This window comes from Nicotiana tabacum, chromosome 13 (genome assembly GCF_000715075.1).
Source record: "Nicotiana tabacum cultivar K326 chromosome 13, ASM71507v2, whole genome shotgun sequence".
NCBI classification, from domain to species: Eukaryota; Viridiplantae; Streptophyta; class Magnoliopsida; order Solanales; family Solanaceae; genus Nicotiana; species Nicotiana tabacum.
Genome location: NC_134092.1, coordinates 135,229,509 through 135,373,687, shown reverse-complemented (window position 1 = coordinate 135,373,687; position 144,179 = coordinate 135,229,509). Strand labels below are relative to the sequence as shown.

The following is a 144,179-nucleotide window of genomic DNA, read 5'->3' as shown; positions in this document are numbered from 1 at the left end:
CAACTGCACGGACAATTCACGTGCCAAATATCCTCATTATTTACTCACGGCACCTCGTGCCCACATTTCATTTTATAATCCTCCTGACAATAGCCACATGCTCTCAACATAAATCAGATTGTTATCAATTTACCAACAACAAGACAAATTGCACAAGGTATAAAAATAAACACAAGAAAATCACAACGTCATATGAAAATCATCAACACCACAACCCCAAATCATCACATATCGTCACTCACAATAGCCACCCTTATCGCTCCTATTTCCACCATTATCACTCCTATAGCTACCCTTATGTGCGGTCTGCACCTCTCCTTCGCCTCAACACCTTAAAATATGTGGTCCGGACCCCCAAAAGTGCCAGAACAATATTAGAGTGCCGAAATGCCCGAACTCGCTCAAAACTCACCCCGAAACTCATTCGGAACCTCCCGGACACAAACCATATATGAATTTCAATCATAAAACATGCTACGTGCATGCTCGCGCACTTAACACACTGAAAAGAGGTCGTCTGGCCCCGATATTGATCATGGCCAAACTCCCAAATTTCTTAACTTTACTAATCTCTCAACCAATGATCCAAGAATACACCCAAGCCCCTCGGGACCTCAACCAAATATACCAACACGTCCCAAAATTCAATAAGAACTTAGTGGAGGCTTCAAATCTCGTCAAACAATGTCAAAATTATGAATCGCACCTCGAATCGAATTATAAGTTTTCGAATCTCCCACCTTATATGTTTTGCGCCGAAACATATCAAATCAATCCGGAATGACTTCAAATTTTGCACACAAGTCATAAATGACATAGTGTAGGTATTCAAATTTTCAGAATCGGATTCCGGCCACAATATCAAAAAGTCAACTCCCCGGTCAACCGTTTTCTTTTAAGCTTCTTAAATAAGAATTGTTCTTTTAAGTAAATTCCGAATCCTTCGAAAATCAACCTCGACCACACCCGCAGGTCATAATACTTATCACGAAGTTTCTCGAGACCTTAAGTCAATGAACGGGGTATTAATTCTTAAAACGACAAGTCGGCTCATTACACACGTCCTCCGAGGGCTTTTTTTGAGTGTGGTGACATTCGTCATATCATGAAGGATTTCCCCAGACTTAGGAGGGGTGCACCTGCATAGATTTGTTAGGCCCCACCTATTCCACAGTGCCCTCAGGCTTCTCATGCCATGATTAGTGCACTAGTTCCCACCCCACTTGCACAACCAGCTAGAAGTGGAGGACGGACGGGTAGAGGCCGCCCTAGAGTGGGAGGCTAGGCCAGATATTATGCCCTTCCTGCTAGGACAGAGGCCATTGCATCCGATTCTGTTATCACAGGTATTATTCTGATCTATCATAGAGATGCATTAGTCTTATTTGATCCAGGCTCCACTTATTCTTATGTGTCATCTTATTTTGCCCCATATTTGGGCGTATCCTGTGATTCTTTGAGTTCTTCTGTTTATGTATCTATACCCGTGTGTGAATCTATTATTGTGGACCGTGTGTATTGGTCGTGTTTAATTATTATCAGTGGTTTTATGAGTAGAATTGATTTATTATTGCCCAGTGTGGTGGATTTTGATATTTATTTTGGGCATGGACTGGTTGTCGCCCTATCACACTATCCTTGATTGTTATGCCAAGACGGTGACATTGGCCATGTCAGGTCTACCGCGGCTAGAGTGGAGAGGTACCTTGGATCATGTTCCTAGTAGAGTTATTTCATTTCTTAAAGCTCAATGAATTGTTGAGAAGGGGTGTGATGCGTATCTGTCCTATGTGAGAGATATTAGTGTTGATACTCCTACCGTGGAGTCAGTTCCTATAGTAAGGGATTTTCTTGATGTATTTCCAGCCAATCTTCCGGGTATGCCACCCGACAGTGATATTGACTTTGGCATTGATTTGTTACCGGGCAATCAACCCATTTCTATTCCACCATATCGTTGGCCCCAACAGAGTTGAAAGAATTAAAAGAACAGTTACAAGAGCTGCTTGATAAGGGTTTTATTCGGCCCAATGTATCTTCTTGGGGTGCTCCTGTCTTATTTGTGAAGAAGAAGGATGGTTCTATTCGGATGTGTATTAATTATCGTTAGCTGAACAAGGTTACAGTGAAGAACATGTATCCATTGCCACGTATTGATGACCTATTTGATCAGCTTCAGGGTGCCTGTGTATTCTCTAAAATTGACTTGAGTTTAGGCTATCATCAGTTGAAGATTCAGGAGTCAGATATCCTGAAGATTGCTTTTAGGACTCGGTATGGTCATTATGAGTTTCTTGTAATGTCATTTGGGCTGACAAACGCCCTAGCATCATTTATGCATTTGATGAACAATGTATTTCAACCCTATCTTGACTCCTTCATCATTGTATTTATTGACGACATTCTGGTGTATTTCCGGAGTCAGGTTGATCATGAGCAGCACTTGAGAAATGTGCTTCAGACTTTGAGAGAAAAGAAGTTATATGCAAAATTTTCAAAGTGTGAATTCTGGCTTGATTCAGTGGGACTTTTGGGTTATATAGTTTCGTGTAAAGGGATCAAGGTAGATCCGAAGAAAATTGAAGCAGTGCATAGTTGGTCCAAACCGTCCTCAGCTACGGATAACGAGTTTCCTTGGTTTAACAAGGTATTATCGCCGATTTGTAGAGGGTTTCTCTTTTATTGCTGCACCTATGACTAAATTGACCCAGAAGGGTGCTCCGTTCAGGTGGACCGAGAAATGTGAGGAGAGCTTCCAAAATCTCAATACAACTTTGACTACATCCCCAAATTGGTGTTGCCTACAAGTTTAGGGTCTTATATTGTGTATTGTGATGCATCGCGTATTGGTCTCGGCGCAGTATTGATACAAGACGGTAGGGTGATTGCCTATGCGTCCAGACAATTAAAGGTACATGAGAAGAATTATCATGTCCACGACCTTGAGTTAACAGCTATTGTTCATGCCTTGAAGATTTGGAGGCATTATTTGTATGGTGTCCATTGTGAGGTCTACGCCGATCACCGGAGTCTACAACATCTATTTAAATAGAAGGATATTAATTTGCGCCATCGGAGGTGGTTGGGGTTGCTTAAGGATTATGATATCACCATTCTCAACCATTAAGGATTATGGTTGGGAAGGCCAATGTAGTGGACGAGGCCTTGAGTTGTAAGGCGGAGAGTTTGGGCAGCTTAGCATATTTACCGGTACCAGAAAGGCTTTTAGCCTTGGATGTTCAGACCTTGGCCAATAAGTTTGTTAGATTGGATGTTTTCGAGCCGAGCTGAGTTTTAGCTTGTGTGGTTTCTCAGTCTTATCTTTATGATCGTATCAGGGAGCGTCAGAATGATGACCCCATCTGCTTGTCCTTAAGGATACAGTTCAGCATGGTGATGCCAAGGAAGTCACTATTGGAGATGACGATGTATTACGGATGCAGGGCAGGCTATGTGTACCCAATGTAGATGGCTTGTGTGAGTTGATTCTACAGGAGGCTCACAGTTCGTGGTACTCCATTCATCGGGGTGCCACAAAGATGTATCAGGACTTGAGGAAACATTACTGGTGGAGGAGGATGCAGAAGGACATAGTGGAATATGTAGCTCGGTGTCTAAATTGCCAGCAGGTGAAGTATTGTCACGACCCAAAATTCCCACCACATGCGTCGTGATGGCACCTAGTCTCTAAGACTAGGTAAGCCGATTTCAATTACATTTTGAAGCCATTTTGTTTTAAAATAAGTAATCAAAACTAACAGCGGAACAAATATGAATATACAACCTCCCAAGACTGGTAGTACCGAGTCATGAACTCTAACTGAATACGTGGGATGATCACGAGAACCGAATATACAATGAAATGAAAAGACTCCAAGGGACTGCGACGACCAAGCAACTCTACCTTGAATCCTTACGATCCCGCTTAAACTCTGCCCAAGTACGATATCTCCAATACATGGCTCTGCACAAAAATGTGCATAAGTGTAGTATGAGTACACCACGATCGGTACCCAGTAAGTATCAAGACTAACCTTAGTAGAGTAGAGACGAGGTACAGTCAAGACACTCACTAGTCTAATAACCTGTGCAATATAATTTACAAAATAATAGGAACCAAATAACAATAAGGGCAACATAAAACAGCCAGTGATATGCACAGTAAGACAATAAAATCACCATTAATATCGCTCAACAATTGATAAATACAATTACACCAGTTAAATCAAGTTCTTCAATTAAATATCTTTCAAATATAATTCTTATGAATAAAACTCTTTTTCAAATATAATTTCCTCAAATAAATATCTTTCAAATACAATTCTTTCATATAATTCTTTTTGAATAAATATCTTTCAATTAAAAAGTCACCATGTGACACCTCATTTTATAATCATAAAAATACGGGTCTCAGTCCATTTGTATATTTTTCGTAATCACGGGTCTCAGCCTATTTTCATATTTTCAGGACACTTCGTGCCCATAATTAAATTATCATATTTCCCCGGCACCTCGTGCCCACTTTTCATATCATACCTGCACGGACAATTCACGTGCCAATATCTTCATTATTTACTCACGGCACCTCGTGCCCACATTTCATTTTATAATCCGCCTAGCAATAGCCACATGCTCTCAATTTCAACATAAATTAGATTGTTATCAATTTACCAACAACAAGACAAATTGCACAAGGTATAAAATAAACACAAGAAAATCACAATATCACATGAAAATCACCAACACCACAACTCCACAACATCACATATCGTCCCTGATAATAGCCACCTTTATCGCTCATATAGCCACCCTTATCGCTCATATAGCCACCCTTATCGCTCCGCCCATACAATATCAATAGCCACCCTTATCGCTCCTCACAGACAATATTCCAACAAACACAACAACACTGAAATGCCACCTTTATACCCACATAATATCAACAGTGAAATGCCACCCTTATCTCCCCAAAATAATAACTCACACAACACAACAATTTACACGTGAAATTATCACGGCAACATAAGAAAATCAATTCATATCACAATTTGCCCAATGGCCACAACTAAATTCCAAAGATATAACAAAGTCAATTAATTTCACAACAAATAGCCCAAGGCTCCACACAATGTATATATAAAACCTGAAAAAACAATCAACAAAGATAGAAAAATAATCAACATAAGGAACACCTTCATTAATCCAAATTTAGATAATTATATTAACACCTCTTCTTAAGTTCATTTAATTAATTATTTGCAGAGGGAAAATCCATAATGAAATTAAATCCCACGAATATCAAACTCATGGAATTCACATAAATATACAGGTAACATGAACATCAAATTGTCATATAAAAGCAAATTCAATAAATGCGAATTGAAGCATGGCAAACAAATGACTAATTAAATGCCAACAATTATCCAATTTACTACACGATATGCCCAAGACTTTAACTCAATAAAATTTGCACATATAAGCCGAGTACGTACTCGTCACCTCGCGTACACAGCTTTTCACATTTCACCAATGGCACATAAGACTCGATGCCTAAGGAGTAATTCCCCCACTCGAAGTTAAGCAAGACACTTACCTTTATGAAGTTATGCCGATATTCTAAAATCGCCTTCTTGCTTGAATTGACCTCCAGACCGCTCAAATCTATCCAAATTAATTGTATAGCTTCACTAAAATTCATCGGAAACAATTCCGACCAATAATACGTCGACTTAAAAATTTATTCCAAAAGGTCAATAAAAGTCAACGGGGGAGCCTGCCCCTTGGAACCAAACATAATTTTCATGAAATCCGAACACCCATTCTGATACGAGTTCAACCATACCAATTTTATCTAATTCCAATAACAACTCGACCTCCAAATCTTAATTTTTTTGGAAGATTTTACAAAAATCTTGATTTTTCTCAATTTAAATATGAATTAAATGATGGATTCAAAGGAATAATCATGGAAATTAATCAAAGCTGGATAAGAATCACTTAACCCAAACACCCACGCAAGAATCTCTCCAAAAATCGCCTTCTACCGAGCTCCCAATTTGATTTTTGTGTTATGAACTCAAACCCCGTTTTTGGGACTTGTAATTCTGCTCAGATGGGTCTTCTTCACATTCGCGACCTCTATTTCGTGTCCGCAAAGGCAAAAACCCAGCTGCCGCAAATGCTTCTTTGCGTTCGCGTGAGCAGTGTCGCGTTTACGAAGGCCAACTGTTCCTGCTCCCACATTTCTTGTTCACGCTCGCGACCTCCTCGTCGCGTTCGCGATGACCATTGACCCGCTCCTTCGCTTTCGCGTTCCATGCTTCGCATTCGCGAAGACCAAATGACCTCAGTCCCAACTCCTCCATTTCCTTCTACGTGTTCACGACTGGCCCCTCACATTTGCGTAGACTCCTCATGCATCTCTCTGCATTCACGAGTCCTCCTTCGCGTTCGCGAAGGCCAAATCCAGCACCCCAAAATTTCTTCTTCGCGTTCGCGAAGATGGAAATCAGATACCAGATACAACAGTTCTAAAACAACCCGAAATGATCCGATAAACCAGGCCCATGCGTGGGTTATGGCACACGAAAATATATGAATTAGGCTGAATTCTAGTTGTATGACCGTAAAATGCTAAAACACGAGGAACAGTCATGGTGGGGTGGTGTACGAGGTTCATTAGGTCGTTTCTGATGGTTCGTAAATGTTTTGGGCGGTTAGGTTTTGGCGAACCGGGACCATGCGAAAGGCATCGGCTATAGCATAAAATACGAGAATCGGCCGAATTCTAGTTTTATGGGAGTAAAATGCCAAACAATAAGGAACGATTATGGAATAGTGGTGAATGATTTTCCATAGGTCATTTATGATGGTCCGTAAAATATTTGGGCGTTCTGGGTCTAGTGCACCGGGCCCACGCGGAAGGCATAGGCTATAGCATACAAAAATATGGAAATATGGTTGAATTCCAAGTTTATGGCCATAAAATGCCAAAAATGAGGAATGATCATGGTGGGTCGGTGAGAGATGTTCCTTAGTTTGTTTTTGATGGTTCGTAAAATTTTGGGATGTCTAGGTCTAGTGGAACGGGCCCACGCAGAAGGTGTGGTCTATACCACAAAAAAATATGGGGTTCTGGCCGAATTCCAATTTTATGGCCGTAAAACGCCAAAACATGAGGAACAGTCATGGCGGGGAAGTGACCGATGTTCCTTAGGTCATTTTTGATGGTCCGTAAAAATTTTGGGCATTTTGGATCGAACAACCCGGGCCCACGCAGAAGGCATGGGCTATAGCACACGAAAATATGGGAATAGAGTCGAATTCCAGTTTTATTACCGTAAAACGCCAAACACTGAGGACCAGTCAAGGCGGGGTGGTGATCAATGTTCCTTAGGTCATTTGTGATGGTCCGTAAAAAGTTTGGGCAATCCAGGTCTTATGGTCTGGACCCATGCGGAAGGCGTAGGCTATACAAAAATTAGGGAATCAGGTCGAATTCCATTTCTATGGCCGTAAAATGCAATAATGCAAGGAACGGTCATGGCGGGATGGTGACCGATATTCCTTAGGTCATTTTTGATGGTCCGAAAGAATTTTGGGCATTTTGGATCGGGTAACCCGGGCCCACGTGGAAGGCAACACACAAAAATATGGAAATGGCCGAATTCTAGTTTTATCGCCATAAAATGCCAAAAAACAAGGAACGGACATGGCATCATCGTGAGAGATATTCCTTAGGTCCATAAAACATTTGCGCTGTCCGGGTCTTGTGGACCGAGCCCACGTGGAAAAGGTGTGGGCTATAGAACACGAAAATATGGGAATGAGGCTAAATTCTAGTATTATGGCCATAAAGCACCAAACAACGAGAAACGGTTATGGCAGGACAGTGAATGATATTCCTTGGGTGTTTTATATGGTCCATAAAAATTTTGGGTGGTCAGGATTGGGGGGCCTGGGCCCACGCGGAAGGCGTGGGCTATAGCACACGAAAATATGGGAATCGGGTCGAATTCCAATTTTATGGCCGTAAAATGCCAAAACAACGAGGAATGGTCATGGAGGGACGGTGATCACCGTCGATATTACTTAGGTCATTTTGATGGTTAGTAAAAATTTTGGGCATTCTGGATCGGGCAGCCCGGGGCTACACGAAAGGCGTGGGCATAACACATGAAAATATAGGTACCGGTCCGAATTCCTATTTTATGGTCGTAAAACTCCAAAACACAAGGAACGGTCATGGCGGGGCAGTGACCGATGTTACTTAGGTCGTTTGTTATGGTTCATAAAAATTTTGGGTGGTCCGGGACTGGTGTCATGGGCCCACGCGGAAGGCGTGGGCTATAACACACGAAAATATGGGATTAGGCTGAATTCCAGTTTTATGCTCGTAAAATGCCAAGAAACAAGGAACGGTCATGGCGGGGTGGTGACCGACGTTCCTTAGGTCATTTGTGATGGTCCGTAATAATTTTGGGCGGTCCGGGTCGAGTTGCCCGATCCCATGCAGAATGCGTGGACTATAAATATGGAAAATATGGGTATGAGGTCGAATTCAAGTTTTATGGACGTAAAATGCCAAAACACGAGGAACGGTCATGGCGGAGCTGTGATCGACATTCCTTAGGTCCATTTTGATGGTCCGTAATAATTTAGGGTGGTCCGGATCGTGCGTCTTGGCCCCATGCAGAAAGCATTGGCTAAAGCACACGAAAATATAGGAATCAGGCTAAATTATAGTTTTATGGCCGTAAAATGCCAAAAAATGAAGAACGGTCATGGTAGGGCAGTGACCGATATTACTTAAGTAATTTTTGATGGTCTATAATAATTTTTGGCGGTCCTTGTCGGGTGTCCCGAGCCCATGCAAAAGGGGTGGGTATAGTACATAAAAATATTGTAATCAAACCATATTCCAGTTTTATGGCCGTAAGACTCCAAAAAACGAGGAAAGGTCATGGTGGGGCAGTGACTCGATGTCCCTTAGGTCATTTTTGATGGTCCGTAAATATTTTGGACAGTCCGGGTCGGGTAGCCCGGGCCTATGCGGAAGGCATATGGTATAGCACACGAAGATATGAGAATCGGGTCCAATTCCTATTTTATGGTCGTAAAACGTTAAAAAATGAGGAACAGTCATGGCGGGCAGAGAACGATGTTCCTTATGTCATTTTTTATGGTCAATAAATATTTTGGATGATCCAGATCGAGTAGCTCGGGCACACGCGGATGGCGTGGGTTGTAGCACAAGAAAATATGGGAATCAGATCGAATTCTAGTTGTATGGCCATAAAATGCCAAAACATGAGGAACGGTCATGGCAGGGCGGTGGACGATGTTGCTTAGGTCGTTTTTGTTGGTATGTACTAATTTTGGGCGGTCTGGGTCGGGTGTCCAGGGCCCACGCAAAAGGCGTATGCTATAACACATGAATATATGGGAATCCGACTATATTCCAGTTTTATTGTCGTAAAACGCCAAAAAATGAGGAACGGTCGTAGAGGAGCAAATACTGATGTTCCTTAGGCGTGGCCTATAGCACACGGAAATATAGGAATCGGGACGAATTCCAAGTTTTATGGTCGTAAAACGCTAAAAATTGGAACAGTAATGGTGGGGCAGTGACCGATGTTACTTAAGTTAATTTTGATGGTCTATAATAATTTTGGGCAGTCCGGGTCAGGTGTCCCGAGCCCATGCGAAAGGCGTGGGCATATCACATGAAAATATGGCAACCATACCGTATTCCAGTTTTATGGACATAAAACTCCAAAAAAACAGGAAGATCATGGCGGGACAGTGACCCGATGTACCTTAGGTCATTGTTATGGTCCATAAATATTTTGGACAGTACGGATCGGGTAGCCCGGGCCTATGCGGAAGGCGTAGGGTATAACACACGAAGATATGGGAATCGGGCCCAATTCCTATTTTATGGCCGTAGAATGCTAAATCAAGAGGAACAGCCATGGAGGGGTGGTGACCAATATTCCTTAGGTCGTTTTAGAAGGTCTAGATCGGCGGCGTGGGCCATATACACGAAAATATGGGAATCAGGCCGTAAAATGCCAAAACATGAGAAACAGTCATGGAGGGGCAGTGAGAGATGTCCCTTAAGTCATTTTCGATGGTCCGTAAAAATGTTGGGCGGTACGGGTCGGGTGTCCCGGGTCCACGCGGATGGCTGAAATCCAGTTTTATGCCCGTAAAATGCCAAAATATTTGAAACAGTGATGGTGGGACGACGACAACGGTTTCAGGTCATTTTTTATGGCCCGGAAAAATTTAAAGACATCCGGGTCCGGGGGCCGGGGAATATGCTGAAGGCATGGGCTATAGCATACGAAAATTTGAGAATCGGGCCGAATTCTAGTTTTATGGACGTTAAACCATAAAACACTTCGAACGGTCATGGCGGGGTGGTGACTATGGTTTTTTTAGATCAATTTTCAAGGCTAGAATAAATTTATGACGATCCGAGTCCATAGGGCCCGGGCCCATGCATAAGGCGTGGGCCATAGCGCATAAAAATCAAGGAATCGAGCAGAATTTTGGTTTGTTTGGCCATAAAACACAAAACAACTAGGAACATTCATGGCGCGGTGATGACAATGGTTTCAGGTCATTTTTTATGGCTCAGAAACATTTAAGGAGATCCGGTTTCGGGGCCCAGGCCCATGCGAAAGGCGTGAGCGATAGCATACGAAAATTAGAGAATCAGGCGGAATTCTAGTTTTATGGCCGTAAAATGACAAAAAACTTGGAACGGTCATGGCAGGGCGGAGACTATGGTTCCTTAGTTCATTTGTTATTGGCTAAACGTTTTTAAGGAGATCTGGGTCCAGGGGGCTGGGCCCATGCGGAAGGTGTGGGCTATAGCACACAAAAATTAAGGAATCAGGTGGAATTTTGATTTAATGGCCGTAAAACGCCAAAAAACTTGGAACGATCATGGCACGGCGGAGACTATGGTTCCTTAGGTCATCTTTGATGGCCCCAAAAAATTTAAGTCGATCATGCTTCAGGGGCCCGGGCCCATGAGGAAGGCGTGGGCAATAGCACACGAAAATAAAGGAATCAGGCAAAATTTCAGTTTTATGTCCGTAAAATGCCAAAAAACTTAAAACTATCATGGCCGGGCAATGACTATAGTTCCTTAGATCATTTTTATGGCACAAAAATTTTAAGGTGATCTGGGTTAAGAGACTTTGGCCCATGCGGAAGGCGTGGGCCATAGCACACAAAAATCATGGAATTGAACGGAATTCCAGTTGGATGGTCGTAAAACGCCAACAAACTTGAAACGGTCTTGGCGGGGCTGCGACTATGCTTTCTTAGGTAGTGTTTGATAGCTCAAAAAAGTTTAAGGCAATCCAGGTCCAGGGGCTCGGGCCCATACAGAAGGCGTGGGCTATAAGCATACGAAAATATGTGTATCGGGGGAATTCCAGTTTTATAGCCGTAAAACATCAAAAGATTTTGGAACTATCATAGCCGGACAACTACTATTGTTCCTTAATTGGTTTTTGATGGCATGGAAAAAATTAATGCGATCCGGATCCATTGGCCCGGACCTGCAAAATTATAGTTTTATTGCTTAAAATGCTAAAAATTTAAAACTGTCATGGCGGGGCGGCGACTATGGTTCCTTAGGTTATTTTTGATGGCCTAAACAAATTTGAGGCAATCCAGGTCTGGAGACTTAGGCCCATGCAAAAGGCGTGGGCAATAGCACATGAATTTTAGGGAATCGGGCGAAATACAAGTTTTATGGCCGTACAATGCCAAAACGTTTGAACGACCATGGAGGGGTAGCGACTATGGTTCCTTAGGTCATTTTTGATGGCCCGAAAAACCTTAAGGCGATCAGGGTCCAGGGGGCTCGGGCTCATACAGAAGGTGTGGTTTATAGCGCATGAAAATCAAGGAATCTGGCAGAATTTCAATTTTATGGCCGTAAAATGCCAAAAAACATGGAACGGTCATGGCTGGGAGGCGACAATGATTTCAGGACATTTTTTATGGCTCGAAAAAATTTAAAGCGATCCAGGTCTGAAGGCCCGGGACGAAGCAGGGTGGTGACTATCATTCCTTAGGTCGTTTTGATGGCCCAAAAAAATATAAGGCGATCAGGGTCTCGGGGGCCCGGGCCCATGCGGAAGACGTGAGCTATAGCAGACAATAATCAGGGAAACAGGCAGAATTCCATTTTTATGGCTATAAAATGCCAAAAGACTAACAGTCATGGAGGGGCGGCGACTATGGTTCCTTAGGTCATTTTTGATGGCCAGGAAAACTTTAAGGCAATCCGGGAGCCTGGGCCCATGCGGAAGGCATGGTCTATAGAACACGAAAATTAGGGAATCAGGCGGAATTCAAGTTTTGTGGCCGTATAATGCCAAAAAACATGGAACGGTCATCGCGGGGCGGCAATTATGTTTCCTTGGGTCGTATTGGATGGCCCAAAAAAATTTAAGGCGATCCGGGTCCGGGGCCCATGCGAAAGGCGTGGGCTATAGTACACGCAAATCAGAAAATCGGGCGGAATTCCAGTTTTTTGGCCGTAAAACATAAAAAAACTTGGAACGGTCATTTTTGATGGCCCGGAAAACTTTAAGGCTATCTGGGTCCGGGGGCCTTGGCCCATGTAGAAGGCGTGGGAGATTCGGGCGGAATTCCAGTTTTATGGACGTAAAATGGCAAAACATTTAGAATGGTCATGGAGGGGCGTAGATTATAGTTCCTTAGGTCATTTTTTATGGCACAAAAAAATTTAAGGCGATATGGGTCCGGTGTCTGGGCCCATGCGGAAGGTGTGGACATCACACGAAAATCAAGGAATCGGTCAGAATTTTGATTTAATGGCCGTAAAACGCCAAAAAATATGGAACAGTCATGGTGGGGAGGCGACTATGGTTCCTTATGTCATCTTTGATGGCCCGAAAAAATTTAAGTAGAACCAGGTTCAGGGCCCGGGCCCATGAGGAAGGCATGGGCTATATAGCACACGAAAATGAGGGAATCAGGCGGAATTTCAGTTTTAAGAATGTAAAACCCCAAAAATCATGAAACGGCCATAATGGGATAGTGACTATGGTTCTTTAGGTCCTTTTTATAGCACTTAAAATTTTAAGGCAATCTAGGTCCCGAGGCTCGGGCCCATGCGTAATGTGTTGGCTATAGCATAGAAAAATTAGGGAATCGGGCGAAATTTCAATTTTATGGCCGTAAAATTGCAAAATATTAGAACGGTCATGGCGGGGCTGCGACTATGGTTCCTTAGGTCATTGTTTATGGCCCAAAAGTATTTAAGGTGATCCAGGTCCAAAGGGCCAAGGCCCATGCGGAAAGCGTGGTATATAGCACATGAACATTGGGGTATCAGGCAAAATTTCAGTTATATGGTAGTTAAACGGCAAACAAACTTTGAACGGTTGTGGCAGGGCGGCGACTATAGTTCCTTAGGTGTTTTTGATGGCTCAAAAAAATTTTAAGGCGATCAGGGTCCAGGAGGCTCGGGTCCATGAGGAAGGCATAGGCTATAGCGCACAAATATCAAGGAATTTGGCAGAACTTCGATTTTATAGTCGTAAAATGCCAAATAACTTGGAATGGTCATGGCTGGGCGGTGACAATGGTTTCAGGATATTTTTTATGACTCTGAAAAATATAAGGCGAAACAGGTTCGGTGGCCCGGTTCCATTCACAAGGTGTGGACTATAAGCACACGAAAATTAGGGAATCTGGGGGGATTCTAGTTTTATGGCCGTAAAATGTCAAAACAATTTGGAATGGTCATGGCGGGGCGGAGACTATTGTTCCTTATGTTGTTTTTTATGGATCGAAAAAATTTAAGGTGATTTGGGTCCGGAGGCCTGGGACCATGCGAAAGGCATAGGCTATAGCACACGAAAATGAAGGAATCGCGCATAATTTTAGTTTTATGGTCATAAAATGCCAAACAACTTGGAACAGTCATGGTGGGGCGGCGACTATGGTTCCTTAGGTCATTTTTGATAGACTTGAAACATTTCAGGCGATTTGGGTCTGATTGCCTAGGCCCATGCGGAAGGCGTGGGCTATAGCACACAAAAATGAGGGAATCGGGCGGAATTTTAGAAGGTCGGGCCCGTGCGGAAGGCGTGGGTCTTAGCACACGAAAATAAATGAATCAGGCTGAATATCAGTTTTATGGCTAAAAAATGCCAAAAACATGGATTGGTCATGGCGGGGCGGCAATTAAGGTTCCTTAGGTAATTTTGGATAGTCTATAAAAATTTAAGGTGAACCGGGTCCGGGAGCGTGGGCCCATGCGGAAGGCGTGGGCTACATCACACGATATTTCGGAAATCAGGCGGAATTCGAATTTTATAGCCGTAAATTGCCAAAAAAATATGGAACTGTCATGGCGGGGCAGCGACTATGGTTCCTTAGGTCATTTTTGATGGCTCTGAAAAATTTAAGGCGATCCAGGTCTGGGGGCCCGCTCCCATGCGGAAGGCGTGGGCTATTGCACCCGAAAATCAAGGAAACGTGTAGAATTCAAATTTTAACGCTGTAAAACGTCAAACAAATTTGGAATGTTCATGGCAGGGCGGTGACTATGGTACCTTAGGTCATTTTTGATGTCCCGGAAAAAATTAAGGCGATCCAGGTCCCGAGGCCCGGGCCCATGCGGAAGGCGTGGGCTATAGCACACAAATATTAGAGAATCGCCCCAATTCCGAGCTCCAAATCGCCCAAAACTGAAAATGGGAAACTCACTGCCCAGACTTTTCCTCTTCGCGAATGCGGTCAGTACCTCGCGTTCGCGAAGCACAAAATAACTCCCTTCCAAATTCCTCATTCGCGGAGGTGACATCACCCTCACGTTCACGAAGCACAAAACGCCTCTGCCTCAATGCCTTCTACGCGAACGCGATGCTTTGTTTCCCCCTCACTACGCGAACACGAACGCGTAGACCAATTGCCTAGGGTTCTTCGACAGCTTCCTCTCTTCTTCGCGAACGCGTAACACCTCTCGCGTTCGCGATGCACACCCAGTCCAACCTTCACGAACGCGTAGAGAAAATATTGCCAGCCTCCCAGTTCCTCTTGGCGAACGCGAGGCTCCACTTGCGAGCACGATGAAGGAAACCAGATGGTGCATAAGAAAAATTCCAGCAGAGTTCCGAGTCCAAAATCCAACCCGTTAACTATCCGAAACTCACCCGAGCCCCTCGGGACCTCAACCAAATATACCAACAAGTCCTAAAACATCATACGGACTTAGTCGAACCCTCAAATCACCTCAAACAACTCTAAAACCATGAATTACACCCCAATTCAAGCCTAATGAACTTTGAAATTTCTAATTTCTACAAATGACTCCGAAACCTATCAAATCACGTCTGATTGACCTCAAATTTTGCACACAAGTCATAAATGACATCACCGAGGTATTTCAATTTTCAGAATCAGATTCCGACCCCGATATCAAAAAGTCAACCCCCCCGATCAAACTTCTCAAAAATTAAACTTTCGGCATTTAGAGCCTAATTCCTCTGCGGACTTCCAAATAATATTCCGGACACGCTCCCAAATCCAAAATCACCATACAGAGCTATTGGAATCATAAAATTTCAAATCAGAGGTAGTTTACACATAGGTCCATATCCGGTCCACTTTTCTAACTTAAAATTTTCAATTATGAGACTAAGTGTCTCATTTCACTCCGAGTTCCTTTCGGACCCGAACCAACTAACCCGATATAACATAATATAGCTGAATAACACAAAAAGAAGTAGAAATGGGGAAACCGGGGCTATAACTCTCGAAATGACCTGCCGGGTTGTTACATCCTCCCCCTCTTAAACATTCGTTCGTCCTCGAACGGGTCTAGAAATATACCTGGAGTCTCGAATAGGCATGGATATCTGCTCCGCATCTCCCGCTCGGTCTCCCAGGTGGCGTCCTCCACAGGCTAACCTCTCCATTGCACCTTCACAGAAGCTATATCCTTTGACCTCAAACTTCGAACCTGCCGATCCATAATAACCACCGGCTCCACATCATAAGTCATATCACCCTCCAACTGAATTGTGCTGAGATCCAAAACATTTGACGGATCTCCAATATACTTCCAGAGTATGGAAACATGAAACACTGGATGCGCACTCGACAAGCTGGGTGGAAAGGCAAGCTTATAAGCTACCTCCCCTATTCTTAGAAGCACCGCAAAAGGCCCAATGAACCGGGGGCTCAACTTGCCCCTCTTCCCAAACCTTATAACACCCTTCATGGTTGATATCTTCAGCAAAACCTTCTCCCCAACCATAAAAGACACATCACGGACCTTCCTATCCGCGTAGCTCTTCTGCCTAGACTGCGCCGTGCGAAGCCTTAGAAGCTGTAGCATCTACCCACTCCAAAGCCTCAACACCTACATGTCCATTCCCCTCATCATACAAAATAATAGCTTTGTAACCTGCAGCATTATCAAATTGTTCACTTGTAGTAGTAATAGGTCGATCACCTCCTGCTAATGTCACTATATCACTTCCATTCCCTCGATCTTTCAACACCCTTTTTCCCGATTCTATAGCCATAGCTTGAGACATCCTAGCTAAGGTACGATCGACAGGAACAATAGCAACATTCTTTGAGATCCCAGAATTGTTGAGAATATGCTTCTGCCCAATGTTTCGCCCGTGCAGCGCCTGCAGTTCCCATCGCTGCAGGCCAACCTATATCCTTTGCCAGGTTTTCAAGCACGATCCTGTGCCTGTTAGTGGAACTCGCCTATAGGGCTCGCCACAACTTGTGCTTCCTGTAAGATGTCTAGGCACTTGGCCCTAGACATGTCGTGGGGCTTTATCTTAGGATCATAATCCATGCGCGCCCTAGGGGATTGTCTTAGGACATGTCTTGTCCCTCGCCCAAGACTGAGCATTGCTCTCGTGTGCAGAGCCCAATCCTCAAGCTTGTCACTCGCCTAGTGCATCCGCAACTAGCTCGTGCCTCGCCCGAATAAGGCAACCTTTAGTCCTTGTCTATTGACATGCACGTCTTTCGGGCCATGCCCATACATAGCCCTCGCGACACGGTTCCATTCCGAATAGTGTAGTGTGGCCCCACACCTGCATGTTTAGGAAAACGGACCCTTACTTGCATGGTTGAACCCAAGCCATGTACACAAGTCGACACATGATGCCCCTAAGATATGTATGTCAAGTATCCAATCGGTACAGAGGTCTCCTTCTAACATTCGGTAGCCCGCGGGGCTGGCCATCCCACACATCGAGCCTCCAACGCCACTTTGGTGCCCAACGCTAGCTCGAAGGCATTGCTCCATCCATAGAGTTCCCAAACTCGTATGGATACCTAGGACACTCCTTTGAGTCATCCAGGCAGGCCCTTGAGGTCGCCCCCAAGGTAGCGCGTTCAATACGGCTTGGTGGAAGTACATATGGGGGAGGCAGGTCGGAGCTTTCATCACCTATACCCCCCTTATATATGCTTAAAATTAAAAAGCCTAAGTTTTCTGAGTAGACAGATCTACGTGAAACAATTAGAAAAGCCTTTTCTCACCAGTTCTTTGCCGAAGTCAAAACCCCAAAGTGCGGGTTGTGACATCCTCCCACACTCATAATGTCATCGTCCTCGATGACACATCATGGCCTAAGACATCCCGAAGTCTGCCAGCCATGTCGGCCAGGGATATTTCCATACTCCTAACATAGTCCATACCACCAAATAAGCATAAGGAAGAAGAAGAACGGAAAACACGTAGAATATTTTCTCACATCTTTCACACGATAAAGCTCGCTCATGTACGTATACAACTACACAAATATCAACAACAAGAATGCCCCCAGGCCATAAATCATCACAAATCAATCCTTGATACAGCCCACCTTGTCTCGCCACGTGTGCAATAGTAATATAAATACCTGCCTTGTCTCGCCACACATGCATAATAATATTCTCAACTTGTCTCGCCACATGCGCAACCCACACACATATATATCCTACCTTGTCACGCCGCATGTGCAAATATCAATAGTAATAATAGCACGGCAAAAACCTCGTGCAACCCCATAACAACAACCGTACGGCAGAAACCTCGTGCATCCCAATAATAACAACCGCACGGTAGAAACTTCGTGCATCACTACAACAAATACAACAACAACAATGGCAATAATACAAAGTACGACAAGTAAATCAACTCAAGAACTTTTAAATCACAGGAAAATGTGGGACCAAATCACAAGGAATAACCACAGTAAAGAATGCTAGGCGTAAAGAGAACAACTCAACAAAGGAAAACTAATGTGTATCAACGATCCCACAATATACATTTCAACAATAGGGAAACTAACACGAGTCAAAATATTCCAAATAAAACAAGTCGACTAAGATATAGGATATATAAAACTTCTTTTAAGGTTGAGAAATTACTAAGGATTTTCAACAATTTAATTAACGATAAGCAGCGGAAAGATAATCATAACCTCAATTAAGACTGAACAAATTATAGAATGAAATAATATAAATTCCAAATAAAGATAAGCAGTTATGAAAAGATAGCGTGGCTATAAAAGAGATAACAGTTTCAATTAAGGCACATATGAATCAAGTAACGATAATAGTGGATCATGAAGCAATTTATTCTAATTAAGCAGGTAGATGTGAATCTAGTAATTAAGATATATAATCATAACAAGAACAACTGCATATTCAATGAATACAAGGACCTAAGAACCCTAAAAGGCCAACTTTCCACAAATAAGTCCGTGCACGCACTCGTCACCTCGTGCACACAGGCTACAATCAACATAGAAGACTCAAATCCTAAGGGGCAAATCCCCCACACAAGGTTAGGCAAGATACTTACCTCGAACCAAGCTCAAACAGTCCGTAAGGATGCCTTTTCTTCAATTATCCGACTCCAAGCTTTCACCCGTTAAGCATCCGAAACACACCCGAGGCCCCCGGGACCTCAACCAAACATACCAACCAATCCTAAAATACCATGCGAACTTAGTCGATCTCTCAAATCCCATCAAACAACGCTAAAATCACGAATCACCCTCCAATTCAAACTTAAAGAACTTGAAACTTCAAAAGTCTACAACCGATGTCGAAACCTATCAAATCACGTCCGATTGACCTCAAATTTTGTGCACAAGTCAACATTACGGACCTACTCCAAATTCAGGAATCGAAAAACGACCCCGATATCAAAAATTCCACTACCGCCCCAAAACTCCAAAAATTTGACTTTCGCCATTTCAAGCCTAAATGAGCTACGAACCTCCAAAACACAATCCAGACATGCTCCTAAACCCAAAATCAAATAAAATGGAGCTAACGGAACCGACGGAATTCCATTTCGGAGTCGTCTTCACACATTTCCGACTACGGTCCAAATCCTAAGTCTTAAGCTCTCATTTAGGGACTAAGTATCCCAAAACACTCCGAAACTCAAAACCAATCATCCCGGCAAGTGAAAATAGCAGAAAAAGATTTGGGGAAAGCAGTTAATAGGGGATCGGGGCTATTACTCTCAAAATGACCGGCCGGGTCGTTACATCCTCCTCCTCTTAAAGCAATCGTTTGTCCTCGAACGAGTATAAGGACATACCTAAAACTATGAAAAGATGAGGGTACTGGCTGCTCATATCCTGCTCGGTCTCCCAAGTCGCCTCCTCGACCGACTGACCCCTCCACTGGACCTTTACAGAAGCAATATTATTTGACCTGAGCTTTCTGACCTGCCTATCCAAAATGGCTACTGGCTCCTCAACATAAGATAGATCTTTGTCCAACTGGACTGAGCTGAATTCCAATACATGAGTCAGATTACCGTGATACTTCCGGAGCATGGACACGTGGAATACCGGGTGAACTCCTGCTAGGCTGGGAGGCAAGGCAAGCTCATAAGAAACCTCCCCAACTCGCCGCAATATATCAAAAGGACCAATGAACCTCGGGCTTAGCTTGCCCTTCTTCCCGAACCTCATGACACCCTTAATAGGCGATACCCGAAGCAAGACCCGCTCACCAACCATAAATGCCAAATCACGAACCTTACGGTCTGTACAACTCTTCTTCTTGGACTGGGTTGTGCAAAGTCTCTCCTGAATCACCTTCAGCTTATCCAGGGCATCCTGGACCAAATCTGTACCCAACAATCGGGCCTCGCCCAGCTCAAACCATCCCACAGGGGACCGGCACCGCCTACCATACAAAGCCTCATACGGTGTCATCTGAATGTTGGACTGATAACTATTGTTGTAAGCGAACTCTGGAAGTGGCAAGTATTGGTCTCATGACCCTCCGAACCCCATCATACAGGCATGGAGCATATCCTCAAGAATCTGAATCGTGCGCTAGGACTGTCCATCCGTCTGAGGGTGAAAGGTTGTGCTCAGCTCTACCCTAGTACCCAACTCCTGTTGTACGACTCTCTAAAACTGGGATGTGAACTGTGTACCTCTGTCTGAAATAATGGATACTAGAATACCATGAAGGCGGACAATCTCTCTGATATAAATCTTAGCCAATCTCTCTGAAGAGTATGTAGTCAACACTGGAATGAAATGGGCTGACTTGGTCAGCCGATCCACGATCACCCAAATAGCATCGAACTTCCTCAAAGTCCGTGGAAGTCTAACTACAAAGTACATGGTGATTCGCTCCCACTTCCACTCTGGGATCTCTAACCTCTGAAGTAATCCACCCGGCCTCTGGTGCTCATATTTGACTTGCTGACAGTTGAGACACTTGGCCACAAACCTAACTATATCCTTCTTCATCCTCCCCCACCAGTAGTGCTGTCTCAAATCCTGGTACATCTTTGCGGCACCGGGATGAATGGAGTACCGCGAGCTGTGAGCCTCCTCGAGAATCAACTCCCGAAGCCCATCTACATTAGGCACACAGATCCGGCCCTGCATTATCATCACACCTTCATCACCAATAGTCACATCTCTAGCATCACCTCGCCGAACCCTGTCCTGAAGAACTAGAAGATGATGATCATCATACTGGCGCTCCCTGATATGGTCATAAAGAGAAGACCGAGCAACCACACAAGCTAATACCCGGCTAGGCTCTGAAATATCCAATCTCACGAACTAGTTGGCTAAGGCCTGAACATCCAAGGCTAAGGGCCTCTCAGTTGCCGGAAGATATGCCAAACTCCCCAAACTCTCTGCCCGGCGACTCAAGGCGTCGGCCACTACATTGGCCTTCCCCGGGTGGTATAATATAGTGATATCATAGTCTTTAAGTATCTCCAACCACCTCCGCTGACGCAAATTAAGGTCCTTCTACCTGGAAAAGTACTGCAAACTCCGGTGATCAGTGTAAATATCACAGGGAACACCGTACAAATAATGACGCCATATCATCAGGGCGTGAACAATAGCTGCTAACTCGAGGTCATGAACTGGATAATTCTTCTCATGCACCTTCAACTGTCTAGACGCATAGGCAATCACCCTACCGTTCTGCATTAATACCCCTCCAAGGCCAATCCTCGAGGCATCACAATAGACAGTGTAGGACCCCGAACCTGTAGGTAATACTAATACTGGGGCTGTAGTCAAAGCTATCTTGAGCTTCTGAAAGCTCTCCCTACACTCCTCGGTCCACCTGAATGGAGCACCCTTCTGGGTCAGCCTGGTCATAGGTACTGCAATGGATGAAAATCCTCCCACAAAGCGACGGTAATACCCTGCCAAACCGAGGAAACCGCGGATCTCCGTAGCTGATGACGGTCAAGGACAACTCTGCACTGCATCCACCTTCTTCGGATCTACCTTGATCCCATCACAAGACACTATGTGGCCCAAGAATGCCACCAAATCAAGCCAGAATTCACACTTAGAAAAGTTTGCATACAATTTCTTCTCCTTCAAAGTCTGAAGCACAGTCCTCGGGTGCTGCTCATGATCTTCTCGAGATCGCGAATATACCAGGATGTCGTCAATAAACACGATGAAGAAAGAATCAATATAAGGCCAGAACACACTATGCATCAAATGCATAAAGGCTGCTGGGGCATTGGTTAGCCCAAATGACATGACAAGAAACTCATAGTGACCATATCTGGTCCTGAAAGCAGTCTTCGGGATATCCGGCTCCCGAATCTTCAATTGATGATAGTTAGAATGCAAGTCAATCTTGGAAAATGCCCTGGCACCCTGTAACTGATCTAATAAATTATTAATGCGAGGCAAAGGATACATGTTCTTCACTGCAACTTTGTTCAACTGCCGATAATCAATACACATACGCATAAAACCATCCTTCTTCTTTACAAATAAGACCGGAGTACCCCAAGGTGACACACTAGGCCGAATGAAGCCCTTATCAAGCAACTCCTACAACTGCTCCTTCAACTCCTTTAATTTAGGAGGAGCCATACGATATGGAGGAATAGAGATGGGTTGAGTGCCCGGCAACAAATCAATGCCAAAATCAATATCTTTGTCGGGCGGCATGCCCGGAAGATCAGCTGGAAACACATCTGGGAAGTCCCTCACTACTGGAACTAACTCAACTGTAGGGGTATCAATACTGACATCTCTCACATAGGCCAAATACGCATCATACCCCTTCTCAACCATTCGCTGAGCTTTAAGAAATGAAATGACCCTGCGGGGAGTATACTCTTAAGGTACCTCTCCACTCTAATCTCAGCAAACCTGGCATAGCCAGCGTCACGGTCTTAGCGTGACAATCAAGAATAGCATAATGGGGCGACAACCAGTCCATGCCCAAGATAACATCAAAATCTACCATACTGAGAAATAACAAATCGACTCTAGTCTCAAAACCACTAAGAGCAACCAAACACGACTGATATACGCGGTCCACAACAAGAGAATCTCCCACAGAAGTAGATACATAAATAGGGGGACTCAATGAATCCCGAGATATCCCCAAATATGGGGCAAAATAAGAAGACACATATGAATACATAGAGCCTGGGTCAAATAATACTAATGCATCCCTATGATAGACGGGGACGATACCTGTGATAACTGAATCTGAAGCAACGGCCTCTAAACGGGCTGGAAGGGCATAGTACCTGGCCTGGCCTCCCCCTCTAGGGCGACCTCGACCTCCCCGACCTCCACCTCGAGCTGGTTGAGGAGGTGGGGTAGTAGCTGGTGCTGGAAGAATGGCAGGAGGACCCGGTGGAGCGCATAGAGGCTAATAAGTCTGTGGAGGTGCACCCCTCCTGGCTCTGGGGAAATCTCTAACCAGGTGACAAGTGTCACCACACTCAAAACAACCTCTCGGAGGACGCGGCGACTGAGACTGACTCGGACCTGGCCTGCTAGACTGGCCGGTAATAGCACCTCGAGTAGGAGGGATACTGGATACTGGCGGTGCATAATAGAGCTCCTGAGGTCTAGGAGGAGCTAGGACACCGCTGGCTACTGGAAGTGCTGAATGAACAGGGCGACTCACAAAACCCCTACCATAGCGTGCTGCTGGTGCACGAGTTCCTAAATAATGACCAGTCTCTCGAGACCTCTTATCCTTTCTCTCCTCTCTGTCCCGGGCGAACATGCCCTCCGCTCTCCTGGCAATGCTCACTGCCTGCTGATAATTGATGTCCATCTCCAACTCCCTGGCCATACTGGTCCGAATACTGGGGTGGAGTCCCTCAATGAAGCAACGAACCCTATCTCTGACTGTAGCAACTAGAGCCGGTGCATGGCGAGCTAACCCACTAAAACGGACTGCATACTCCGACACAGTCATAGAATCCTGACGCAACTGCTCGAATTTTGCGCGCCAAGCATCCCTGAGGCTCTGAGGGACATACTCACGCAAGAACATCTCTAAAAACTGAGTCCAAGTGAGTGAGGTTGCCTTGTCCAGACTACTCAGCTCATAGGCACGCCACCACTGATATGTTGCTCCCCTCAGCTGGAAAGCGGTGAAAGAAACCCCACTCGTCTCCACAATGCCCATAGTGCGTAGAATACGATGAAACTCCTCAAGAAAACCCAGAGCATCATCTGAAGCTAGTCCGCTAAAAGTAGGTGGGTGGTACTTCTTGTACCTCTCAAGTTTGAGCTGCTCTGCCTCAGAAGCAGCTACCCTGATCTCATGTTGAACCAGAGCCACTGGGGGCATAGGAATATTCTCTGGGGCCTGATCAACCTGGACCCTCTGCTCAGGGGTGCGGGCTGCGGGAGTCTGTGCCCCTTCCCCGGCCTGAGATGTAGTGGGAGCTATCAGAAATATTCCAGCCTGAGCCAGAGTGCTGAACATGCTCAAGAACTGAGCTAAAGTCTCCTGGAGGGCTGGAGTAGCAATAGGGATCTCCGGCGCTGGCCCTCCAGCTGGAGCTGCTGGGGGCTTCTCTGACGCAGCTCTCACAGGTGCTCGGGCTATACCGCGTGGTCGTCCTCTACCCCGACCCCTGCCTCTGGTGGCTTTGGCAAGGGGCTCGGGTGCCTGATCGTCGGTCCTCCCATTGCGGGTCCTCACCGTCTGTGAGAAAGAATAGAATAAAATCTTAGAAGTTTTTTGGTGTCAATAACTCTCACGACAAGGAAATCAAAGGAAAATGATTGTTCTTAACAGTTACATAGCCTCCCGAAGATAAGTACGGACGTCTCCGCACTGATCCGCGAGACTCTAATAAACCGGCTTGTGACTCGCGACTCCTACGAACCTAGTGCTTTGATACCAACTTGTCATGACCCCAAATTATCCCTCTGTAAGGTGTCGTGATGTCACCTAGTCCTTACGACTAGGTAAGCCTAATATTGCGAAAAATACAAAGAAACACAACATCTTAAAGATAAACAATATATTATAAATAGCCAAGAGTAGTACCACTTGGCATATATAAAATAATTTCCCAAAACCCGGAATATCACTAAGTCACAAGCTGCTATAATCTATGTAGCTCTATACAAAAGTCTGAAGATAATAAGGAAAGTCTCTAGACGAGGGAGTAGAAGGGGACTCCGAAGATCTGCAGACGCAAACAGAAATACCTTGAAGTCTCCTAGAATCAGCAACACACACTAACCCCAAGGCTGATAGCTCGTACCTGGATCTGCACAAGAAAAACATGTGCAGGAAAGGGCATGAGTACACCACAATAGTACCCAGTAAGTGTCAAGCCTAACCTCGGTCGAGTAGTGACGAGGTCAGGTCAAGGCCCTACCGAAGTAAATATAATAAATTAAACAGTAAAAGATATAAGTAGAATTTACGGTAACACAGTTAAAGAAATTCTCGAAAATTTAACAATTAAGGGAGCCCTCGGCTCAAAACAAGGTAAACACAATGGGAAATCTCTCGGGATACCATCCCGTAGTTTTAAATGAATATGCAGTACAGGGGGGAATCTCCCGGAATACGTCCGTAGTCCCAAAGTAAATATGCAGTGCTGGGGGATCTCCCAGAATACGTCCGTAGTCCGAAAGTAAATATGCAGTACATGGGGATCTCCCGGAATACGTCCGTAGTCCGAAAGTAAATATGCAGTACAGGGGGGTTTTCCGGAATACGTCCGTTGTCCCAATTTAAATATGCAACGCAAGATGAAATGACAGGTATGGCATCGAGTTATACAGTTTATACTGGACACAGATAAGGCAAATAAGGACTTAACTAAACATTACGCACAGAATGTCAATTAAGCAGTTAAAACACGTAAGCATGATTTTCTAGTCTAAACTACACAATTAAACATATTAGTACAATTAATAAGAGAAGCAATTTATGTTTTAAAAAGGTTAAACATGATTTTTGCAATAATAGCCCGTGTACGTACTCGTCACCTCATGTACACGGTGCCCACACACCAAATAATATCAAGATATCCTAAGGGGGAAGTCCCCAACACCAGGTTAGGCAAGCCACTTACCTCGAACCGCCCAAATTAACTTGATATCACGTTCTTGCCACGAGTATCCGACTCTAAATGGCCCGAATCTATTCAAAACAGTAGAATACCATCAATACGCGCTAATGGAATGAATCCCACAAGAAAAACTACAAAATTAGGCCAAAACCCGAAATTGGCTCAAACTCGGCCCCCAGGCCCATGTCCCGAAACCCGACAAAATTCATGAAACTAGAAAGCTCATTCACTCACGAGTCTGACCATATCAAATTTACTAAAATCCGACACCAAATGGTCCTCCAATCCACAATTCAAACTCCCAAATCCCTAGTCTCCAACTTCCAATTTCCACCTTAAATACACATTAACTACGTGGGAAAATACATGGCAAAGCAATATTATTGACCAAAAATAAGCACAAGGAACTTACCTCAAGAAATGCCTCGAAAATGCTTTCAAATATCGCCGCAACCCGAGTTTGCAAAGAAAAAAATAATAAAAATCGTGAAGCCCTTCGGTTTTAATCACTGCCCAGGTATTTCCGCACCTGTGCAACCTGGGCTCGCATCTGCGCAACTCACTTACCCCCCTCTGCCTTCACACCTGCGACGAAAGGGCCGCACCTATGCGCGCGCGCCTGCGGACATCACTTCCGCTTCTGCGCATCTTGCACATTTGCGAACAGCCTTGCGCATTTGTGGGCATTGCAGATGCGGAACTTCCTCGCACCTGCGACCCCAGGGCAACTCTCGACTTTCTTGCATCTGCGCCTGCAAGTCTCGCTTCTGCGAGGCCGCACCTGCGGACTCCCCACCGCAGGTGCGAAAATACCAGAACCAGCAAAATCAGAAATTCCTTTACCAACCAATCCGAAAACACCATGCGAACTTAGTCGAGCTCTCAAATCCCATCAAACAATGCTAAAATCACGAATCACCCTCCAATTTAAACTTAAAGAACTTGAAACTTCAAAATTCTACAACTGATGTCGAAACCTATCAAATCACATCCGATTGACCTCAAATTTTGCGCACAAGTCATAATCAACATTACGGACCTACTCCAACTTCCGGAATCGGAAAACGACCCTGATATCAAAAATTCCACTACCGGCCCAAAACTCCAAAAATTCGACTTTCGTCATTTCAAGCCTAAATGAGCTACGAACCTCCAAAACACAATCCGGACATGCTCCTAAACCCAAAATCACCTAACGGAGCTAACAGAACCGACAGAATTCCATTCCGGAGTCATCTTTACATAGTTCCGACTACAGTCCAAATCCTAAGGCTTAAGCTCTCATTTAGGGACTAAGTGTCCCAAAACACTTTGAAACTCAAAACCAATCATCACGGCAAGTCACAATAGCAGAAAAAGATTTGGGGAAAGCAGTTAATAGGGGATCGGGGCTATTACTCTCAAAACGACCGCCCGGGTCGTTACAATTTTCCTCGCACCTGCGACCCCTAGCACTCCCCCACTTTTTCGCTTTTGCGCTTGCCTCTCCGCACGTGCGCTCTCGCACCTGCGGTCTCTTCGCCGCAGGTGCAAAAATACCAGAAGCCTGAAGACTTAGCAGTAACACAAATCAAACTTTTAATCTATTAAGCACCCGAAACTCACCCGAGGCCCCCGGGACCTCAATCGGACATATCAACCAATCCTAAAACACCATACGAACTTAGTCGAGCCCTCAAATCACATCAACTAACGTTGAAACTAGGCATCGCACCATGAATCAAACTTATAAATTTCATATCTTTCAACTTCTAAAACCCATGCCGAAACCTATCAAATCAACTCGGAATGACGTCAAATTTTGTAGGCAAGTCCCAAATAGCATAACGGAGCTGTTCCAACTCTCAAAATCGCATTCCGACCCCGATATCAAAAAGTCCTCTTCCAGTCCAAATCTCCAAAAAATTGACTTTCGCCATTTCAAGCCTAAATAAGCTACAAACCTCGGATTTACAGTCCGGACACGCTTCTGAGTCCAAAATCACCCAACGGAGCTAATGGAACCAACGAAACTCCATTCCGGAGTCGTCTTCACATAGTTTCGACTACGGTCAAAATCCTAAGACTTAAACTTCCGTTTTAGGGACTAAGTATCCCAAATCACTCAGAAACAACTGGTAACCGAATTCAACCACGCATGCAAGTCAATACACATAATATGAAGGTGCTCAGGGCCTTATGCCGCCGAACGAGACTTAAATTCTCAAAATGATCGGCCGGGTCGTTTCACTACTGTTGCATTCGCAGGCTTCGGAGTCACCTTCAAGTTTTCATTTTGCACTGTTTATTCTTATTTCTGGATAGTTGTATTTAGAAGCTTTCTAGCAAACACTATGTAGAGCTTATGACTTGTACTGCCGGGTTTTGAGAATTGTTAATCTTTAAGAGATTTCTATTTCAAATTGTTAGATGTTGTTTAAATAATGTTGTTGCTTCAATTAATGTTAGGCTTACCTAGTCCTTAAGACTAGGTTCCATCACGATACCCAAACGGAGGGGATTTTGGGTCGTGACAATTAGCCAATATAGAAAGCCCTTGATGTTATTCTTCCTTTAACTAGGCAATTGGGAAACCATCTCAAGAGTCATCATCTCGAATATGATTTAACAACAATTGATGCCAGTTCTACATCATAATGTATTACCATTCCTGAGAAGCCTCAACCTCTTGTCGAAATACCCGAGTTGGAGCTTGATAATTTCAATTTGTTGTTCGTCAATTGGCTCATTCAAGTATCCCTTCCTCCTACTAGTTTGGATGAGCATTGCCTACGGGATTCATTTAAAATGCTCGGCCCAAGAGTAAAACTATGGCCTGCGGCCAAGTTTCAAGCAGTACTTGGTGAAGTTTTAAAAAGCATGCGGGAAGAAGTAAAGGTGTTAGTGGACCAAGTTTCTTCCAAAGTGTGTATAACTCTTGATTTCTGGGAATCTTATGAGCGACTCCATTATATGAACATGGATTGATGAAAACTGGTCTTTTCAGAGAGTGGTCTTGATATATGTCAGATATCTTCTTGTTGTTGGGCAGAAATTTCCCTTACTCTGTTTAAGGTCTTCAGGTTTTATTACATTGACGATAACAAAGTCATTTGTTGCACAAATGCATGCAATAAACTCAAAGAAGATAGGAAATCCAGATAGCCAGACCCTTTTACTTTCTTCCATGTGCTGCTCACACTTTGAATTCTATAACAAATGATAGACTGAGATACTCGGAGTCAATAATCTCCAAAACAAGGGAGTTTGTCCTAAAGATGAACACATCATTGGAGTCAGGATTTTCTCCAGTGTTGCAGTGCTTATCAAGAAGGATTTTGGAAGTTCCCTATTGATGCCAAGGGCGGCTCAATAAAATTAATGGCCTAAAGCCAAATTTTATTAAAAGGCCTTATACTTTTTTATGCTAGAATTCATATACGTATGCACACATACATATGCAAAATAAAAACAATTATTACCATTTTTTCGTGCTTGTTGTTATAATATAATATTCTTGAATGATATCAAAAATTTAATTTTACATAGTAATAATTTTATTTATATTAGTCAATGATAATTTGAATAAATAAAATATTAGGCATGTATTTACAATATAATTCCTTTGATATTGTTGTAAAAAATTATATTTACCAATATGAAAATATAAGTAGTTTAATTCAAGGTTCTAAAGTATTTAACTATTAAAGAATAGACAATCTATTTTTCTTTCTCTTTTACAAAATTTTTATTCTTTTTATTTTCTGCAAACTGTAATATTGTCTAAGCTAAAATAAAATCATAAAATTCACTATAAAAATTTTTTTGAGCCTCAAAATCTCGAGGGCCTAAATGAAGGTTTTATTAGGCTCCCTCTTGAGCGACCATCCATTCTTGACATTCTTAATTAAACTTTATAGAGTTCCAATTAATATAAGACAACAATGACAAGAACACTAAAGACAGTGAATGTGCCATTCAGTTAACAAATGCGAATGAAGTTGATTGAAAAACATGTTTATGTGACAATGGTCTCAATGAAATTGGTGGCTAAAATTAAAATATATCAAAAGACCCTTGAACTTTTTCATAAAATTCATAGAAAAATAAGGCTCTAAAAAGGCCTAATGTGAGAGCGCAATGCATATGCATGATATGTCGGATAGGCGCACGTCATGATATTAAATTCTTCTCTATACAAAAATATGGTATTAAGTGAAAATAAAAAACGAGTGAGCGCATTACTCATCGAGATTTTTTTTAATATGGCAACACTTGCCTCAAAAAGTTTTTAGTTAAAAAAAGAGACACAAAAGAACTTGCTTTTTAACATATGGATGTGCCAAAAGGAATAACTAATTTAGAGAATCTGAGTTAAATTAGAAAGTAAAATCGTAAGAAACATGAAAACAAAAAGTATACATAGAAGAAAAGTAAAATTGATAAAAAGGTAAATATATTATTTAATTTAATGAGATAAAAGATTTATCATATTACTCCCTTCGTCCACTTTATCTAATTTTTTGGCCTTTTTTTGTAGTCCAAAATATTTGATTTTTTTTTTCAGATTTCAAGAGTGAATTAATTATTTATTTATTTAGAAATTACTTTTGGAGTAAATAATATTGGAGTATGTGTTACATTTATTTTCCAATGCACTTGGATTCATCCATCTCAGATTGGCATTTTACTTGTCTAGTAGTCTACGTACTACTTATTATAAAATCTGATGATCATTTCATCTCCTACAATTCATGTTAATTATTTTTGTAAAATAAAACTAGAGAGGAAATGTTGAAATTTCTTTGCTCCATTTTATGGTTCGTTGACGTTTTTAAATTGAAATTACATGACAATTTGAGATTTCTTGTTGAAAATTTGAAATAGTCTTTGATGCTCACAAAGTTTTCAATGAGTTATGTCGGTTGCTTCGAGTTCTGGGAGTTGCTAATCATCACATCACAAATCCCAAATCCCAAAATGGCATTATGTCAAATATAAAATAAAATGTGAAGAGGTAGTAAAGGTCAATATAGTCAATTTTATTGCTAATTAATGTTAAAAGATGAATTTCTTAATATGTGTGAAAACAATCAAAAATAAATAAATAAAGTGGACCTGAGGGAGTAACTCATTCAAACTTATCTCTACCAAATTAAAAAAGGAGATTTCTTTCCTTCCTATACAATATTTGAAACTTATTTAATAAATTTGTCCAAGTTTTGTATATTACTCGCCCTAAACAAATTTTTCTTACAATTTATATACAATTCATTATTAGTGCCTTAAATTAGGGGATTCTTGTCTTGAAAGATAGCGTAACTGAAGGGAACGAAGTTCAAATTGTCTTTCCATCTAAATAAGACTCCTTCCAGTTGTGTGTTACCTATTTTAAGCCATAATTAGCGTAACTCTTCTCTCTTTGCCATAATTGCATATTTTAAAAAAAGAATAATGTATGGTACAACAACATACAAAATAAAAATAAATTTTATATAAATTTAATATAAAATTTGATATATCTACAACTACATACATACTAAAAATAAATTCCAAACAACTAATTATACAGTATACAACTTATTTACAACTTTCATACATCATTATTACCCAATTAAATACAACTACAACATCATACAACTTAAATACAAATTTTATACGATATGTCTTTTGTATGTATTTTGTATATATTTTGTATGTGGTGTGTTCTTCTGCTTTTTCTTCGAATTTCAATCTGAAAATCCAGCCAAATCAAATCCAATCTTCACCAAATACCCTCAAAATCGAGATATAAACTCTATAGAATATTCCCAGTCATTTGCAATAACACCCAATCCAAACAAATAATATTTTTTGAAAATCCGAATTCAAATTCAAAGTTTCGAAACTTTTTAATGGTTGTGAATGGTGGAGAGTCAAACACCTTCAAAATTTATTGATTGACATTTTTAATTCGAACACTACAACCAAATAATTAATATACATCTACTGCTAGCCCGCCATCGGAACACCAACTAGAAAAGGGGAAGTCCGAAAAAGCTCCAAACTCCAGCCATGGCAAAATTCAAATCGATAAAAAATTAATCCCTTTCTTCGCCAATATTGTTAGAGAAAATTATGAGTTTTAAAAGAAAAAACTTTGTAGAAATCGGTGTAGAAAGAGAGTTGTTTCAAAGAGAGAGAAGAAAATTCTTTAGAAAGATTAGGGTTTGTCTTGGTAATTAAGGAATTGTGAGAATTTTTAGGGATTTACTAAATTAAAAGGCTACGGGATACTCATTTAAAACTAATTTGTATATAATTGATAAATTATATATGACCATGTAATTAAGTTAAAACTTTATTGTGGAGGGTAATTAAGTTCCATATGTAGTGTAGGGAGGTAAAAATCTCTTTGAATAAAAATATTAAAATTTAAAATTTTTTATTAACTAATGTATAATTATAAATTATATATATTTTTGGGGACTTAAATATTTGGGGTCCTAAGGCAAGGGTTTCGCCTGCCTTACCCTATAGCCGCCCTTGAATGATGCTTCAGCTCGTTGGAGTGGCCAACACAATTTGCTTGAAATTTCAAGGAAAATGATACCATATTGGAGATGTTAGAACTTCTACATGTATAGATGAGTGTCACGATCCAAAATCCCACCACAGGCGTCGTGATGGCACCTAATTTTTAAGACTAGGTAAGCCGATTTAGATTACCTTTTGAAGCCATTTATTTTTTATTTTTATAAAAACTAACAGCGAAAATAATTATAATATACAACCTCCCAAGACTGGTAGTATTGAGTCACAAACTCTAACTGAATACATGGAATGATCACGAGAACCGAATATAGAGTACTGTTTGATTACAAATTAACAGTACAATGAAATGAAAAGACTCCAAGGGAATGCAACGGCCAAGCAACTCTATCTTGAATCCTTACGATTGCGCTTTCACTTTGCTCAAGTCCGATATCTTCAATACCTGGCTCTGCAAAAAAATGTGCAGAAGTGTAGTATGAGTATACCACGGTCGGTACCCAGTAAGTATCAAGACTAACCTCAATGGAGTAGAGACGAGGTACAGTCAAGACACTTACTAGTCTAATAACCTGTGCAATATAACATACAAAATAATAGGAAATAAATAATAATAAGGGCAGGATAAAACAACCAGTGATATGCACAACAGACAACAAGAATACCATTAATATCACTCAATAATTAATAAACACAATTACACCTAATTAAATCAAGTCCTTCAAATAAATGTCTTTCACATATAATTCTTCCAGATAACTCTCTTTCAAATATAATTTTCTCAAATAATTATTTTTCAAATATAATTCTTTCAATAAATCTTTTCAAATATAATTTCCTTAAATAAATATCTTTCAAATACAATTCTTTCATATAATACTTTCTAAGTAAAAATTCTTCCAAATAAATATTTTGAATATAATTCTTTCAATTAAAAAGTCACCATGTGACACCTCATTTTATAATCATAAAAATACGGGTCTCAGCCCATTTTCATATTTTCATGGCACATCGTGCCCATAATTAAATCATCATATTTCCCCGGTACCTCGTACCCTCATTTCATATCACAACTGCACGGACAATTCACGTGCCAATTATCATTTCATCACAACACCTCGTGCCCACATTTCATATCACAACTGGACGGACAATTCACGTGCCAAATATCCTCATTATTTACTCACGACGCCTCGTGCCCACATTTCATTTTATAATCCGCCTAGCAATAGCCACATGCTCTCAATTTCAACATAAATCAGATTGTTATACCAACAACAAGATAAATTGCACAAGGTATAAAAATAAATACAATAAAATCACAACATCACATGAAAATTATCAATACCACAACCCCACATCATCACATATCTTCCCTGACAATAGCCACCCTTATCACTCCTATTGTCACCCTTATCACTCTTATAGCCACCCTTATCGCTCCGCCAAGAGAATATCAATAGCCACCCTTATCGTTTCGCCCAGACAATATTCCAACAAATACAACAATAGTAAAATGTAACCCTTATACCCACATAATATCAATGGTGAAATGCCACCCTTATCTCCCCAAAATAATAACTCACACATCACAATAATTTACACAAGAATTTAACACGACAACATAATAAAATCAATTCATATCACAATTTGCCCAATGGCCACAACCAAATTTCAAAAATATAACAAAATCAATTAATTTCACAATATATAGCCCAAGGCTCCGCACAATGTATATAACACACAAAAACAATCAATAGAGATAGAAATTACTCAACATAAAGCAAAATCTTCATTAATGCAAAAATCTAGATAATTATATTAACACTTATTCTTAAGCTCGCTTAAATTAATTATTTGCATAAGAAAATTCATATTGGAATTAATTTTCAAGAAATATTAAACCAACAATAATCACGAAATTTCATAAATATTTCAAGTAACAATCACATCAAATTATCATATAAAAACAAATTCAACAATAAGGATTTAGGCATGCATGGCAACCAGATGATTTAATAATTTTTCATAATTTCCCAATTTACTACATAGTAATGCCTAAGACTTTAATTCAATGAATTATCCACGTATAAGCCCGAGTATGTACTCGTCACCTCGCGTACACGGCTTTTTACATTTCACAAATGGCACATAAGACTCAATGTCTAAGGGGGTAATTTCCCCACTCGAGGTTAAGCAAGACACTTACCTTTTTGAAGTTAGGCCAATATTCCAAAATAGCCTTCTTACTTGAATTGACCTCCGGACAACTCAAATCTATCCAAATTAATTGTATAACTTTATTAAAATTCATCGAAAATAATTTCGGATAATAATATGTCGACTTAAAAATTTATTCCAAAAAAGTCAACAAAAGTCAACGCGGGACCCTCCTCTCGGAACCCGACATAATTTTCATGAAATCCGAATACCCATTCCGATACGAGTTCAACCATACCAATTTTATCGAATTCCAATAACAAATCGACCTCCAAATCTTAAATTTAAAGCAAGAGGATTTTTCTAAATGTTTCAATCCAATTCACTAATTTAGTGATAAAAATAATAATATATTCATGTAATTTAACCAAAATCAAGTTAGGAATTCTTACCCCAATGTTTTCCTTAAAAAACTCTCGAATAATCGCTTCACCCGAGCTTCCTTGGTTCAAAAATGGAAGAATGACGTGAATTTGGACTTTATTCTGCTGCCCAGGGGTTTGTTTTTCGCGTTCGCGATGAACAAATTCTTCAAAAGTCATTTTCAAACTCTTCTCAGACAGCCTCTAGTATAATGGTCATACCTTTTTATACAAAACTCCAAATGATGAATGGTTTGACTTTCTGAAAACTAGACTCCAAGGGCTATAACTTACATTTGTTGCTCATCTCTCAGTTCCTTATATATTACGAGATATAAGTTTCCAAAGCTAGCCATGTGCAACAGAGATTTCCAAACTCTTCCCGTACAGCCTATAGTCTATCTACCATAACTTTTTGTTCACAAAACCAAATGACAAATGGTTTAACTTTCCGAAATTTAGACACAAAGGGCTACAACTTTCATTTTTAGATTATTTTCAAATTCCTTATTGATTACGAGATATGAGCCTCTAAAGTTAGACGACGAACAATAAAACTTCCTTCTTCGTGAATGCGAAGAATAAAGTCCCAACAACAAAATACTTCTTCGCTCCTTCTTCGCGAACGCGAAGAACAGCACCAGAACCAGCAACCAGCAACAACAAAACACCCAAACTTGGTCCGGAACCACCCCGAATCAAACCCGAGGCCCCCGGTGTTATACCCTATATTTTCGTACGTAAAAATGCGTCGTAAGCAAACTAATGTAGGACCAAAAATGAGATAATATTTAAAAGTATATAAAGTAAGTTAATCATGTTACCTCTGAGGTTACAAATATTGAAGATCATGAACAACAAGTACAAAGAGGGTTGGACAGTTCAGAAGCTAAAGTAATTGAAGAAAATAATGTTTCGTCGAAAGTCGACAAGTTGGGAATGTTATACCATATACCTTTGGGGTGAGACTAGGGTGCTTAACATGATAAGGAGATTATGTTATGATTTATATTAGTCGTATGACATCCGTGTGTTATGTTTTGAAGTCAAGAGAGTTGTGGAACAAAAGTCGATGAAAGTCATCACAAGTTACATTCATAAGTTTTACTGAAACTTTGGGTCAAATGTAACTGCGATTTTCTCCCAATATACTTAGATTTATGGGGTGTTCCACCCATAAAATTAAATATCTATGAGTCTATTTTTCAATGCATTAAACCGTTTGTCAATATGACATCGGAGTAATTAGATATGGGCATTTTTATGATACTGCGCAAGCTGCTAGGTGACAAGTAGGGGTGTCACCTACTTGCTTAAATGAAAGCCCAAAAATGGGCCATTTCGGGTCGTCCAAAGAGGCCTTTTAAGGGCCTATTTTCTTCATATATTAGACTTAAAATAGAGCATAATAACCAGACATAAGCTCTGCAAAGAATCCTCCCAAAAATTTCCCACAAACCCTAATTGATTTTCTCTCCCTTTCAAGTTCTAATTGGAGGTAAAACCTAGAGTTTGAAGAACCAAGATAGGAGCTGAGTTATCCAACAAATAAGGTGAGTATACTTCTCTCTTTCATCCAGTTTTTCTTCTGTAAATTCATGGTAAGTCGTTCTATACTTGTAAGAACTCACGGGACGGTGATCGGAAGCCGTGAGTTCGAGGTATTCACTTGTAGCGGACTGTTTTGTGGACTGTTTTGTGTTGCTGTTGGGCTGCGTGTTTTACTACTATTTTGTGGAGTTTTAGACTAGGAAGGGGGTTTATAAACACCATATAAATTTAGGGTGGTTGGCTGGTCGTTCGTCATAATATTTTCGGGTCGTTTGACACTACTACGGTGGTCGTTTTGTGTACGAAGAGATTGGGGTGTGTTGGGCTGTTTTGTAGTATTTGATGGTGTATATAGGGCTGGAAAATGATGTATATATGTTGTTATTATTCTGTTCTTGTATTGTTGGTGTTATCTTGAATTTGGAGGAAGTAAGGATTATAGGGGAGATGCTGCCCGTTTTAATACAAAATAAGTTTGTCGTTCGTTGTGTGATAGTTGTACCTTTCGTAACTTAACGATAGTATTATTATCATTCTTGTAGATTAAGGTGCGAAGAGGTGAGTTCAACTTGGTTATTACAAAGATTGTGATAAGGTATGTTAAGGCTAAGCCTTCCTTCATTTTGGCATGATCTCGTAGCTACATGTGTTAGTAATGAGACAAAAGAGAAGTTCATATTCATGAATTTATTCACACTATTCTAGTCTCATAAGTTACAATATTATTCCTTATCGAGACTCTATATTCAATTTTAGTATTGTCTTCTTCCAGTCAAGAGAGCAGCAAGCCTATATATACAGTATTACAGTATTTTCATTACCATCGAGCTATAATCGATGGGCAGGCCCCTATTGGGCAACCTCTGATCAGATGAAAAGTTATATACCGAGCCTACTGTGGCCGAGCGCCTATGAGCGAGCCCAGCTTGGCCGAGATACATAGCCTAGTATGGCCGAGCGCCTATGAGCGAGCCTACTATGGCAGAGCAGTTATATATATACCGAGCCTTATAAGGCCGTACAATTATTTTACTTATTATATTGAAGGAGTTGAGTCAGTATCAGCAGGTAAGTATATCTCCAGATCATCTTTGACTCCCAGTTACTTCCAGTTATTATATTATCAGTTCAGTTTCGATTTTCAGTTATGTTATTGCCTTACATACTCGGTACATTATTTCGTACTGACGTCCCTTTTCCGGGGACGCTGCATTTCATGCATGCAGGTTCAGATAGACGGACGAGTAGATCTCCTCAGTAGGTGTTTCCCGAGTTCAGCCTGATCGGCAAGCTCCATATCTTTCGGAGTTACCAGGTCTAGAGTGTTGTGTACATCTTATGTATATCTGTATATTTGTTATGGGCAGGTCGGGGCCCTGTTCCTATCATAGTACATCTATCAGTAGAGGCTTGTAGACATATCCTGTTGGTTAGTGCAGTATGTTGGGTTTGTAGGCCTGGTATGTATAATTTGGTGGTTTGTCAGCTATAGTAGCTATGACGGCCTTTTCAGCCTAGCTTTATATTGATGTTTAGTTAGCGCTAGTTTCCATTCAATTTTATATTTTGCTTCGCAAATTGTCTTGCAAGGTGGCCCCAGGGCCAAAGTATGACATTATGTGTTCAGAGTCCCTTAGTCTCAATTTGGTACACTAGGTTAGTTGAGGCACCGGGTGCCAGTCTCGCTTCCAGGTCGGGGCGTGACAAACTTGGTATCAGAGCAGGTCTGTCCTAGGGAGTCTACAAGCCGTGTCTAGTAGGGTCTTGTTTATAGATGTGTTGTGCACCACATTATATAAGCAGGGCACTACAGGGCATTTAGGAGTTGGTCACCCTTCTTTGAAATCTAAATCGTGCTACAGAACTGAGTTATTGGAAATTTGAATTAAACTTATGTGTTGGTGTTTGCATGCACAGATGACGGTGACTAGGAAGACTACGGCTAGCCAGAGGAGAGATACAGCAGTAGGTGAGGGGACCAGCAGGGTACCCCCAGTAGATGGGGCCCAGTCTGAGGCTCAATATGAGACCCCTACTCAGCCATTACCGGCTCCTCCACCAACTACGGATATTCCTAGGGAAACCGCACATCCAGTTCCCCCTCCACTTCCATCAGATCAGGACTTAAGGAGTACGGTCAACAAATAGCTACCCAGCAACAGGCTAGGGCATCAGCTAGTGCAGGAACTTCTGAGGGGTCTGGGAGTTCAAGGGTCCGAGTGTTTATTGCTTTGAGTCCCCCAGAGTTCACGGGGACAGATCAGAGGGAGGACCCGCAGGATTTCATAGATCAGCTTCACAGGATCTTTCGTGTTATGCATGCCACGGAGAAAGAGGCAGTTGAGCTAGCAGCTTTTCGACTCCGAGATATAGCCATCCTTTGGTATGAGGGATGGGAGAGGTCCAGGGGACATGATGCACCTCCAGCTATTTGGGAGAATTTTTCAGATACCTTCCTTGACCAGTACTTACCACGGGAGATCCGACAGGCTCGAGTCAATCAGTTTCTAGCCCTTAAGCAGGGTAATATGAGTGTTCGAGAGTATAGTCTCTGTTTTGACTCATTGGCCAGATATGCACCATCCATAGTTGCTACTATGCGGGACAGGATTCACAGGTTTATAGCAGGGTTAGCCCCAGAGTTAACCGAGGCATGTGCCACCGCTGCATTGCAGGATAGTATGGATATCTCCCGGATTCAGGCATTCGCCCAGAATATAGAAAGGGGTAGGCGTCGGTAGCAGGGTACAGAGAGGGCTGAGCAAGGGCAACGTAAGGGGATGAGATTTCCCAGGTCTCAGGAGCAATATCAGGGTAGTTATAGGACCCAGTACTTCGGACGGCCACCTAGGCCTCCGCTACCTTAGTTACAGGGTTACAGGTATGACCGTTATGCTAAGTTAAGACCAGGTGAGAGCTCACGGGCGTCGGGTTTGCAGCGACAGCGAGGATCTGCGCAGACATGGTCATTTCCTCCACGGTGTGACATCTGTGGTAGAGGACACTTGGGCCAATGCCGAGCAAGTTCTGATGATTGTTATACATGTGGGCGTCTAGGGCATATGATGCGAGATTGCCCAAATAGATATTCGGGGGGAATGGCACAACCAGCGAGTTCAGCAACAGGATCATCTATGTCAGTGCATCCTTCAGGGCGCGAGTCTCAGTCTTCGGCTGGTAGAGGTCGGGGCAGAGGTAGAGGTTCCAGTTCAAATGGTAATCAGAACCGTATCTATGCTTTAGCGGGTCGACAGGACCAGGAGTCTTCACCAGACGTTGTGACAGGTATATTAACCATTTGCTCTCACGATGCTTATGCTTTGATCGACCCAGGATCTACTTTATCATATATTACCCCATTTGTCGCAAGGAATTTTGGTATAGTGCCTGAAATACTAAGTGATCCTTTTGCGGTATCTATACCGGTCGGAGAATCGATTATTGCTAGACGGGTTTACCGAGGTTGTACGGTGACAATTTGTAGTCGTCAGACCTCAGCTGACCTAGTTGAGCTAGAGATGATGGATTTTGATGCTATCATGGGCATGGACTGGTTGGCAGCTTGCTATGCCACACTTGATTGCCGAGCAAAGGCAGCTAGATTTTATTTTCCGGGTGAGCCAGTCCTTGAATGGGTAGGTAATACACCAACGCCCAGAGGTAGGTTTATTTCCTATCTGAAGGCAAGGAAAATGATTGCAAAAGGGTGCATTTATCATATTGTGCGAGTTAGAGATGCAGATGCTGAGATACCTACACTTCAGTCTATTCCCGTAGTCAAAGAGTATGCAGATGTGTTTCCAGATGAGCTTTCAGGTATTCCTCCAGAGCGAGAGATTGATTTTAGCATCGATTTGCTTCCAGAAACTCAACCAATATCCGTCCCTCCGTATAGAATGGCACCTGGCGAATTGAAGGAGTTGAAGGAGCAGTTAAAAGATTTGCTGGAGAAAGGTTACATCAGGCCCAGTATCTCACCTTGGGGTGCACCAGTACTATTTGTGCGGAAGAAAGACGGCTCGCTGAGGATGTGTATCGATTATAGGCAGCTGAACAAGGTAACTATTAAGAATAAGTATCCACTTCCAAGGATCGATGACTTGTTTGATCAGTTGCAGGGGGCTAGATGCTTTTCAAAGATAGATTTGAGGTCGGGGTACCACCAGGTCAGAGTTCGGGAAAAAGATATTCCGAAGACAGCCTTTAGGACCCGATATGGTCACTTCGAGTTCCTTGTCATGTCCTTCGGGTTGACTAATGCACCCGCTGTATTTATGGACTTGATGAATAGCCTATTCCGGCCATTTTTAGATCTGTTCGTGATAGTATTTATTGATGATATTCTGGTTTATTCCCGTTCAGAGGATGAGCATGCGGACCACCTACGAGCGGTACTCCAAACCCTCCGTGATCGTAAGTTGTATGCTAAGTTTTCTAAATGTGAGTTCTGGTTGAATTCTGTAGCATTCTTAGGGCATATTGTATCAGATGAAGGGATAAAGGTGGACACTCAGAAGATTGAGGCCGTGAAATCTTGGCCTAGACCTACCACTCCGACAGAGGTTCTAGCTTTCTAGGCTTAGCAGGATACTATCGGAGGTTCGTAAAGGGTTTTTCTTCCCTTTCGGCACCATTGACGAAGTTGACACAGAAAGAAACTAAGTTTCAATGGACAGAGGCTTGCGAGCGGAGTTTCCAAGAGCTTAAGAACAGGTGGACCTCAGCTCCAGTTCTAACACTTCCAGAGGGTCTAGAGGGTTATGCCGTGTATTGTGATGCATCAGGTGTCGGGTTAGGATGTGTCCTGATGCAACATGGGAAGGTAATTGCGTATGCTTCAAGGTAGTTGAGGAAGCACGAGAGGAATTATCCGACCCACGACCTCGAGTTAGCTGCGGTTGTCCATACACTTAAGATATGGCGGCATTATTTATATGGTGTTCATGTTGATGTATTTACTGATCATGAAAGCCTACAATATATCTTCAAGCAGAAAGAGTTGAATTTGCGACAGAGGCGATGGCTTGAGTTATTGAAAGATTACGATGTTAACATTCTCTACCATCTAGGGAAAGCTAATGTTTTAGCAGATGCATTAAGTCGTCGATCTATGGGTAGCTTAGCACATGTAGATCCCGAGAAAAGACAATTAGCTAGAGAGATTCATCAATTGTCTTCGTTGGGGGTTCGGTTAGTAGATTCTGAGGATGGTGGAGTTGTACTCCAAAACACTACAAAATCATCCCTCATAGCGGAAGTCAAGGAAAGGCAGTACGAGGACCCAGAGTTGGTCGAGCTGAGAGAGCGAGTTCCGCAGCAGAAGAAACCACTGTTAGAGCTAAAGGGATATGGGGTTCTCAGATATAGGGGTCGTTTGTGTGTTCCAGATGTAGCAGGGCTACGAGACAGGATTATGTCAGAGGCACATTATTCATGGTATTCCATCCATCCTGGGTCGACGAAGATGTATCATGACATTAAGGATGTGTACTGGTGGAATGATATGAAGAAGAACATTGCTGAGTTTGTCGCCCAATATACTAGTTGCCAGCAAGTGAAGATAGAGCACCAGAAGCCTGGAGGGCTAATGCAGACTATAGAGATCCCGACATGGAAATGGGAGGCGATAAACATGGACTTTATCACGGGTTTACCTCGTTCTAATTGTAAGTTCGATTCCATATGGGTGATAGTTGATAGGCTCACGAAATCAGCTCACTTCCTACCGGTCAGATCTACACATACAGCAGAAGATTATGCCAAGTTATATATTAAGGAGATAGTGCGGCTACACAGAGTACCAGTTTCTATTATATCTGACCGTGGGGCTCAGTTTACAGCACATTTTTGGAGGTCATTTCAGAGAGGTCTAGGGACTCAAGTGAACCTCAGCACAACTTTTCATCCACAGACTGATGGACAAGCCGAGCGCACAATTCAGACGCTCGAGGATATGTTACGAGTATGTGTGTTGGATTTTAAAAGAAGTTGGGATGAACATCTACCTCTTTTCGAGTTTGCATATAATAACAGTTACCACTCCAGTATTCAGATGGATCCGTACGAGGCTTTGTATGGGCGTAAGTGTAGATCTCCTATAGGGTGGTTTGATGTTGGGGAATCTGGGTTATATGGGCCAGACCTGGTTCAAGAGGCCATAGAGAAAGTAAAGCTTATCCGGGAGCGACTGTTGACAGCTCAGAGTCGTCAGAAGTCATATTCTGACGTGCGGCGACGAGACTTAGAGTTCAGTATTAATGACTGGGTATTCTTAAAGGTATCACCTATGAAGGGCGTGATGAGGTTTGGCAAGAAAGGCAAGCTTAGCCCACGGTATATTGGGCCTTATAGGATCATTCGGAGAGTGGGCCAAGTAGCTTATGAGTTAGAGTTGCCCTCAGAATTGGAGTCTGTCCATCCGGTTTTTCACGTATCTATGCTACGAAAGTGCATTGGCGATCCTACCCGAGTGGTGCCCACGGATGATGTACAGATTACAGAGGACTTGTCATACGAGGAAATTCCAGTTGCCATCCTAGACCGACAAATCCGCAATCTACGAAATAAGGAGGTAGCTTCCGTAAAGGTTTTATGGAGGAGCAAGAATGTAGAAGAGATGACGTGGGAATCGGAGGAAGAAATGAAGTCTAAATACCCCCACCTATTTCAAACTGAAGATATGGCTCGAGATGGGATGCTACAACACAGCTCTATTCAGGCTAGCAGGTCAGCAGGTAAGCTTTTATTTTTCACTTTTAGTATTTATGATTTACGGTTGGTGAGGCAAAGTGTTGCTATTTATAAACATTGGCCATGTGGCATGCATAGTATGTTTCTGGCTACGTGCAAGTTGGTTTTAACCTAGTGTACGAAGGATACTTTGGCAAAATTTTCCAAAGTCTCTAAGAGTAAACATTCGAGGACGAATGTTCCCAAGGGGGGAGTGATGTTACACCCTATATTTTCGTACGTAAAAATACGTCGTAAGCAAACTAATGTAGGACCAAAAATGAGATAATATTTAAAAGTATATAAAGTAAGTTAATCATGTTACCTCTGAGGTTACAAATATTGAAGATCATGAACAACAAGTACAAAGAGGGTTGGACAGTTCAGAAGCTAAAGTAATTGAAGAAAATAATGTTTCGTCGAAAGTCGACAAGTTGGGAATGTTATACCATATACCTTTGGGGTGAGACTAGGGTGCTTAACATGATAAGGAGATTATGTTATGATTTATATTAGTCGTATGACATCCGTGTGTTATGTTTTGAAGTCAAGAGAGTTGTGGAACAAAAGTCGATGAAAGTCATCACAAGTTACATTCATAAGTTTTACTGAAACTTTGGGTCAAATGTAACTGCGATTTTCTCCCAATATACTTAGAGTTATGGGGTGTTCCACCCATAAAATTAAAGATCTATGAGTCTATTTTCCAATGCATTAAACCGTTTGTCAATATGACATCGGAGTAATTAGATATGGGCATTTTTACGATACTGCGCAAGCTGCTAGGTGACAAGTAGGTGTGTCACCTACTTGCTTAAATGAAAGCCCAAAAATGGGCCATTTCGGGTCATCCAAAGAGGCCTTTTAAGGGCCTATTTTCTTCATATATTAGACTTAAAATAGAGCATAATAACCAGACATAAGCTCTGCAAAGAATCCTCCCAAAAATTTCCCACAAACCCTAATTGATTTTCTCTCCCTTTCAAGTTCTAATTGGAGGTAAAACCTAGAGTTTGAAGAACCAAGATAGGAGCTGAGTTATCCAACAAATAAGGTGAGTATACTGCTCTCTTTCATCCAGTTTTTCTTCTGTAAATTCATGGTAAGTCGTTCTATACTTGTAAGAACTCACGGGACGGTGATCGGAAGCCGTGAGTTCGAGTTATTCACTTGTAGCGGACTATTTTGTGGACTGTTTTATGTTGCTGTTGAGCTGCGTGTTTTACTACTATTTTGTGGAGTTTTAGACGAGGAAGGGGGTTTATAAACACCATATAAATTTAGGGTGGTTGGCTGGTCGTTCGTCATAATATTTTCGGGTCGTTTGACACTACTACGGTGGTCGTTTTGTGTACGAAGAGATTGGGGTGTGTTGGGCTGTTTTGTAGTATTTGATGGTGTATATAGGGCTGGAAAATGATGTATATATGTTGTTATTATTCTATTCTTGTATTGTTGGTGTTATCTTGAATTTGGAGGAAGTAAGGATTATAGGGGAGATGCTGCCCGTTTTAATACAAAATAAGTTTGTCGTTCGTTGTGTGATAGTTGTACCTTTCGTAACTTAACGATAGTATTATTATCATTCTTGTAGATTAAGGTGCGAAGAGGTGAGTTCAACTTGGTTATTACAAAGATTATGATAAGGTATATTAAGGCTAAGCCTTCCTTCATTTTGGCATGATCTCGTAGCTACATGTGTTAGTAATGAGACAAAAGAGAAGTTCATATTCATGAATTTATTCACACTATTCTAGTCTCATAAGTTACAATATTATTCCTTATCGAGACTCTATATTCAATTTTAGTATTGTCTTCTTCCAGTCAAGAGAGCAGCAAGCCTATATATACAGTATTACAGTATTTTCATTACCATCGAGCTATAATCGATGGGCAGGCCCCTATTGGGCAACCTCTGATCAGATGGAAAGTTATATACCGAGCCTACTGTGGCCGAGCGCCTATGAGCGAGCCCAGCATGGCCGAGATACATAGCCTAGTATGGCCGAGCGCCTATGAGCGAGCCTACTATGGCAGAGCAGTTATATATATACCGAGCCTTATAAGGCCGTACAATTATTTTACTTACTATATTGAAGGAGTTGAGTCAGTATCAGCAGGTAAGTATATCTCCAGATCATCTTTGACTCCCAGTTACTTCCAGTTATTATATTATCAGTTCAGTTTCGATTTTCAGTTATGTTATTGCCTTACATACTCGGTACATTATTTCGTACTGACGTCCCTTTTCCGGGGACGCTGCATTTCATGCATGCAGTTTCAGATAGACGGACGAGTAGATCTCCTCAGTAGGTGTTTCCCGAGTTCAGCCTGATCGGCAAGCTCCATATCTTTCGGAGTTACCAAGTCTAGAGTGTTGTGTACATCTTATGTATATCTATATATATGTTATGGGCAGGTCGGGGCCCTGTTCCTATCATAGTACATCTATCAGTAGAGGCTTGTAGACATATCCTGTTGGTTAGTGCAGTATGTTGGGTTTGTAGGCCTGGTATGTATAATTTGGTGGTTTGTCAGCTATAGTAGCTATGACGGCCTTTTCAGCCTAGCTTTATATTGATGTTTAGTTAGCGCTAGTTTCCATTCAATTTTATATTTTGCTTCGCAAATTGTCTTGCAAGGTGGCCCCAGGGCCAAAGTATGACATTATGTGTTCAGAGTCCCTTAGTCTCAATTTGGTACACTAGGTTAGTTGAGGCACCGGGTGCCAGTCTCGCTTCCAGGTCGGGGCGTGACACCCGGAACCTTAACCAAATACACCAACAAGTCCTAAAACATCATACGAACTTAGTCGAATTCTCAAATCACCTCAAACAACATCAAAATGACGAATTACACTCCAAATCAAAATCTATGAACTTTGAACTTTCAAATTCTATAACTTGTGCCGAAACACATCAAATCAATCCGGAATGACTTTAAATTTTGTACACAAGTCATAATTGACATTATAGACCTACTCCAATTTCTGAAATCAGATTCCGACCCCGATATCAAAAAGTCCACTTCCATTACAATTCTCCAAAAATTCGACTTTCGTCATTTCAAGCCTAAATTGGCTATAGACCTCAGATTCACACTCCGGACACGCTCCTAAGTCCAAAATCACCCAACGGAGCTAACGGAACTAACAGAACTCCATTCCGGAGTCGTCTTCACACAGTTCCGACTACGGTCAAAATCTTAAGACTTAAGTTTCCGCCTTAGGGACTAAGTGTCCCAAATCACTCCGAATCGTCCGTAAATCAAATTCGACTACATACATGGGTCATAATACATATTGCGAGACTGCTCGAGACCTTAAGTCACTGAATGAGGCGTAAATTCTTAAAACGACAAGTCTGTTCGTTACAATGAGGCTCTAATAGTCAGCCAAATCTACTTTTCCTTCTAGTTTTTGCTCGCTGATTTCCTTTCTTTTAACATTCTCTATTGTTGATGTTGTAAATATCCTAGCACTAAGTGTTGTTTTCGCATCAATGAAATGCGATTTTCTCTTTCAAGAAAAACTTTGTTGTTTTTCAGGACTATCTTAAGGGGGAAAGACACGAAATGGGATTTGAAAAATATGTTTCTACTTTTACATTTAATCTACAGATCAGTTATGACTTTAATTATATTTTGCCATGCAGGAAGGTAAATCAATGGAAACGATTGTTCAGAAGTATGATGAACTACTAGGCAGTAGGGTGCTCCTGAACACGGTGGAGAAGTATGATGTGAGATCATGCATGCATATTTAGAACCCTTCTATAAAACCATCAATGATATATGCACAACCGTGATTGTTGCGATGATACTAATATTGTCCCTTTTGCTTTGTATCCTTCTTCTGAATTTCATGATGTTCTTATTTTTCCTATGATTGCTGTGATGATACTAATATTGTCTCATTTTTGTCCTTTTGGCTTTTTTGTTTTCTTGAGCCGAGGGTCTTTCGGAAATAATATCTCTACTCCTTCGGGGTAGGGGTAAGGTCTGCGTACACACTACCCTCCTCATACCCCATTAGTGAGATTTTACTGGGTTATTGTTGTTGTTGTTGATATATGCACAACCAAAGTGCTAACATTTGGTTTGGTTCTTTTGTTCATGGATCACTTGTTATCTAAGGTGATTGCACTCTGTAAAGTCTCTCAAGACAGCCCTGGCTGGGTCAAGAGTGTTGCTGGGGATATGGCCAGGGCCGGCTTTTGGGTAAAGCCACGGAAGCCCAAGCTTTAGGCCCCAATTTTAGGGAGCCCCACTTTTTACCCTATAATATTTTTTAAAATTAAGTATTTTTACTCTTATTATATGTATCTTGGAAAAAACTGAAAAGGAAAAATATCTATGTTCCTTAAAAGTGGACCCCTAACATGTAAATGTAAAATTTATGAAAGGAATCAAGTGATTATGTCTTTTCCTCCTTAAATATTATGTAAATCTTTCTACTTTCTTTCTTGGTTTCCACCATATTCAATATTTTTTTAATGTTTCTCGGTTCTCACCAAATGTTACTACTATTATATTTTTCCTTTTGTGCCTCCAAAAAATCTTATTGTTCTGTATTTTTCGTCTATCGAGCTAAAACTTACGAGAAGTATATTGTGAAAGCAATAAATATTTATTTTCACGTCAAGTTAATGAATCAGATTCTTCTATTCCAACTTTTTAGTATTAGTTTTCATCTAACATTTCTTTTGCTTGATATTTCAATACACATGCATATATTATCCTTTTAGTATTTATCAAAATTTAAATATGTCAAATAGAAAGTATGAATCCGGTTATTCAAAACTTAAGGGGAAAAAAAAGTTGAATCATTGATACAATCCCAAAAAAGAAGAGATGATAGTACTCTAGTCGATATACTCAATTAGATAAAATGACTTGATTCTTTTTCAAATAGTTATATTGCTTATAGAATAATGATATCAGTTCCTGTAACAATTATCTCTAGCCGCCCTCGACCACAAACTAGAAACTTGGAAGAAGTTTTTTAAAATTAAAATTGATAAAATCTTACTTAAAATCAACCATGGCGCAAAAAAAGTTGAATGGATTAGCTATATTACCGATTGAAAAAAAAATATTAGAAAAAATTTATAATAAAATATTTATTAATAATTTTGCATCTCAAAAAGTTAGAAAATAGATTTTAAATAAATTATAGTATATAAGATATTTTTTTTTTTTTTTTTGGAAAAAGGGTTAAAGGCCTCTTGTGCTAGTTTGGCTTCAGGCCTCCAATAGTGTTCGAGCCGCCCCTGGATATGGCTACAAAAGCCGAAAGCTATAATGGCCAGGTCTTCAATGTCCTCACATATATGGCTGCTATTCTTGATCCAAGAATAAATGATAAGCTCATTCCTAAAAGTCTCAAGTCCAAAAAGTACTTGAAGGAATCCAAAAACTATTTCATTAAAAACTATTCCACCAGCCATCTTCCTTTTTCTTACGTTGCACAAGAGCTAGGAGATGAAGGGGGGGTTTCCTTTGCAGAGGAAATTGCTCTTAAGATACGCGAAACAATGCAGTGTGGGACATGGTCCTCTACCACAGATAAGCTGACCCAATATTTCAAAGAGCTTCCTGCTGATATGAAAACTGATGTCTTGGAATGGTGGAAGGTGAAGAGCTCAAGCTACCCACGGTTATAGGTGATGGCTCGAGGCTTTTTGGCTCTACAGGCAACTGCTTTGGCGCCTGAAGACCTTTTCTGCAGCAAGCTTTGCATTGTGTAAAGTCATGAATGCAAAGTGGATTTAAGTTGAAGTATAAATCATTTGAAATTGAGAATTTAATGATAAATCACTTGAAGTGAGAATTTAATGAAGCTACCAATTCTGCAGCAGCTGAAAATTATATGACAGGTGGGATTCCAGCACCTAGTCGGTTCAGTTGATGCTAATTGTTCCGAAGCTCTTTTTTTGTTCATGTTTTGTTCTGAAGTTCTTTTTTTTGTTCTGAAGTTCATTTCCTATACAATGCTAACAGTAAAGCAAGGATTCCAGGACCTAGTTGCTGATAAAGTTTTTGTTCTGAAGATCAGGCATATTGAGGATCGAGGTCTGTTTCTTGTTATGTGTTGTGTCTTCTCACTCGACCACTTGCTATATTATTGCATGTTTGTTTATGCGAAGAATATTTAGCAGGAACACTTGCCATGTTTCTATTATATGGAAAAACCATGATGGACGACCAAGGGAAAAGTGGTAATTCTTTTAGCTGATTTTTTATTCTTTCTTATTTAAAAGTATTTTCATGTTTTCTTCCGCGTGACTCGAACCGAAGAGCTGTGGCTACGGGATGTTTTTACCACTAGCTGATTTTATTAGTTCTGCCCTATCTAATCATTGTTCACTCCACGTGTCACACAGAAAAATCTTGAAATACCTATCACGTCATCTCTTTCAGTTTTCTGAATACTTACAAGGATTGCTATTTAGTTCTTCATCTTCTTAGTTGCCCAAACAATTTCAGATCTGGTCCTCTTTTAATTTTTGCCCAGATCTTCTTTGAGTTCTCTTCGGACTTGCCAGTATCATGGCTAAAGTCGTTATTTTTCTATTTATGGAGGGAACAAATATTGAAACTTTGATATAAAAAATACAGAGAAGAAACAAAAGGAGAAGGATCCTGATGCTCCACTTTCTATCTGCTGCATGAAGTGAAGTTTTGCTGCTTTACTTCTTTAATTGGCCTTTTTGCTAAATATATATAGTTTCAGATGACACTGTAACTTTAGGGGAAAAGAATGCTTTTAATATATATTGGCGCTCCTGCTTTTATTATCTAGGATGAAATTTGGCACTTATTCTATGATTATATACCTGCAAGATTTGAAGGTGTGTACGGTCAGAACTGATTCTCAGTCATAAAGACCGGTCGAGACAATAACGTTTCAATCGAAGGGTATCCGCATGGTGAGCTCGGACGAATTCCGAAGTAGAGACGTCGAGCTTCGAGCCATAAGACCAATCAACCGCAAAACTCGATATCATTATCGAACCCGCGTTCGGATCGGACTATGGGGTAACGACGACCGACACAAGTCCCGAATATCGATGCTCCAAGGCAAAACGGAGCTCGAACTAAGACTGGGGATTCGATCTAGCACCAAGCTCGAGTCAGTGCCAAGCTCGCAAGACAAGAGCCGTTATAACCGCACCAAGGGAGAGAATTTTGGCGAGAATCAAGGGAGAGACAAACCATCATGGGTTCTCCACTATATGTATTATTTTATGTTGTTACAAATAAAGTAGTGACCATCTACTATAAAAGGGGAGATAGACTGTAATAGGGAGGGCAGATCAAGATTTCATTGTGCTTGTTCTTCTAATATTTTTCAGTCTTCCCTTCCATCATTTTCAATTTTCACAGCAAAAATACCTGTATTGTCATTTTATATCAAAGAAATTTGCATACCCTTAGAACTATATCTAAATTTAATGTTATTCGATTTTTCGGGTAAACAGTTTGGCGCCCACCGTGGGGCTAAGGGTAACGGTGATTGTCTGATATAAATCTACAGTACACTCCAGCTTACAACTTCGAATCAGCCATGGCTCTACCTATCGACCTCGAAGCCGGCCTTCAAGATGAAACCAACAACTTGGTGTCCGGGGCCGGAAGGCTACCTAACAACGGTAACGAGGCTCGAATCGAAGAACCTAAAATTCGAGCCGAAGTACCACTGGATATCAATTCGCAAATAGCTCTAGAAGCGAATCAACGTTCTGAACCAGAGAGGAGCGTTCAGGGTGGTGCTCGATCTATAGCCTGAGACACCTACAGCACGGGGGAAATCGGGGTCAGCTTGCGTATGATTTTCGAAATGTTGCAAGCCCAACATGCACCAATAGCTCAGTTGCAGAGCCGAACCCATACACAAAGCGGGCCGAACTCCAATCCACTTCTTCGAGAAGTCTCACCTAGAACGGAACCCGCCATAGTGAAATCAAACGAGCGGGAATCGGGGATTGCTCCTGAAATTGCTAAATTGCTCGAGGAACTCACGAAGCGAGTCGAAGCCAATGACAAAAAAGTGGAAACGTATAATGCTAGGGTCGATCAAATTCCGGGGCTCCGCCAATGATAAAAGTGCTCGATTCGAAAAAATTCATACAAAAGCCTTTTCCCTCGAGCGCGGCCCCAAAACCAATCCCCAAATAATTCCGTATGCTCGAAATTCCCAAATATAACGGTACGACCGATCCTAACGAACATGTCACCTCCTACACGTGCGCCATCAAAGGCAACGATTTGGAGGATGATGAAATCGAATCCGTGTTGTTGAAAAAGTTTGGAGAAACCCTCGCAAAAGGAGTGATGATCTGGTATCACAACTTACCGCCGAATTCCATTGATTCTTTCGCCATGTTAGTGGACTCGTTCGTAAAAGCACATGATGGTGCCATAAAGGTTGCAACAAGAAAATCGGACCTCTTCAAAGTAAAGCAAAGGGGTAACGAGATGCTGAGGGAATTCGTATCCCGATTTCAAATAGAGCGTATGGACTTGCCACCGGTCACAGACGATTGGGCCGTACAAGCTTTCACCCAAGGACTGAACGGGCTAAGCTCGACAGCATCACGTCGGCTGAAACAAAATTTGATCGAGTACCCTGCAATAACTTGGGCAGATGTACACAACCGGTACCAATAAAAAATCAGGGTCGAAGATGATCAATTAGGAGTTCCGTATGGGCCCGTACGACAGAACCACACAACCACTAAAAATCAAAGGGAAGCCAACAGAGAGCAAAGGTCGAACAGAGATCGATACCAACCGTATGACACAGATCGGATGAACAACAGTTCAGCACGTGACACAGTTCGGAACAACCGAAGGATTGATCGGGGGGCAAAATTCTCGGGACTTATGAGTAAGAGCGGCTTTGATAAATATACGGATCCTATAGAAATCCCTCGACTATCGGAGTATAATTTCAACATTGGTACATCCGCCATCGTATCGGCCATCGGACGTATCAAAGACACCAGATGACCTCGACCCATGCAAACCGATCTTGCCCAAAGGAATCCCAATCAAATGTGCGAATATCATGGCACCCATGGTCACAAAACGGAAGATTGCAGGCGACTAAGAGAGGAAGTGGCCCGCTTATTTAATAAAGGGCACCTTCGGGAATTTCTGAGCGATAGGGCGAAGAACCATTTTAGAGACAAGGAATTCGGTAAGTAAAACGAGCCAGAAGAACCGCAACACGTCATTCACATGATTGTCGGCGGCGTCAATGCCCCCAGGGACCGATGCTTAAACACGCTAAAACGTCAATTGTGAAGCGATCTCGAACCCAAGATCATGCACCCGCAGGGACTTTATCCTTCAGTGATGAAGATACCGAGGGAATCATCCAACCCCATAACGACGCGCTGGTAATATCCGTACTCATGAATAAAACTAAGATTAAGCGTGTGTTAATTGATCCAGGTAGCTCGGCCAATATCATCAGATCAAGGGTCATAGAACAGCTCGGCCTGCAGGATCAGGTCGTACCCGCAACTCTGGTTCTAAACGGATTTAATATGGCATGTGAAACCACTAAAGGCGAGATCACCCTACCGATAAACGTAGCCGGAACCATCCAGCAAACAAAGTTTCATGTAATCGAAGATGATATGAGATATAACGCCCTCTTCGAAAGGCCGTGGATCCACAGCATGAGAGCCGTACCCTCGACCCTACACCAGGTCCTCAAATTCCCAACATCGGAAGGTATCAAAATAGTGTACGGGGAATAACCGGCCGCAAAGGAAATGTTCTCCATCGAAGAAGCAAAATCAATATCCTCACCTTCACCAATGAAAGGATCAGGGTCAAAGCTGAGTGCCAAATAGCAATCACAGACATCAGCTTCGACCCGACCAGGTAAGCAAAACGTTGAAGAGGACGATGATGATCGATGGATCCCTCGATCCTTCGTAACCCCCGATGATTTCGATGCCACCAAATCAATAATTGAGGAACTGGAGCAAATCGTACTGATCGAACACTGGCCCGAACAAAAGGTATACCTGGGAACGGGTTTGAGCCCCGAACTCAAGAAGAAATTCATTCAATTTCTTATCAATAACATCGATTGTTTTGCCTGGTCTTATCTAGATATAACAGGTATCCCACCGGACATAACGGCGCACCAGCTAAGCTTGAACCCTATGTTTAGACCGGTGAAGCAAAAAAGAAGGCCCAGTCCGAGGAAAAGCACGCATTCATAAAGGACGAGGTAACCAAATTTCTCAAGATAGGGTCCATTCGGGAAGTAAAATACCCCGAATGGTTAGCCAATGTGGTTGTTGTACCTAAAAAAGAAAACAAACTTAGAATGTGGGATTTGAACAAAGCATGCCCCAAAGATTCCTTCCCACTACCCAACATCGATCGTATGATCGATGCCACGGCCGGCCACGAGATTCTCACCTTTATCGACGCCTATTCCGGGTATAATCAAATTCAAATAAATCCGGACGATTGGGAAAAGACTTCATTTGCGACCTGATATGGAACATATTGTTATAACATAATGCCCTTCGGGCGAAAAAATGCAGGAGCTACTTATCAACGCCTAGTAAACAGAATGTTCGAAGAACAAATAGGTAAAACGATGGAAGTTTATATTAATGACATGCTAGTTAAGTCCCTGCGCGCAGAGGACCATTTGGCCCATTTGCAGGAAACGTTCAAGATTCTGAGGAAATTCAACATGAAGCTCAACCCCGAAAAATGTGATTTCGGGGTCGGTTCGGGCAAGTTCCTCGGCTTCATGGTCTCAAATCGGGGAATTGAAATCAACCCCGACAAAATCAAGGCCATCGAAGACATCACCATCGTGGACAGCGTGAAAGCTGTACAAAGGTTAACGGGAAGAATTGCAGCCTTAGGCCGGTTCATTTCAAGATCATCGGATCGAAGTCACAATTTTTTCTCCCTACTCAAAAAGAAGAACTACTTCGCCTGGATGCCGGAATGCCAACAAGCGTTATAGGAATTGAAACGATACCTCTCGAGTCCGCCACTGCTTCATACTCCGAAAGCAGACGAGCAGCTCTACCTGTACTTGGCGGTATCAGAAATCGTCGTAAGCAGCGTCCTAGGTCGAGAAGAGCAAGGTACGCAATTTTCCGTTTATTACATGAGTCAGACCTTAGGAGAAACAGAAACTAGGTATCCGCACTTAGAAAAATTGGCACTTGCCCTGGTAAGCGCATCTAGAAAGTTAAGGCCATATTTCCAATGTCACCCCATAAGCGTATTAACCACCTACCCACTCCGAAATATCTTACATAGGCCCGAACTATCAGGCCGATTGGCCAAATGGGCCATCGAACTCAGTGGATACGATATCGAATATCAATCCCACACGACCATCAAGTCTCAAATTTTGGCAGACTTCGTGGCCGACTTCATGCCAACCCTCATACCCGAAGTCGAAAGGGAACTCCTTTTGAAATCAGATATATCGTCCGGGGTATGGATCCTTTTTATGGAAGGTGCTTCGAATATAAAGGGGTCCGGGTTAGGCATAGTTTTAAAACCCCCCACGGGTAACATTATTAGGCAAGCTATTAAAACTATCAGGTTAACTAACAACGAGGCAGAGTATGAAGCCATGATTACAGGTCTCGAACTAGCTAGAAACTTGGGAGCAGAAATCATTGAGGCGCACTGTGACTCTTTGCTGGTAGTGAGTCAAGTAAACAAAACCTTCGAAGTCAGAGAAGGTAGGATGCAAAGGTATCTGGACAAACTGCTTATCACCTTACACCATTTCAAACAATGGACCCTACAGCATGTCCCCCGAGAACGGAATAATGAGGCCGATGCTCTAGCAAATTTGGGATCGTCGGTCGAGGTAGGTGATTTGAGCTCGGGGACTGTCGTCTAACTTTCAAGATCGGTAATCGAAGAAGGGCCCGCCGAAATAAATTCTACTAGCTTAACCTGGGATTGGAGAAACAAGTATATTGAGTACTTAAAAAAAGGAAAGCTCCCTTCAGACCCTAACGATTCCAGGGCCCTACGGACTAAAGCTGCTCGATTTACGTTGGCTGCAGACGGAACACTATATCGAAGAACATTCGATGGACCGATGGCGGTGTGTGTGGGTCCGGGAGATACCAATTATATCCTCCGGGAAGTACATGAGGGCACTGTAACAATCACTCCGGCGCCGACATATTAGTCCGAAAAGTGATCAGAGCAGGGTATTATTGGATCGATATGGGAAAAGATGCGAAAGAATTTGTTCGTAAATGTGATAAATGTAAGAGGTTTGCGCCAATGATCCATCAAGCCGGGGAGAAACTTCACTCGGTCCTATCCCTGTGGCCATTCATGAAATGGGGGATGGACATCGTCGGCCCTCTGCCGTCAACCCCATGTAAAGCCAAATTTATTTTATTTATGACTGACTATTTTTCTAAGTGGGTTGAAGCACAGGCACTCGAGAAAATAAGAGAGAAAGAAGTCATAGACTTTATTTTGGATCATATCATATGCCGATTCGGGATACCCGCCGAAATAGTATGCGACAATGGGAAGCAATTCGTTGGCAGCAAAATCACAAAATTCCTCGAAGATCACAAAATAAGAAGGATATTATCAACACCATACCACCCCAGTGGGAAAGATCAAGCCGAATCAACGAACAAGACTATTCTTCAAAACCTGAAGAAGAGATTGAATGTCGCGAAAGGAAAATGGAGAGAAATCCTGCCCGAAGTCCTTTGGGCATACCGAACAACGTCAAAATCCAGTACGGGGGCGACCCCGTTCTCCTTAGTATATGGTTCCGAAGCATTGATACCAGTCGAAGTCGGTGAACCTAGTCCAAGATTTTGATTCATGACAGAAGAATCAAATAACGAGGCCATGAACACCAGCCTTGAACTATCGGACAAAGGACGAGAATCTGCCCTCATCCGACTGGCCGCCCAAAAGCAACGAATCGAAAGGTACTATAATCGAAGAACTAAACTCCGCCATTTCAAGCCCGGGGACTTAGTGTTAAGAAAGGTCACCATCAATACTCGGAATCCAAACGAAGGAAAATTGGGACCAAATTAGGAAGGACCATACCAGGTGCTCGAGAACATTGGAAAAGGATCATACAGACTCGGCATCATAAACGACAAACAGCTATCAAGCAGTTGGAATGTATCACATCTAAATCGGTACTACTGCTAAGGCACGGCCTTTCCATATTCATCTAACTAGCCCATGCAGAAGTCCGAACGAGAGATAAAGAAGATATTCCAATCAAGAGCACGCGTTGCACTCTTTTTCCCTTAGACCGGTTTTCTCCCAAATGGGTTTTTCGGCAAGGTTTTTAATGAGGCAACCATCGATCGTGCTGCACTTTCAACAATATCCGAGGCCTCTTTCCGACAGACCTCGAATACCGGGGGGGCATCAGGGCCCTCAAATACATTGAGTTCAGATACAAGAAAGTCATCTCACAACAATAGGGTTCCAACAGGAAAAATTATAAGAGCCAAATGGTCAAAATGAACCATGCTCGTATAGATTGGCCCGAACATGAACACATGTGCAATGACTTGAGATTTATTGTTCAACCAGAATTAAGATTCACTCGATTATTATGCCTATGGGCTACTGTTATTCCGAGTTCGAGCAAGCACTCACTCGACCATTAAGCCTACGGGCTGCTGTTATTCCAAGTTCGAGCAAGCGCTCACTCGACAATTAAGCCTACGGGCCATATTATCTCGAGTTTGAAACACTCACTCGAATATTAAGCCTACGGGCTACTGTTATTCCGAGTTCGAGCAAGCTCTCACTCGACCATTAAGCCTATGGGCTACTTTCATTCCAAGTTCAAAATAATCACTCGAATATTAAGCCTACAGGCCACATGATCTCAAGTTTGAAACATTCACTCGACGGCTAATAAGCTACTTTCACTCTGATTTTACATTAACTCAACCATTACATTACACCTACGGATTATGTTCCCTCAAAGTTTGAATCATCGACTCAACAAGCAAACCCAGGGGCTACAAATCTGATCGATCAGAGAAACTACAAGGTCAACATTCGATTAAAAGTCTTCACAAAACAAAAACAAGTCAACCTGATTACACATGTATATACAAAATTTGCCTACAAGATTAATGTACAAACATCAAGAATTAGAAACTAAGCTTCCTGGTCGAGCTCTTCCCTGTCCTCGGATCCGATTTTTCTACCATCATCATCATCGTCATCAGAAGCCAAGGCTTCAGCTTCCGCTTCGAGCTCTTTTGCCTTTTTTACCTCTTCGGCAAGGTCGAAACCTCGAGCGTGTATCTCCTCGAGGGTCTCCCTCCGAGACCTACACTTAGCAAGTTTGGCAACCCAATGAGCTCGAGTATCAGCGGTCTTCGCCGCTTTCCGGGCCTCCATCTGAGCAGCCTCAGCATCAGCCCGATATACAGCAATGGACTTATCCACCAAGACTTTCGACGACTCAACCTCTGCCTTAGCCTCAGCAAGTCGTGTTTCAAGCTCCTCGATCTTCTTAGCTTGAACCGACCCCTTTTGCTTGACACTTCGAAGTTGAACGTCGGCCGATAATAATTTTGGTAAGATGGTTTCTTTTTCCGCTGCCAGGCGGTCGAGGGTCTCCTTCCACCGATTGCATTCAGCTCGGATTTGATCGACTTCTTCTCGAAGTAACCCGATCTTTTTGATCTTTTGCTGTAACTGAGACAACGAAGGGTTAACTTCCACGGTTGAGTCAAACCCATACTTTAACAGAACGAGGCTCACCTACTTATCAAGCTCGACCCCTTCTTCACGAACCTTAGCCAAATCCGCTTGGAGGTTCTTTATAGCCTCGTCCTTTTGGCTGTAAAGATGCCGCAGGGCATCTCTCTCACCTGAGACCTTCCGAAGCTTGGCCTCACACTGGCTAAAATCGACTCAAAACCTACCAATGGCCTGCACAGTAAGAAACACGAAGTCAAGTATGGAAAAGAACAAATAAACGAAGTATGGAAGAATCATTACCCAAGTAATGAAACGCTGAGCCTCCTCCAATAAAAGATAAGCGTCACTGATATCGGAACCGTCGTCGACTCTAGTAAAACAATCCCCGAAAGGATCCCCTGCACCAGAGCCTGCACCGATATCAGGAGTCTTCAATTCTCGAGCTTCCTTCAGAGCCTCCTCAGAAAAAGATGGAAGAGAAGGCGAATCACCCATTGTCATAGCCCCAAGCAAATCGCTCGGAGTACTCCAGTCGAGATTTTGGTCTTCGGGAACAACCCCGACAGGTACAGCCGCCATCGGCTCGGGAGCTCTGGCAACCTCGATGGCCTCCGTAGACCGAACTACCAAAGCCGATGAGCTATTTTCTTCTTCTCCTTCTCTCATTCATTGGACCGAGTCAATCGAAAGGGCAATTGTTTTTCTCTTTACCCTGCGAGTTTTGGGCTTGGGGTCCTCTGACCGAGAGGAAGCTTTTCGCTTCTTATCTTTCCCCTGTTTAGGGACCAGGGATTTGTTTCTTTCCTCGCCGTTCGAAGGCCTCAAAATGGCATCCCTGGTTACACCTGCACAAGAGGAAATCGGTAACGAATAGAACACAAAGAATACTTCGAAGGAAACAAGAAGCAAACCTCACCATTGTTCTTGGCCTCCCATCCGCCTTTTGCCAAATCACGCCAAGCGCGCTCGGTGTAAGAGGAGGTCGAGGCCAACTTCCGAACCCAGTCCTCGAGGTCGAGCACCGCTTGTGGCATCCAAGGGGCAGCTGAACATCAGGGAAGGACATCAGAAAAAATCGAAAAAGCATCTGAAAACTGAACAAAAATCACTTACGGTCAAAATTCCGTTGCTTAGGGAACGACATCTTCTCCTCCGGAATGATATCACGGGTCCTCACTCGGATATAACGACCCATCCAACCTCGATCCTTGTCTTCATCGATGCTCGACATCAATGTCTTCGATGCCCGAAGATGAAGTCTGATTAGTCCTCGAAAGATCTGAGGCCGATACATTCGGATGAGGTGGTTCAGAGAAAAATCCAACCCTCCGGCTTTGGTAGAGAAGAAGCGCAGTAAGATCACTATATGCCATAAAGAGGGATGGATTTGGCCAAAGGGTGACTTGATACCTTTTACAGAAATCAATAATCACCGGGTCAACGGGTCCCAGTATGAAGAGATAAGTGTAAACACTTAAAAAATCCTCCTCGTAAGTGGTAACATCCTCGTCGGAAGACGAAATTTGCAGCACGACCTCGGAACCCCAGTTGCAGTCTTTTCGAACGGCCTCGAGGTGATCCTCCGTTATAGAGCATGTATACATCGATACGTGTTCACATCGACCCGGAATAGAAGAAGGGTTCTCCACCTTAAAATCGGTTTTCAAAATGCACGGGCCAGGAACATAGTCATGAACTGACGGCTCCACCGGCGCCTTATCATCAGACAGCCGTGAGGAAGAGGCTTTTTCCTTCCGAGGTACAGTTTTGGAAGTTTTCGCTATTAATTTAAAAGGAAAGAGTGCAAGGGAAGAAATAGACAGCACCAAAATTCTGGTATGAACGGCCCCGTAGCAGCAAAGTAGAGAGGATAAATAGGAAAGTCTGGAGGAAGAGAAGGCGCAAAAATGGTAAAAGTTGTGTGGAAAGATTATTTATAGACTAAGGCCTAACGGTTCGGTATCAGCGGTGGCCGACCACCGTCTGACACACATTAAATGCCTCAGTAAAACCGAGCTGATGGGACAGCCATCACATACATCGAGATCAGGTTTGATAGAAATGTCGGCATAAATTTGATCGAGCCGCAGGGAAATCATATCGTTCCTCGCCACATCCTTTCTGAGAAACGAGGGGACTATCTGTGTACGGTCAAAACCGATTCTCAATCATAAAGACCGGTCGAGACAATAATGTTTCAATCGAAGGGTATCCGCATGGCGAGCTCGGACGAATTTCGAAGTAGAGACATCGAGCTTCGAGCCATAAGACCAATCAACCGCAAAACTCGATATCATTATCGAACCCGCGTTCGGACCGGACTACGGGGTAACGACGACCGACACAGGCCCCGAATATCGATGTTCCAAGGCAGAACCGAGCTCGAACTAAGACTGGGGATTCAATCTAGCACCAAGCTCGCAAGACAAGAGCCGTTACAACCGCACCAAGGGAGAGAATCTTGGCGAGAATCAAGGGAAAGACAAACCATCATGGGTTCTCCACTATATGTATTATTTTATGTTGTTACAAATAAAGTAGTGTCCCTCTACTATAAAAGGGGAGATAGACTGCAATAGGGAGGGCAGATCAAGATTTCATTGTGCTTGTTCTTCTAATATTTTTCAGTCTTCCCTTCCATCATTTTCCATTTTCACATCAAAAATACCTATATTGTCATTTTATATCAAAAAAATTTGCATACCCTTAGAACCATATCTAAATTTAACGTTATCCGATTTTTCGAGTAAATAGCAGGCTTTCATTCTTCAGGGAGCATTTAATCTCAACTGCCATGAACTTAAAGCTGATAACAAGCAGATTTTTACCTGTTGAGGTTTTCTTTGCTTATCCTACTTTGACTTCAATTTTCTGATATGGATATTTATTTAGATATTCCGTTACTCTTTTACATGTGCAAAATAGTATTTAACATGATATATATAATCATGTAATTTGACACTAGCTACTTTTTATCTTCAAGGACAAAGTTGTCCTCTTAGTTATTTGATAAAATGCTACCTCATCGAAATTTGATATAAACTTTTTATCTTCTAGTTGATGGGTCATTTTATTGTCATAAATGAGCATGTGTTTATAGCATTTAATTATGTGAAATCTTGTGTTACACCTTTTGATACCTTTGTTTAGTGTTCGTGGGACATAGGTGTCTGTTGTTTTCTGTTGTTCCCAGAAACCAAAACTCACACCTTCTTTATTGGGTTATTATGAGTTGTCCTGTATTAGTTTTTTCAATCGGCATGAGAGGTAAGACTCAGGCCTTGAATCTTGGGCAATTCTCTGTTGCTTCACTGTTGATGTGCGAATTTTTTTTGAGAACATTCTTTTGTTTTTCCAAATATAAATAGTTTATACTTCTCATAGATCATATTTGTGTTGCTGAAATTGCAATATACATCTAGGGGAAGTGACTACACCACATCAAATTAAACATGTTGTGTGGACTCTTGATAATGCTCTTCATGCATGGTATGTTGCACAGACAGTTCTATGGAATTAGCTCTTACCACATGGCTATCGAATCGTTGCTTGTTTTGTCGATGGTCTTGACTTTATACCCTATTTGAGACCCATCATAGAAGAACAACATTAGTTAAAAACATCTTACATAATTCATGAAATTAGGCTTCACACATCCATTGTACTTTCTGTATCTTATTAGGAGATTTTTTGAATTAAAGAAATAGAAATGAATCACCTGCTTTCTTTTCTGGAGCTAACTAGATTTAAAAGTGGTTAACCGTATTGCTTCTATGAGTGTAATAGTGTAGACAAATTTTCTATGCATGCGAGGTTGCTTTAAAAAACTGTACCTTATGTTAGTGGTCTGGATCAAGCTCTAGCTTAACGATTCATTAGGATATCCTCTAATTTATGTTTGACTTCATGGTGCTGTTAGCCCAGATACATCTTAGGCCCAGTTGACACAGATCCAATCGGTTAAAGGAAAGCAGAAGACCCACTTATACACACTTAACCACATATGTTGTATTTTAGCAATGTAAATATTTTACAATTATTTTTCTTATTTTACACTTGTAAATATAAATAGTCTCTACACAATAATAAAATCAGTTTTTGGTCAATTACATTTTGACCGACTCACTCGTCTCTCTCTTCTTCTCGCAACTCTTCTAGGGTTTTCTTCTTTCAATTTCGCCATAGCTAACAAGCTTCTAACTTAACATGGTATCAGAGCAGGAATATAGATTCCTCTCGTCGCAAGCTTCCTTCCGATGGTAACCTTGATTGAAATCGTCAGAGATTGATTCTGTCGTCGACGTTCAGAGTACGTTCGTGAAATTTGGGCCTTCTTTCAATCTCTGCGTTTAATCGACTTTTCGTGCTTGGATCTTCACTAATCTTCAAGTTTCTCGAGAGTTTCTACTGAATTTCTCTACCTAAGGTTTATGGCTAAACAAGACCTTACTTCTTCGGGTTTTCAGAAGAAGGCCAGTATAGAAGAGGATAATCAGGGCCCGGGCCCCTAGACCTGGATTGACTTAAATATTTTTAGGCCATCTAAGACGACCTAAGGAACTATAGGTGGTATTCAGTTTTATGACCGTAAAACGGGAAACCACTTGGAACGGTCATGGTGGGGCAAAAATTATGGTTCCTTTGGACGTTTTTGATGGCCCAAAAAACTTTAAGGTGGTTTGGGTTCGGTGGCCTGGGACGATGCGGAAGGCGTGGGCTATAGGACACGAAAATCAAGAAATCGGTTGTAGTTTCGATTGAATGGCCATAAAATGCCAAAAACATGGAACAGTCACGGTAGGACGACGACTATGGTTCCTTAGGTCATCTTTGATGCTCGGAAAAATTTTAGTTGATCCAGATCCAGGGACCCGGGTCCATGAGGAAGGTGTGGGCTATAGCACATGAAAATCAAGGAATCGAGCAGAATTTTAGTTTTATGAACGTAACACGCCAAAAATCTTGAAACCATCATGGCGTAGAAGTGACTATGGTTCTTTAGGTTATTTTTATAACACAGAAAATTTTAAGGCAATCTGGGTCCGGAGGCTCGTGTCCATGCGTAAGGCGTGGGCTATAGCACATGAAGTAAGGCAATCGGGCGAAATTCCAGTTTTATTTCCGTAAAATACTAAAAAACATGGAACGGACATGGCGGGGTGGTCACTATGGTTTTTTAGGTATTTCGATGTACAGGAAACATTTAAGACGATCCAGGTCCGGGGGGCCCGGGCCCCATGCGGAAGGCGTGGGCTATAGCACACAAAAATCAGGGAATCGGGCGAAATTCCAGTTTTATGGCCGTAAAACGCCAAAGAATATGGAACGGACATGGTAGGACGGAGACTATGATTCCTTAGGTCGTTTTTGATGGCCCGAAAAAATTTAAAGCGATACAGGTCCGGTGGCCCGGGTCCATGTAGAAGGCGTGGACTATAAGCACACGAAAATCAGAGAATCATGGGGAATTCTAGTTTTATGGCCGTAAAATATCAAAAATATTTTGAATGGTCATGGAGGGGCGGTGATTATGGTTCCTTAGGTCATTTTTGATGGCCTGAAAAAGTGAAAGCGCTCCGAGTCTGGGGACACAAGCCTATGCGAAAGGCGTGGATAATAACACATGAAATTTAGGGAATCAAGCGGAATTCCGATTTTATGGCCGTAAAACACCAAAAAACTTTGAATGGTCATGGTGGGGTGGCGTCTACGGTTCCTTAGGTCATTATTTATGTCCCGAAAAAATTCAAGGCAATCCGGGTCCGGAGGCGCTTGACCAAGCTGAAGGCGTAGGCTATAGCACACGAAAATCAAGGAATCGCGTAGAATTTCAGTTTTATGGCCGTAAAATGCCAAAACACTTGGAATGGTTATGGCGGGGTGGTGACTATGATTTCTTAGATCATTTTAGATAGCCCAAAAATATTTCAGGCAATCCGAGTCTGGTTGCACGGGCCCATGCGGAAGGCGTGGACTATATCGCATAAAGATCATGGAATCATGTGGAATTTTAGGTTTATGGTCATAAAATACCAAAACACATTGATTGGTCATGGCAGGGCAGCGACTAAGATTCCTTAGGTCATTTTTGATAGCCCGAAAAAATTTAATGTGATCCGAGTCTAGGGGCCCGGGACCATACGGAAGGCGTGGGCAGTAGCACACGAAAATCAGGAAATTGGGCGGAATTCCAGTCTTATGGCCGTAAACGCCAAAAATCTTAGAACGGTCATGGCGGGGTAGCGACTATGATTACTTGAGATGTTTTTGATGGTCCAGAAAATTTAAGGCGATCCGGGTCCGGGGGCCTAGACCCATGCGGAAGGCATGGGTTACAACACATGATAATCAGGGAAACGGGCGGAATTCCAGTTCTATGGCCGTAAAATGCCAAAAAACAAATGCTCCTGGCAGGGCGGTGACAATGGTTCTTTGGGTCATTTTTGATTGCCCGGTAAAATTTAAGGCGATCCAGGTCTGGGGGTCTGGGCCCATGCGGAAGGCATGATCTATTACACATGAAAATCAGGGAATCTGTTAGAATTCTAGTTTTATGGCCATAAAACAACAAAACAATTTGGAATGGTCATGGCGGGGTGGTGACTATGGTTCCTTAGGTTGTTTTTGATCGCCCGAAAATAATTAAGGCGATCCGGGTCCATGGACCCAGATCGCGGAATTATAGTGTTATTGCAGTAAAATGCCAAAATGGTCATGGCGAGGCGGTGACTATGGTTTCATAGGTCATTTTTTATGGCCAGAAAAAAATTGAGTGGATCCGTTTCCCGAGGTCCAGGCCCATACAGAAAGCATGGGCTATTACAAAAAATAGGGAATCAGACGAAATTCCAGCTTTATGGCTGTAAAATGGAAAACAATTGGTACGGTCATGGCGGGGGCGGTAATTGTGGATCCTTAGGTCATTTTGGCTGCCCCGAAAAAGTTTAAGGCGATCTGAGTCCGGGGGCTCGGGCCCATACGGATGGCGTGAGCTATAACACTCGAAAGTTAGGGAATCATGCGGAATTTCAGTTTTATGACCGTAAAATGCCAAAAAACATGTAACAGTCATGGCGGGGCGACAACTATGATTCCGTATGTTTAGTTTTGATGGCCCGAAAAAATGTAAGGTGATTCGGGTCCGGGGGCTCGGGCCCATGTGGAAGGCGTGGGCTATAGCACACAAAAATCAAGGCACTTGCCGACGTCCTTACGCTCGCCAGCGGCACCGATTTACCCGTGTGGCACCTACAGTTCCCCTCGCTGCAGGCCAGCCTTCATCCTTTCCCAGGTTTTCAAGCACAATCCTGTGCCTGTTGGTGGAACTCTCCCATAGGGCTCGCCCCAACTTGTGCCACCAGTAAGATGTCTAGGCACTTGTCCCTAGACATGTCGTGGCTCTTCATCTTAGGATCATAATCCATGAGCGCCCTAGGGGATTGGCTTAGGACATGTCTTGTCCCTCGCCTAAGACTGAGCATCGCTCTCGCATGCACAGCCCAATCCTCAGGCTTGACACTCGCCTAGTGAACCCATAACTAGCTCGTGCCTCGGCCGAGTAAGGCAACCTTTAGTCCTTGGCCATTGTCATGCACGTATTTCGTGCCATGCCCATACATAGCCCTCGCGACACGCTTCCATCTTGAATAGTTCAGTGTCGCCCCACAACTGCAGGTTTTGGCCAACGGATCCTTGCTTGCATGGTTGAACCCAAGCCATGATCACAAGTCGACACATGATTCCCCTAAGATAGGTGCGTCAAGTATCCAATCGGCACGGAGGTCGCCTTCCAACATTCGGTAGCCCGCGGGGCTGGCCGTCCCACACATCGTGCCTCCAGCACCACTTTGGTGCCCAACGCTATACCGAAGGCGTCGCGCTATCCATAAAGTTTTCTAACTCGTATGGATACCTAGGATACTCCTTTGAGTCATCCAGGTAGGCCCTTGAGATCGCCCCCAAGGTAGCTCGTTCGATACGGCTTGGTGGAAGCACGTATGGGGGAGGAAGGTCGGAGCTTTCATCACCTATACCCCCCCTTATATATTCTTAAAATTAAAAAGCCCAAGTTGCCCGAGTAGACAGACCTACGTCAGACAATCAGAAGAGCTTTTTCTCACCAGTTCTTTGCCGAAGTCACAACCCCGATGTGCGGGTTGTGACATCCTCCCATACTCATAATGTCATCGTCACCGATGATACATCATGGACTAAGACATCCCAGAGTCTGCCCCCTCAGGTATGTTCACTTCGGCTCCCTTTGTCCTGTGGGTTGGACTTCCTTGAAGTCCAGTCTCAAAAGGAGTCGTGCCCCATACACTTCTCCCCTAAGTATCTTCCAAGAGTGCCTATGCACTTTACCTCATTTTGGTGTTCACTTAGAAAGTGCCTCCGCACTTGCACCCTCTGGTGTCTAACTTTGTGATCGACCCACACTAGTCAATCACACCATGACCCTCACGGCCTTCATGTCCGTCTGAAGCTTTCCTTTCACAGGTAAGCACATCAACGTGCTCTTTGGCGTGTCTTTTGCAGCTCCGTCGCTAACTTAGCCTTCAAACGCCCTCTGGCATAGCTCCCGTAGCCTTTCGCTCCCGTAGCTTTTCCTTGCCCTCAGTACCTTGAAGATATGTTGGCTTCCGGACTCACAACTTTGCTCCATATTCCTCTTGCATAGGCGGGATCCTCCCATACTCAATGTGGAAGATACTTCTTAGTGCTATCATCCCACTCAGAATTCGGCCAGCACTTGGCACGACTCTTGGTGAGTACTAAATTCTCAAAGTCATAGCATCGCCGCATTCCCGAATAAAGCTCTTCTTTGTTTTCCAACTGTCACTTCCTCATCGCCGCATTCCGGAAAAAAGCTCTTTGTTTTTATGGCCGTTAAACTCCAAAAAACTTGGAACGGTCATGGATGAACGACAACTATGTATCCTTAGGTCATATTTGATGGCCCACAAAAATTTACGGCGATCCGGTCTGGGTGCCCGGGCACATGCGTAAGGCGTGGTCTATAAAACACGAAAATTAGGGAATCGGGCGGAATTCCAGATTTATGGCTGTAAATAATCAAGAAAATTTAGAACGGTTATAGTGGGGCGGCAACTATGGTTACTTAGGTCATTTTTGATGGCCCGGAAAAAATTAAGGCAATCTTGGTCCAGGGGGGCCGGGCCCGCGAAATTCCAGTTTTATGGCAGTAAATGCCAAAAAACTTGGAACAGTCATGGCGAGGCAGTGAATATGGTTTCTTAGGTCATTTTCTATGGCCCGAAAACTTTTGAGTCAATACGGGTACTAAGGCACGTGCCTATGCGGAAGGCATGGGTTGTAACACACGAAAATCAAGAAATCGGGTGTAATTTCTAGTTTTATCACCATAAAACAACAAAAAACTTGGAACGGTCATGAAGGGGCATCGACTATGGTTCCTTAAGTCGTTTTTGATTTCCCAGAAAACTTTAAGGCGATCTAGGTCCAGGGGGGCCGGGCTCGCGGAATTCTAGTTTTATGGCAGTAAAACTCCAAAAAACATGTAACGGTCATGGCGGGGCGGCGACTATGGTTCCTTAGGTCATTTTTTATGGCATGAAAAAATTTAAGGCGATCTGGGTCGGGGGAACGGGCCCATGCGAATGGCGTGTGCTATCACATACGATAATCAAGGAATCAGGCAAAATTCCAGTTTTACGGTCGTAAAACGCCAAACAACTAACAACCATGGCGGGGTGGAGACTATGGTTCCGTACGTCATTTTTGATGGCCCAGAAAAATTTAAGGAGATCTGGGTCTGGAGGCCCGGGACCATGCAGAAGGCGTGGGCTATAGCATACGAAAATCAGGGAATCAGGCAAAATTTTAGTTGTATTGCCGTAAAATGCCAAAACACTTGTAACGGGCATGGTTGGACGACGATTATGTATCCTTAGGTTATTTTTGATGGCCCAAAAAAATTTAAGGCGATCTAGATCTGGAGGCCTAGTCGTATGCAGAAGGCGTGGACTATAACACACGAAAATCAGAAAATCAGGCGAAATTCCAATTTTATGGCTGTAAAACATCAAACAAATTTGGAACGTTCATGCAGGGGCGGTGACTATGGTTCCTTAGGTCTTTTTTGATGTCCCGAAAAATTTAAGGCGATCTTGGTCCAGGGGGTCCGAGCCCGCGGGATTTTAGTTTTATGGCAGTAAAATGCCAAAAACATATAACGGTCATGGCGGGGCGGCAACTTTGATTTTGTAGGTCATTTTTGATTGCCCAGAAAAATTTAAGGTGATCCGGGTCTTGGGGCCAGGGACCATGCAGAAGGCGTGGGCTATAGCACACGAAAATCAGGGAATATGGTGGAATTCTAGTTTTATTGCCGTAAAATGCCAAAAAGCTTGTAACGGTCATGGCTGGACGACGACTATGTTTTCTTAGGTCATTCTTGACAGCTCGAAAAACTTTAAGGCGATCTAGGTCTGGGGGCCCGGGCCCGTGTGGAAGGCGTGGGCTATAGAACACGAAAATCAGGGAATCAGGCGGGATTCTAGTTTTATGGCCGTAAAACATCAAACAAATTTGGAACGGTCATGGTGGGGCGGTAACTATGGTTCCTTAGGTCATTTTTGATGGCCTAGAAAACATTAAGGCAATCTGGGTCCATGGGCTCGGGCCCGCATAATTCTAGTTTGATGGTAGTAAAATGCCAAAATACTTGGAACGGTCATGGCGAGGCAGTGAATATGGTTTATTAAGTCATTTTTGATTGCCCGAAATATTTTAGGCGATTCGTGTCCCGAGACCCGTGATCATGCGGAAGGAGTGGACTATAGCACACAAAACTTAGGGAATCGGGAAAAATTCCAGTTTTATAGCCGTAAAATGCCATTAAAAAGTTGGAATGATCATCGCAGGGCGGCGACTATGGAGCCTTAGGTCGTTTTAGATGTCCCTAAATAATTTAAGGCGATCCGGGTTCAGGGGCCTGGTTCTATGCGGAAGGTGTGGGCTATAGCAAGCAGAAATCAGGGAATCAGGCGGAATTATAGTTTTATGGCTATAAAATGCCAAAAAACTTGGAATGGTCATGGTGGGGCAGCGACTATGGTTCCTTAGGTTATTTTTTATGGCCCGAAAAAAAATAAGGCGATATGGGCCGGGGAAGGCGTGGGCTATAGCACACGATAAGTAGGGAATCGGGCGAAATTCCAGTTTTATGGTTGTAAAATGTCAAAACACTAACGGTTATGGCAAAGTGGCGACTATGGTTCCGTAGGACATTTTTGATGGCCCAAACTTACGGAACTAGTGGGCTATAACATACGGAAATCAGGGAATCGGGCAAAATTCAAGTTTTATGGACGTAAAATACCAAAAATCATGGAACGATCATGGAGGGGCAGTGACTATGGTTCCTTAGGTCATCTTTTATGGCACAAAATATTTTTAGGTGATCTGGGTCCGGTTGCCCGGGCCCATGCGGAAGGCTTGGGCTATAGCACACGAAAAAGAAGGAATCAGACAAAAATTCCAGTTCTATGGTTGTAAAACGCCAAAAGACTTGGAACAGTCATGGCGAGGCGGAGACTATGGTTCCTTAGGTCATTTTTGATAGCCTAGAAAAATTTAAGGCGATTCGGGTCTGTGGTTCCGGGTCCACGTGAAAGGTTTGGGCTATAGCAGACGAAAATCAGAAAATCCGGCGGAATTCTAGTTTTATGGAAGTAAAACACCAAAAAACTTGAAAAGGTCATGGCAGGGCGGTGACTATCTTTTCTTAGGTTGTTTTGGATGGCCCAAAAAAATTTCAGGCGATCCAGGTCCGAGGGCCTAGACCCATGCGAAAGGCGCGGGTTATTGCACACGAAAATTAGGGAATAAGAAAAATTAAAATTTTATGGCCGTAAAATGACAGAAAACTTGGAATGGTCATGGTGGGAGGAAGACAATGGTTCCTTAGGTCAATTTTTATGGAGCGGAAAAATTTAGTGCAATTTGTGTCCGGAGGCCCGGGCCCATGCGAAAGGCATAGGCATACGAAAATCAGGAAATTGGGCAAACTTCCAGTCTTATGACCGTAAAATGCCAAAATACTTGGAACGGTCATGGAGGGGAAGCGACTATGGTTCCTTAAGTCATTTTTGTTGGCCTGGAAAATTTATGGCGATCCAGGTTCGGGGGCCCGGGCCCATGCGAAAGACGTGGGCTATAGCACACGAACATAAGGCAATCGGGCAGAATGCAAGTTTTATGGCCGTAAATGCCAAATAACTTGGAACAGTTATGGAGGGGAGAATATTATGGTTCCTTAGGTCGTTTGTTATGGCCCAAAATATTTAAGGCGATCTGGGTTCAGTGGCATGGCCCCATGCGGAAGGCATGGGCTATAGCACATGAAAATCAAGGAATCGATCGGAATTTTGATTTAATGACCGTAAAATGCCAAAAAACTTGGAACAGTCATGGCGGGGCAATGACTATGGTTCCTTAGGTCATCTTTGATTGCCCGGAAAAATTTAAGTCGATCCAAGTCGACGGGCCCGGGCCCATGAGGAAGGCGTGGGCTATAGCATACAAAAATCTGGGAATCAGGCAGAATTCCAGTTTTATGGCCGTAATATGCCAAATGGGGTGTGTAAGGTTGGTGAAAGGTTACAAATTAGTGGAGGAAAATTATGGTGTGATCAAGTTGAAGAGGATTCAGAGGAAGGGGAATTGCCTAATGGTGCCATTGGTGAAGAGGATTCAACTGATGAAGAGAATGATCAAGAGAAAAAAAGTGTTAATGCTAAGTACAAAAATCAAGAGAGAATGGGAGAGAGAAGCATCAGTGAAGAGGAAAATGCTCAAAAGGAAAAGAATCTAACAATCTCAGAAAGTGGTGGAGTCGAGAAAATTTTTAAGTCCCAATCCTAGTTAGGTCTTACCTCCAGCTAAGCCTAATATAGCTGTTGTAAAACCTATTGGTGGCACTGATAATGTTATAGAAACTTTTGGATCTCAAGCAGATAAGGTCAGTAAAGAAGATGGGATTGGGGGTCATCATACTAACGCTCCCTGATACGGTCATAAAGAGAAGATCTGGAGACCACACAAGCCAATACCCGACTAGGCTCCGAAATATCCAATCTGACAAGCTGGCCTGCTAAGGCCTGAACATCCAATGCCAAAGGTCTCTCTACTGCTTGAAGATATGCTAAACTCCCCAAACTCTCTGCCCGGCGACTCAATGCATCGGCCACCACATTGGCCTTCCTCGGATTGTACAGAATAGTAATATCATAGTCCTTAAGAAGCTCCTACCATCTCTGCTGATACAAATTAAGATCCTTCTGCTTTAACAGATACTGCAGACTCTGGTGATCAGTATAGATCTCATAATGAACCCCATAACACTGCTTTAAAGATGCTGTGGTAACACTGGATGTTCAAAGAAATTTGAAATACTATTCTCAAAAGAAGCTTATATCTTTGGCTAATATTTTAATTGATGCTTATCATAGTCTCATTAATGATAACAATGCGCTAACCACGGAAGTAGGAGAAATAGAAAACGAGAGAGATGAACTAGTGGTGGTTGTGATTGATCTTAGAGAGACCATTGAGATTTTAAAAAGGGAAAAAGATACTTTGACTGAGAGAATTACAAACATAGAGCATGAGAGAGATGACCTATTAGTAGTAGTCGTGGAACTAAAGGAAACAATTGAGGAACTAAAAATGGAAGGTAGGTATGAATTCACCCAAAAGGGAAAAGAAGTTGCAAGTGAGGCACACCTTAGGCTTGAAGATGAGCTAAAATCAGTGAAATCTAGTATGTGTGCCGAAATGGAGAGAAACAGACAACTTCAGGATGATCTAGGCAGAGTTAAGAATGATCTAGAAAAATCACTCAAGTGGACCTGGTCCTGTGATACTATCACTACCTTGTATAAAAACAATGGGGGAAACATGCAAGTGATAGGGTTTCAAAGGGAAAAGACTCCTTACAATCCTTATAGCAAGTGTGTTAATGTACCTAATAACTAGCTTTGCACTTAATGTGGTAACACTGGCACTTTAAGGAAACCTGTAAGGCCAAGTTTCAGTCTCAACAGAAAAACAAAGTTTTTGCTAAATAGGTAACTACTATTAGAGAACCTTATCCCTCATATAAAATATGCATGATGCCTGCTTGGAAAAAAAAGGTCTTGATTCATCCCTTTCCTCATTACAAGGGACTCAAACTTGTTTGGGTTCCTAAGTCTAACCCTTGATTTTCTTGTGCAGGGAGGAGTGAAAGGGAGCATCCAACAATGGTACATAGATAGTGGTTGCTTGAAGCACATGACTGGAAGCACAAATAATTTTCTTTCACTCAAAGCCCTGCAAGGAGGGAGTGTATCCTTTGGAAACGGCAAAAAGGGATACATTCTGGGAATTGGATGAATTGGGAAGTCTCTTTCTCACTCAATTGAAAATGTGTACTACGTAAATAGGTTAAAGTACAGCCTATTAAGTGTCTCCCAAATCTGTGACAAGGGAAACTAGAGTGGTGAACTCAACTGTCTAAGTGTTGTTGATGATGATGCTGAACTATGGCACAGAAGGCTGGGCCATGCAAGTTTCATGTTGCTGAACAAGTTGGTCAAGAAGGACCTGGTTCGTGGCCTGCCCAACTCAAGCTTCAAGGATCACAAGGTGTGCGATACAATGTGTTAAGGAAAGTATACATGTGATGTTTGATGAATCTCACCACTCATGTGGGAAGGATTCACATGATAAGATTGATCAAGAGGAAGAACAGTCAATTGTCCCTGCTTATGTCATTGACAATGGCACAGCTGAATCTCCAGTTAACATAGAGGAACCTGATTCCTCAATCACAACAACTGAAGTTGAAAACAGAGTTGCTGATGCAGATCAAGGGACCACACATGCAGATAGAGAATCACATTCAGAAATACCTAGACCATCCCACAACAAGGTTCAGGTGTCTAACTAGAAAAACAAAAGTTCACATCCTCTGGAAAATGTGATCACTCCTCTTGATTTAGGAATTCAAACTAGACCAAAGGCAAGAAATGTGCTTGCCTTCTCATCTTTTCTCTCTCAAATTGAGCCCAAGAATATCAAAGAAGCATTAAAGATGCTGATGGGATTACAACCATGCAAGAAGAACTCCATCAATTTGAGAGGAACAGTGTATGGAACCTGGTTCCATGACTTACTGACAGAACTGTTATAGGAACCAGGTGGGTATTCAAAAACAAACTTGATGGAAATACAACTAGAAATAAGGCAAGGCTGGTAGTTCAAGGGTACAATCAGGAATAAGGGATTCACTATGATGGAACATTTGCTCCAGTTTCTCGAATGGAGTCAATCGGAATCCTCATTGCCTCTACGTCTCATATGGAGTTCAAATTGTTCCAAATGGATGTTAAAAGTGCATTTCTGAATAGCTTTCTTAAAGAAGAAGTCTTAGCAACCTCCTGGATTTGAGAATCATGAACATCGTGAGCATGTTTTCAATCTTTACAGGGCACTATATGGGCTAAAGCATGCTCCTTGTGCTTGGTATGAAAGGTTGTCTAAATTTCTTCTAGAAAATGACTTTACAAGAGGAAAAATTGACAACACCTTATTTATGAAGAAACAAGGGTGAAACCTGCTCATTGTGCAAGTCTATGTTGATGACATCATCTTCGGAGCATCAAACGATTCATTGTGTGAGGAATTTGCAAAACTCATGGTGGAAGTGAGTTTGAGATGAGAATGATGGGGAAATTGAATTTTTTCTTGGGTCTACAAGTCAGACAAACTCCTTGGGGCACAATGATAAATCAGCAAAAGTACATCAAAGAGCTTCTGAAGAGATTTGAGATGGAAAGTTCAAAGATCATTAATACACCTATTTCCACTGCCACTCACCTGGATATGGATGAAACTGGTTCTCTACTATCCCTCAAGAGATAACTTTGACTTGATAGGGTATGCTGATACTGACTATGCTAGTTATCTGATGGATAGGAAAAGTACTTCTGGTATGGCACATTTTTTGGGTTCGTGTCTAATCTCACGAGGCACAAGAAAACAAAACTCAGTGGCCTTTTCAACTACAGAAGCTGAGTATGTTGCAGCATAAGAGACAACACTTACTATGTGACAACACTAGTCCTCTCAACATGGCAAAAAATTCAGTTCAATATAAGAGAACAAAGCATATTGATGTGCGACATCACTTCCTCAGAGACAATGTTGAGAAAGGGATCATCTACATGAAGTTTTGTAGCACAAAAGATCAAATTACAGATATCCTCACCAAAGCACGGAGTAGATAGCACTTTGATAAGAATCGCATGGCACTAGGATTGATAAAATCAAGTTGAGGACCTGGTCCCTCGATGATTGGCTATGAAATAAATGTACAGGTAAAATAGCTAAAATGTGCTTTCTGGAGCAGTCTAAATCACCTCTATACCGTTACAGGTAGACACGCATGACGATTATGGAGCAGACAAGTAGCTAATGCATTGCACATTGGTCAAAGTATGAGGTTTACATTTGCACAATCTGTTAGGGAACCTGGCTCTCCCGACACAGGTTAGTAGTTTATCTGTACTCTCATGCACAATTTTTTAAACAGTTGAAACGGTGCCATGTCATCACACTGTCAATTTCTTTGTTTTTCCCAATTTGTGAACCCAAACGTCTCGCTCGTTATGCAGCAACCCGACTACCCAAATTGCCATCCATTCCTAACCGGTCCCTCACCCCTTTTAAATACATCCATTCACAAATAGGGCATTGGATCCCAACTTTTGATATGTGTCCAAGTGTAGATACCATGAGGACAATAGAAAGCAATCCAACCTATATTTTTACCTTCTTGAATAACTTTTGGATAATCCAGAAATAACATGAAGTGCACTATCCTAAACTTGCTTATGATAGAACCTTTATACAATAGAAAAGCACTTCGAGAATGAGCATGTAAACATGCTAATACCACTGGAAAGTACCCTAATAGCATACAGAAGTTGATCAAGAAAAAGAAATAAGTAGGCAGGTGCAGGATCAAACCTTTTGATGTCATTAATCTAGAGCTCTTCTCTTAGCTATCCTAATCCTAAGATTAATGAAACTCAGATGTACCTACAAAGGAAAAAATAATGTTAGCTATAAAATCTTCCACTAAGTTGCCTTCTCTGAACACATGTTGAAATATCACATTGAAGTTGTCCCTCATTTCCTGACCTGAAGTGCTGTGATATATTGTTTTGGAGCATCAAAATTTCTTCTTGTGAATCATACTTTGAGGAATACCTGTATATAGTATTGAAACATTGGGGTGTTTTGCAATACTTGGAACTCATCTCCCTGTTTGCCAAAGGAACTGCCTTGGGCACATCTGATATGGCTATTAAATGACATAGATGTCATGCCTTGACTTTTTGGGCTCATTACACAATCCGTAAAGCAGTCCCCCTTGTAATTATCTCACAGCACATTCTTGCTGCTGAAATCAATATACTACCTTTAACAATAATATTACTAATAATAATAATAATAAATAAATAAATAATTACTCTGCTGATATGTGCATGACTTTGTAAGAATATATAGTGATAATTGGTACGATACTAAAGGACACTGGCTGGTTGGGAAAACACAAAATTCTCGCCTTTGACGCTAAACAACTCAATTTTTCAAACATTTTGAAATATGAGTGTACTTTGAGTGTTTGTCATAGTATGTGGACATATTAATTTTCTTATTTGAGCTACGTGAATATGATTTGGCAGTTGTCACTATTTAGTGTTTCAGATGTGGCATGGACAATTGATTGGTTTTCCTAGGAAATAAGACTTCTCCAATTTGTTTGAGGCGTTTGAATTTATGTAGCTTGCTTTAGAATTTTGCAATTTTTTTATCTCGACGTTTGAGACTTTTGAATTGACATGCCATATAAAGAAAAGGAATGTTTGAAGCATGTCCAAGGTCTAAAGGCTCATGCTTAGTCAGTTAGTTGTTACCTCAGAATTATGTTTCACCTGTTTTCCATGTAACAGAAGTATGTCGATATGACCAATCATATCTAAATATGCATCAATAAAATCCTCGACGTATTGAACAACATGCATCTTGTCTTGACTTAAACCAATTCTAAGGCTTGAAAAGAAAGATCCTGCTGCGGAATGATTTGTTATATCTTCATTTTTTCATTCTGCTTTTTTTTTTTTAATTTCTATCTTGATTTGTCATAGGTTTATTTTGGTCCCAATGTTTACTGTTCTAAACTAGAATAAAGTAATAATACGAGGACCAAATGTACTTTTTCCCCAAATGAAATTTTGACAATTAATGAGCCGATAGTATAGGCTTTATTTTTTAAGTATAAAAATGAACTTCTTTATTTTTGGAAAATTTTAAACAGTTCTAGAGATAAAGCATCTTAATTTTGGTTTGAGCCGGAAGGAGAAAGGTTTATACATCTCTCCTTATAAAACTTGCCCCATGAATCCAATGGTAAGACGGTTCTCTCGTCAAAAAAATGCAGATTTTCAATACTTTTCTCCTTTACCAAAGTTGTAAAGAGATCCGACTCTCCTGTTACCTTCCTCTAGCCATGGTCACTGTGTACGGTCAAAATCGATTGAGTCAGTCGTACGGATTGGTCGAGACGATAATGTTTCGATCAAAGGGTATCTGCATGACAAGCTCGGTCGAGGTCCGAAGTAAGGGCGTCGAGCTTCGAGCTCTAAGACCGATCAATGACAAGCTCGGTATCATTATCGAGCTCATATCCAAATCGAACTACGAGGCAAAGCGGAGATTATCGAAGATGCATAGACCGACCAGCACTCACCCCGAATATCGAGACCCCAAGTCAGAATCGAGCTCGAACCAGGGCCGAGGGCTCGATCCAATACCGAGCTCGAGCCAGTATCAAGCTCGCAGATAAGAGCCATTGCAACCGCACTATGGGAGAGAATCTTGACGGAAATCGAGAAAAAGATAATTCATCGTGGGTCCTCCACTATATATTTTTATTATTATAGATAAAGTAGGATCTCACTAATATAAGAGGGGGATGTTAACACATTGAAGGGGCATTGCGTTGCCTTGTTCATCAACATTTCTCTGCCTTATATTTCATTCCATTTGCCAAATATAGAGATTTTTACATTTCACTCTACAATTTGTATCAAGTTATATCACGTGTCCTTAAAACCATACACAAATTTAACTTTATCCGATTTTTCGGGTAAACAGTTTGGCGCCCACCGTGGGGCTAAGGATAACAGTGGTTATTTAATACGAATCTGAAGAAACACACTGTTGTGTTTTACGCTCGGTTCCGAAAATATCGTGGATTTCGGATTAGCAACGACTAACTACCAATCAAATGGCTTCACCAATCGACAACTGAGCCGGTCTTCAAGATGAGAACAATAACTTGACATCCAGTACCGAAAGGCCACTTGTAAATGTCGTTGGAGCACGAATCGGAGCGCCAATAGATATCAATTCGCATGTAGCCATTGAGGCAGACCTCCATGCTGAACCCGAGAATGACATCCATGGTGGCACTCGGTCTGCAGCTCGAGATACCCATAACGTCGAGGAAAACGGCGCTAGCTTGCGTATGATTTTTAAAATGTTGCAAGCCCAATAGGCAACAATAGCTCAGTTGCAGAGCCAAACCCAGCTACAAAGCAGGCCGGAGCCCAGTCCACCTCGAGAAATCACCCACAGAACGGAGCCAGCCATAGTGAAGTCAAATGAGCAAGAATTGGGGACTACTCCCGAAATTGCTAAATTGATCGAGGAACTCACAAAGCGAGTCGAAGCCAATGATAAAAAAAGTAGAAACTTATAACTCTAGGGTCGATCAGATCCCGGGAGCTCCACCAATGATAAAAGGGTTGGATTCCAAACAATCCATGCAAAAACCTTTTCCCTCGAGCGCGGCCCCAAAACCAATCCCTAAAAAATTCCGTATGTCCGAAATACCCAAATATAACGGAACGACCGAACCCAACGAGCACGACACTTCTTACACGTGTGCCATCAAGGGAAATGATTTGGAAGATGATGAGATCGAATTTGTATTATTGAAAATATTCGGTGAAACCATGTCAAATGGGGCAATGGTATGGTATCATAATTAACCATCTAACTCTATTGATTCTTTTGCTATGCTTGCAGATTGCTTCGTAAAAGCACATGCCGGAGCCATAAAGTTTGAAACCAGAATGTAGGACCTGTTCAAGGTAATACAAAAGGATAACGAGATGCTAAGGGAGTTCGTATCTCGTTTTCAAATGGAACGAATGGATCTGCCACCAGTCACAGACGATTGGGCTGTTCAAGCTTTCACTCAAGGTCTAAACGAGCGGAGCTTGATGGCTTCACGGTGGCTGAAGCAAAATCTGATCGAGTACCAAGCTATTACTTAGACCGACGTGCACAATCGATATCAATCCAAAATAAGAGTCGAAGATGACCAGTTGATTTCTAGGTCCGTTACTAAAAGAACTACCAAGAAAAGGTCGACCAGGGATCGATACCGGCCATATAGCAAAAATCCTCCAAACCCGGTCTGATAAAATGGCAATCAACTACCAAGCAATTAGAACGTGTAACGCCTAAAACGATACCATTGCTGAGTATCCGAGGCCTCTTTAAAATCAACCTCGTATACTGGGGGACTTTATCATTGAACGTATCTGTGATAATTATCAAGTTCGGTGTAAAGGAAGTTACTTTGTTATTTCATGACAAACAGTGTCTCGACAGGAAACGTTGTAAGATAAAAATAGTCAAAACGAACCATGTTTGTTGTTGGCCCGAGCCCTGATGCAAAACATGAAAACATGTATAATGACTTGCAAAGAAAGCCCTCTTCTTTACCGATATCCTATGTTCAAGATTTATTATGCAAACAGGATCGAGTTCGAGCAAGCACTCACTCGATCACTAAGCCTACGGGCTACTTTTATTTCGAGTTCGAGCAAGCACTCACTCGACCATTATGCCTACGGGCTACATTAAATCGAGTTCGAATCATTCACTCGACTACTAAGCCTACGAGCTACTTTTATTTCGAGTTCGAGCAAGTACTCACTCGACCATTACGCCTACGGGCTACATTACATCGAGTTCGAATCATTCACTCGACTACTAATCCTATGGGCTACTTTTATTTCGAGTTCGAGTAAGTACTCACTCGACCATTATGCCTACGGGGTACATTACATCGAGTTCGAATCATTCACTAGACTACTAAGCCTGCAGGCTACTTTTATTTCGAGCTCGAGCAAGCACTCACTCGACCATTACGCCTACGGGCTACATTACATCGAGTTCGAATCATTCACTCGACTACTAATCCTACGGGCTATTTTTAGTCGAATTAGAGCAAGCACTCACTCGACCATTATGCCTACGGGCTACATTACATCGATTTCGAATCATTCACTCGACTACTAAGCCTACGGGCTACTTTTATTTCGAGTTCGAGCAAGCACTCACTCGACCATTACGCCTACGGGCTACATTGCATCGAGTTCGAATCATTCACTAAGCCTATGTGCTACTTTTATTTCTAATTCAAGCAAGCACTCACTCGACCATTACTCCTACGGGCTACATTACTTCAAGTAAAATTACTCATTTCTTCGAATTCAAACGAACACTTGACTACTTAAGGCTGAAGGATGTTCGAGCCCGATAAAGCAAAGGGGACTATCCACAAGGCCCAAAGGCAACCGAGATTAAAATTCAATCTATCTATTTACCTTGAAAGGCTATTTTGCTTCAAAAGGAAGAAAGATTTATATTTACAAATTTTTTGTACAGTGGCGGCTACTCTGCCAAAAAGAATTTCTACATACAAAAACTGAAAGCGGTATCAAAAGAATGCAGCAAACGACCTAAGGCCCTAAATGACTCAATCTTCATCAGAGGTCGTATTCTCGGCATCGTCCTCATCTTCAAACTCCCCCGAGTCATCGGAGTCCTCCTCAGGAAAGGCCAACCTTAGAGCTTTGTTCTCCTCCGCCCTGGCGACTTCAATCTCGTCCCCAATATCGAAGCCCTAAGCTCTGACCTCCTCGAGAGCTTCTCTCCGAGCTTTCCATTTTTCATGTTCGACCATGCTCTCAGCTTTGGCTTGGTTAACCTCAACATCGATCCTGAACAGAGCCACTTTGGCATCAGCTCTTTTATTGACCTCGATCACCTCAGACTTTCAACCCATTGTTTAAGATCTGGGATCGGTTCCGGCATTCGATCTACGACTGTGATAAAAAAAGAAAAATGGATCAACAAAATAAAAGGCAATCACAAAATCAAAACGGGCAAAAGAGAAACGTTAACTCACGGCTCATATTCCATTTCTCGGGAAATGGAAAGTCATCGACAGGGATCAGGTCAGAGGTTTTGATTCAAACAAAACGGCCTATCCAACCCCGATTCCGAGTCTTGTCTATGCTCGAGAATGGCACTTTGGTTGCTCGGCGAGAAAGCTTGATCAACCCTCCTCGATAAAGTCGGGGACTGTAAAGGCGCATAAGATGATCGAGGGTGAAGATACGCCCCTCGACCTTTCTCGAGAAAAATCGAAGAAGAATCACTATCCTCCAAAAGGAAGGGTGGATTTGGCTGAGGGTCACATCGTACCTCTTACAAAAGGCAACGATGACTGGGTCTAGAGGTCCCAACGTGAAAGGATAAGTGTAAACACTTAAAAACTCTTCGACGTGGGCAGTAATTGATTCATCAGGCGATGGGATTACTATGAGTTTATTATCCCAGTTGCATTCTTGTATGACTTTATCGAGAACTTTTTCGGTAATTGAACATTAGTACCTCGACATCGGCTCACACCGACCTGATATCGGAGAAGGCTTTTCAATTTTAAAATCACCTACAGTCAAACACCCTACCGGGATGAATTCCTCAGGGCGGGGCTCTTCCACATCCTTGCCACCAGCGGGTTGAGATGAAGAAGCGGTCTTTTTTTGCGGAATAGTTTTAGACGTTTTTGCCATTTAAAATTTCGTGAACAAAGAACGAGAGTATTTGGTGTCTTAATAAAGAGTTTGCAGTAAAACTCACAGATTTGCAGGAAGAAAACTCAGAAAAGACGAAAAGAAACTTAGAAAATTTGGAAGATTGAAGACGTAAAAGTGATGAATGGTGGAAGGAAAGGCTATATAGATTGAATCAATGATGGTTCAATATCAGCGGTGGCCGACCACCATCTGACACACATTAAATGCCTTGGTAAAACCGAACCGATGGGACAACTCTCACATACATCATGGTCGGGATCGATGTAAATGTCAGCATATATCTGATCGATCTGTTGGGAAGTCATATCGTTTCTCGCCACATCCTTTTCTGAGAAACGAGGGGACTATCTGTGTACAGTCAAAACCTATTGAGTCAGTCGTACGGACTGGTCGAGATGATAATGTTTCGATCAAAGGGTATCTGCATGACAAGCTTGGTCGAGGTCCAAAGTAAGGGCGTCGAGCTTCGAGCTCTAAGACCGATCAATGACAAGCTCGGTATCATTATCGAGCTCATATCCAAATCGAACTACGAGGCAAAGCGGAGATTATCGAAGATGCATAGACTGACCAGCACTCACCCCGAATATCGAGACCTCAAGTAAGAATCGAGCTCTTACCAAGGCTGAGGGCTCGATCCAATACCAAGCACGAGCCAGTATTGAGCTCGCAGACAAGAGTCGTTGTAACCGCACTATGGGAGAGAATCTTGGCGGAAATCGAGGAAAAGATAATTCATCGTAGGTCCTCCACTATATATTTTTATTATTATAGATAAAGTAGGATCTCACTAATATAAGAGGGGGATGTTAACACATTGAAGGGGCATTGCGTTGCCTTGTTCATCAATATTTCCTTTTTCTCTGCCTTATATTTCATTCGATTTGCCAAATATAGAGATTTTTACATTTCACTCTACAATTTGTATCAAGTTATATCATGTGTCCTTAAAACCATGCACAAATTTAACTCTATCCGATTTTTCGGGTAAACGGTCACCAAAAACAAGATTCAAAAATTATGACTAGAAAGTGTATAACTTTTCCTAATTAGCTAGCCATTTTCTCTTGAATTGCGAATGGCACTGATCCAACCCATAAATTTCCATTTATTTCACACTTCACTGACAAAGTTTCATACATGGCCATCTTCACTAAGTAGGCGTTTGGACATAAGAATTGTAAAATTCTAAAATAGGGGGAAATTTTTTTAAAAATAAAAATGGTATTGAAATTTAAAGTTGTGTTTGGACATGAATATAATTTTGGGTTGTTTTTGAAGTTTTGTGAGTGAAAATTCTGAAAACTGCTTTTTGAAGTTTTTCAAATTTTCGAAAATTTTTAAAATTTATCTTCAAGTGAAAATTAGAAATTTTATGAACAAATACTGATTCCGAAAAAAGTGAATTTGTTTTGAAAAAAAGGAAAAATTTTCTTATGTCCAAACGGGCTCTAAGTCTAACTGATAAACAACCCCTACAAAGACCAAGACCTGCCAAGTAAGAATGGGATTTAGTAATATCAAAGATTTTAGCTAAACTATTTCTAATCCAAGTTTGGGAGAGGACCCCTGTCACGTCTCAAACTACCCCTAAACGTGACTGGTACCTATCTAACACTACCCGCTAGGTAAACTAGCTCTTGTACTCTTAACCTTTTATATAAGCATTGAGAGAAATATGCCCTAGCCCAAATCAAACACATTAAATATTACTAAATACAAAACAATTATCCACTAAAATCATAATTTATTATTTATAAATTCTAATGAGCACTCAAATAATAAATCTCTAGCCCAAATTTCATACTAAGACCATGGAGCATCTAACAGAGTAATAGAAGTTTGACTGACGGGCATGCAGACCCGAAAGAAATAATAGACATAAGATAGATGGAGCTGAAACAGCAGCCTCCACGAATAATGCGGCGGCTTACCTCAGGAATAGTATCCACTCAACGAACTTGTTAGCCACTGGCCTCATCCTCGACAACAATATCTACATGGACATACAGGTAAGGAGTGAGTTATACGTAAATATAACCCAGTAAGATCCTCGACCCGCCACTTTGAATACCTCTGGAACAAGTGTTAGAAAATACAAACACACCATAATAAGAAAAATATACTAAACGCAATAATTATAATATCAGTAGAGTTAAAATACAATTAACCAACAAGAACACATATCTCAACCCACTACATACTAAGGACTTGTCATAACTACATCGAAACAAATTAACCAACACCTCTATAAGTCCACAACTGCACCATAATGCCTCAAATATGTAATAGAGCATACACAATGCTCACTGAAGTATACACAATGCTCCAAATATATATATCAAGAAGCATACACAATGCTCAGGTGATGTACAAAGGCATACACAATGCCCCAACATCATGGATCACAATCGTACCAAACTATCAAACTCAACAAGGTAAGGGTAAGGTCTGCGTACACACTACCTTCTCCAGACCCCACACTGTGGGATAATACTGGGTATGTTGTTATTGTTGTTGTTGTTGTTGTTGTTGTTGTTTTATTTCTGAGATGGTTGGTGTCCTTATGAGAGTATTGGCTTGGTAATCTGTTAGTCTATTGAGGACACCACAATTAAGGTCTTTTTGATATCCCACTCGGTATCTGATATCTGTATTGGGGCCAGGGACGAATCTACTAAGGAGGGATGGGGTGGCACGCCACCCGCACACCTCGGTCAGGAGACACTACATATATACGTATATGTGTATGAAAAATATTATAAATATATATATGGTGGCACCGACATTAACAAATGACCATTTGGTCCTTATCATACTGCATGACTTCTAGTAATTCCCCCTACTAGCCACACACATCAAGTCACCCTTATCTCACCACATGCGTTTCAACACTCAGACCTTATACAACCGCATGTGTATCAATATCATAATATATCACAATTTGCATCTCATGTGCCCAAATATTTCAACTTGCCAAAATAAATCAACAACAATATTTTTTCATAACAAAGAGCTCACGGCTCCATCACAATGAGTACAAACAAATCTCACAAAATATTCGGGAATAAATAACTCAGCAAAAATAATATTTTAAAATTTTTAACACATTGCCTCCGTACCAAATTTAAAATATCAAATACTTTACATTAATAATATTTAAATTAAAGAAATTCAACCTTCAAATAATGCACAGAATAAAAGAAACCAAGTTTCAACTAAACAGGTAAAACAATTAGCAGAAAAAGGTCAAGCAAATTTAAAGTATAAAAATCAGATCAATGATGAAGAATATAACAAAATAAAATAATTTAATTAATATGCACAGTGATCTACACAATTAAAAAACATAATCTTCCACAGTTAGCCTGTGTACTCACACGTCACCTCGTGTACACGATTTTCAACACATTACAATTTTCACATCAATACCAATCCTAGGAAAAATTTCCCCCACACAAGGTTAGACAAGTCACTTACCTCGACTTGCTCCAATTTAATCCACTAGTAGGCCTTTTCCTCAATTATCCAACTATGAATGGCTCGACTCTAGCCAAAATAATTCGATACAGTCAACAAAAACTATAGGAATCAATTTCAGAAGAAAATACTATATTTTTCAATAAAATCCGAAATTAACTCAAACTTTGTCTGTGGGGCCCACGTCTAACTACGAGTCTAACCATACCAAAATTGCTAAATTTAGATAACAATTTCGCCCTCAAATCCTCAAATTTATCTAAGAGGGTTTTCAAACTTTTTCAACTTAATTCACCAATTAAATGATAAAAACAGTGATGGATTCGGGTAATCTAACCAAATTTGAGTTAAGAACACTTACCCCGATGTTTTCTCTGAAGATCTCCCGAAAATCGCCTCTCCCCAAGCTCCAATACATCAAAAATGGAAAATGGGACAAACTTAAACTCTCTGCTCATACATTTCTTCTTCACGAACGCGGTCAGTGCCTCGCGTTCGTGAAGCACAAAAATGTGCTGCCCAACTTTCCTCTTCACGAACGTGAGGGCTCACTCGCGAACGCGATGCCTTACCAAACCTGGCCTTCACGAACGCGATCCCTCCTTCGCAAACGCGAAGCTTTAATACCCAATAACCCAGCTTGGACTCGCCCTTCTACGCGAACGCGAACACTTTCGCGCGTTCGCGATGAACACTTCCATCACCCTTCATGAATGCGGTCCCTTCTTTGCGAATGTGGGGAGAAATTTCTCGCGTGCCCCAGTTCCCCTTCGCGAACGGGAAACCTCTCTCGCGAACACGAAAAAGGAAACCAGAGCTGGACACCAGAAATCCTTCAGTTGTTCCCAAGTCCGAAAATGACCCGTTAACCTTCCGAAACTCACCCAAGGCCTTCGGGACCTCAACCAAATACACCAACCAGTCCTAAAATATCATACATACTTAGTAGAAGCCTCAAATCACATCAACTAATGCTAAAATCACAAATCACACCCCAAATTCAAGGTTAATGAAACTTAAAAATTTCCAACTTCTACATTCGATGCCGAAACCTATCAAATCAAGTCCGATTGACCTCAAATTTTACACACAAGTCATAAATGAAATAACAAAGTTATGAAAATTTTCGGAACTAGATTCCGACCCCGATATCAAAAAGTCAACTCCCCGGTCAAACTTCCAAACTTAAATTCTTATTTTAGCTATTTCAAGCCTAATTTAAATACGGACTTCCACATAAAATTTCGATCACGCTCCTAAGTCCAAAATAACCATACGGAGCTGTTGGAATCATCAAAATTCTATTCTGGGGTCGTTTACACATAGGTTGACATCCAGTCAACCTTTTCAACTTACGGTTTTGACTTTGGAACTCAGTATTCCAATTCATTCTAAAAACCTCATCGGACCCGAACTAATTACCCCAGCAAGTCATATAACAGTTATAAAGTATAGAATGAGCAATAAATAGGGAAATGAGGCTACAACTTTTAAAATGACTAGCCGGGTCGTTACATCCTCCCCCTCTTAAACAAACGTTAGTCCTTGAACGGGTTTAGAATTTTACCTGGAGTGGTGAAAAGATGAGGATAACAGTTGCACATATCATGGTCGGTCTCCCAAGTCGCCTCCTCGTCCAGATGACCCCTCCACTGTACTTTTACTGAGGCGATTCTCTTTGATCTCAACTTTCTAACATGTCTGTCCAGAATAGCCACTGGTTTCTTAACGTAAGATATATCCTTGTCCAACTGGACTGAGCTGAAGTCTAACACATGAGATGGATTGCCGTGATACTTACGGAGCATCGAAACATGGAACACTGGATGAACTGCAGTGAGATTAGGTGGTAGTGCAAGTCTATAAGCCACCTCTCCAACTCTCTCAAGAATCTCAAAATGTCTGATATACCTCGGGCTCAACTTGCCCTTCTTTCCGAACCTCATAACACCCTTCATGGTCGAAACTCAGAGCAATACCCGCTCACCAACCATGAATGCAACATCATGAACCTTCCGATCTGCATAACTATTTTGTCTAGATTGGGCTGTACAAAGTCGATCCTGAATCAATTTAACCTTTTTCAGAGCATCTTGAACCAAGTCCGTACCCAATAGTATAGCTTCGCCCGGCTCAAACCACCCCACTGGAGACCGGCATTGCCTACCATATAAGGCCTCATATCGCGCCATCTGAATGCTCGACTGATAACTGTTGTTGTAAGAAAACTCCGCAAGTTGCAAGAACTAATCCCAAGAACCCCCAAAATCTATCACACCAGCACGGAGCATATCCTCCAGTATCTGAATAGTGCGGTCGGACTGTCCGTCCGTCTGAGGGTGAAATATTGTTCTCAACTCAACCCGAGTACCTAACTCCTGCTCTACAGCCCTCCATAACCATGATGTAAATTGTGTACCCGGTCATAGGTGATGGATACCGGTACGCCATGAAGCTTGGCGATCTCACGGATATAAATTCGAGCCAATTGCTCGGAAGAATAGGTAGTCATCACAGGAATGAAATGAGTTGACTTGGTCAGCCTATCCACAATCACCCATACTGCATCAAACATCCGCTGAGTCCATGGGAGTCCAACAACGAAATCCATAGTGATCCGTTCCCATTTCCACTCCGGAATCTCTAACTTCTGAAGCAACCCACCTGGCCGCTGGTGCTCATACTTGTCATGAACCAAAATTCCCACCACAGGCGTCTTGATGGCACCTAGTCTATAAGACTAGGTAAGCCGTCACGATGCCTATGGTGGGAATTTTGGGTCGTGACAATTGGTATCAGAGCTCTAGGTTCATAGGTTCTATGAGTCACGAATGAGTCTAGTTTAATCTTGTGGATCGGTACGGAGATGTTTGTACTTATCTTCGAGAGGCTACAGAACTGTTAGTAAATTTCCACATCTTTCATTCATGTCATGCGGAATTTGTTGAATTTGAAATTTGAGCCTTTGTATCTCTATTCTCTTACAGATGGTGAGGATACATGCAACCAGGTTATTTGAGCAGGCATCCGCACATACTGTTAGGGATGCAAGACGCCAGGCCCGAGGTAGAGGTAGAGGAAGGGCACGTGCCGCGACAAGAGCACCTGTCAGAACAACAGTGGAGAAGCCATTAGTAGCTTCAGTTGGGGGACAAGTACCAGAAGCACTTGTTGTTACCCCCGGAAATCAAGAGATGTTGGCATAATTTCTGAGTATGTTCGGTACATTAACCCATGCGATATTGATCTCTGTTGCACCAAATATTCCGCAGATTAGGGGAGTAGCTCCGACTCCTACCATAACTCCAGAGTGGCAGGTTCACGTTGGTCAGGTTTTGGGTGTAGTACCGGTACAACCCGTTATTCCAGTTCGGCCTGAGGTCAGGACAGAGGCATCAGAAGAAGAACAAAAGAGACTTGAAAGGTTTAAGAGGTATAGTCCACCTACTTTCAGTGGCACAGCTACAGAGGATACCCAAGGATTTCTAGAAAATTGTCACCATATTCTTCGCCCCATGAGTGTTGTCGAAGTGAGCGGAGTTTCCTTTAATACATTTCAACCACCACCGGTTATCCCAGATCAGGACCAAGTTCCAGTTGTTGATGCACCAGCTCAGGCACCACCTGTGCCTATTATGATTCCAGGACTTCAAGAGGCCCTAGCTTAGATTCTAACAACGTGTACTGGCCTTGATCAGGTTGTCTCTATTTCGACGGCCGCAACCACTTCTTAGGCCAGGGGAGGCACTCAGACTCCCATCGCTCGAACACCCGAGCAGGTTATTCAGGGACTTTAGACACTAGAGACACTGCTAGCCCAGCCGGTTACTGTTGCTCATGATTATGTGGTTCCTGCTATGCCTGAGGATGATCAGCGTAGGTTGGAGAGGTTTGGGAGACTTCAGCCACCACCTTTCAGTGGCACAGAGAGAGAGGATGCTCAAGACTTTTTGGACAGGTGTCAGAGGATACTCCGTACTACTGGTATTTTGGAGACTTGTGGGGTCTCATTCACTACCTTTCAGTTTTATGGGGCTCCACTCAAATGGTGGGAGACTTACGAGAGATGTAGGCCTATTAGCGCAGTACCCCTTACTTGGCAGCAGTTCTCCATGGTCTTTTTGGAGAAGTTCGTGCCTCGATCCCACAGAGAGGAGCTGCGCAAACAGTTTGAGCGGCTTCGCTAGGATGATATGTCTGTGACACAGTATGAGATGCGGTTCTATGAGTTGGCCTGTCATGCTATCTGGTTGGTTTCCACAGACATAGAGAGGATCATGAGGTTTATTGATGGCCTAACTTATCAGCTACAGTTGCTCATGACCAGGGAGCGGGTTTCGGGTGCTACCTTTGATGAGGTTGTCGACATTGATTGGCAGATTGAGATGGTTCGCGGTTAGGAAAGGGTTGAGCGGGAGGCCAAGAGGCCTCGTGGTCAGGGTGGATTCAGCGGTGCTCTTTTTGGGGGTCAGTTCCAGCACGGTAGAGGTCGTCATTTCAGACAGGCTCAGTCAGCTCGGCCATGGTTCTCACAGTTCTCATCAGGGAACCTCATCACTTAGTGCCCTTCCAGTTCAGAGTTCGTCCCGTGCTTCACCTGTTCAGGGCTCTTCCATGCCAGGTTCTTCTACCAGACATCCCGGTGCTAGGGGTTCCCTTCAGTTTCTGCCGCCAGCACCAGAGAGTTGTTTTGAGTGTAGGGAGCTTGGGCATATGTGGAGGCAGTGTCCTTTTCGTCATGGAGGTGTATCTCAGTAGAGGAGTCAGCCTCCGACTACAGCATCAGTTACCTCACCACCCGCCCAGTCAGCTCTGGGTGGAGGTTAGTCAGATAGGGGTTGCCCTAGAGGGGGAGACAGATCACGGGGTGGTCAGGCCCATGGGACCCTGATCGCCTTAAATTCTTTCGGTCATGAAAAACAACATAAGGAACTATAGTCATCGCCCTACATCTGCCCGGGCCCCCAGACCCAGATCACCTTAAATTTTTTCGGGTCATATAAAATGTCCTGAAACCATTGTCACCGCCCAACCATGACCGTTCCAAGTTTTTTGGCATTTTACGGCTATAAAATCGAAATTCTGCGAGATTTCTTGATTTTCGTGTGCTATAACCCATGCCTTCCGCATGGACCCGAGCCCCCTGGACCCTAATCTCCTTCAATTTTTTCGGGCCATCAAAAATGACCTAAGGAACTTTAGTCACCGCCTTGCCACGACCATTCAAAGTTTGTTTGCCATTTAACTGCTATATAACTGGAATTCCACTCGATACCCTGATTTTCATGTGTTATAGCTCACACTTTTTGCATTGTCCCTGCCCCCTAGACTGGGATCGCCTTAAATATTTTTGGGCCATAATAAATGACCTAAGGAACCATAGTCACCACCCCTCCATGACCGTTCCAAGTGTTTTGCTATTTTACGTCCATAAAATTGGAATTTCGCACGATTCCTTAATTTTTGTATGCTATATCCAACGCCTTCCGCATGGGCCCTGGCCTCGGGGCCCTGATCGTCTCAATGGTTTTTTAAACAATCAAAAATGACCTAAGATACCATAGTCACTGCCTCTCTATGACCGTTCTATGTTTTCTGGCGGTTTACTGCCATAAAACTAGAATTTTTCGAGCCCGAGCCCATCGACCCGGAATGCCATAATTTTTTCCGGGCTGTCAAAAATGATCTAAGTAACCATAGTCACCATCCCACCATAACCGTTCCAAATCTTTTGACGTTTTACGGCCATAAAACTGGAATTCCACCTGATTCCCTGATTTTCGTGTGCTATAGCCCACTCCTTCCGCATGGGCCCTGGCCCACAGACGTGGATCACCTTAAATTTTTTCAGGCCATCACAAACGACCTAAGGAAATATAGTCACCATCCAGCCATGACCGTTCCATCTTATTTGGCATTTTACGGCCATAAAACTGGAATTACGCCCGATTGCTTACTTTTCATATGCTATAGCCCACGCCTTCTGCATGTGCCAGGTCCTCCGGACCCGGATCGCCTTAAATTTTTTCGGGACATCAAAAATGACCTACGGAACCATAATCGCCGCCCTGCCATGACCGTTAGGTTTTTTGTGCTTTACGTCCATAAAATTGGAATTCCGCCTGAATTTTTGTTATCGTGTGCTATAGCACACGCCTTCAGCATGGGCTTGTGTCCCCCGACCCAGATAACCTTAAATATTTTTGGGTCATGATAAATGACCTAAGGAACCATAGTTGCTTCCTCGCCATGACCGTTCCAAATTTTTGGCGTTTTACGGCCATAAAATTGGAATTCAGTCTTATTTCCTAACTTTCGTATGCTATAGCTCATGCCTTTCGCATGTTTTTTGGTGTTTTATGATCATAAAAATGGAATTCAACCCATTTACCTAATATTTGTGTGCTATAGCCAACGCCTTCCACTTGGGCGTGGGCCTCGGGACCCTGATCGCCTCAAATATTTTCGAGCAATCAAAAACGACCTAAGAAACCATAGTCACCGCCCCGCCATAACCATTCCAAATTATTTTGACATTTTACGGCCATAAAATTAGAATCCCCCCAGATTCCCTAATTTTCATGTGCTTATAGTCCACACCTTGTGAATGGACCTGGGCCACCGGACCTGTTCCGCCTTATATTTTTCAGGGTCATAAAGAATATCCTGAAACCATTGTCACTGCCCAACCATGACCGTTCCAAGTTTTTTGGAATTTTACGACTATAAAATCAAAATTCTGCTAGATTCCTTGAGATTTGTGCGCTATACCCCATGCCTTCCTCATGGACCCGAGCCTCCTGAACCCTGATCGCCTTAAATGTTTTTCAAGCCATCAAAAATGACCTAAGGAACTATAGCCGCCGCCCTGCCACAACCGTTCAAAGTTTGTTTGCCATTTAGCTACCATATAACTAGAATTTTGCCTGATACCCTGATGTTCATGTGCTATATACCACGCTTTCCGCATAGGCCTGGGCCCTTTGGACCTGGATCGCCTTAAATATTTCTGGGCCATCAAAAATGACCTAAGGAACCATAGTCGCCGCTCTACCATGACAGTTCCAAGTAATTTGCCATTTTACAACCATAAAATTGGAACTTCGCCCGATTCCCTAATTTTTCTATGCTATAGCCAACGCCTTACGCATGGGACGGGGCCTCGGGACCCTAATCACCTCAAAGTTTTTGAGCTTTCAAAAACTACCTAAGATACCATAGTTACTGTCTCGCCATGGGCGGTTTACTACCATAAAACTAGAATTTTGCGGGCCCGAGCCCATGGACCCGGAATGCCTTAATTTTTTTCGGGCCAACGAAAATGAACTAAGGAACCATAGTCACCTCCCCTCCATGAGCATTCCAAATCTTTTGACGTTTTACGGCCATAAAACTGGAATTCCGCCTGATTCCCTAATTTTCGTGTGCTATAGCCCACTCCTTCTGCATGGGCCCTGGCGCCCATACCTGGATCGCCTTAAATTTTTCTAGGCCATCAAAAATGACCTAAGAAAACATAGTCACCGTCCATACAAGACCGTTCTATATTCTTTGGTATTTTACGGCCATAAAACAGGAATTACACTCGATTCCTTAATTTTCGTGTCCTATAGCCCACGACTTCCGCATGGGCTAAGTCCTCCAGACCCGAATCGCCTTAAAATTTTCTGGGCCATCAAAAATTACCTACTAAACCATAGTCGATGCCTCGCCATGACCGTTAGTTTTTTTGTGTTTTACGTCCATAAAATTAGAATTCCGCCCGATTCCTTAATTATCGTGTGCTATATCCTACGCCTTCCGCATGGGCCCTTGTCCCCCGACTTGGATCGTCTTAAATATTTCTGGGCCATCATAAATGACCTAAGGAACCATACTCATCACCCCGCCATGACCGTTCCAAGGTTTTTGGCATTTTACGACCATAGAACTAGAATTTAACCAGATTCTCTGACTTTCGTATGATATAGCCCATGCCTTTAGCATGGGCCCAAGCCCCCGGACCCAGATTGCCTTAAAATTTATCATGCTGTATAAATGACCTAAAGAACCATAGCCACTACCATGCCATGTGCATTTCAAGATTTCTGGCATTTTTCATTCATAAAACTGAAATTTCTCCCGATTCTCTGATTTTCGTGTGCTATAGCCCATGCCTTCCTCATGGGTCCGGGCTAGTGGACCTGGATCTACTTAAATTTTTTTGGGCTATAAAAAATGACCTGAGAAAACATAGTCTCCGTCCATCCAAGACTGTTTTATATTTTACGGCGTTTTACGGCCATAAAACTAAAATTACGCCTGATTCCTTAATTTTCGTGTCCTATAGCCCACGACTTCCGCATGGGCCAGGTCTTCCGGACTCGGATCGCCTTAAAATTGTCTGGGCCATCAAAAGTGACCTACTGAACCATAGTCAATGCCTCGCCATGACCGTTAATTGTTTTTTTGTTTTACGTCCATAAAATTAGAGTTCTGCCCGATTCTATAATTATCTTTGTGCTATAGCCCACGCCTTCTGCATGGGCCCGTGTCCCCCTACTCAGATCGCCTTAAATTTTTTTGGGCCATCATAAATGACCTAAGGAACCATACTCATCACCCCGCCATGACCGTTCCAAGGTTTTTGGCATTTTACGGCCATAAAATTGGAATTTCGCCCGATTCCCTAATATTTTATGATATAGCCAACGCTTCCCGCATGGGCCCGGGCCTCGGGACCCTGATCGCCTGAAATATTTTTGAGAAATCAAAAACTACCTAAGATACCATAGTCACTGCCTTGCCATGGGCGGTTTACTGCCATAAAACTAGAATTTTGCGTGCCCGAGCCCATGGACCTGTAATGCCTTAAATTTTTTCGGGCCATAGAAAATGAACTAAGGAACCATAGTCACCTCCCATCCATGAACTATCCAAATGTTTTGACTTTTTACCTGCCATAAACCTGGATTTCCGCATGATTCCCAGATTTTCGTGTGCTATAGCCCACTCCTTTCGCATGGGCCCTGGCGCCTGGACCCGGATGTCTTTAAATTTTTCCGGGCCATAAAAAATTACCTGAAACCATTGTCGCCGTCCCACCATCACTGTTTCAAATATTTTGGCATTTTACGACCATAAAACTAGATTTTCGCCTGATTCCCTAGTTTTTGTGTGCTATAGCCCATGTCATCCGCGTGGACCCGGGCCACCCGACCTGGGCTACCCAACATTTTTACGGACCATCGAAAATGACTTAAGGAACATCTCCCCTTTCCCGCCATGACCGTTCCTCATGTTTTGGCAGTTTACGACCATCAAACTGGAATCCGGCCTCATTCGCAGATTTTCGTATCTATGGCCCTCGCCTTCCGCCTGGGCCCAGGCCGCCGATCTAGACCTTCAAAAATGAACTAAGGAACATCGGTCACCGCCCCTCCATGGTTGTTCCTCTTATTTTAGCATTTTACGGCCATAAAATAGGAATTTGGCCCGATTCCCATATCTTCGTGTGCTATACCCTACGCCTTCCGCATAAGCCCGGGCTACCCGGCCCGTACTGTCCAAAATATTTATGGACCATCAAAAACGACCTAAGGGACATCGGTTAGCTGTCCCGCCATGATCTTTCCTCTTTGTTTGGAGTTTTACGGCCATAAAATCGGAATAAGGTCTAATTACCATATTTTCATGTGATATGACCACGCCTTTCGCATGGGCTCGGGACACCCGACCCGGACCGCCCAAAATTATTATAGACCATCAAAAGTGATTTAAGTAACATCGGTCACTGCCCCACCATTATTGTTCCTCGTGTTTAGCATTTTACGACCATAAAACTTGGAACTCGGCCCGATTCCTATATTTTCGTATGCTATAACCCACGACTTTTGTATGGGCCCAGCCTACCCGACCTGGATCGTCCAAAATTTTTACGGACTATCAAAAATGACCTACGGAACATCGGTCTTTGCTCCTCCATGACTGTTCCTCATTTTTTGGCGTTTTACGACAATAAAACTGGAATATAGTCGGATTCCCATATATTCGTGTGTTATAGCCCACGCCTTTCGCGTGCACCCTATACACCCGACCCAGACCGCCCAAAATTAGTACAGACCATCAAAAACGACCTAAGAAACATCTTCCACCGCCCCTCCCTGACCGTTCCTCATGTTTTGCCGTTTTATGGCGATACAACTAGAATTCGGTCTGATTCCCATATTTTCTTGTGCTACAGCCCATCGTCTAAAATATTTACTGACCATTAGAAATGACTTAAGGAACATCGGTCTCTGCCCTCCATGACCGTTCCTCATTTTTTAGCGTTTCACGACCATAAAATAGGAATTGGGCCCGATTCTCAAATCTTCGTGTGCTATACCCTACGCCTTTCGCATAGGCCCGGGCTACCTGACCTGGACTGTCCAAAATATTTACGGACCATCACAAATGACCTAAGGGACATCGGGTCACTGCCCTTCCATGACCTTTCCTCATTTTTTGGAGTTTTACGGCCATAAAATCGGAATACGGTCTGATTACAATATTTTCATATGCTATGCCCACCCCTTTCGCATGGGCTCGGGACACCCGACCCAGACCGCCCAAAATTAGTATAGACCATCAAAAATTACTTAAGTAACATCGGTCACCGCTCCTCCATGACCGTTTTTCATTTTTTGGCGTTATACGGCCATAAAACTATAATTCATCCTGATTCCCATATTTTCATGTGCTATAGCCAATGCTTTCTGCGTGGGGCCGAGACGCATGATCTGGACCGCCCTAAATTATTACGGACCATCAAAATGGACCTAAGGAATGTCGGTCACAGCTCCGCCATGACCGTTCCTCGTGTTTTGGCATTTTACGTCCATAAAACTTGAATTCGACCTCATACCCATATTTTCCCATATTTATAGCACACGCATTCTGCATGGGCCCGGGCAACTCGACCCGGACCGCCCAAAATTACTACGGACCATCACAAAATGACCTAAGGAACGTCGGTCACTGCCCCGCCATGACCGTTCTTCGTTTTACGAGCATAAAACTGGAATTCATCCTAATCCCAAATTTTCGTGTGCCATAGCCCACGCCTTCCGCGTGGGCCCATGCCACCAGTCCCGGACCCCCAAAATTTTTTACGAACCATAACAAACGAACTAAGGAACATTGTTCACCACCATGCCATGATAGTTCCTCGTGTTTTGGAGTTTTACGACCATAAAACAGGAATTTGGACCGGTACCAATATTTTCGTGTGTTATGCCCACGCCTTCCGTATAGCCCCGGGCTGCCCGATCCGGAATGCCCAAAGTTTTTACGAACCATCAAAACGACCTAAGTAACATCGATCACCATCCCTCCATGACCGTTCCTCGTTGTTTTGGCATTTTACGTCCATAAAATTGGAATTCGACCCGATTCCCATATTTTTGTGTGCTATAGCCCACGCTTTCCGCGTGGGCCCAGGCCCCCCCAATCCTGACCACCCAAAATTTTTACGGACCATCTAAAACACCCCAAGGAATATCATTCACTGTCTTGCCATAACCGTTTCTCGTTGTTTGGTGCTTTATGGCAATAATACTGGAATTCGGCCTCATTCCCATATTTTCATGTTCTATAGCCCACGCCTTTTCCACGTGGGCTCGGTTCACAAGACCTGGACAGCGTAAATGTTTTACGGACCTAAGGAACATCTCTTACCGTGATGCCATGTCCGTTCCTTGTTTTTTGGCATTTTATGGCCATAAAACTAGAATTCGGCCCATTTCCATATTTTTGTGTGTTGCCTTCCACGTGTGCCCGGGTTACCCGATCCAAAATGCCCAAAATTCTTTCGGACCATCAAAAATGACCTAAGGAATATCGGTCACCATCCCGCCATGACCGTTCCTTGCATTATTGCGTTTTACGGCCATAGAAATAGAATTCGACCTGATTCCCTAATTTTCTTATAGCCTACGCCTTCCGCATGGGTCCGGACCACAAGACCCGGACTACCCAAACTTTTTACGGACCATCACAAATGACCTAAGGAACATCGATCACCACCCTACCTTGACTGGTCCTCAGTGTTTGGCATTTTACGGCGATAAAACTGGAATTCGACCCAATTCTCATATTTTTGTGTGCTATATATAGCCCATGCTTTCTGCGTGGGCCCGGGCTGTCCGATCCAAAATGCCCAAAATTTTTACGGACCATCAAAAATGACATAAGGAACATCGGTCACTTCCCCTCCATGACTGTTCCTCATGTTTTGGCGTTTTACGGCCATAAAACTGGAATTCGGCCAGATCCCCATATTTTTGTGTGGTATAGCCCACACCTTCTGCGTGGGCCCAAAGCACTAGACCTAGACATCCCAAAATTTTATGAACCATAAAAAATGACCTAAGGAACATCTCTCACCGACCCACCATGATCATTCCTCATTTTTGGCATTTTATGGCCATAAACTTGGAATTCGGCCTTATTCCCATATTTTTATATGCTATAGCTCACGCCTTCCACGTGGGCCCGGTCCACTAGACCCGGAACGCTCAAATATTTTACGGACCATCATAAATGATCTATGGAACATCATTCACCACTATGACATAATCCTTCCTTATTGTTTGGCATTTTACGGCCAAAAAACTAGAATTCGGCTGATTTTCGTATTTTGTATGCTATAGCCGATGCCTTTTGTGTGGGCCCAGTCCACCCAAACCTGACCGCCCAAAACATTTACGGACCATTAGAAATGACCTAATGAACCTCGGACACCGCCCCACCATGACCATTCCTCGTGTTTTAGTATTTTTACGGCCATAAAACTAGAATTCAGCCTGATTCATATATTTTCGTGTGCCATAACCCACGCATGGGCCTGGTTTCCCCGACTCGGACCATCCAAAATTTTTACGGACTATCCAAAATGACCTAAGGAACATCGGTCACTACCTCTCCATGACCGTTCTTCATTGTTTGGCGTTTCACGGCCATAAAACTAGAATACTGTATGATTCCCATATTTTCGTGTGCTATAGCCCACGCCTTTTTCGTGGGCCCGGGGCACCCGACCCGGACCGCCCAAAATTATTACATACCATCAAAATGACCTAAGGAATATAGGGCAACACCCTGAAATTAACGTTCCTCGTGTTTTGGCATTTTACGGCCATAAAATAGGAATTCGGCCCGATTCCCATATTTTCAAGTGCTATAGACTATGCCTTCCGCGTGGGATCGGGCCACCTCATCTGGAATGCCCAAATTTTTTATGCACCATAACAAATGACGTAAGGAGCATCGGTCACCATCCCGCCATAATCGTTCCTCATGTTTTGGCGTTTTACGGCCTTAAAACTAAAATTCGGCCTGATTCCGCGTGGGGCCAGGCCACTAGACCTAGACTACCCAAAATTTTTACGGACCATAAAAAATGATCTAAGGAACATCTCTCACTGCCCCACCATGACCGTTCCTTGTTTGTTTTCGTTTTATGTTCATTAAACTAGAATTCGGCCTAATGCCCATGTTTTTGTGTGATATAGCCTACGCCTTCCACGTGGGCCACTAGACACGGAACGCCAAATATTTTTACGGACCATGAAAAATGACCTATGGAACATTGTTCACAGCCCCACAATGATTGTTCCTTATTTTCTGGCATTTCGACGGCCATAAAACTAGAATTCGACCAGATTCCCTATTTTTGTATGTTATAGCCCACGCCTTCCGTGTGGACCAGGGCCGCCCATCCTAAACCACCAAAAAAATTTACGGACCATCAAAAATGACCTAAGGAACATTTTTCACCTCCCCACTATGACCGTTCCTCATGTTTTAGCATTTTACGGCCATAAAACTGGAATTCGGGCCCGATTCCTATATTTGCGTGTGACATAGCCCATGCCTTCTCCATGGGCCCTGGCTACCCGATCCGGACCGTCAAAATTTTTATGGACCATCAAAAACGACCTAAAGAACATCGGTCACTGCCCCGCCATGACAATTCCTCATTTTTTGGCGTTGCATGGCCATAAAACTGGAATACGGTCTGATTCCCATATTTTCGTGTGCTATAACCCACGCCTTCCGCGTGGGATCGGGTTGCCTGATTCGGAACGTCCAAAATGTTTACGGACCATCCAAAAAGACCTAAGGAACATCGATCATCTCCGCGCCATGACATTTCCTCATTTTTTGGAGTTTTACGGCTGTAAAACTGGAATTCGGCTCGATTCCCATATTTTCGTGCCCACACCTTCCGCATGGGCCCAAGCCACCCAAACCGTACCGCCCAAAATTATTACAAACCATAAAAAACGACCTAAGTAACATCGGTCACCTCCCCACCATGACCGTTCCTCGTGGTTTGGCATTTTACGGCTATAAAACTAGAAGTCGACCAAATTCCCATATTTTCGCATGTTATAGCCTACGCATTCCGCATCGGACCGTGCTGCCCAACCCGGACCGCCCAAAATGTTTACGGACCATAAAAAATGACTTAAGGAGCATCGGTCACTGCCCTCCATGGTTGTTCCTCATATTTTTGCATTTTACGGCCATAAAACAGGAATTCGGCCCGATTCCCATATTTTCTTGTGCAATAGATCATGCCTTCCGCGTGGGCCCAGTCAGCCGGACCTAGACCGTCTAGAATAATTATGGACTATCAAAAACCACCAAAGGAACATCGGTCACCGCCACACCATGAACGTTCCTTATTTTATTGGAGTTTTACTACCATTAAACTGGAATTCGGCCCGATTCCCATATTTTCATGTGCTATATCCCACGCTTTCCGCGTGGGCCCGGTTCGCACGATCCGTAATGCCCAAAAATTTTACCGACCTTCAAAAACGACCAAAGGAACATCGTTCACCGTCTCGCTATCACTGTTCCTCGTGTTTTGGCATTTTATGGCCATAAAACTGGAATTCGGCCTGATTGCCATATTTGCGTGTGTTATAGCCAAAATATTCCGCGTGGGCCAGAATCGCCTAATCCAGACCGCCCAAAATTTTTACGGACCATCAAAAATGACCTAGGGAACATCGGTCATTGCCCCTCCATGACCGTTCCTCATATTTTGGCATTTTACAGCCATATAATTGGAATTCAGCCCGATTCCCATAATCAATGAGCTATAGTACACACTTTCCGCATGGGCTCGCGCCACCTGATACGGAACGCCCAAAATTTTTACGGACCATCCAAAATGCCCTAAGGAACATCGTTCCCCATCCCTCCATGACCATTCCTCATTTATTGGCATTTCACGGCTATAAAACTGGAATTCGGCCAGATTCCCATATTTTCTTGTGCTATAGCCCACGCCTTCCGTGTGGGCCCAGACCACTAGACCTAGACCGCCCAAAATTTTTACAGACCATAGCAAATGACCTAACGAACATCTCTCACCGCCCCACCATGACTGTTCCTTGTTTTAAGCATTTTATGGTCATAAAACTGGAATTCGGCCTAATGCCCATGTTTTTGTGTGCTATAGTCCACGCCTTCCACGTAGGTCCGGACCAGTAGACACGAACCACCCAAAAATTTTACGGACCATCAAAAACGACCTAAGGAAATCAGTCACCATCCTACCATGACCGTTTCTCATATTTTGGCATTTTACGGCCATAAAACTAGAATTCAGCCCGATTCTCAAACTTTTGTGTGCTATAGCCCACGCCTTCCGCGTGGCCCCGGGCCGCCCGATCCGGAACGCTCAAAATTTTTACGGACCATCAAAAATGACCTAAGGAACATCGGTCACCGTTCCACCATGACCGTTCCTCATTGTTTTGCATTTTATGGCCATAAAACTGGAACTCGACCAGATTCCCATATTGTCGTGTGCTATGTCCCACGCCTTCCGCGTGGTCCCGGGACACTAGACCTAGACCGCCCAAAAATTTTACTGACCATATAAAACGACCTAGGGAACATTTTTCACCGCCCCACCATGACCGTTCCTTGTTTTTTGGCGTCTTATGGTCATAAAACTTGAATTCGACCTAATGCCCATGTTTTTGTGTGCTATAGCCCACTCCTTCCACATGGGCCTGGGACACAAGACACAGAACGCCCAACCCAGAACGCCCAAAATATTTACGGACCATCAGAAATGACCTAATGAACTTCGGACACCACCCCATCATGACCGTTCCTTGGTGTTTTAGCGTTTTACATCCATACAACTGAAATTTGGCCTGATTCCTATATTTTTGTGTGCCATAGCCCACGCCTTCCGCAAGGGCCAGATGTACCCGACCTGGACAGTCCAAAATTTGTACCGAACATCAAAAATGACCTAAGGAACATTGGTCACTACCGCGCCATGACCATTCCTCATTGTTTGGTGTTTCAAGGCAAGAAAACTGGAATACGGTCTAATTCCCATATGTTCGTGTGCTATACCCACGCCTTTCGCGTGGGCCAAAGACACCCGACCCGGACCGCCCAAAATTATTACTGACCGTCAAAAACGACCTAAGGAATATAGGTCACCACCCCGCCATGAACGTTCCTCATGTTTTGGCATTTTACGACCATAAAACAAGAATTCGGCGTGATTCCCATATTTTCAAGTGCTATAGCCTATGCCTTCCGTGTGGCATCAGGCCACCTAATCCGGAATGCCAAAAATTGTTACGGACCATCATAAATGACCTAAGGAACATCGATCACCATCCCGCCATGACCGTTATTCATGCTTTGGCATTTTCTGTCCATAAAACTGGAATCCAGCCAGATTCCCATATTGTCGTGTGTTATAGCCCACGCCTTCCGCGTGGGCCTGGGCCACTAGACCTAGACCGCCCAAAATTTTTACGGACCACATTAAATGACCTAAGGAACATCTCTCACGGCCCCACCTTGATCGTTCCTTGTTGTTTGGCGTTTTATGGTCATAAAACTGGAATTCAGCCTAATGCCTATGTTTTTATTGCTATAACCCACGCCTTCCACGTGGCCCGGGCCACTAGACACAGAACGCCCAACCTAGACCGCCCAAACCATTTACGAACCATCAGAAACGACCTAATGAACCTTGGACACCACCCCACTATGACCGTTCCTCCTTTTTTAGCATTTTACGGCCATACAATTGGAATTCAGCCTGATTCCTATATTTTTGTTTGCCATAGCCCACGCCTTCGCATGGGCCCGGTCTACCCTACCCGGACCATCCAAAATTTTTACAGACCATCAAAAATGACCAAAGGAACATCGGTCACTGCCCCTCCATGACCGTTCCTCTTTTTTTGGTGTTTCACGGCCATAAAATTGGAATACGTCTGATTTCTATATTTTTGTATGTTATAGCCCACGCCTTTCGCGTGGGCCCGTGACACCGACCCGGATCGCCTAAAATTATTACAGACCATCAAAAATGACCTAAGGAATATAGGTCACCACCCCGCCATGACCGTTCCTCGTGTTTTGGCATTTTATGGCCATAAAATAGGAATTCGGCTCGATTCCGATATTTTCAAGTGCTATATCCTATGCCTTCCGCGTGAGATCAGGCCGCCTGATCCGGAACGCCAAAGGTTTTTATGCACCATCAAAACTGACCTAAGGAACATCGATCACCGTCTCACAATGATCGTTCTTCATGTTTTGGCATTGTACGGCCTTAAAATTAGAATTCGACCCGATTCCCATATTTTCATGTGTTCTAACCAAAGCCTTCCGCATGGGATCAGATCGCCTGATCCGAACCACCCAAAATTTTTACGGACCATCAAAAATGACCTAAGGAACATCGATCACCATCCCTCCATGACCATTCCTCGATTTTGGATGTTTTAAAGCCATAAAACTGGAATTCGGCCCGATTCCCATATTTTCGTGTGCTATAGCTCACGCCGTCCGCGTGGGGCCGGGCCACTAGACCTAGACTGCTCAAAAATTTTACGGACCATAAAGAATGATCTAAGGAGCATCTCTCACCGCCCCACCATGACCGTTCCTTGTTGTTTTTCGTTTTATGCTCATAAAACTAGAATTCGGCCTAGTGCCCATGTTGTTGTGTGCTATAGCCCATGCCTTCCACGTGGGCCACTAGACACGGAACGCCCAAAATTTTACGGACCATCCAAAATGACCTATGGAACGTTATTCACTGCCCCACCATGACCGTTCCTTATTTTTTGGCATTTCAACGGCAATAAAACTGGAAGTCGGCCAGATTTCCGTATTTTTGTATGCTATATCCCACGTCTTCCACGTGGGCCAGGGCCGCCCGTCCTAAACCACCAAAATATTTTATGGACCATCAAAAATGACCTAAGGAACATCGGTCACATCCCTACTATGACCGTTCCTCATTTGTTTAGCGTTTTACGGCCTTAAAACTGAAATTCGGGCCCGATTCCCATATTTTCATGTGCCATAGCCAACGCCTTCTCCATAGGCCCGGGCTACCCGATATGGGCCATCAAAAATTTTTACGGACCATCAAAAATGACCTAAAGAACATCAATCACTTCCCCGCCATGACAGTTCCTCATTTTTTGGCGTTTCACGGCCATAAAACTGGAATACGGTCTGATTCCCATATTTTCGTGTGCTATAGTCCATGCCTTTCGCGTTGACCCATGACACCCCACCCGGACTGCCCAAAATTATTACGGACCATAAACAATGACCTAAGGAATAGCGGTCACAACCCCGCCATGAACGTTCCTCGTTATTTTGTGTTTTACGCCCATGAAACAGGAATTTGGCCTGATTCCCATATTTTCAGGTGCTATAACCCACGCCTTCCGCGTGGGATCGGGCCGCCTGATCTGGAATGCCCAAAATGTTTACGGACCATCACAAATGACCTAAGGAACATCGATCATCGCCCCGCCATGAAATTTCCTCATTTTTTGGCATTTTACGGCTGTAAAACTGGAATTCGGCCCGTTTCCTATATTTTCGTGCCCGCACCTTCCGCATGGGCCCAGGCCACCCAAACAGTACCACCCAAAATTATTACGGACCACAAAAAATGACCTAAGGAACATTGATTACCACCCCGCCATGATCGTTCCTCGTGTTTTGGCGTTTTACGGCTAAAAACTAGAAGTCGGCGAGATTCTCATATTTTTGCATGTTATAGCCCATGCATTCCGCATTGGACCATGCCACCCAACCCGGACCGCCCAAGAAACATTGGTCATGACCGTTCCTCGTTTTATTAGCGTTTTACGACCATAAAACTAGAATTCTGCCTGATTCCCAAATTTTCATGTGCTATATCCCACACCTTCCGTGTGGGCCCGGTCTGCCCGATCCGTAATGCCCAAAATTTTTACAGAGCCTCAAAAATGACTTAAGGAACATCGGTTACCACCCGCCATGACTGTTCCCCATTTTTTTGTATTTTACGGCCATACAACTAGAATTTGGCCCGATTGCCATATTTTCGTGTGATATAGGCAAAGCCTTCTGCGTGGGCCCAGATCGCTAGATTCGGACATCCCAAAATTTTTACGGACCATCCAAAATGACCTAGGGAACATCGGTTACCGCCCCACCATGACCGTTCCTCATTGTTAGGTGTTGTACGGCTATAAAACTGGAATTCGACCCGATTCCCATAATTTTGTGTGCATAGTACACGCATTCCGCGTGGGCCCAAACCGCCGTATCCGGAACGCCCAAAATTTTATCCCACCATCAAAAATGATATATGGGACATCGGTCACCGTCCCTCCATGACCTTTCCTCATTATTTAGCGTTTTACGGCCATAAAACTAGAATTCGGCTAGGTTCCCATATTTTAGTATGTTATAGCCCACACCTTCCGCGTGGGCCTAGGCCACTAGACCCAGAACGCCCAAACTTTTTACGGACCACCAAAAATGACATATGTAACATCTTTCACCACCCCTCCACAACCATTCCTTGTTTATTGTATAAAATTGGAATTCGACATGATTCCCGTATTATTGTATGCTATTAACCATGCCTTCCGCGTGGGCCCATGCCGCCCGACCCTAACCACCCAAAACTTTTACGGACCATCGAAAATGACCTAAGGAAGATCGGTCACCACCCCACCATGTCCGTTCCGCATTGTTTAGCGTTTTACGGCCATAAAACTAGAATTTGTCCCAATTCTTATATTTTCGTGTGCCATAGCCCACGCCTTCCGCATGGGTCCGGTCTACCCGACCCAGACCGTCCAAAAATTTTACAAACCATCAAAAATGACCTAAGGAACATCGGTCATTTCCCCACCATAATCATTCCTCATTGTTTGGTGTTTCACGGCCATAAATATGGAATACGGTCTGATTCCCATATTTTCGTGTGCTATAGTCCATGCCTTTCGCGTGGGCCCGAGATACCCGACCCGTGCTGCCCAAAATTATTACGGACAATCAAAACCGATATAAGGAATATAGGTCACTGCCCCTCCATGACCGTTCCTCATTTTATGGCATTTTACTGCCATAAAACATGAATTCGGCCTGATTCCCGTATTTTCAAGTGCTATAGCCCATGCCTTCCGCATGGGATCGGTCTGCCTGATCTGGAAAGCCAAATATTTTTACGGACCGTCAATGAAGATCTAAGGAACATCGATCACCTTCCCACCATGATCGTTCATCATGTTTTGGCATTTTACGGCCTTAAAACTAGAATTCGGCCTGATTACCATATTTTCGTGTACTATAGCCCACGCCTTCCGCGTGGGCCTAGGCAGCACGATCCTGACCTCCCAAAATTTATACGGACCATCAAAAATGACCTAAGAAACATCGGTCATCATCTCACCATGACCGTTCCTTGTTGTTTTGGCGTTTTACGGCCATAAAACATGAATTCAGCCCACGCCTTCCGCGTGAGCCCGTTCCACTAGAATCGAAACGGCCAAAATATTTACGGACCATCAAAAATGACCTACAGAACATCGTTCACCACCCCTCCATGACCGTTCCTCATTTGTTAAGCATTTTACGATCATCAAACTGGAATTCGGTCTGATTCCCATATTTTTGTATGTTATAGCCCACGCCTTCCGCGTGGGCCCGGACCGCCCAAAGGTTTTACGTACCATAAAACAATGACCTAAGGAATATCGTTCACCGCCCCACCATGACCGTTTCTTGTTTTTTAGGATTTTACGGCCATAAAACTAGAATTCGGCCCGATTCCTATATTTTCATGTGCCATAGCCCACGTCTTCCGTATGGGCCCGCGCTACCCGACTCGGACCATCCAAAAGTTTTACGGACCATTAAAAATTAGTTAAGGAACATCGGTCACTGCCCCGCCATGACCATTCCTCATTTTATTGCGTTTGATGGTCATAAAACTGGAATACGGTCTGATATCCACTTTCATGTGCTATAGCCCACACCATTCGCGAGGGCCTGGGAGACCTGACCCGAACCACCCAAAATTATTACGGACAATAATAAAACGACCTAAGGAACATCGGTCACTGCCCCACAATGACAGTTCCTCGTGTTTTGGCATTTTATGGCCATAAAACTGGAATTAGGCCCGATTCCTAAATTTTTGTGTGCTATCGCCCACGCCTTCCGCGAGGGCCCGGATCGCCCGATGCGGAACGTCCAAAATTTTTACGGACCATTAAAAATGACCTAAGGAACACCGGTCACCATCTCGCCATGACCACTCTTTATTATTTGGCGTTTCACGGCAATAAAATTGGAATTCGGCCTGGTTCCCATATTTGCGTGTGCATGCGCAAATATGGTAGTCCACGCCTTGCGCATGCACCCGGGCCGCCTGATCCGGATAGCCCAAAATTTTTACGAACCATCAAAAAACACCTAAGTAACAACGACCACCGTACCACCATAACCTTTCCTTGTTTGTTGGTGTTTTATGGCCATAAAACTGGAATTCAACCTAATTGTCATATTTTCGTGTGCTATAGCCCACACCTTCCGCGTGGGCTCGGGCCACTGGATCCAGGCCACCCAAAATTTTATGGACCATCAAATACGACCTTAGGAACATCTCTCATCGCCCCGCTATGACCGTTCCTCGTGTTTTGGCATTTTCTGGTCATAAAACTTAAATTCGACCAAATTTCCTTTTTTTGTGTGATATAACCCACGCCTTCCGTATGAGCACGGACCGCCCAAAAGTTGTACGAACCATAAAAATTGACCTAAGGAACATCGATCACCACCCTACTTTCACCGTTCCACATATTTTAGTGTTTTACGGTCATAAAACTGGAATTCGGCCCGATTCCTGTATTTTTGTGTGCCATAGCCCACACCTTTCGCATGGGCCCGGGCTACCTACCCGGACCGTCCAAATATTTTAAAGAAGATCAAAAGCGACCTAAGGAACATCGGTCACTGCCCCGCCATGATCGTTCTTCATTTTTCGGTATTTTACGGTCATAAAACTGCAATACGATCTGATTTCCATATTTGCGTGTGCTATAGCCCACACTGTTCGCATGGGCCTGGGACACCCGATTCGGACCACCCAAACTTTTTACGGACCATCAAAAACAACCTTAGGAACATCGTTCACTGTCCCAACATAACCCAAAAATTTTATGGACCATTAAAAATGACCCAAGGAATATCGGTCACCGCCCGTCCATGATCTTTCCTCATTTTTTGGCGTATTACGGCAAGAAAACTAAAATTCGGCCCGATTCCCATATTTTCATGTGCTATGGCCTACGCCTTCCGCGTGGGCCTGAGCCATCCGACTCGGACCTTCAAAATTTTTATGGACCATCAAAAATGATTTAAAGAACATCGGTCACCGCTCCGCCATGATCGTTCCTCGTTGTTTGGCATTTATGGCCATAAAACAGGAATTCGGCTTGATTCCCATATTTTCGTGTGTTATAGCATACAATGTCCGCGTGGGCCAGGGACACCAGACCCGTACCGCCCAATGTTTTTACAGACCATAAAAAATGACCTAAGGAACATCGGTCACCGCCCCTCCATGACCGTTCCTCATGTTTTGGCGTTTTATGGCCATAATACAGGAATTCTTCCCCGATTCCCATAGTTTTGTGTGCTATAGCCCATGTCTTCCTCGTGGGTGCGAGCCACCTGACGCGGACTGCCTAAATTTTGATGAATCATAAACAATGACCTAAGAAATGTTTGTCACCGCCCCGCCATGACCGTGCCTCATGTTTTGGTGTTTTAAGGCCATAAAACTGGAATTCAGCCCGATTCCTATATTTTCGCGTGCTATAGCCCACGCCTTCTGCATGAGCCCATGCTACCCGACCTAGATCGTCCAAAATATTTACGGAAAATCAAAAAACGACCTGAGGAACATCAGTCACCACCCCGCTATGATCGTTCCTCATTTTTTGGCGTTTTACAGCCATAAAGCTGGAATTCGGCCCAATTCCTATATTTTCGTGTGCTATAGCCCACGCCTTCCGTGTGGGCCTGGGCCACCCGACCCGGACCACCAAAATTTTTACGGACCATCATAAACGACTTAAGAAACATCGGTCATCGCCCCGCCATGACCGTTCCTCATTCTTTGGTCTTTTACGACCATAATACAGGAATTCGGCTACAATTCCCATATGTTTTTGTGCTATAGCCTACGCCTTCCTCGTGGGGGCGATCCACCTGACCCGGACCACCCAAATTTTGACGGATCATCAAAAATGACCTAAGAAATATTTGTCACCGCCCCCCATGACCGTTCCTCATTATTTGGCATTTTGCGGCCATAAAACATGAATTTAGCCTCATTCCCATATATTTGTGTGTTATAGCCCACGCCTTCTACGTGAGCCCATGCTACCCAACCCATATAGTACAAAATATTTACGGACCATCCAAATGACCTAAGGAACATCGGTCACTACCCCGCCATGACCGTTCCTCGGTTTTTGGCATTTTATGAGCGTAAAACTAGAATTCGGCCAGATTCCCATATTTTCGTGTGCATAGCCCATGCCTTCTGCGTGGGCCCGGCAAACCCAACCCGGACCGCCCAAAATCTTTACGGACCATAAAAAATGCCCTAAGGAAAATCGGTCATTGCCCCTTCATGATTGTTTCTCGTGTTTTGGCGTTTTACGGCCATAAAACTGAAATTTGGCCCGATTCCCATATTTTCGTGTGCTATGGCAGACGCCTTCTGCATGGGCCCAGGCCGCTCGACCCGCACCACCCAAAATATTTACGAACTATCCAAAACAACCTAAGGAACATCAGTCACCGCCCTTCCATTATCGATCCTCATTTTGTGGCGTTTTACAACCATAAAATAGGGATTCGACCCGATTCCCATATTTTTGTGTGCTATATCCCACGTCTTCCTCGTCGGCGTGGGCCACCAGACTCGGACCGCCCAAATTTTGACGGACCATCAAAAATGACCTAGGAAACGTCGGCCACTACCCCGCCATGACCGTTCCTCATTTCTTAGCATTTTACGGCCAGAAAATTAAAATTCGCTTCAATCCCATATTTTCATGTGTGGGCCTTGGCCACCCAACCCGAACCAACCAAAACTTTTACCGACCATACAAAATGACCTAGGGAATATTGGTCAATGCCTCTCCATGAACGTTCCTCGTTTTTAGCGTTTAACGGCCATAAACCTGGTATATGGTCCGATTCCGATATTTTCAAATGCTATAGCCCACGCCAACCGCGTGAGATCGAGCTGCCTGATCCGGCACTCCCAAAATGTTTTACAGACAATCAAAAACAACCTAATGAACATTGGTCACCGTCCCACCATGACCGTTCCTCCTATTTTGGCGATTTACGGTAATAACACAGGAATTCGGCAAGATTCCCATATTTGTGTGTGCTATAACCCACACCTTACTCGTGGGCGCAGGACACCAGATCTGGACTGCCTAAATTTTGACGGACCATCCAAAATGACCTAAGAAACGTTGGTCACCACCCCGCTATGACCGCTCCTCATTATTTGGCATTTCACAACTATAAAACTGGAATTCGGCCCGATTCTCATATTTTCATGTGCTATAGTTCAAGCCTTTCGTGTGCGCTCGGGCCGCCCGATCCGGACAGCCCAACATTTTTACAAACCATCAAAAACAACCTAAGGAACATCAGTCACCGTCTCGCTATGACCGTTCCTCAGTTTTTGGTGTTTCATGGCCGTAAACCTGGAATTCGGCGTGATTCCCATATTTTCATATGTTATAACCCACGCCTTCCGCGTGGGCTCGGGCCACTAGACCAACACCACCCAAAAATTTTACGAACCCTCAAATACAACCTAAGGAACATCTCTCACCGAACCACCAAAACCGTTCCTCATTTTTTGGCGTTTTATGGTAAAACAAACTAGAATTCGGCAGCACACGCCTTTCGCGTGGGCCCGGACGACCCAAAAGTTGTCCAGACCATCAATAATGACCTAAGGAACATCGGTCACCGACCCACCATGACCGTTCCTCATTTTCTTATCATTTTACGGCCAAAAAACTAGAATTCATCCCGATTCCCATATTTTAGGACCGTCCAAACGTTTTGCAGAAAATCAAAAAACGACCTAGGGAACATGACTGTTCCTTATTTTTTGGCGTTTTACGGTTATAAAACTGGAATACGGTTTGATTTCCTTATTTTTGTGTGCTATAGCCCACGCTTTTCGCATGGGCCTGGGACACCCAATCCGGACCGCCCAAAATTTTTACGGACCATCAAAAACAACCTAAGGAACATCGGTCACTGTCCCACCATAACCCAAATTTTTACGGACCATCAAAATCGACCTACAGAACATCTCTCACTGCACCGCCATGACTGTTCCTCGTTTTTTGATGTTTTATGGCCATAAACTGGAATTCGGCCTAATTCCCATATTTTCATTTCTATAGCCCACATCTTCCGTGTGGGCCCGGGCCACTCAACCTGGAATGCCCAAAATGTATACATTCTATCAAAAATGACCAACAGAACATCGTTCACCTCCCTTACATGACCGTTCCTCATTTTTTGGCATTTTACGACCATAAAACTGAAATTCGGCATGATACCTAGACTTTTGTATGCTATAGCCCACGCCTTCTGCGTGTGCCTGGGCCACCCGACTCAGATCGCAAAAATATTTTACAGACCATAAAAATCACCTAAGGAACATCGGTCACCACCCCATCATGATTGTTGCTCGTTTTTAGCATTTTATGGCCATAAAACTGAATTCGGTCTGATTCCCAATTTTTTGTGTTCCATAGCCCACGTCTTCCGCATGGGCGCGGGATACTCGATTCAGACGGTCCAAAATTTTTACAGACCATTAAAAACGAGCTAAGGAATATCAGTCACTTCCCACCATGACCGTTCCTCATTTTTTGGCATTTTATGGCCATAAAACTAAAATACGATCTGATTCTCATATTTTCGTGTGCTATAGCCCACACTTTTAGCGTGGGCCTGGGACACCCGATCCAGACCATCCAAAATTTTTACGGACCATCAAAAACAACCTAAGGAGCATCGTTCACTGTCCCACCATAACCCAAATATTTGTACGGACTATCAAAAATGACCTAAGGAACATGTCAAAATGATCGTTCCTCTTTTTTGGTGTTTTATGGCCGTATAATTGGAATTTGGCGTGATTCCCATATATTTGTGTGTTATATCCCATGCCTTCCACGTGGGCTCAGGCCACTAGACCCAGACCACCCAAAAGTTTTACGGACCATCAAATACGACCTAAGGAACATCTCTCACCGCCCTGCCATGACTGTTCCTCATTGTTTTGGCATTTTATGGTCATAAAACAGGGATTCGACAATATTCCCTTATTTTCGTGTGCTATAGCCCACACCTTCCGCGTGGGCTCAGATGGCCCAAACGTTGTACGGACCATCAATAACTACCTAAGGAACATCGATCATTGCCTCAGCAGGAACGTTCCTCATGTTTTAGCATTTTACGGCCAAAAAATGAAATTCATCCCGATTCTCATATTTTCGTGAGCCATAGCCCACCCCTTCCGCATGGTCCCGGGCTACCCGAACCGGACAGTCCAAAATTTTTACAGAAGATCAAAAACGACCTAAGGAACATGATCGTTCCTCATTTTTCGGTGTTTTACAATTATAAAATTGGAATACATTCTGGTTCCCGAATTTTGGGCTCGAGACACCCGATCCGAACAACATAAAATTGGAATACGACCCGATTCCCATATTTTTGAATGCTATAAACCATGATAAGTGGGTAATTTACCAACTTATCTCGCCTTTGATCTTATATTTTTGCTATGTTTGATTGATAAAATCGTGTGTCTAATGTCTTTTACTTCTATGTTATAGGTTTTATGAGATTTAGAAGTGATCGTGAAGAAACCAAGTGAAAACGAGTCTAAAAGGAGCTAAAATGAAGAATGAAAATCTGCATAGTGAATTACCCTTCACGAATGCGAAGCAAGCAAAAATCAAAACATTCGCGAACACGAAGGATAGACCGCGAACGCGAAGTTGCACAAGCCAAACCTTCGCAAATGCGAAGGATACATCGCAAACACGAAGCTGCACAAGCCAAACCTTCGCGAACGCGAAGGACAGATCGCGAACGCGAAGCTGTTGGAAACCAAGCCTTCATGAACGCAAAGGTAGGATCGCGAACGCGAAGAAGAAATGGGTGGAAATACTGGGCAGTTCTGGAATTTCATATTTTTTACCCCCAAATAATTTAATACACAACCGAGCTCATTTGTCAGTATCTTTGGCATCTGGGAGCAGCCTTTGCAGCTTTTATCAGTTTTTGGAGCTATGTTCTTGCACACACACTTGGGTCTTGAAGATTTGGAGCTTTTGGTTGAGAATTGCTTACCCATTTATGTTCAATTCTTCATTTCCTTGCTTGGTATTGAATATCTAAGTGTATAGTATTTTTTCCAGCATTTAAATCTTGTTTATGGGAATATTCATAATTAAAGTGTGGATTAAATATCTTGTTGTGCTTATGTATTGAATGATTTTTATTTATTATGAAGTGAGTTGGTGTTTCCTTAATTAATCTTGTTATTAAATATATCCAAAGGGATTAGCTAACCCCAGGACACGCCCATTCACTTCGAATTAATTTTGGGAAAAATAATTCGGGGTTGGGAAAGATTAATTAACAAGAACTTGAGGCGTTAACCCTCACTTTATAGATTCTACCTAGGAATAGGATAGAACTACTTGTAGCCATATTCGGGTGTGCTTAATCTCTTAATTATTTTAGGGATAATTCAATTAGGAAGTCTTGTTAGTTTTCGGAAGAATCTAATATAGAATTATTACTCGAGGCTAATTAATGATAAACTCGCTCATATTTGTAAAATCGTGAAATACATTGGATCGTTACTTGAATGTAAATTCCCAATGCATCCATGCTTGTTTCCATTGATCATTTTACTTGCTTTCTACGTTAGTTATATTTTTGCAATTAGTTATATATATTTTCTCAAACATTTCTAAGTGTTTGGCGTAGCATAATAAGTGATAATTCTCTTACACGCCTAATTGCCTACATATTGTTCTCTGTGGGATTCGACCCTGATTCATAGTTAGGTAAATTATATTGCATGCGAAGTCATCAGCCCACGCCTTCCACATGGGCCCGGATGACATAAGGAACATCGGTCACCGCCCTTTCATGACCGTTACTCTTTTTTGGCGTCTTACGACCATAAACTTGGAATTCAGCCTGATTCCCATATTTTCTTGTGTTATAGCCCACGTTTTTCGCGTGGGTCCGGGATGCCCGACTTGGATCGTTCAATATTTGTACGGACCATCAAAAAGGACCTAAGGAACATCGACCTCTGCCCCGCCCTGACCGTTCCTCTTTTTTTGGTATTTTAGGGCCATAAAACTGGAATTCGGCTAGATTCACATAATTTCGTGTGCGCGCCTTCCGTGTGGGCCCGGGCCACCCAACCCAGACCGCCTAAAATTTTTATAGACCATCAAAAATGACCTAAGAAACATCAGTCACCACCCCACCATCACAGTTCCTCATTGTTTGGCGTCTTACGGTCATAAAACTAGAATTCAGCTCGATTCCCACATTTTCGTGTGCTATAGACCACTCCTTCCACGTGGTCCCGGGCCTCCCTACCCGGACAACAAATTTTTTTTACGAGCCATAAAAAAACAACCTAAGAAACATTAACTCTTTTGTTGGTGTTTTTCTGGGCCACCCGACCCGGTCTTTCAAAAATTTATACGGACTATAAAAAATTATCTAAGGAACATCGGTCACCATCCTGCCATGACCGTTCCTCATTCTTGGTATTTTACAGCCATAAAATTAGAATTTGGCCCGATTCATATATTTTCATGTGCAATAGGCCACACCTTTTGCATGGGTTTGGGCCGCCCGATCCGGACTGCCAAACATTTTTACGGACCATCAATAACGACCTTAGGAACATCGGTCACTGCCCTGCTATGACCATTCCCTTTTTTTGACGCTTTAGGGCCATTAATCTGGAATTCAGCTCGATTCCCATATTTTCGTGTGCTATAGCCCACGCCTTTCGCGTGAGCCTGGGTCACCCGACACAGAGCTTCCAAAATATTTATAGACTTTCCAAAATGACCTAAGGAACATCGGTCACTATCCCGCCATGACTGTTCCTTGATTTTCGGCATTTTACGGCATAAAATTGGAATTCAGCCCGATTCCTTTATTTTCGTGTGCTACTCCTTTCGTGTGGTCCCGGACTACCCCGATCCGCACAACCCAAAATTTTTACGGAAAATCAAAACTGACCTAAGGAACATTGGTCACCTCCCCGCCATGATCATTCCTCGGTTTTTGGTGTTTAATGGCCACAAACTTGAAATTGGCCCAATTCCCATATTTTTGTGTGCTAACACCTTGGGCTCTGGCCACTAGACCCAGACCGCCCATGACCGTTCCTCATTTTTGGAATTTTATGGCCATAAATCTGGAATTCTACCTAATTCCCATATTTTCGTGTGTTATAGCTCATAATTTTCTCCAGGGCCCGGGCCACTAGACCCGGACCGCCCAAATAGTTTACGGACCAACAAAAATGACATAAGGAACATCTCTCACCGGCCTTCTATGACCGTTCCTCATTTTTTGGCATTTTATGGATAAAACTAGAATTCGGCCCAGTTTCCATATTTTCGTGTGCTATAGGCCATGCACGTGGGCCCGGGCCACTTTACCCAGACCGCCCAAAATTATTACAGACCATCAAAAATGACCTAATTATCATCGTTTACCGCTCCTCCATGTTCGTTCCTCATTGTTTTGGCGCTTTACGACCATAAAACTGGAATTCGACCCTATTCCCATATTTTTGAATGCTAAAGCCCATGACTTCCGCATGTGCCCGGACTGCCCAAAATTTTTACGGACCATAAACAATGACCTAAGGAACATCTGTCAGTGCTCCTCCAAGACTGTTTATCATCTTTTGGCATTTTATGGCCATAAAACTGTAATTCGGCCCAATTCTCATATTTTCGTGCGCTATAACTCACGCCTTCCGTGTGGGCCCAGGCCGCACGACCCGGACCGCCCAAAATTTTTACGGACCATCCAAAATGACCTAAGGAATATCAGTTACTGCCCCACCATGACTTTTACTCGTGTGTTTTCATTTTATAGTCATAAAATTGGAATTCGACCCGATTTCCATATTTTCGTATGCTATAGCCCATGCCTTCCACTTGGACCCGGACTGCACAAAAGTTTTATGGACCATCAAAAATGACCTAAGGAACATCGGTCACCACCCCTCCATGACCGTTCCTCATGTTTTGGCATTTTACGGTCATAAAATTAAAATTTGGCCCGATCCCATATTTTCGTGTCCTATATCCCACTCTTTCCGGGTAGGCCCGGGCCACCTGACTCGGACCGCCCAAAAGTTTTACGGACCATAAAAATGACCTATAGAACATTGTTCACCACCCCGCCATGACATTTCCTCGTGTTTGGCATTTTATGGCTATAAAACTGTAATTCGTCCCGATTCCCACATTTTCGTGTGCTATAGCCCTTGCCTTCTGCGTGGGCCCGAGTCGCCTGATCCGCACCGTCCAAAATTTTTACGAACCATCAAAAATGACCTAAGAAACATCGATCAGTGCCTCGCCATGACCGTACCTCCTTTTTAGTATTTTAGGGCCATAAAACTAGAATTCGGCCCGATTCCCATATTTTCGTGTGTTGTAGCCCACACCTTCCTAAACTTTTACGGAATATAAAATATGACCTAAGGAACATCGGTCACCATCCCGCCATGACCGTTCCTCATTTTCTTGTGTTTAAATGCCATAAAATTGGTATTCGGCCCGATTCACGTATTTTTGTGAGCTATAGACCACGCCTTTCGCATGGGCCTGGGCCTCCCGATGCGGACCGCACAATATATTTATGAACCATAAAAAATAATCTAAGGAAAATCAGTCACTGCCCCGCCATGACCGTTCCTCGTTCTTTGGCGTTTAACGACCATAAAACTGAAACTCGACCAGATTCTCATATTTTCGTTTGCTATAGCCCACGCCTTGCGCATGGGCCCGACCCGGACAACACAAAATTTTTACGGACCATCACAAATGACTAAAGGAACATCGGTCACCGCCCCTCTATGACCGTTCCTCCTTTTTGGCGTTTTACGGGCATAAAACTAGAATTCGACCCAATTCCCATATTTTCGTGTGCTGTAACCCATGGCTTCCAATTGGGCTCTGGCCGCCCGACCTGGACCGCCCTAAATTTTTACAAAAAAAACAGAATGACCTAAGTAACATTGGTCACCACCCCGCTATGACCGTTCCTTATTTTTTTGTATTTTTCGGCGTTAAAACTGAAATTCGTCTCGATTCCCACATTTTCGTGTGTTATAGCCCTTGTCTTCCGCGTGGGTCCGGGCTGCCCGACCCGGACCGTCCAAAATTTTTGCGAACCATCAAAAATGACCTAAGGAACATCGGTCACCACCTCTCCATGACAGTTCCTCTTTTTTGGCGTTTTAGGGTCATAAAGCTGGAATTCATCCAGATTCTCAACCTTCCATCTACTATAGCCCACGCCTTCCGCGTGGGCCCTAGCCACCCAACCTGGACCTTCCAAAAGTTTTACAGACTATCAAAAATGATCTAAGGAATATCGTCCATCATCCTGACCGTTCCTCATTTTTTGGCATATTACGGCTATAAAACTGGAATTCGGCCTGATTCACATATGTTTGTGAGCTATAGCACACGCCTTTCGCGAGGGCCCGAGCTACCCGATACGGACAACCAAAATTTTTTATGGACCATCCAAATTGACCTAAGGAACATCTTTCACTGCCCCACCATGACCGTTCCTCATTGTTTTACGTTTAACAGCCATAAAACTAGAATTCGACCTGATTCCCATATTTGTATTTGCTATTGCCCACGGCTTCCGCGTGGGCCTAACCTGGACTGACCAAAATTATTACGGACCATCACAAATGACCTAAAGAACATCTATCACCGCCCCTCGATGATCGTTCCTCGTATTTGGGCGTTTTACGGCTATAAAAGTAGAATTTGGCACGATTCCCATATATTCGTGTGTTATAGCCCACAACTTCTTAGTGGGACCGGGCCTCTGACCCGGAGCGCCCAAACTTTTTATGGACCATCAAAAACAACCTAAGGAGCATAGTTCACCGCCCCGCCAGGACCGTTCCTCGTTTTTTGGAGTTTTACGGCCGTAAAACTGGAATTCGGCCCGATTCACAGATTTTCATGTGCTATCACGTAGGCCTAGGACGACCCGACCCGGACAGCCAAATATTTTTATGGACCATCGAAGATGACCTATGGAAAATGGTTCAGCGCCCCACTATGACCGTTACTCGTGTTATGGCATTTTATGTTCATAAAATTTGAATTCGACCTGATTTTCATATTTTCGTATGCTATAGCCCACGTCTTTCGCTTGGGCGCAGACCACCCGACACGGACCACAAAATTTTTTTACAGACCTTCAAAAATGACCTAAGGAACATTGGTAACCGCCCCATCATGACCGTTCCTCATTTTTTGATGTTTTATGGTCATAAAATTTGAATTCGGCTCGATCCTATATTTTTTGTGTACTATAGCCCATGCCTTCCGCGTGGGCCTAGGCACCCCGACCCGAACCGCCCAAAATTTTTACAGACCATAAAAATGACCTAAGTAATATCGGTCACCGCCCCTTCATGATTGTTCCTCGTGGTTTGGCATTTTACGAGTATAAAACTAGAATTCGGCCAATTCCCACATTTTTGTATGTATAGCCCTTACCTTCCGCCTAGGCCCGAGCCGCCGAGCCGGACTGTCCAAAATATTTACGGACCATCCTAAACGACCTAAGAAACATCGGTCACTACCCCTCCATGACCGTTCCTCTTTTTTGGTGTTTTAGGGCCATAAAAATGGAATTCGGTACGATTGCCATATTTTCGTGTGCTATAACCCACGCCTTCCGCGTGGGCCCAGAAAATCTGACCCGGGCCTTCCAAAATTTGTACGAACCATAAAAAATGACCTAAGAAACATCGGTCACCTCCCCGCCATGACCGTTCCTCTTATTTTGGTGTTTTAGGGCCATAAAACTTGAATTTAGCGTAATTCCCATATTTTCGTGTGTTATAGCCCACACCTTCCTAAAGTTTTATGGTCTATCCAAAATGACCTAAGGAACATCGGTCACCATCCCACCATGACCATTCCTCGTTTTATGGAATTTTACAATCATAAAACTGGAATTCGGCCTGATCTCATATTTTCATGTGTTATAGCCCACGCCTTCTGCGTGGGCCAAGGTCGCCTGATTCGGACTGCCCAATATTTTTACGGACCATCCAAAATGACCTAAGGAACATCGTTCACCGCCCCGTCATGATTGTTCCTCGTGTTTTGGCATTTTACGAGCATAAAACTAGAATTCGGCCCGATTCCTATATTTTCATGTGCTATAGCCCTTGCCTTCCGCCTGGGCCCAGACCGCCTGACCCAGCCCGTCCAAAATTTTTACGGACCATCAAAAACGACCTAAGGAACATCGATCACTGCCCCTCCATGACCATTTTCTCTTTTTTGATGTTTTAGGGCCATAAAAATGGAATTCGGCCCGATTGCCATATTTTCGTATGTTAGAGCTCACGCCTTCCGCGTGGGCCCAGGCCACTCGACCCGGACCTTCCAAAATTTTTACGTACATTCCAAAATGACCTATGGAACATCGGTCACCGTCCCGCCATGACCGTTCCTCGTTTTACATTTTGCTGCCATAAAATTGGAATTCGGCCTGATTCATATTTTTTCGGGTGCTATAGCACACGACTTTCGTGTGGGCCCGGGCCACCTAATCCGGAACGCCCAAAATTTATACGGACCATCAAAAATGACCTAAGGAACATTGGTCACCGCCCCACCATGAACGTTCCCCATTTTCTTGGCGTTTAACGGCCATAAAACTAGAATTCGGCCTGATTCCCATATTTTTATATGCTATAGCCCACACCTTCCGCGGGGGCCCGAATCGGACCTTCAGAAATTTTTACGGACCAATAAAAAATGACCTAAGGAACATAGGTCACCATCCCGCCATGACTGTTCCTCGTTTTTTGGCGTTTAACGATCATAAAACTTGAATTCATCTAGATTCCCATATTTGCGTTTGCTATAGCCCACGCCTTCTGCATGGGCCCAACCCAGACATGCCAAAAATTTTACGGACCATCAAAAACGGCTTAAGGAACATCGATCACCGCCCTGCTGTGACCGTTCCTCGGTTTTTGGCATTATACGGCCATAAAACTAGAATTCGACTTGATTCCCATATTTTCGTATTATATCATACGCTTTCGCATGGGCCCTGGCCGCCCGACCTGGACCGCCCAAACTTTTTATGGACCATCAAAAATGACCTAAGGAACATCGTTCACCGACCTGCCATGATCGTTCCTCGTTGTTTGGTGTTTTACGGCCATAAAACTGTAATTCGAGTGGATTCCCATATTTTCGTGTGCTATAACCCACACCTTCCACGTGGGACCGGGCCACCCGACATGGACTGCCCAAAATTCTTACGGACCTTAAAATATGACCTAAGGAACGTCGGTCATCGCCCGCCATGATCGTTCCTCATTTATTGGTATTTTACGGCCATAAAACTGGAATTCGGCCCGATTCCCATAATTTTGTGTGCTATAGCCCATGCCTTTCGCGTCGGCCGGGCAACTCAACCCGGATCGTCCAAAATATTTACGGACCATCCAAAATGACCTAAGGAACATCGGTAACCGCCCCGCCATGACCGTTCCTCATTTTTGTCATTTGACGGCCATAAAAATAGAATTCGGCCCGATTCCCATATTTTCGTAGGCGATAGCCCACGCCTTTCGCGTGGACCTGGGCTACTCGAACCGGATCATCAAAAATATTTATAGACCATCAAAAATGACCTAAGGAACATTGGTTACCGCCCCTCCATGATCGTTCCTCGTATTTTGGCATTTTTACGGCCATATAACTGGAATTCGGCCCGATTCCTATATTTTCTTGTGTTATAGCCCACGCCTTTTATGTGGGCCCGGGCTACTCGAACCGGATCGTCATAAATATTTATGGACCATAAACACCGACCTAAGGAACATCGGTCATGCCTTGCCATAACCGTTCCTCATTGTTTTGCGTTTTACGGCAATAAAACTGGAATACAGCCTGATTCCCATATTTTCACGTGCTATAGCCCACGCCTTCTGCGTGGGCTCGGGACACCCAATACGGACCGCCCAAAATTATTACGGACCATTAAAAATGACCTAAGGAACATCTCTCACTGCCCCGCCATGATCGTTCCTCGTTTTTAGCGTGTTACAACCATAAAATTTGAATTCGGCCCAATTCCCATATTTTCGTGTGCTATAGACTACGCCATTCACGTGGGCTCAGGCCACCCGACCCGGAAAGCCCAAAAGTTCTAATGACCATAACAAATGACTTAAGTAACATCGGTCACCACCCCTCCATGATGGTTTCTCGTTGTTTTGGCATTTTATGGCCGTAAAACTGGAATTCGGCCTAATTTTCATATTTTCGTGTGCTATAACCCACGGGTTCCATGTGGGACCGGTCCATCGGACCCGGACTGCCCAAAAGTGTTATGGACCATCATAAACAATCTAAGGAACATCGGTCACCGCCCCGACATGATTGTTCTTAGTTTCTAGAATTGAGCGGATTTCCAGTTTTATTTCCGTCATAGCGCGACTGTGAATATTGTTCCTTAGGTCATTTTTTAGGGTCAAGAAAAATTTTAGGCGGTCTGCTTTCGGTGGTCCGGGCCCACGCTGAAGGCGTAGGCTATAGCACAGGAAAATGTGAAAATCAGATAGAATTCCGGTGTTATGGCCCTAAAATGCCAGAAAATGAGTAACAATCATGGGGAGGTGTTGACTATTATTCCTTAGGTTGTATTTGATGGTCCGACAAAATTTAGGCTATCTGGATCCAGCAGTCCGGGCCCATGCAGAAGGCGTGGGCTATATAGCATACAAAAATCTGGAAATCGGGCGAAAATCCAGTTGTATGGCCCTAAAATGCCAAATTATGAGGAACGGTCATGGCGAGGCGATGACTATTATTTCCTAAGTCGTTTTGATGGTCTAGTAAAATTTTAGGCAATCTATGTCCTGTGGCCCGGGCCCATGCGAAAGGCGTGAGGTGTAGTACACAAAAACCTGGGCATCAGGCGGAATTTTAGTTTTATAGCCCTAAAATGCCAAAATATGAGGAGCGGTCTTGGCAATGCAGTGACGATTGTTCCTTACGTCATTTGTTATGGTCCAGCAAAATTTTAGGCAATCAAGGTCCGGCGGCCTGGGCCCATGCAGAAGGCGTGGGTTATAGCACACGAAAATATGAGAATCGGGCGGAATTCCAGTATTATGGCCATAAAATGCCAAAAAACGAACGGTCATGGCGAGGCGGTGACTATTGTTCCTTAGGCCATATTTTATAGTCCAGAAAAATTTTAGGCGATCCGTATCTGGCGTCTCGGCCCCACGCAGAGGCATGCTCTATAACACACGGAAATCTGGGAACCGGGCAGAAGTCTAATAGTATGGCCCTAAAATGCTAAAAACTAAGTAGCAATTATGGAGAGGCGGTGACTACTGTTCCTTAGGTCATTTTTTATGGAACGGCAAAATGTTAGGTAAACCGGTTCCGGCGGCCTGGGCCCATGCAGGTGGTATAGGCTATAGCAAATGAAGATCTAGGAATCGGTCAAAATTCTAGTTTTATGGCACTAAAATGCCAAAAAATGAGAAACAGTCATGACGAGATGATGACTATAGTTCCGTAGGTTGTTTTTATAGTCTGGCAAAATTTACTGTGACCCAGGCGCATACAGAAGGCGTGGGCAACATCATACGAAAATCTGAGAATCGGGCGAAATTCTAGTTTTATAGCCCTAAAATGCCAAAAAATGAGTAATGGTCATGGAGAGGCGGTAACTATAATTCTTAGGTCATTTTTGATGGTCTGGCGGCCCAGGCCTATGCAGAAGGCGTGGGCTAAAGCACATAAAAATCTTTAAATTGGGTGGAATTCCAGTTTATAGCCCTAAAACGCTAAAACAATGAGGAACAGTGGTGGCGAGGCAGTGACTATAGTTCCTTAGGTCGTTTATGATGGTCCGGCAAAATTTTAGGCAATCCATGTCCGGCGGCCTGGGGCCATGTAGAAGGTGTAAGTAGTAGCAAACGAAAATATGGGATTGAGGCGAAATTTCAGTTTTATGGCCCTAAAATATCAAAAATGAGGAACGGTCATGGCCAGGCGGTGACTAATTTTTCTTAGGTCATTTATGATGGTAAAGAAAACTTTTAGGCGATTCATGTCTGGCAGCCCGGGCCAATGCATTGGCATGGGCCATAGCATATGAAAATTTGGGAATCAGGTGGACTTCCAGTTTTATGGCCCTAAAACGCCAAAAATGAGGAACGGTCTTGGCAAGATGGTGACTATAGTTCCTTAGGACATTTTTGATTATCAAGCAAAATTTTAGGCGATCCAGGCCCATGCAGAAGGCGTGGGTGATAGCACACAAAAATCTAGGAATCAGGGGGGGGGGGTTCCAGTTTTATAGCCCTAAAATGCCAAAAACGAGGAACGATCATGGAGTGGCGGTGACTATTGTTCCTTGGGCCATTTTTGATAGTCTAGCAAAATTTAGACGATCCGGGTCCAGCGGCCCGAGTCCATGCAGTAGGAGTGGGCTTTAGCATAGAAAAATCTGGGAATCAGAATGAATTCCAATTTTATGGCCCTAAAATGCCAAAAAATGATGAACAGTCATCGCGAGGTAGTGACAGTTGTTACTTAGGTTGTTTTTTTTTATATTCAAGCAAAATTTTAAGCGATCTATGTCCGACGGCCCAGGCCTATGCAGAACATGAGCTATAGCACTTGAAAATCTAGGAATCGGGCAAAATTTCAGTTTTATGGCCCTAAAATGCCAAAACATAAGGAACAGTCATGTCGATGCGGTGACTGTTGTTCCTTAGGTTTCTTTTGATGGTCCGAAAAAATTTTAGGCGGTACAGGTCTGGTGTCCCTGGCCCATGCAGAAGGCATGAGCGATAGCATAAGCAATTTTGGGAATCGAGCGCAATTCCAGTTTTATGTCTCTAAAACGCCAAAAAACGAGTAACGGTCATGGCGAGTCAGTAACTATTATTCCTTAGGTCGTTTATTATGGTCCAGAAATTTTTTAGGAAATCCATGTTCTGCGGCCCGGCCCTATGTAGAGGCGTGGGCTATAGCAAACAAAAATTAGGGAATCTGGCAGAATTTTAGTTTTATGATCGTAAATCACCAAAACACGAGTAACGGTCATAGCGAGTAGGTGACTATTGTTCCTTAGGTCATTTTTTATGGTCCGGCAAAATTTTAGGTGATCCATATCCGGCGGCCCAGGCCCATGCAAAAGGCGTGAGCTGTAGTACACGAAAATCTAGGAATAGATCGAAATTCCAGTTTTATGGCCCTAAAACGCCAAAAAACGAGTAATGGTCATGGCGATGCGGTGACTATTGTTCCTTATGTCATTTCTGATGGTACGACAAAAATATAGGTGATCCGGGACCGTCTACTCGGGCCATGCAGAAGGCGTGGGATTTAGCCCACTAAATTTTAAAATTGGGCAGAATTTCAGTTTTATGGCCCTAAAACACCAACAAAATGAGGAACGGTCATGGCGAGGCGGTGACTATTGTTCCTTAGGTTATTTATTATTGTCCGGCAAACTGTTAGGCAATCCATGTCTGGCGGCCCTGGCCCATGCAGAAGGCGTGAGTTGTAGTACACGAAAATATGGGAATCAGGCAGAATTACAGTTTTATGGCCATAAATGCCAAAAAAACGGGGAACGGTCATGGCGAGGTGGTGACTATTTTTCCTTAGTACGTTTATGATGGTCAGAAAAACTTTTAGGCAATCCATGTCCGGCGGCTAGGGCCCATGCAAAAGGCGTAGGCTAACACACAAAAATTTAGAAATCGGTCGGAATTCCAGTTTTATGGACCTAAAACGCCAAAAAATGAGGAAGGGTCATGGCGAGGTGGTGACTATAGTTCCTTAGGTCATTTATGATGATCAAACACCCCGATGCATGCAGAAGGCGTGGGCTATAGCACACAAAAAACTGGGAATTAGGGGAGAATTTCAAGCTTGATGGCCCTAAAATGCCATAAACGAGGAACGGTCCTGGCGATTCAATGACTATTGTTCCTTAGGACGTTTTTGATGGTTCAGCTAAATTTTAGGCTATCCGGGTCCGGTGGCCCGACCTCATGCAGAAGGCGTGGGTTTTAGCACACGAACATCTCGGAATAAGGTAGAATTTTATTTTTATGGCCCTAAAACGCCAAAAAAGAGGAACGGTCATCGCGAGGCAGTGAAAATTGTTACTTAGGTCGTATTTTATATTCAGCCAAAATTTTAGGCGATCCAGGTCTGTCGGCTCAGGCCCTTGCAGAAGGCATGGGTGCACATGAAAATCAAAGAATCATGTGGAATTCTAGTTTTATGACCGTAAACGCCAAAAATGAGGAATGATCATGGAGAGGCGGTGACTATAGTTCCTTAGGTAATTTTGGATGGTCCGACAAAAGTTTATGTGATCCTGGTCCGGCAGCCTGTGTCTATGCAGAAGGCATGGGCTATCGCACACTAATATCTGGGAATCGAGCAGAATTCCTATTTTATGGCCCTAAAATGCCAAAAATGGGGAATGGTCATGACGAGGTGGTGACTATTGTTCCTTAGGTGATTTTTGATGGTTTGGCAAAATTTTAGGCGATACGAGTCTAGCGGTTGGGGCCCATGCAAAAGGCTTGGGCTATAGCATACAAATATCTGGGAATCGGGGGGAATTCTAGTTTTATGGCCCTAAAACGCCAAAAAATGAGGAACGGTCAAGTCGAGGCGATGACTATTGCTTCATAGGTCATTTTTTATGGTCCCGCAAAAGTTTAGCTGATCCGTGTTCGACGGCCTGGGCCCATGCAGAAGGTGTGGTCTATCGCATGGAAAAATCTTGAAATCGGGCAGAATTCTAGTATTATACCCTAAAATACCAAACAACGGGGAACAGTCATGGCGAGGACGTGTATTGTTCCTTAGGTGATTTTTGATGGTCCGACAAAATTTTAGGAGATCCGGGTCCGGCGGCCAGAGCCCATACAGAAGATGTGGGCTATAGCACATAAAAATCTGGGAATCGCATGGAATTCTAGTTTTTTGGCCCTAGAACACCAAAAAATGGGGAACTGTCATGGCGAGGCGGCGCCTATATTTCCTTAGGTCGATTTTGATGGTCCGACAAGATTTTAGGCGATCCGGGTCCGACGGCCTGGGCCCATGCAGGAGGGTGGGCTATAACACATAAATATCTGGGAATGAGGCGGAATTCTAGTTTAATGGCCCGAGAACGCCAAAAAACGAGGAACAATCATGGTGAGGCGGTTCCTTATGTCATTTTTCATGGTCCAGCAAAATTTTAGGCGATTAGGGTCCGGCGTCTTGGCCCATGTAGAAGGTGTTGACTATAGTAGCACACAAAAATCTGGGAATCGGGCGAAATTCCAGTTTTATGGCCCTAAAAAGCCAAAAAATGAGGAACGATCATGGCGAGGCGGTGACTATTGTTCCTTAGGTAGTATTTGATGGTCCGACAAAATTTTAGACGATCTGGGTCGGCGGCCCGGACCCATATATATTTTACTTTTATGTCATGGTTTTTTTTCTTCCAAATTGATGGCTTTTATGTCTTTTTGTCATTTCTTTCCATATATATTGCTTTACAGTTGATGTTTGCTTTGACAAGTCTATCTTCTTACTTCCCTCTATCCCATTTTGAGTATTGTTTTAAAGAAGCAAACGATTCTTGGTTTGACCAAGACTTGATCAAACTCATTCTTAGTATTTTCAATTATTTAAAAGCATGGTATCAAGTATTTTTCAAATATCAATAAAATCTTACTTTATCAAAAAAATGGTATAAGATATTATCTATTTAGTTCTAAAATTGAACCTCCATTTTCCGAGAAAGAATGAATCAATGTCTGAAAGTTACTTGTATATATTTGATTATAAGAATGAATCAATGTCTGGAAGTTACTTGTATATTTGATTATTAGATCCTTTTAGAATTATCGTACTGCGGACCACACCGTTCATTATGGGATGGAAGGAATATCATTTACTATATTTCTATTCCTAAATAAGCTCATTTAAATGTGACGTGCAAGACAAGTTGGATTATCTCGGTTACTTCTGTATGTTTTTCATTATGTATTCTATGGTTCATGGTTAAATATCATACCGAGTCTTTACTAACTGGTCTGGACTTCTCACATAACAGACAAAAGGAAATTAAGGGTGCAATGTGTAAATAAAGGAAACTATAAATAAAAGATAATGGACTAAAGTGATAGGTCTTTTTTCTTTTCGGAAAGGACCAAAAAGGAAATAGGTTCACATAAAATGGAACGAAAGGAGTATTTGATTAGTTACGTTTAGAATTCTCATACTTCGGATCACACCATTCATTTGGGATGGATGGAGTAACATTTACGAGAATACTATTCCTAAATAAGTTCATTGTATTGTGACGTACAAGACTAGTAGGATTTAAATGGTTACTTCTATATGTTTTTCAATATGTATTCTCTGATTCATGGTTATCTAATCGAGTCTTTACATAAGCCTTTTACTCCACTTCTTATTGTGCTTGTAAGACCTTAAGAGGTACTCTTCTACTTAAGACCTTGCATCTATTTAAACAAAAGAAAAAAGGAACTTGCTTTTTTCCCCCTCCTATTTATCAGGTTTGTATATAGTACTGAATAAAGCAGAATAGATGTAGAAGATTCACTTAGATGACCCTAATTGAATTTGGGATTGAGGTGTAGTTAAATTGATTGATTCATTAAAAAGATTTGTATACAATTCTTTTCACAAAGCTGTTTGACCTTTGTTGGTCTTACTGCATTTGCTATGCATTTATGATCTCATCTCTTTCTCTTTCTCTATTTCATGGGAGCAGAAATGGAACCTGTAGACATCGAGCTCGGTTTGGGAGCTTCAGAGAAAGAGAAAGGGAATGCTGCTCGTAGAGCAAAACCAATGCATAAGTCCACAACATCAGTGTGTCTCAAGTATTTTGAGGCAAATAAAGTTGCTAAAATTCGGAAATGTAAATTTTGTTCACACCCTTATGCTATTACAACAAGCACTGGTAATTTGTCATGTCTAACCTCCTTCCCCATTCGAGTGAGACAAATGCTTAATTTTCATGTGAGCCTTTAAATTCAACTCTAATTTCATACGAAAGAGGTGAGGTTTGTGGTGAGAAATAGTAAAGTGATAATCGAGTATGCTAAACTTATATTTACATCAAATGTCATTTGTAGAATCGAAATTTATGGAAATATTAACTCAAATACTGCTGAAACAATTCTTACATAATCATGCTATATATGGATATTAGTGTAACGACCCGACTTGTCGTTTTGAGAAATTAAGCCCTGTTCAGTGACTTAAAGTCTCGAGAAACTTCGCAATATGTATTGTGACCCGCATGTGTGGTCGAGTTTGGTTTTCGGAAGATTCGGAATTTAATTTAAAGAAAAAAAATTCTCATTTTGAAGCTTAAAAGGAAAGAATTGACCAGAAGTTAACTTTTGAGCAAACGACCTCGGAATAGAATTTTGATGATGTCAATAGCTTCATATGGCGATTTCGGACTTTGGCGTATGACCGGATTCGGATTTGGAAGTCCGTAGGACAATTTGATGCATTTTGGCAAAAGTTGAAAAATAGAAGATTTTTGGAAAAAACCTACCGAAGGGTGAATTTTTGGATAACAGGGTCAGATTTTGATTCCGGAGATGGGAATAGCTCCATTACGTTATTTATGACCTGTGTATAAAATTTGAAGACATTCCGGATTGATTTGATACGTTTCGGCACAAAATATAGAAGTTGGAAGATTTGAGAACTCAAAATTTGATTCGATGCGCGATTCGTAATTTCGTCGTTATTTGATGTGGTTTGAAGCCTCGACTAAGTTCGTATTGTATTTTGGGACATGTTGGTATAATTGGTTGAGGTACCGAGGGCCTCGGGCGAGTTTCAGATGGTTAAACGGACCAAAATTTGGACTTGAAGGAACTGCTGGAAATCTGCCACTGGTGTCATCGCATCTACGATGAAATGGAGCGCAGATGCGAAAGGAGCAGGCATGGGCGGTGGTCGCAGGTGCGAAAATTATCCCGCACCTGCGAGACCGCAGAAGCGGAACTTCTCCGCAGGTGCGAGAGGTCAGTGGGCATCACAGAAGCGAGAAATTTCTAGCAAAAGCGAGCTCGCAGGTGCGTGAAATTAGTCCGCATAAGCGGAATCTGGGCAGAACATTTAGGACCAAAAATGGTCATTTCGCCATTTTCGATTTGAGATTTTGGAGCTCGGTTTCTGGGCGATTTTGGAGGAGTTCTTCACGACTTTGACTTGCGTAAGTGTTCTATATCCTAAAGTGATTATATTTCATGAATATATGATTATATTTATCGTTTAATTCGGATTTAATGGAAGAAAATCAAGAATTTTGTAAAATCTTCCAAAAACGAAAATTTAAGATTTGGAAGTCGAGTTATTATTGGAATTCGATAAAATTGGTATGGTTGAACTCGTATCGGAAAAGGTGTTCGGATTTCATGAAAATTATGTCGGGTTCCGAGAGGCGAGTCCCGCGTTGACTTTTGTTGACTTTTTGGAATAATATTTTTAGTCAATGTATTATTATCCGGAATTATTTCCGATGAATTTTAATGAAGTTATACAATTAATTTGGATAGATTTGAGCCGTCCGGAGGTCATTTCAAGCAAGAAGGCTATTTTAGAATATCGGCCTAACTTCAAAAGGTAAGTATTTTGCCTAACCTCGAGTGGGGGAATTACCCCTTAGGCATTGAGTCTTATGTGCAATTTGTATAATTGAAAACTATGTACGCGAGGTGACGAGTACGTACTTGGGTTATATGTGCAAATTACATTGGTTAAAAATCTTTAGACGCCCTTATGTATTAAATGAAAAATTATTTGCACCTATTAAATTCTCTATTTGTCATGCCTAGATCCTTGTTTGTTGAAATTATTTTTACATGATGATTTGGTGTAATTGCCACCTTGATTTTTATGTGAAATATTATTTTGTTGAGTTGTTAATTTTCGAATATTTTGTTAAGATTTTTGTGCACATTATGATCGAGCCATGGGCTCCTTATTGTGGAAAATAAGGTATGGTTGATTTTTGTGGCAAGTTGTGATATTTGAGCACTTGATGTGCAATCTATGATAATTGTAATATTTGAGCATTTGATGTGCAGTCTATGCTATGTTGTAACATTTGAGCACTTGAGGTGCATTTTATAAGATGTGATATTGGCACATTATATTGTGGGAGTTATGTTCGTGTGTTTGCACGAGGTTTCTGTCGTGCTATTATTACTATTGATATTTGCACATGCGGCGTGATAAGGTGGGATATATATATATGTATATATATGTGTGGGGGGGGGGGAAGGGGGGGAAGGGGGGTTGCGCATGTGGCGAGACAAGGTAGAAACATTATTGTGCACGTGTGGCGAGACAAGGTAGGCATTCACTTTACTATTACACACGTGGCGAGACAAGGTGGATTTTGTCGGGGATTGATTTGTGATGGCCTGGGGGCATTGTTGATGTTGCATATTTACTTTTGAGACTACGAGGCGGTACCTCGAGAGTACTCTTTTTGTTGATATTTTCTATGGTTGCACTTGCATTTTGTTATTTTGTTTTTCCGTGATATGTAAATCCTTGTGTTCTTTCGCGATGTATTATTTGATTTTATTGTGTGTTTTTATTCCTTGCTGTAATGTGTTGGCTTTGACCCTTGTACGAGACTCTGAGGATTTGTGTTTCCAGCTTTTACTAATTTTTAAGGTTAAGTTGTTTTGAATAAAAGAAATTGTTAGATGCTTTAATTCTTATAAGTTTCACATTCAAATCAGCAACTATCAGGTGTTTCATTTTTATTGAAATGTTATTTTCTCCACCCAAATAATTTTTAAAATAAACTCATTCTTTTGTTGATTTCCTACTTGATTTAAATATTTTAAACTTACCTTATTGGGAATATATATTGATATTATTGGCACACGAGTAGTCCGTGCAGTTGTGATAGAAACATGGGCAAAAGGTGCCGTGGAAATATAAAGGTGGGTTGAGACCCGTATTTGATGATTATGAAATGAGGTGTCACATGGTAAATTTTAAATTGAAGAATTTTATTTTAAAGATATTTATTTGAAATAATTTTATATTCGATGGATACATATTTGAAGGAAATATATATTTGGAAGGTATTTTATTTGAAGGGTTTTTATGTGAAAGACTTGTTTAATTGGTTGTACTTGTGTTCTTTCTTATTTGTCGGAGCAATAATTATGGTGTTCTTGCTGCCTTACTGTTTATATCACTGCTATTTGTTCTCGATTATTTTAGTAGGATACAGGTTATTTGACTAGTGAGTGTCTTGACTGTACCTCGTCACTACTCCACTGAGGTTAATCTTGATACTTACTAGGCACCGCTGTGGTGTGCTCATTCTACACTTCTACACATTTTGTTTTGTGCAGATCCAGGTATATTTCGTTAGTAAATGTGCGGGTCATTGCTGTGGAGACTCAAGGTAAACCTACTTGTCATGACCTAATTTTTCCTCCGTTGGGTATCATGATGACATCCTAGTCTTAGGGACTAGGTAAGCCTAACAATAATTAAAATAACAACATTATTTAAATAGAATCTCTTAAAATTTCCAAAACCGGTGGTACAAGTCATAAGCTCTATAGAGTGTTTGCTAGAAAACTTCTAAATATAACTGTCTAGAAATAAGGATAAACAGTGCAAAACGAAAACTGGAAGGTGACTCCGAAGCTTGCGAATGTAGCAACAAATTTACCTTGAGTCTCCACAGCAAATTTAAGGCGATCAGGGTTCCTTATGTTTCAGGACTAGTGCTACCGGTCATGTCGGCCAGCCACCAGTACCACCAGCCAGGGCCGCGAGAGGCCGAGGTAGAGGTCGTGGTAGGGGCAGAGGTGCAGCCCATACAACAGTTGGGGCAGTACCTGCAGATCCACCGATTGTCCCAGATCAGGACTAGGATCCAGTTGTTGATGCACCAGCTCAGGCACCACCTATGCCTATTGTGATTCCAAGACTTCATGAGGCCCTATCTCAGATTCTGACAGCGTGTACCAGCCTTGCTCAGGCGGTCTCTATTTCGACGGCTGTAGCCACTTCTCTGGCTAGGGGAGGCACTCAGACTCCCGTCCCCGAGAAGGTTATTCAGGGACTTCAGACACCGGAGGCACCACTAACCCAGCCGGTTGCAGTTGCTCAAGATTATGTGGTTCCTGCTATGCATGAGGATGATCAACGTAGGTTGGAGAGGTTTGGGAGACTCCAGCCACCACCTTTCAGTGGCACAGAGAGAGAGCATGCTCAGGACCTTTTGGACAGGTGTCAGAGGATACTCCGTACTACTGGTATTCTGGAGACTTGTGGGGTCTCAATCACTACCGTTCAGTTCTATGGGGCTGCACTCAGATGGTGGGAGACTTACGAGAGGCGTAGGCTTATTGGCGCAGCACCCCTTACTTGGCAGTAGTTCTCCATGGTCATTTTGGAGAAGTTCGTTCCTCGATCCTCCGGCAAGGTGATATGTTTGTGACACAGTATGATATTCGGTTCTCCGAGTTGGCCTGTCATGCGATCTGGTTGGTTCCCACGGACAGAGAGAGGATCATGAGGTTTATTGATGGTCTTACTTATTATCTACAGTTTCTCATGACTGGAGAGAGGGTTTCGGGTGCTACTTTTTATGAGGTTGTCGACATTGCTCGACAGATTGAGATGGTTTGCAGTCAGGAGAGGGTTGAGAGGGAGGACAAAAGGCCTCGTGGTCAGGGTGGATTCAACAGTGCTCCTTTTGGGGGTCAGTTCCAGCACGGTAAAGGTCGTCATTTCAGACAGGCTCAGTCAGCTCTGCCATTTCATCGGGGTGCATCATCTGGCCATGGTTCTCACAGTTCTCACCAGGGCCACTCATCACTTAGTGCCCTTCTAGCTCAGAGTTCGTCCCATGCTCCATCTGTTCAGGGGTCTTCCATGCCAGGTTCTTCTACCAGTAATCCTGGTGCTGGGGGTTCCCTTTAGTTTCCGCCACCACCACTAGGGAGTTGTTTTGAGTGTGGGGAGCTTGGGCATATGTGGCGGCATTGTCCTCATCATCATGGAGGTCTATCTCAGCAGAGAAGTCAGCCTCCGTCTTCAGCACCAGTTACCTCACCACCCGCCCAGTTAGCTCGGGGTGGGGGTCAGTCAGCTAGGGGTCGCCCTAGAGGGGGAGGCAGATCAGGGTGTGGCCAGGCCCGTTTCTATGCCCTCTTTGTCAGACAAGACGCTATTGCTTCAGATTTTGTGATTACAGATATTGTCTCAGTTTGTCACCGAGATTCCTCAGTATTATTTGACCCTGGTTCCACGTATTTATATGTTTTCTCGTATTTCGCCCATTTTCTGGATATGCCCTGTGAGTCTTTAGTTTCATCTGTACATGTATCTACTCCTATGGGCGATACTATTATTGTGGACTGCGTATATCGGTCATGTGTGGTGACTATTGGGGGTCTAGAGACCCAAGTGGACCTTTTGCTGCTCAGTATGGTCGACTTTGATATGATAACCATTTTGAAGGTCCTTATTGTTTTCATTTATAATTTAATCAGATGAGAAAGCTTTCTCATAAAATTCTCTTTGTAGTGGAATTATTCTAATTATTTCTGATATACATTCTAATACATATTCTATGTATTCTATATCTTGGGTTCTTTGATATTGTTCTATATTATCTTTTACTAGGTTTTTTAGTAAATTTATATTATCTGTAGTTTGTTGCCAGTATTGTAGATATGTATGATTCATTATATGTTATCAAAATATAGATCTAGTTCATATAAGTCTGTTTCTGGTATAATTAGTTCTGTCCAGTTTTGATTCATTATTTCTGTTATTTCAAAACTAATTAATTTTTCATAGATTATTCTTCTTACATCATTATTAATGTTTTTTAGTATATATAGTATAAGTGTTTTATAGCTAATATCGTCATCTATTAAGTAAGTGTTCATCTTATCATATGATTTGCTAAACATATTCCTTTTAATCTCTATGTTTATTATCCTTATTCATCATATTATAATAAGTTATTTTAATCACCTTTTCTGGTCACTACCATGATTTTCTGCTTCAATCAGTTACCCTAACAGCGCTTCAACTCATGTTTACTCCCCTAAACGGCCTTCTGCCTACCGGTTTCAACTTTAGGATGCATAGTCTGGGCTTACCTACTCTTAGCATATTTTCATGGCAAACTTACTCAAGATGATTTTTATAACAGTACTATTATATGATGGATAATTATAATCTACATGTATGAGATTATCAGGAATATAATGAATTAGCTACTCATAGTTATAATATGACATACCTGGTTTTGTATGTTCCTGATGTCTTCTTGTTGATTTATAGTTTTCATATTTTCTTGTTGATCTTTAGCTTGTTGATCCATAGCTTTCCTTTAGCTTTCCTGTATTTTCTGTATTTTTGTATTTTAGAGAGAAGAGGGAGGGAAGAGAGAAGCCCTTGGATGCTAATGTGCAGCCTGTTTTATTTCATAAACGAAAGGCTTATTTAAAGATTACAAAATGACTTTTACTATTCATGAACGACCTTTACTGTTCATGAAACTGACTCTTGACTCTTACTATTCATGAACGACCTTTACTGTTCATGAAACTGACTCTTAACTCTTACTATTCATGAACGACCTTTACTGTTCATGAAACTGACTCTTGACTCTTACTATTTACTTTACGACTTTTACAAAAAACAAAATAACATAAAAAAAAGAAAAGAATCTAATATATCTTTCATATTATTTTGTCTGCCATATTTCTTTGTCGTCTAGCTTGTCGTCTTCTTCTTCAGTAATCTTCTTCTTGTTTATTCCAGTTGTACGTCTGGAACAATATTATCTTCTCCTTTGCATTTTGAGCATATGTGGTCTGGATATTTGTGACTGATTAACTTGCAATATCTTGTTAATAATTCTGGAGAAATAAAATTTGTCCTTATAGCTCTTGTGCTTGTAGATTGTTCTGGCTTCAAAAGACTTAAGACCCATTGTCTTAATTCTTCCATATCTGGTTCTCGTATTTCTCTACAATTTGAATATATCATTGTCTGTTCTCTTGAATAATAACTCCAAATAGCATTCTGGTTTAGGTAGTTGTTTGCTAGTTCATTTAGTATTGTGGATATTCCGATAATCCTTTTATTTGCATAAAAGTCTGGAATATTTATTTTTTCTATCTCTTCTTGTTCTTCTATTTTTTCTGGTACGAGCATCTCTCTTGTAAGTCCGATCTTGATAACTTGTATGATAGGTTTTATCTCTTCATATAGTATTTCTGCTGTAGCTGAATAAAATCTTATACAGAACAATGTTCCTTTGGTTATCCTTTTGTATTGCATAAATGCTCTGTATAATTCTGGTATGGTAGCTATCTCTTGTCCTGTTTGTGTATATACTGTATCTAGCAATCCGTAATTGTAACAAGTGGCTACTAGTTTTGCATTTGTATTTGGTAGTGCTATTAGTTTATTATATCCTGTTAGATAATGAGTAATATAATCTTCATCTGGATTTTGGGTAGTCTGGGATCTTGGATTTTTGTTTAGGAAGTTTTGTATTTTGTATATGTTGTCTATGTATGTACGGGTTATATGGTTGTATGTCTTTTTGGCTTGGTTCAGGCTTTCTTTGTAGGTGTTTATTTGTGGTGGTAGGAATATTTCTTTCTGGGTATTTTGGATATTTTTCTGTATTAATGGTTTTGAAAATATATTGTTCATATTTGTATTTGTATATCTAGGTTTAATTTCTTCCTTTTTCTTTGCAGATAAACTGCTAGCTGTGCTGCTTCCTGCAACTGCATTTAACAAACTGTTATGAGTTTTTAGGTGTTTCTCAACGTCACCTTCTAGCTCTGGAATTTTAGAGACTTCCGATCGTCTTATCTCCGCATTTTTCAAGTCATGCTGCTGACCACTAGCTGTTTTCTTTATTATCTGTATCTCTTCTTCTATGCTTTCCACTTTTTTACAAAGTGTAGTCATAGCTAAGAGTATATTTTTCATTGTGTCATCTGGTTAAGTTTGGGTAGCTTTGTCTTGATAAGTAATCTGCAATAACATTCTTCTTAGTAGTGATTATTTCAATTGTAAATGTAAAGTTTAATATATTTAATACCAGTCTGCGTATTTCTTTTGTTGTAACTGAATCTTGTACTTTTCTGGTTATCCACCATTTAACTTGGGTGTTATCTGTTCTTACAATAAATCTGTTGTAAACTATATATGGTTCAAATGCTAATAAACATTTATATAATGCAAATAATTCTTTTCTATTTATCTCCCATTTTTCTTGTGCTTCCGTATAAGATCCTGAATAATATCTGCAATGATGTTCTATTTTTTCTTTATCATATTTATATTTAAGAACTCCTCCATAACTATGATTACTCGAATCTGTTTCTACAATATAAGTAAATTTCTTGTTTTCATCTGGGAAGTATAATTTTGGTAATTTCTTGCACAATATTTTAATCTTCCTTATTTGTTCTTTATCTTTTTCATCAAACCCATATTCTACATCCTTTTTTAGTTTTTTCTGTAAAGGTTTTAAGTTTTCTGCTAATTTGGGTATATATTCTCTTACTTGGTTTACTAGTCCTAAAAATGATTGTAATTTCTTTTTTGTATCTATGTTTTCGTCAAGTTTAATTATTTTTTGTACTATATGTGTTTGCATTTTTATTCCATTTTTATCTATTTGTATTCCTAAAAATTCTATCTGATTCTTCATAATTTCTGCTTTGGTTTTGCTTAAGCTTATACCAGAGTTTTCTACAATATGTATGAATTTTTTAAATAATTTTATATGTTCATCTTGTGTTCTTGAATATAGTAATATATCATCTATATATACTATACAGTTTTCTAGTTGGCTAAAATAATTATCCATAAAATGTTGGTATCTTCCTGGTGCATTTTTATATCCAAATGGTAAGACATTCCATTCATAAAATCCTTGTGGTACTGTAAATGCTGTTAGTTTTTTAGATTCATCTTCTAGTTTTAGATGGTAAAATCCTGATTTACAGTCAAATTTACTGAAGTAATTATATCCTTGGATTTGTCTTATTTTTAATATCTTATTAGGTATTGGGTAATTATATGTTTTAGTTTTTGCATTTAAGTTTCGGTAATCTATAACCATTCTACTTTTTCCTCTTTTTTGTTCACTATGTTTATTTACTATAAATGCTGGACTTGTATGTTTACTATTACTTTCTTGTATGTAATTGTTATCTAATAATTCTTTTATATGTATTTTGAATTCTGCCAAGTCATCAAAGTTATATTTTAAGGGTTTTTGTGTTATTATACTATTTTCTTCGATTAGTTCTATTTTTATTTTTGTCTTATGTTTATTCCATCCTTGTAGAGGGTTATCATTATATAATTTTTCTAATTCATTCTGGATTATTTTTACTTTGTCTATTGTAAATATAATAATTTCTAATTGAGTAGTTGTATTTTTACTTATATTTTCTAATTTTTGTGTGACTTTTTCACTTCCTCGTATCCATTCTGTAGTTTTTCTTTGTTTATTATTTACTCTTTTTGCTCCTACTTTATTTTTATATGCTGTGGTAAACCACCAGTGTGTCCTTGTTATTATATGTGGGTATAGTTTATCTAAAAATGGCATTCCTAGTAATATATCTTTTGTAGTAAATTCAAAGTTATATATTTCTTCTATAGTTAATATTTTATCCCATATTTGTATTTTTACATTCTTGGCTCTGTAGTTAATCATACTGCCTTCATTATTAAATCCTGTTACTACCATAGGTATTTTTAATTTTTCCCATTTATCTGTTGGTAAACAATTATATTTACATATATTAGCTTCTGCTCCTGTGTCTATCATTGGTGTATAGTATCTATTATAATATCCTTCTACTATAATTTTTGCGAGTATATATATTTTCATTCTTCTGTTCTTTTTATTATTATTTTCTTATCTTTGTATGTTATGGTTAATTGTTTATCTCCTAGATTGTATGGTTTTACTTTTTCTAACCATTTTATTCCTAATGTAATATTTTCGTTTTTGTTTTCTTGATATATTTTAAATTGTATTATCAAAGGTATTCCTCCAATAATTATTTCTTTCTCTGTGATTTCTTCATTTATTATTAATTCTTTAGGTAATTCAGGGCATAATTGTTCAGTAGTTATTATTTCAGTTTCTGTTACTAATTCTCTTGTGATATAATTTTCTTCTTGTCCTGTATTTATTAATATTTGATATTTTCTTTGTTCCATGATTCCAGTTATATAGTAGTGGTATGGATTTATTTTTTCTTTTGTATTTTTTATTAAGTTTTTTGGAATTATAAATTCTCTTCTTGATGTACTTATCCTTGATGATGTTGGTGTTTCATAAGTTAATTGGTTTGGTATACTTGATGTACTTAATCTTTCTTTTACTATTTCTAAGTCTTCTTCCATCTCAATTTCTTTATAACTATATTCATTATTATCAATAACTGTAACTATTCTTTCAAATGGATTTTCTATTTTTATTTTATTAATTTTATTTTTTGCTGCTATTTTATGTTTTGTTGTTAAGATGTATAAGTTTTTACATCTAGCTGTAAATATCTTACTTCCAGGTGTTAATTCTATTCCTGACATTTTCCAGTATAATACTAATGATTTATCTATATTTCTATCGTTTATTGCTATTGAATAATTGGCACTTATTATGAATTTAAATTTTTGGTATATAAGATTTCCTTTTATTGCACTTATTATGCTTTTTTCTATAGGTTGGATTATTCTATCATCTGCTAAATATATTTCTATAGGGGTATCTATTCCTTCTCTAAAACATGCTTTTATTAGTATTTCAGTTCCTCCTAGGTGTACATATTTAATTGGGTTTTTTGCCTTTATATCTTGTATTTATTTATTTATTATTCTTTTATTTATTATTGGTATTTTAGCTTTTCCTTTTGTATATTTACAGTCAATTATATGTTCTTTTTGACTAACTACGTAGTATTCTTCTCTTTGTCTTTTAAACCAATTTTTTATTGTGGGTACTTCAAATATTTTTTCGACACTGAGGTCTAACTCTTTTCCTTTTATTTGTTCAAATATATTATTATCAAATATAATTTTTTGTTCTGATGATTCTTCATCTTTATATTCTTCTCGTGTTATTACTTCTATTTCTTTTTCAGTCATTATTATCTTCTTTGGTTATATCATTATCTATTTCTATTTCATCTTCTGTATCTGATATTTCATATATACTATCTTCACTATCTAGTTCATAATCTATATATTCTATTTGCATATATTCTTCATCATCAATCATGATTTCTGTTATTTGTTTTTTCTTTAGATTTCTAGGTGCTTTACAATCTTTAGCTATATGTCCTAATTTTCCACAGTTATAACAAGTACATTCTGTTAGTTTCTTTTTTGGTCTAAATGATCTTTTATTCTGATAATTTTTTACATAATATCTTTTTCTTGGTTTTTTATTTTTATATTTTGATCTATATTTATTATATCTCTTTGTTTTCCATTTTTTATTATTATATTTATCTGTACATCCAAATTGTGGTGCTGTTTTATTTTTACAACATCTTAAGTTTTTTATTAATATTTTTTCTATTTTTGTTTCTTCTTTATATTTTTCACATAATTGTATAAACCATTATTGTAGAAATTTTATTCTAGCTCCTAAAGTATCTGCTAATCCTGCTTCATTCCATTCTTTTATTATTTTAGAATTAAAAGGTTCTGGTAATTTTGTGAAATATAATTTTCTTATTTTTTTTCTTTCTTCTGCATTATATGTTCCTTTATAATAATATTCTCTAAATGCACAAGTATATTCGTCTATATAACACATATTACATATTGCTAATTTTGTTATTAGATTTCTATTTATTTGTTTTTCCTTATTTTGTTCTTCAATTTCTGTAGTCATGCTACTAAATTCGTTTCTTATGGCTATTTCATATTTGTATAATATTTCTATATTTGTTGTTACTATTTCACCATTAAATTTTTTATTGCTTCTTAAGGTATCTATACTTTCTCTAGTTAAATTTTGTAACCATAATTTTACCGTTCCTTCTTTCTATATATTCTGGTGTTTCTGTCATTCCTATTTTATTATCTACCAATTGTTTAGATACATATCCTATCCATAGTTGGATTGTTTTATTTATATCTGCTACGCAATCTAAATCTAAAAAGTTATATTGTTCTGATATTGGTTTTGGTGTCCATTTTTTATTTAATCTACTATCCCATAGTGTATTATATCTATCATGTTGTTCATAATTAGCTGTATAATAATCTGGGTATAATTCTTTTGGATTTTTTACACCTGATGTACTAGGTTTTTCATCCATATTTACATCTCCTGTATTTACTTCTACATTTTTTGTTTTTTCTATACTTTCTAAAAGTTCTGTATATGTTTCACTTATTTCGCTTGATTCTGACTCTTGGTCATCTATATTATTATCTATTTCTTCAATTCTGAGAGTTTCTTCTGTTTGTAATATTTTTTTAAATTTATTTATTTCATCTGTTAATTCTATTTCTTTATTCTTTTCTCTTTGCTTGTTTTCATATAGTGCTTTTAACATATTTAATTCTTTTTCTAATGCTATAATCTTTGTATTTTTGGTTTCTTCCAATTGTTGTATTTCTTTGCTTGCTTGTTTTTTAATAATTTCAATTTCTTTTTTCTTATCAATTTCCTCATTTTCTCTACTTATTCTTGTCATAGCTGTTAAGCTATCTTCTAATCTTGCTGTTTCTTTTTCTATCATTAAGTATAATTGGTCTCCTATTTTTTTATATCTTCTACCTAAGTTTGAAAATATTATTTTTATTTTTAATCCGTCTTGGTTTTCATAGGTTTTTTCATCTATTGCAAATTCTTCTTTGTTCATTTTTTTTAATCTATAGCTCTGATACCATTTTGTTCATCTATTGCAAGTAGGGTGATTTCATATTTGAAGGCTTAGCGTATGGTTGAGAAGGGTTGCCTATCTTATTTGGATTTTGCGAGGGATGTTAGTGTAGAGACTTCTGTCATTGATTCTGTTCCGGTGGTATGTGATTTTTCGGATGTATTTCCTGCAGACCTGTCGGGCATGCCGCCTGACAGGGATATTGACTTTGTTATTGATTTGGTACCGGGCACTCAGCCGATTTCTATTCCACTGTATCATATGGCACCGGCGGAGTTGAAGTAATTGAAAGAACAACTTCAGGAACTCCTTGATAAGGGGTTTATTCGGCCTAGTGTGTCACCTTGGGGTGCACTAGTTCTATATGTGAAAAAGAAGGATGTTTCCATGAGAATGTGTATTGATTACAGGTAGTTGAACAAAGTCACAGTCAAGAACAAGTATCATTTGCCTCGTATTGATGATTTATTCGACCAGTTTCAGGGAGCGAGGGTGTTCTCCAAGATTGATTTGAGGTCCGATTATCACCAGCTCAAGATTCGGGATTCAAATATTCTTAAGACAGCTTTCAGGACCCGATATGGCCATTATGAGTTCTTGGAGTTCAATGTTGGTGAGTTGTCCTTCCTCTGTGAATTGCGCCTGAAAGAATGTAGTTGCAGCATTACCAATACCCTTTTGGTCATCATGCCAATCTCCATTGGCATTCTGAATCCTTTTGAGTTGCAATTTTTGTCTCTTTCCATTAACATGATTGTGGAAGAAAGTGGTATTTCTATCTCCTTCAGCAAACCATTTCATGCTTTCCTTTTGTTTCCAATATTGCACTTCAAAGCTCAAGTACCTCTTTAGTGTAACTTGTGCCTGTTGTAGTACAATTCTGTTCTCGGTAGTTGGTTCTTCCTCAAAAAGCATCTCCTTTATCCTGACAATATCCTCTCTAATTGTCAGTTGCTTGAAAATATCCCAAAGGTGATCTTACTCCAATGGGATAGTGCTTCTTTTAGTCTTTTCATTTTTTGCTTGAACATAAGGAAAGGGTCACCCACAAAGTCTGCAATTGAGTTTTGTTTCACTACTTCATTGAAGGATTCATGTGTAGTCCAGAAATTGAGAAACCTGAAAGGTTTGATAAAGTGAGCAGCATCTTCCCCACATGTCATTAGCAAAGGTGCATGGTCATACCCAGTCCTTATGAGATGTTCAACATTAATCCTTGGGAATAATAAGTTGAATTGTTGGTTGACAAAAATTGTGTCTAATCTCTTGAAAATGCATTCTTCATTAGCTCTACCATTCCACCATGTGAAGGGACTGCCTGTGTGTCCAGTATCAAATAATTCACAAGAGTTGACACAAAAAGCAAAATCTTCATACTCAGGTGGATACACTGGGAGTCCTCCAATCTTCTCTTCTTCATTAAGAATTACATGAAAGTCCCCTCCAACTAGCCAGGGGAGTTCCATATCAGATGCCAGGTAATATAAATTGTCCCATAGCTCTAATCTTTCAAGTGAGGAGTATTTTGCATATACCACAGTCATGATGATGTGCATGCCAATTCCATGATGCAAAACTTTGATTGTTAGTTACTGGTCAATGTCTATTAGGAGTTCCCACTCCACAACATCATCAATGAATAACCATATCTTCCCATTGATATTTGATAATGCAGTTTCCATTCCCAGTCTTATCTTGTAATTGTGTATGAACCATTGTTTCTGGAAAGGTTCTAACAGTGATACAATACAAAATCTGTGTTGCTTTTGCATGTTGATAACCCTTTGAAAGGTATGTTGAGTATTAACAGATCTTATGTTCCAGATGATTGTCTTCATCAAGTAGAGTTTGTTGAATCTCAATAGGGAAATCCTTGTGTATAATGATGTCATGTAATACCGGGTGTGGAGGTATCAATGGCACATTTAATTGGATCTGAATTGGTGATCTAGTAGTTGAGGCACATGTACTTGGCATGGACTTCTCCACCACTGTGATCCTCATCTGTTGTTCCCCCAGTTTTGTAATCACATCACTCTCTATTTGTAGGTGATAGATCATTGTGTCTTTTGATGCTTCTGCAGTAAAAAGATTTTCCTGCTGCCCGGATATGTGCTCTAACAGTGTGATGTAATTGTTTTGTTGATTCTGCCCTGTATCAGTGGTTTGAAGGTCTGAGGCTAAGGAATGATGTGGGTTGTCTGCTTGATTTTTATGGATCTGCTCTGTAGCTGGCAAACTTTCCATTACATCTGCCCTGAGGTTTGATTCCTCGCAGGTCTCACTCCATACTTGCTTATCAAATCTTATTGCTGCTGTTGACTTTGGGGAGTCCAGACAATTTTGAGATGGTATCTCCTGGCAAGATTGGTTCATTGGCATATTTAGGAGTTGGAGCATAACAGGGTCTCTAGGAATAGGAGTAGGTGTTACTTGTGACTTAACAGCAACTCCTTGGGTGTTGGTGGTATTTGGGTGCATGTTATCATTAGGTTCATTGATGTTGATTCCTGCATTTTGTTTCCTCATAGAGTTCCTCTTCTTTTGGCTAGGCTTATTTTTGGATTTGAGAGTCTGGATACTGAAATCTGCAGGTTCATAGGCTTTTCCTTTCAACCGACTTATTATTTTCTCATTCTCCTGCACATATTGTTCCTCATCAGAGCTGATCATTTCACAATGTTCATCTTCATCAGCATTTTGGTGTAGCTGCTTATTGCCAGAGATCAGGGCAGTGGTAATAGGGGTTGGACAGTCCATCCTATGGTTAGTCAATTGTGCACTAGCACACTCATACAAAACATGAGGAATCCCCTCCCCTGATGGTGCCCCTTCCTTGGCTTCTATATGTTTCTCCTGACATTTCTCCAGTCCTCCTTGTGCTTCTTTAATAGAAATATTGATGTTTGGGGATGGGGAGTGGGCAGCATGATTCTGGATCCCAGATTCATTCACAACATTAGCTTGTTGATTATTCTGTTGTCTTGGTTTATACATCTGCTGTTGTTTCTTGCTTTGGGAATTACCTTTAAAGTTTTTCCTCTTTTGTGTTTGCCAGTCATCTTTTGGGAGATCTGTTACATCATTTTGGTGGTGCTTATCTTGTTGGTGTTCTGCTGCCTTTTTGTTGTTATTTTGTTCTTGCCCTCCTCTTTTTGGTGCTTCTTGCAGTGTACTATTTTGATGTTTTCTACTTGTTTCTGCCTCTTCTGTGGGCTTCTGCTATGAATTGTCCTGTGAGTTAGTTGTTGCAGCTGTTTCTTCCTCTTTCTTTCTCTGGATTGCAAATTCCCTCAGCCTAACTGGACATGACTGCATTGAGTGACCTTGGTGTCTGCAATGGGTGCAGTACATTGGGAGGTTATCATATTGGACATCAATCCATTGCCCATCCCCATTTACATCTTGGTCTTCATCATATCCTATCCAAACATGGGTTGGTCTTTCTCTGGTGAGGTCAATCTGTATTTTTACTTTCACCACACTACCTCTAGTTTTTTGAAAGGAGGCTAAGTCCAGAAATAATGATTTTCCAATTAACGACAACAGAGGAGTTCATGTAGTATAGATGCTATGATAGTTCAAGTATCATAATCCAAATAGGGATAATAGGTGAATCCTCATTAGGTTTGAAGATAGGATTCCATGCTTCAATTCTTATCATTTGGCCTTGGATGTACATGTGTTGCTTTGTCCAGACTGAAGTGAGCTATTTTGACACCTCTTCTGAGTTCTATTTTTTTTTATGAAGCTCCTTCTAATAACATCCATCCTTGGCATTGTGCTGGTAAACTTGCCAACCACAGTGTACTTTCATTTGTCGGCAAACTTTACCATGTAGTTATGTTTTCTGAAAA

At 42.0% G+C, this 144,179-nt stretch overlaps 1 protein-coding gene and 1 pseudogene across 1 annotated transcript; one reads left to right on the top strand and one right to left on the bottom strand.

The window, feature by feature from the left end:
* Nucleotides 1-28,540: 28,540 nt before the first annotated feature.
* Nucleotides 28,541-49,096, top strand: LOC107794554 (zinc finger BED domain-containing protein DAYSLEEPER-like; annotated as a pseudogene).
* Nucleotides 49,097-73,086: 23,990 nt separating this feature from the next.
* On the bottom strand, nt 73,087-142,004 carry LOC107821392 (uncharacterized). Its single transcript, XM_075229060.1, has 4 exons — nt 141,916-142,004; nt 141,372-141,828; nt 140,965-141,276; nt 73,087-73,281 (listed from the first exon to the last, which is right to left on the bottom strand). Exons 1-4 carry the CDS (start codon nt 142,002-142,004, stop codon nt 73,087-73,089), a joined length of 1,053 nt encoding a protein of 350 aa, XP_075085161.1.
* Between the last annotated feature and the right edge of the window lie 2,175 nt (nt 142,005-144,179).

Excerpts from the sequence above, each read along its gene's own strand:
- LOC107821392 (XM_075229060.1), bottom strand. The coding sequence starts at position 142,004 with ATGGAAACTGCATTATCAAATATCAATGGGAAGATATGGTTATTCATT. Across the intron at positions 141,277-141,371 it reads AAAACTCAATTGCAGACTTT|CAACTGACAATTAGAGAGGA; the intron begins GTGGGTGACCCT and ends GATATTTTCAAG. Across the intron at positions 73,282-140,964 it reads CTGCAACTACATTCTTTCAG|CCTTGCCTTATTTCTAGTTG; the intron begins GCGCAATTCACA and ends TTGAACTACCAG.